The sequence below is a fragment of the Haliotis cracherodii genome, unplaced genomic scaffold (assembly GCF_022045235.1).
Source record: "Haliotis cracherodii isolate W230 unplaced genomic scaffold, xgHalCrac1.p SCAF_12, whole genome shotgun sequence".
NCBI classification, from domain to species: Eukaryota; Metazoa; Mollusca; class Gastropoda; order Lepetellida; family Haliotidae; genus Haliotis; species Haliotis cracherodii.
Window position 1 is genome coordinate 13,343,914 of NW_027266267.1, and position 144,179 is coordinate 13,488,092.

The 144,179-nt window shown below is 41.2% G+C and overlaps 2 protein-coding genes across 2 annotated transcripts; one reads left to right on the top strand and one right to left on the bottom strand.

Annotated features, from left to right (window-relative positions):
* Positions 1 to 3,028: 3,028 nt before the first annotated feature.
* On the bottom strand, positions 3,029 to 26,320 carry LOC139458182 (ankyrin repeat and SAM domain-containing protein 3-like). Its single transcript, XM_071239516.1, has 13 exons — positions 26,225 to 26,320; positions 22,485 to 22,689; positions 19,970 to 20,168; positions 18,417 to 18,538; positions 17,639 to 17,720; positions 16,602 to 16,734; positions 15,572 to 15,661; positions 14,551 to 14,610; positions 13,413 to 13,550; positions 10,798 to 11,686; positions 10,091 to 10,232; positions 7,578 to 7,741; positions 3,029 to 6,375 (listed from the first exon to the last, which is right to left on the bottom strand). The coding sequence occupies exons 2-13, from the start codon at positions 22,676 to 22,678 to the stop codon at positions 6,081 to 6,083; spliced, it is 2,508 nt and encodes an 835-aa protein (XP_071095617.1). The 5' UTR covers positions 22,679 to 22,689; positions 26,225 to 26,320; the 3' UTR covers positions 3,029 to 6,080.
* A 1,236-nt stretch (positions 26,321 to 27,556) lies between these two features.
* On the top strand, positions 27,557 to 119,607 carry LOC139457048 (dynein axonemal assembly factor 8-like). Its single transcript, XM_071238491.1, has 26 exons — positions 27,557 to 27,736; positions 30,187 to 30,802; positions 33,076 to 33,177; positions 34,859 to 34,993; positions 37,246 to 37,323; positions 38,514 to 38,640; positions 40,586 to 40,711; positions 41,386 to 41,559; positions 42,559 to 42,694; positions 43,674 to 43,815; positions 45,652 to 45,893; positions 47,725 to 48,796; positions 49,956 to 50,153; positions 50,955 to 51,061; positions 52,510 to 52,642; positions 53,609 to 53,788; positions 55,295 to 55,562; positions 57,245 to 57,482; positions 60,860 to 61,055; positions 62,657 to 62,751; positions 64,567 to 64,678; positions 66,204 to 66,327; positions 68,018 to 68,108; positions 72,515 to 72,600; positions 77,272 to 77,341; positions 119,515 to 119,607. The coding sequence occupies exons 1-26, from the start codon at positions 27,557 to 27,559 to the stop codon at positions 119,605 to 119,607; spliced, it is 5,121 nt and encodes a 1,706-aa protein (XP_071094592.1).
* The last annotated feature ends 24,572 nt before the right edge of the window (positions 119,608 to 144,179 follow it).

A 144,179-nucleotide genomic window follows, 5' to 3' on the forward strand; every position in this document is an offset into this window, starting at 1 on the left:
TCTTATCAGTAAGGAGGTGTGAAAAGACCCTGTAAATGTCATAGTATTGGACAGCATACAAGGAACGTGTCATATCAAGTAAATTCATCTGAAAGTCTACAAATTACATCTCTGGAATGACTTGCCCTGGCCTTTTGATGGTGACACCTTGGTCGAAAAGCTCAGCTGTGAGCAATCATACAGTTGGAATTAAAGCTGGGACGGGTAACTCGGGTACTCGGGTCGGGTGGGTCGTGAGTAAGACCCGGGTACCCACAGGACTACCCGGACCCGTGGTTAGTCAAATGATTTATTGTTTGAGGACAAAAATGATCTAAAATACTGTGGTTACACTATAAGTCACTTATGTTCCCATTTCTTTCTGACAATGCACCAATTCCTTCTGACTTTTATATGTCTGAATAAAGATAAAACTTCATGCAGTAAACTTCAGTGTATGCGTGACCGGATTGTTTTACACGTATATCTAAATACATTTGGCCAGGGCTACGGTCAAACTTTTCCCAATCGCGCAGTTTGTACCTATCTCTAGATATCTACAGCGGGTACTCGGATAGGTTCGAGTAATTGGGAGGTGGGTACCCGGGTAGTAAATTTGGACTCGGACCAGCCCTAGTTGGAATCATACATAGTTGAGGCAGAGATACGTATTAACTTGGCATTGTTGAAAGAAATGAGGTGATCCATTTAATGGCTGAAACTGAACTGAACTTCTTGGCAATGTGTCTCTTGCTTGGTTTAACTGAAGAAGTCCAAACCTCCGATTTGTATGCAAATAGAATAGATCAGCCAGGAGACGGGCACATTCAGTGCCCATGGTGATACATGCTACTGGTATATATGTGCTACCCTCACATTTGACAAAGATATTGGCAATCGGGAAATCCAGCAATTCACATATGTTGGTATCTGAGCTACCTTCTATTTTAATACAGTTTCCACATCCAATAGAAATTGTGACAAAACGAAATTTCAGAATCCCTTTCTTGGAAGCAAAATCCCTGTTCATTAGAGAGTAAAGTTCTGCTTTCAGTGCACTGTGCTGTGATGAGAGATAGTTGTGCAAAGAGTGGAAAAATCCAAAGTTTTCAACTTGATTTTTCTGTTTCCTTATCTCAAATTATAGACCTCAAGTAAATCTTTTGAATTTTTCAAGATCGACACGATTCACTCCTATTGTCTCACATATTCTCGGACAGTGTGTTTGACAAGAATGTGGTCGTAAGTTGCTGGACCCTGCAATTAGGGCTGGGACGGGTAACTCGGGTACGGGTGGGTACTGAGTAGGACCCGGGTACCCACAGACTACCCGGACCCGTGGTAAGTCTCCTGATACATTATTTAATGACGAAAATGATCTAGAACTCTATGGTTACACTACAAGTCACTAATGTTCGCATTTCTTTCTGACTATGCACCCATTACTTCTGTCTTTTCATATGGTTGAATAAAGGTATAACTTAATTCAATTTCAGTGTATGAATGACCAGATTGTTTAATACATGTATCTTAACACGTTTTGCTAGGGCTATGTTAAAAATGTTCCCATTCAGACATTTTGTGACATCTCCTGAGACCTACAGCGGGTACCCGGGTAGGGTCGGTAATAGGGGGTAGGTAACCGACTAGTAAATTTGGACTCGTCCTAGCCCTACCTGCAGCATATCTCTTTCTAAGAATTCTTATGATCTGAAAAACGAGAAATTTCTATTAGATTGGCTTAGAGAAAGGACGTCATCTCTGTGGCATCGAGCCTTTTATAAACACATTACAAATATCTCGAAACAATTGGAGAGCAGGTTCTCTTAACCAGACTTCGTCTTGGGCATTGTGGCCTTGGTGCTTTTCTCCATGTTATTAATAAAGACATTTCTGCACATTGTACAGAGTGTCATCAGCTTGATAATGTGGCTCATATTTTAATGCATTGCCAAAAATATGTCAATCAGCGTAAGGCAATGTTGGATTCTCTCACAGTTCTCAATACTGATCTCTCATTGGCTGGACTTTTATGTTCTGGAAATGTCATTCTTGCTTAGATTAAAGAGTGTGGCGGTCTTACTACTTTATGAAATATCTAGGTACTTAGCAAAACTTCATTATGGGCACGTTGTAAATGGACCTCGTTGCCCGAACACCTATAAAACTTTAAATGATCAATCAATCAATCAATCAATCAATCAATCGGACGTGCTTTATCCTACACGTTGTGTACGCTCGTCCATGGAGGTGGCATTATTCCATTATCAGAATCTGTGAATCAGAGGGTAATAATTGTAATATTTCAAACCGTCCGTGATTGTGTTTTCTGCATGGTTGAACTTCGGCTCAATTATACATTAATGTTTAAAAAAAATAAATATCAGGTCCATATATATATAAATAATATTGGTAAATATGGCGTTAAATAAAAAATATGGCAGCGTATTATTAATCTTCCGTAAAAGGAAAGTCTCTCCTGCAGACCCAGCATCCTATATATGCTGCCAATATTATATAAATGCCCACAACCTATGGAATTTAATGTCTGTTCCTGTGCAATGAGCATACAAGACTGATACATCCACTTTAATACGGTTTAGATTTCAAGCTAGAATGGTTGGATTTAGGAGGTAAACATACTGTGCTTTCAATGTAGAGCTAGATTACCTGTAGATTTAACCCTGGGAAAATGAAAGTGCAAAACGTGCAGCTTGATTAGATTAGATTAGAAGCCAGTATTTATCAAAGCCCAAATAGAATCTTAGTATGCCTCGTATGAAGCCAATGACTGTCCAACTGGGTTAGAGTAAGAGGTGTCTTACAGGATTTGATGGTCAGACTCGCTGATTTAGTTGATCAAGTTCATCATATCCAAACTGCATAGATTGACGCTCATGATGTCAATCACTGGATTGTCTGATTCAGACTCTATTGTTAACAGACTGCTGTCATATGGCTGTAATATTGATGAGGGCGACGTTAAACAATAAACAAGCCTCAAGTAGAACTGCACACAATCTCCTGAACAGAAGACACAAACAGGAAGTATGTTCATAATGTTTTATTATGTAGACACAATAGTGCCCTGTCTCTGAAAACAGACTTGATATATATAATGTCCATGTCTATTAGGGCTGGGACGATACACCAACTATGCGATCCACTACATATCACGATATCTTGTTCTCGATTCAAAGTGTATCACAATACCTTGTTCACAATCCACTACATATCACGATACCTTCTTCACGATCCAATGTGTATCACGATACCTTATTCACGATCCAATGCGTATCATGATACCTTGTTCACGATCCAATGCGTATCACAATACCTTGTTCACGATTCCAATGCGTATCACGGTACCTAGTTCACGATCCAATACATATCACGATACCTTGTTCACGATCCAATGGTATCACGATACGTTGTTCACGATCCATTACGTATCACAATACTTGTATGTGCTCTTATCTGTTGTGTGTAAGCCATCTCTTTCATAGACAGGATAGTCAAATACCTGGCACACGGACAATTTACAGTTGGCAGTGTTAAGTATGACACAATGGATAAAAAATATTTACGTCAATACTAATTAGTGTTCGGTGTAACGGCCATTAATGTAAACATTTAAAGTATGAATCAATATTTTTTCGTAGTGTGCGACTGTGATGGATACTTGTATTGAGAAGTAAAATATCGCAATCCATCGATGCATCGGTGTATCGCCCCACCACTAATGTCTATACTGAAGCTGTGCTGTGCAGAGAAACCAGCATCCGGAAAGCATCCATCACTTGACCTGAAGGAACACAGGAGTCCCACAAGTGCCCAACTGACTCAAGACTTACCTGCCTAAACATTACACAAAGGATCAAATCAACTACTCAACATAAATCAGATTCATATTTGAAGTGCAAATTTTGAAGTGAGTGAGTGAGTGAGCTGGTTTTGAAGCGGCTTTTAACGCTATTCCAGTTATATCGCGGCGTGTCAGCTTAATGTGGGAGGAAAGCCCGAAGTAATGCAGGTCTCGGACGTTTACCACTTCGGTGAAACCCACGAGCATGGGTATGGTGCTGACAAACCTAGAAACATAATCGGGTCGAACTGGGATTCGAACCCACTATCATAGGTTTCTGGCGTGCCCAAGGGACGCAACTCTGCACAATGAATCGCGACGCCTTAGACGACTGGGCCACCCGTGCCCCTAGCATGAAGCATGAATGTCTGGTAGGACTACATAAATGATTTATCTTATCAGCAAAACAAGACGGCAACATGCAATTTTCTTTGTCTGGGAAAATAAAATAGGGTGAGGTTGGTCACTTCGTAGTGGTGCGTGTGGGGATGAAAGCGAATAATTAATTTGTTACGGCCTTTACAAATTGTATTCTACATGCAGATTCCGTTAAGTAAATTAATGTTGTCGACATCAGGATGCAACAATTATAAGGGGATCTATATGGTCTCTGTATAAGCAGGCTCATTAATAAGAAACCTGGATCACTCAAAATCAGTCATGTCCTAGCTTTCACAACAGTTCTCTACACATATCATAGATATAAAACAGCTCTGTACAACAGCAACATCACGGTAAAACATTTACCTTGCTTGCACAATAGGATGCAAATGTCAACAATAACATACAGCAACTGGATAAAATCTTTTGCAACGTTGTATACATGTACAGGCAAATCATCTCTAACAAACATACTTGTGTAACAGTGTTGTGACAAGGCAAACGTGTACAAGATATTCCCGGCATGAAAGCTCAAGTTCTTTGGCAGATTGGTGGTTGATGTCCCATGGTAACTCTCCCTACAGACTCCAAGGCAAGGAAGTGGGGAAACAGCGATAGAAATGAAGGTCTGCTGTACCATGATGCCTTCTAATGAACCATATATCTTTAACCAGGTCTGTGGTTTAATGGTTAGATTCCCACACTACTATCAAGAGGTTGTTGGATCGATTCACGTTACCGATAATGAGTGAGTGAGTATGGTTTTACGCCGCTTTTAGCAATATTCCAGCAATATCACAGCGGAGGACACCAGAAATGGGCTTCACACATTGTACCCATGTCGGGAATCGAACCTGGGTCTTCAGCGTGACAAGCGAACGCTTTAACCACCAGGCTACCCGACCGCCCCTATGGTGGATTAAGTTAATGATATTCTAGAATAATTATTGGGCTTTGAAAACATAAGTTATAACCAGCATTATTTCTATAGTCTCTGTACAGTCCATTCCTTAAAGTTAAGGTGGTAATTCCATGAGCAGCTAGTACATTATCATTTACAAAATTCAGTGAAAAACATTTTTGTATCTTTTGAAAGAAAAAAGGAAAAACGATTTAATTTGCAAACAGTCAATTTGAGGGAGAATAGTTTTACATCACTTCCAGCAATATAAGAGCAATATCGTGGAACAGAACCCAAGATAACGGCTTCAGACACTGAACCCTTTTAGGGAAACATACCCGGCTTTCAGTATGACGCACAAATGCTTTAACCACCAGGCTACCCCACCTCCTGGACTGAAAAGAATATTATAACATATATTAAGAGATTAGAACTTGTTCAATTCTTCTGGGTCCATGTACTAACTTTCCCCTTACACTGATAAGAGCCTAGTCATAGGTCAGGAGCATACAGTTTGTCACAACTGAGGACGGAGCTCCAACATGCGTATGTTCATGAAAGACAACTTGAACTTTCTGAATATAACACAGTTTCAAACATACAATTTTACTTCTTCAAAATTAGACCATCATACTCTTAATCAAGCGCATCGCTATTCGTTAATGTAAGAATGTCAAAAACAAGTGAAAAAACATCAAGCCTCTATGATAAAACATTGATAATATTCAGGAAAATATTTTTTCTCGGTCTATTCTAACAAAGACGTTTATCTGAAAAGAATATGAGTTGCCCTTAATGTTCATCACTGACTAGATCTCTCACAAAAAACAATAACAAATAATCAAAACAGTTTCACAATGCAATCATTTTGAAGGAGACAGCATACGAATATACGTGTAAAATGAATAACATTTTGGTGTGATATGACTTGAAAACGAAATCCTATTTGACCTGCTACCCATAGCCTTGATCTACATTACACTTGATAGCTTTGTCCATCAAATGTTCATTGTTCACCAGGATCAGAGACACACACTGTTGGATATCCTTCACATAATGTTCTGTCTTTCGGATCAGAATCTCCAGAGACAGAGCTTTCACATCATTGGCTGGCCGTGTTTGTCTGTCATCAAATGAGAAGCCTTGTTTCATAACATCTGCCTGCCTGGAATGAGATCCATGATTTGATTGGTCGTCTGCTGAGCTTAGATAGGTTGACAGCCTCTCTTTGATTTCAGAATGGAAATGTCTGTAATGGAGAACAATCAACTGAATCAATGTAACGCAAACCAAAGATTATATATTATCATGCCTGAAACAACTCATTTAAAGGATACCGTCAAGTCTTGTTAATCTGACACTCGTTAATCCGACAATCAGCTTTATCCGACACAAATGATGGGAACCGATTTAATCAGTGCTATTTAGACCCGTTAATCCGACAGTCTTGCACTCTGACTCCGACACACCTAATTTGCAACGAATTGCTGAAATCAGTCTCGTTAATCCGACCCAGTGATCAGCGTAGTCCATGGTCATCTGCCTGCGAGTACACAGCCCTGTGTTTTGATGCAAGACAAGTAGCTGCATATTTCAACGGCTGCAGAAATAAACTTGCTTAACAATAAACAATGACTGCTTTAAATAATTAAAACAGGATTAATTACACGGCCAGATTACCTCAATCTCATAAAATTGGATACAAGTTCTCACTACCACTGAGGACATCCCATTACAGGTCACGTCAGAACCTTTCACAAACTTTAACCAATGGAATTACTAACAGGAAGTCGACATTAGCCACTAAGAAAGCAGCTTTCTTAAGCATTGCGGCACCAGTTTCAAATTAGCGACTTCCATTCCAGACTATGCTTTCAAAATCAGACAATTTTGAATCAGTCATACAGTCCGTAATAGTAGTTAAACTTTAGTGGCTGCATGATTAGAAAACATATTCCGCTGACAATGTAACACAACAATATGAATATTTCATTTTTCATTTTCATCTATTGTAACCAATTTTGGCCAATTTTCGATCACAAACGTTTATACTACCTAATTTCGTTTATCCGATATACTCGTTAATCCGACATAATCATATGCAACCAACAATGTCAGATTAACAGGACTTGACTGTTTTCAGAAGTCTATTTGTAATTTTGCAAATACATTCACAATTATATTCCTTATATAATTAACATGTTTCCTATAAAAAGTTGTGGAAAAACTGCAACCCACCATTACAATGTTTTAAAACTTGCATCATCTTTCTTGCATTTCGACTTGTTTTACATGCAGTGGTGATGCCGTTCAGTTACAGTGCAAAAGTATGACAACTGGACCTGATATTAATTGATATAGTGTATCATGACTGACAAAAACACAGACTCTATATTAGGTCTAAAAGTCATCTGAATCAAACAAAATCAAACAACACAAAACATAGCCTACTTGAGCCTCTTAACAGTGTCTTTGATTTCAGCACATTTGTGTCTTGTATCCATGGTAACGTGCTGCACGCGCCCCCGTTCTTCCATCAGGCAGCTCTCTGTGACTGATCTCAGCTGTTGCTCCTGTTGCACCTGGGCTTTCAACTTCTCCACGCTGGCATACACCTGAAATAGTTGTACAGAGTTACAACACAGCTCTCTGTGTGACGGAGAAGATGGTGAGTGTACAAGTAGATGGTAGTATACAAGTAGATGGGCAGGGCAGTGGTGAGTGTACTGGGCGGTGGTGAGTGTACAGGGCGGTGGTGAATGTACAGGGCGGTGGTGAGTGTACAGGGCAGTGGTGAGTGTACAGGGCGGTGGTGAGTGTACAGGGCAGTGGTGAGTGTACAGGGCGGTGGTGAGTGTACAGGGCGGTGGTGAGTGTACAGGGCAGTGGTGAGTGTACAGGGCAGTGGTGAGTGTACAGGGCGGTGGTGAGTGTACAGGGCGGTGGTGAGTGTACAGGGCAGTGGTGAGTGTACAGGGCAGTGGTGAGTGTAGTGGTGAGTGTACAGGGCAGTGGTGAGTGTACAGGGCAGTGGTGAGTGTAGTGGTGAGTGTACAGGGTGGTGGTGAGTGTACAGGGCAGTGGTGAGTGTACAGGGCAGTGGGGAGTGTACAGGGCAGTGGTGAGTGTACAGGGCAGTGGTGAGTGTACAGGGCAGTGGTGAGTGTACAGGGCAGTGGTGAGTGTACAGGGCAGTAGTGAGTGTACAGGGCAGTGGTGAGTGTACAGGGCAGTAGTGAGTGTACAGGGCAGTAGTGAGTGTACAGGGCAGTGGTGAGTGTACAGGGCGGTGGTGAGTGTACAGGGCAGTGGTGAGTGTACAGGGCGGTGGTGAGTGTACAGGGCAGTGGTGAGTGTACAGGGCGGTGGTGAGTGTACAGGGCAGTGGTGAGTGTACAGGGCAGTGGTGAGTGTACAGGGCAGTGGTGAGTGTACAGGGCAGTGGTGAGTGTACAGGGCGGTGGTGAGTGTACAGGGCAGTGGTGAGTGTACAGGGCAGTGGTGAGTGTACAGGGCAGTGGTGAGTGTACAGGGCGGTGGTGAGTGTACAGGGCAGTGGTGAGTGTACAGGGCGGTGGTGAGTGTACAGGGCAGTGGTGAGTGTACAGGGCAGTGGTGAGTGTACAGGGCGGTGGTGAGTGTACAGGGCAGTGGTGAGTGTACAGGGCGGTGGTGAGTGTACAGGGCAGTAGTGAGTGTACAGGGCAGTGGTGAATGTACAGGGCAGTGGTGGGTGTACAGGGCAGTGGTGAGTGTACAGGGCAGTGGTGAGTGTACAGGGTAGTGGTGAGTGTACAGGGCAGTGGTGAGTGTACAGGGCGGTGGTGAGTGTACAGGGCAGTGGTGGGTGTACAGGGTGGTGGTGAGTGTACAGGGCAGTGGTGAGTGTACAGGGCAGTGGTGAGTGTACAGGGCAGTGGTGAGTGTACAGGGATGGGGTGAGTGTACAGGGCAGTGGTGAGTGTACAGGGATGGGGTGAGTGTACAGGGATGGGGTGAGTGTACAGGACAGTGGTGGGTGTACAGGGCAGTGGTGAGTGTACAGGGCAGTGGTGAGTGTACAGGGCAGTGGTGGGTGTACAGGGCAGTGGTGAGTGTAGTGGTGAGTGTACAGGGCAGTGGTGAGTGTACAGGGATGGGGTGAGTGTACAGGGCAGTGGTGAGTGTACAGGGATGGGGTGAGTGTACAGGGATGGGGTGAGTGTACAGGACAGTGGTGGGTGTACAGGGCAGTGGTGAGTGTACAGGGCAGTGGTGGGTGTACAGGGCAGTGGTGAGTGTACAGGGTGGTGGTGAGTGTACAGGGCAGTGGTGAGTGTACAGGGCAGTGGTGGGTGTACAGGGCAGTGGTAAGTGTACAGGGCGGTGGTGGGTGTACAGGGCAGTGGTAAGTGTACAGGGCGGTGGTGAGTGTACAGGGTGGTGGTGAGTGTACAGGGCAGTGGTGAGTGTACAGGGCAGTGGTGAGTGTACAGGGCAGTGGTGAGTGTACAGGGCAGTGGTGGGTGTACAGGGCAGTGGTGAGTGTACAGGGCAGTGGTGAGTGTACAGGGCAGTGGTGAGTGTACAGGGCAGTGGTGAGTGTACAGGGCAGTGGTGAGTGTACAGGGCAGTGGTGAGTGTACAGGGCGGTGGTGAGTGGTGAGCAGTGAGCAGTGGTGAGTGTACAGGGCAGTGGTGAGTGGTGAGCAGTGAGCAGTGGTGAGTGTACAGGGCAGTGGTGAGTGGTGAGCAGTGAGCAGTGGTGAGTGTACAGGGCAGTGGTGAGTGGTGAGCAGTGAGCAGTGGTGAGTGTACAGGGCAGTGGTGAGTGGTGAGCAGTGAGCAGTGGTGAGTGTACAGGGCAGTGGTGAGTGGTGAGCAGTGAGCAGTGGTGAGTGTACAGGGCAGTGGTGGGTGGTGAGCAGTGAGCAGTGGTGAGTGTACAGGGCAGTGGTGAGTGGTGAGTGGTGAGTGGTGAGTACCTGGTTGAGCTGGATGGCCAGCTCCTGCATCTCTCCCTCCAGCCGGTCAGCGTAACACTGCTCCAGGTTGGAGGATGCTAACGGGGCGCGGCTGTGCCACCGAGCTATAGCATTTGTCATCTTCTTCCGAGGACCAAACAACCTGGGCCATTGCAAATGTCAGAATGACCATGTTATACTTCCCTCAAAGCAATAACATTTACAAATATCATCAATTCATTCATACACTACTTGACAAAAGAAAATCACCTACAATTCCTGTCAAAAGAATAACAACAAATGTACTATATAGCCTGAATTTGATTACAGTGAACAAGACAAAGTTAACAAAGTTTTGCTGACACTCCTCCTTAAATCTGATTTCTGATGTTGTCATGGTACATCCTCTGCTGCGAAGAAATCAAAGTTCATGTCATGACGTTAATCAATGGAAATGAGCGATTCAGCATTCTAGCTATCATGATGGCTGTCTGTAAATAATGAACATGAGTTGATAAAAGTGGAAAGACTCCACGGCTAGACAATCCAGTGATCGATATTGTGAGCAACGATCCACTCCATAAGCGTTCAAGGACACACCTGACCACCCAATCCATTTGGTCGCCTCTTACAACCACCATGGGTTTTTGGCGGTCAAATCTAACTCGTAATCTCCACAGGGATAAAATCATAGGGAGAAAATGATTATTGAAGAAAACGCTACTCACTTGATGCCTATTTCTTTGAGATCATTATCCGTGAGTGAGAGGAACACTGGGAGGTCGACATCCTGCTCCTCGAATGTTGCCAGGTATTTCTGAAGTCCCAGTTGCTGCAGCAGAGTGTGTAAGTCCTGGGGGTCGCCAGGGAGGATACACGCTGTCTCCGCCAGTGGCCGCCGTAACCCTGTTGGAGTGTCCCGTGGCTGCAGGGGGGGCAAATAGTCATAGGCAATACTCTTGCTGCCGCCATCTTGACTAGTGCATTGTGGTCTAAGTGCAAGGGGTGCGGGATCCTGTGGAAACTCGGAATCTTGCACAATTGCAGAATCTTTGTCACTGCCGTAGTCTCTCATCATGGAGGGAGAAGTCATCGGAGAGTAACTCGAGTCAGAATCGGATTCCTTCCCGATCTGTGATAGGGTTCGAGATGTGAAGCTCGGACTAGAAATGTCACTAGAGTTTGAGATCTGAACATTCTCCATTTGAGATTCGATGTGAGGTGATTGATGCAGATTTTGTTCATGCCTGTCATGATTGGACGTATGAGACTTGGTTTTCTTTCCTGGGATCTGATCACGTGACTTTGACTTCCTGTCATGTGACTCTATAGTCCGGTCATGTGACACCGACCTTTTGTCATGTGACGTGATGTCATGTGTCTCTGATGCCCTGTCATGTGAAACAGACTTCCTGTCCTGTGTCTCGGTCATCCTGTCACGTGACTCCAACTTCCTGTCATGTGACCCTGACATCACAAGTTCGTCACTGTCACTACTACTCTCTCGGTGGAGTCCGAGGGCAGCCACGAGTCCGCCGCTAGAGCTGGAGCTGCTCTTGATTGTTATTGCACCAGTTTTGGAGAAGGCATTGCTGTCATCATCATACTCACACGACTCTGCAACACAGAAGTCAGGCAATAGTTTAACATTCCAAACTTGTACTCCATGTAGGTGAGGTGAAATGGGGTTTAACGTCGCGTCCAAGATTATTGCACTTATATAGCGACGTGCATGTACGCGTGTGTGTGTGGCTGCTTGTACTAGTCCGGACTGATGCCGATTTATAGTGCTAGCTCAGCGAGATACCATGACGCTGTTTAACACGAATACCCCACTCAGACACAGTATACTGACTCCGAGCCGACCAGTCCTTGTTTTAGCCCCTTTATGCCGAGCGCCAGACAGGGTAACAACAAGTACCATCTTTTAACGTCTTCTGGTATGACGCGGTCGGGGATCGAAACCCGGACCTTCTGCTCTCTGGGCGGACGCTCTACCACTAGACCACGGAGGCGGTCTGTACTCCATGTAATACACGCTATAAGGATATCATATATCAATGCATTTCTGTAATTCAAAGTTTTCTGTAAATCTGGAAATTAATGCGTCTCCAAATTAATATGATTGCTGACCCCTAGCCAAAAATGCGCCACAATATCAATGCGACTCCCCCACCCAATCCCCAGTAGAATGATACATATCCTTACCTTAATCCAATCAAACAGCAAATAACGCTGCTTATTAGCATTGATTAGAGCACTTCCGTAAAAAACAATAAGCAGTGTATTCCTAAAAAGAACACACAGTTTATATGTTTACTCTGTCGATTGGCATTGATTGGTATTTGGAGAAGGTGACAACAAGCTTGACACGAGTGGGTAGAACTCTTGACCCCAGCAGTGATAACTCACCGGATGCCTATTGTGTAACTCCTATTCTTTGGATGACATGGTTACATACTTGTTACAACTGCTGCTCAATAAACAGTGTTTGTGTTTATATTCAAATTGGTATTTCCGCTAAGTTAAATTACATCACCCCCTGACAGGCCTCACATAACCACCCGGACAAGCCTTACAACCCCCCCGACATGCCAGACTTCACTCCGACCTGACCCCTGACATGCCTTACATCACCAGCACCACCCACCCCGACATGCCTGACTTCACTCCGACCTGACCCCTGACATGCCTTACATCACCAGCACCACCCGCCCAGACATGCCTGACTTCACTCCCACCTGACCCCTGACATGCCTTACATCACCAGCACCACCCACCCCGACATGCCTGACTTCACTCCGACCTGACCCCTGACATGCCTTACATCACCAGCACCACCCACCCCGACATGCCTGACTTCACTCCGACCTGACCCCTGACATGCCTTACATCACCAGCACCACCCACCCCGACATGCCTGACTTCACTCCGACCTGACCCCTGACATGCCTTACATCACCAGCACCACCCACCCCGACATGCCTGACTTCACTCCGACCTGACCCCTGACATGCGTACATCACCAGCACCACCCACCCTGACATGCCTGACTTCCATCCGACCTGACCCCTGACATGCCTTACATCACCAGCACCACCCACCCCGACATGCCTGACTTCCATCCGACCTGACCCCTGACATGCCTTACATCACCAGCACCACCCACCCCGACATGCCTGACTTCACTCCGACCTGACCCCTGACATGCCTTACATCAACAGCACCACCCACCCCGACATGCCTGACTTCGACCCCCTCCCCTAGTATGCCTCATATCAACCCCCTTGACATGCATTACTTCAACACCCCCCACCCCAAGCTGCCTCACCCCCTGCTTTACCTCGCCCCCCTGAGCTGTCCAGCGTGTAGTCCTCTGGGTTGATGGGTGAGGTGACGTCCCTGTAAGAGAGCTTGGTCTCCTCTGCCTGTGGTCCTTCTGCCTGTGGGAATGTCATGTAGCCTTTGGGCACACAGGAATCTGTCACAGCAGAGTGAGTGAGTGAGAACAATATCACAGCAGTGCACAACCAGAGGTTGATAGAGTGAGCAATAATTCTGTATTTTGTTATGAAAACCTATTTTTTGTCTGGCTTCTTTACAAGCTTAGAACCAGTTGGCAATATGTTTGTAATTGATGTTTGTGTGAATCTAAATAAAAGGTCTGGAAGGAGGTGAGATGAGGTGAGATGCATGCACATGTGTGTGTGTGTGTGTGTGTGTGTGTGTGTGTGTGGTTAAACATGAATATCTCACTCAGACACAGTATACTGACTCCGAGCCAACCAGTCCTTAGCCCCTTAATGCAGAGTGCCAGACAGGGTAACAACAAGCACCATCTTTTAACGTCTTTAGGAATGACTTGGACCTTCCGCTCTCCGGGCAAACGCTCTTCCACTAGACCACGGAGGCGGTCAGGTCTGGAAGGATGAGACATCCACCTGACATTCAAAGTCCACCACTGAAGCTGGTCAGCTTGACTTTTTACACTCAAGACACACGTTATCAGTGTTAACAAACAGAAAGAGTAGGAAGATTGATTTGGATGAAAACAAGAAACTCCTCCTTGCATCTTTTGATATGAAACATATAAACCTGTGCTGATATATTTGATATCAAAGGGGTGAGTGAGTGAGTTGGGTTTAACACCGCTTTTAACAGTATTAAAGTTATATCGCTGTGTGTCAGCTTAATGTGGGAGGAAAGCCCGAACTGATGCAAGTCTCAGACGTTTACCACTTTGGTCAAACCCACGAGCACGGATATGGTGCTGACAAACCTAGAAACATAATCGGGGCGAACGGGGATTCGGGCCCACAATCAAAGGTTTCTGGCGTGCCCAAGGGATGCAACTCTGCACAGCGAATCGCGGCGCCTTAGACTACTGGGTCCCCCGTGCCCCCTGATGTAAGTATGAAAGTATCAAAGGACATTCAAGTGAAATTCTTTCTGTAAACCAGAGCAGCAGCAGGTAGACTTACTGGGGTGGCCTCTGTCTATGAGTCTGGCTATCGCCTTCGGCCCGTCTGTTATACTCGGGTCTGCAAGGAGAAGTAACACACAGGTCTAGCATTTTTCACATCAACATCATACGAGCAATACGAAGACGTGATATGACTTGACAAATAACACAAAAGTGTGGATACTCAAAAGCAAAGGTGAGATTGTTGTCCATGTGCTCATTAAAGATGTCTGACAAATACATACATCTAGAAAGACTCTCAACCCTTATTTAATTCCTAAGTGTTAATTGAACTCTGTGGGTGTGTGTGTGTTTGATGGAGCGTGTGTGCATGTCTGTGTGTGTGTGTATGTGTGTGTGAATGTGCCTGTGTGTGCATTCATGTCGCGAGTGCGTGTGTAACGTCGTGTAAAAGATTTTTGCACTTATATATAACAATGTGCATGCATGTATGTGTGTGTGTGTGTGCATGTCTGTGTGTGTGTGCACACGAGTGTGTGTGCATGTCTGTGTGAGTGTGCCTGTGTGTGTGTATGTGCTTGTGCATGCATGTGCATGTGCATGCGCTTGCGAGTGTGTGTGTATTTCGCATTCAAGATAATTGCACTGATATAGCAATGTATATGCACGTGTGTGTGTGGCTGCTTGTACAAGTCCAGACTAATGCAGATTTTATAGTGCTAGCCCACTAAAAAAACATGCTGCAGTTTAACATAAATACCCCACACAGCTACAGTATACTGACTCCGAGCCGACCATTCCTTGTTTTAGCCCCTTAATGCCAAGCGCCCGACAGGATAACAACAAGTACCATCTTTAAACGTCTTTAGGTAAGACGTGGCCAGGGACCGAACCCCCAACCTTCCGCTCTCGGGGCAGATGCTCTACCACCGGACCACGGAGGTTGTGATCGTGGTCTGGAGATATAATACCGATGCTAGATTCTAAAACCTATTGCTAGAACTCTTGTTGGCATTTAGTGTTGTATATCTAGCAATGACAAAAAAAAGACTACAGAGAATGGTAGAATGTGGGGTCACCTCGCAATTTGGTCTTGGAGTTTCTGAGTGTAGGGTGATGTCTGGGTCGTTGATAGGCTTCGTCCGAGGAGCTCAAGTCTCCGTCTAGATCTGACAAATCATCACTCAATACAACATACAAGTCACAGTAGGATGTCAAACATATGGACACCTAACATGTCAAATCCTGCTGCAAGCTAGCATTAGCAAGAGTGACAGACGAAACAAAAATACAGCCAAGCAAAAGATAAACTGTTTCATTTACAAACCAAAAGCAAAAGACAAAAGTTCGAAAAGAGCCAGTTAACATAAACCAGCAACCATGGTAACATTTGAGTTTCAGCATATGCTTCAAACATCAACAGCAAGGTCTACAATATTTCAGAACATTTGCAAAAATACAAGCATAGACTGTCTGATGGGTCTCTGAAACTAGTGACCAGTGACATTAAATCTCTGACTGCATAACCTGCTGTCACTCCTTGCCAAAACTATTCATAATTCAGCGTCCCCAGCATCAAATGCTACACAAGAAGGCCTCAAGGGCCATTCGTCACCACTCGCCCTTTTCCGTAACCTGCAAGAAGACTCGTCCCCCTATCGATGAATGTTATGTGCGAAAATACAACAAACCAATCAGAATGCGCGTTTGATTTCAAGTTGTTCATCAAAGTATCCCTCAGAAAAAAATTTGATTTCACATATGTCTTGCATGTAAAAATATACCCAAGACACAGTTAAATGTGTTCAATCATACTGTATAATTCTGCATGGCCAGATGTGCTTTAACTTGCATCTGAAATATATGGGGAAATATACGTGAACCATTACGCAATGAGTTGACAATTGTTTTGGGTATGCCCATTTGCGCTAAGACGGAACCCCGGCGCAAAAATGGCTATGAGTGGGGCACGAGTCGCTATTCGGCTTGTCCCGGAATAACACGAGTTGGTCACGAATGCTCAAGGACCACAGAGCCCCTTAATTCCAAACACTGCTAAAGTTGCCATTAAAATATCACAACATACTGAGGTCATCACCCTAAGCTCACCTGGCTCCGACCGAAGAGTGGATATGGGCATGACGTGGTTCTCGATCAGACTGACGATCTTCATATGCCCGTTGATGAGAGCTAAGGATCTCGCCATGTCACCATTAAATGCTCGTGCATTCACATCAACACCCTGCAGAGAAAGCCAGTGAGGAAAGTTGACAAACTATGGAGAAATTACTACACAAAGACTCACTTTATAGAAATTACAATGCAAAGATTCACATTATGTAAACAGGAGTCATCAGGAGATGACATATCCCCCCGGTCTGGTGCCATTTAGAGTGGAGTTTGCTGACTCATGCCCAACCCTTTTGTCATTGCCATTGGATACCTTCAGTTGGGTAAAGGGGGGCGGTCGGGTAGCCTAGTGGTTAAAGAGTTCGCTCGTCACACCGAAGACCTGGGTTCGATTCCCGACATGGGTACAATGTGTGAAGCCCATTTCTGGTGTCCCACGCCATGATATTGCTGGAATATTGCTAAAAACAAACTCACTCACTCACTCAGTTCAGTAAAGAAAAAAATAATGCTGTTCAGTATATTATAAAATTCCAAGTCATCAAAAGGCACCAGTTTGCCACAAGACTGAGGTGCCTAGTATCCAGACATATTCAGTGGTTTTGGGGTTCTGCTCCAGAAACTAGCTCTACCCTAATTTTCAGTAACGTCCAACTTGTCGTCAAGAAAACATACAAAAATTAATAAACAAACATCACAAATCACCACAGGACACCAGTTCCCCACTAGACTGATATTTAGGCAAGTTTCATCTAGAAATATTTATACAACATGTTTTTACTTCTGCTCCGAAAATGGCAAACAGACAGCTGAAGGACGTACGGACATGGTGATCACTTTATACCCTCATTTTTCAAACACATTGTGCAAAAAATACTGTACAAAGACTCACATTATGTAGAAAATACTGTACAAAGACTCACATTATGTAGAAAATACTGTACAAAGACTCACATTATGTAGAAAATACTGTACAAAGACTCTCATTATGTAGAAAATACTGTACAAAGACTCACATTATGTAGAAAATACTGTACAATGATCTCATGTCCCTCTGCTGCAGCCTCCAGGAAGGGCGTCTTACCAGAACTAGGTTCTCTGAAAACACACAATCACTGCAGACTTGTATTCCCGACATGTCTGTCTATTAAGCATGTAAAGCAGAAAAAAACAAATATTTGAGTTTGGCGACCATTTAAGTCACAACTTTGAGGCCTGTAAAACAGTGACACTTACACAGCACTCATGTTGGCCCAGGGTCTGGGAGACACAAGTCTATTTAATACAGTGACACCTACACAGCACTCATGTTGGCCCAGGGTCTGTGAGACACGAGTCTATTTAATACAGTGACACTTACACAGCACTCATGTTGGCCCAGGGTCTGTGAGACACTAGTCTATTTAATACAGTGACACTTACACAGCACTCATGTTGGCCCAGGGTCTGTGAGACACGAGTCTATTTAATACAGTGACACCTACACAGCACTCATGTTGGCCCAGGGTCTGTGAGACACGAGTCTATTTAATACAGTGACACCTACACAGCACTCATGTTGGCCCAGGGTCTGGCAGACACAAGTCTATTTAATACAGTGACACTTACACAGCACTCATGTTGGCCCAGGGTCTGTGAGACACAAGTCTATTTAATACAGTGACACTTACACAGCACTCATGTTGGCCCAGGGTCTGTGAGACACAAGTCTATTTAATACAGTGACACTTACACAGCACTCATGTTGGCCCAGGGTCTGGCAGACACGAGTCTATCTAATACAGTGACACTTACACAGCACTCATGTTGGCCCCATGCTCCAGGAGGAAGAGGACAAAGTTCTGGTGGCCGGCGTACGTGGCATGAAACAAGGCTGTCCACCCCTTCTTGTCCCACTCCTCCAGCTCCGCTCCATTCTGTTGGCAACATCACATTCTTATACTTAAACACTGCAGTAGAAACAGGCATTTACCAAGCATAACACAAACTTAGTGGCCTTGGCGAGCAAATTGAAAAAAGATATAGTTACTTTGGTCAAAATTGAGGTATTTTTAAAGTTCTCAATTTCCTAAATGAAGAGGTATTTCATCATTGCACTCAGTACATTCTCAGGAAAATCCAAACATTCTGACAGAATGTTTGGATTTTCCTGAGAATGCACTGAGTTTGTGTTATCCTTGGTAAAAGCCTGATTCATTACGATGCAATAATCTCAATGTATCATATGTATTTCACCTAGTCTGAAAATTTTGTAAAGCATACCATTTGTTTACCCAGTTGCTAATAGTTACAGTAAGTTTCAACCCATGCTCTGGGAAGACCTGGCCCCGTACTCTGCAGAGTCCTGCCCATATATGGTACACACCCTGCAGAGAGTCCTGCCCATATATAGTACACACCCTGCAGACAGTCCTGCCCATATATGGTACGTACCCTGCAGAGAGTCCTGCCTACATATAGTACACACCCTGCAGAGAGTCCTGCCTACATATAGTACACACCCTGCAGAGAGTCCTACCCATATATAGTAAACACCCTGCAGAGAGTCCTGCCCATATATAGTACACACCCTGCAGAGAGTCCTGCCCATATATAGTACACACCCTGCAGAGAGTCCTGCCCATATATAGTACACACCCTGCAGAGAGTCCTGCCCATATATGGTACACACCCTGCAGAGAGTCCTGCCCATATATAGTACACACCCTGCAGAGAGTCCTGCCCATATATGGTACGTACCCTGCAGAGAGTCCTGCCCATATATAGTACACACCCTGCAGAGAGTCCTGCCCATATATAGTACACACCCTGCAGAGAGTCCTGCCCATATATGGTACACACCCTGCAGAGAGTCCTGCCAATATAGTACACACCCTGCAGAGAGTCCTGTCTACATATAGTACACACCCTGCAGAGAGTCCTGTCTACATATAGTACACACCCTGCAGAGAGTCCTGTCTACATATAGTACACACCCTGCAGAGAGTCCTGCCCATATATAGTACACACCCTGCAGAGAGTCCTGCCCATATATGGTACACACCCTGCAGAGAGTCCTGCCAATATAGTACACACCCTGCAGAGAGTCCTGTCTACATATAGTACACACCCTGCAGAGAGTCCTGTCTACATATAGTACACACCCTGCAGAGAGTCCTGCCTACATATAGTACACACCCTGCAGAGAGTCCTGCCTACATACAGTACGTACCCTGCAGAGAGTCCTGCCCACATACAGTACGTATCCTGCAGAGAGTCCTGCCCACATACAGTACATACCCTGCAGAGAGTCCTGCACACATACAGTACATACCCTGCAGAGAGTCCTGCACACATACAGTACATACCCTGCAGAGAGTCCTGCCCACAGTCTCATTCCCACAGCTGGCGGCCAGCATCAGCGGTGTCTGTCCCTTGTGGTTCTTCACATTCACATCACACCCCGAGTCTATCAGCAGGTTGACGATGTTGTCGTGGCCGATGTAGCAGGCATACATCAGGGGAGTCCAGCTCCCTCGGTTCTTCTTGTCAATCTCCACATCACCCCTGAAAAAGAGACCAGGGTGGCCATATTTACTATCATTGTAAAAGTAAAATTGTATATTAGTGTAGTTATGTCACCCAGCGGTCATCAAATTCATTGCCATCTGCTTCAACCACCGGAAGGATTTGATAAGAGGGGATTTGAAAGTCCATCAGAAAAGACTCCTACCTTTGACCACGAAAAATCATACACGAACAATATTTTGGGCCACAAATGTTAAATTGCTAATCCGTGAAATCTTGAAATTGACAGGCCAAATCAGGTCATTCTTGTTAAGATAGCCGGTTCGTCTGCAAGCCTAAAAAAGGGCTGTTCTGTCATGCTCCAGTTCCATTGGCAGTCAGGGTGTACCATCAGGCTCATTCCCAGTAGTGAGTGAGTGAGTAAGTTGGATTTAATGCCGCTTTTAACAGTATTACAGTTACATCAAGGTGTGTCAGCCTAATGTGGGAGGAAAGCCTGAAGTGATGCAGGTCTCAGATGTTAACCACTTTGACCAAACCCACGAGCACGGGTATGGTGCTGACAAACCTAGAAACATAATCGAGGCGAACCGGGATTCGAACCCACAACCATAGGTTTCTGGCGTGCCCAAGGGACGTAGCTCTGCACAGCGAATCTTGGCGCCTTAGACGACTGGGCCATCCGTGCCCCCTTTCATTCCCATTAAATCTAAGGGTTAATGTAGAACCACATCACAGGCCGGGGTTGACATCTTGCTTAGTGTAACGTTTCTGAGGCAAGGACAATGTAAATAACAACGTTGGCAGACACTGACAGTCGTGAGTAACCATGATGTAGGTCAAGTTCTGCCACATCCAAGTTTTGGGGTGGAGAGGCATTTATTTTGAATTTTTGGGAATTATAAGAGGTAACAGCTAACTATGGAAGGTTAAATTTAATATCTTTTTGTAAAACTATGTGTTTTGAACACTTATTTTGAATTAGTCAAGACCATGGGTAGTTTAATGTTGAACTTTATTAATACCGTATTCGACATAATAAGCACCCAGGGCGCTCTCAAAATTAGAAATAGGGGGCTCTTATTAGAATATTATTTTGGTGAAAAACAACAGAGTTGAAAGATTGTTAATTTCGTGGTTTATTCTGACAGCCTGAAACAGATATATTTTTCCAGAATTTAATTTCCCATAATTATGGATGCATATAACACACCTACTATACACGAATAAATAAGTCTTGTGTACATTGATCAATCGGAAGGGGTGCTAATTGGGATTGTTCACAAGCAAATATATTAGGAAATATTGCCGTGGGCGCTTATAAGAGCGGGGCGCTTATTACGTCGAATATGGTACTTGTTTCATATATAACTAACTGTGACCCCTTTACAGAATGTTCAAAGATAATGAACTTTTGTACGTATTGTATTCAACATGGTAGAAAGGAAATTAACTCCTTTGCTTTTTAAATTTGATGTAGTCACACTATAGCATTGTATAGAGTAGAGACCTCTTATCTTAATTTGGAACCGAACACTTTTATACGAGGTTTCAAATGTATATAAATAAGAGGTTTGTCTCCTAAACATTTAAGGAAAAACGAGACCCTGACATGGAAAGACAATTTTATCAAAATCATAATGTTCTCAATATCATAAACGTAAATTTGAAGTGAACAACATTTAAGAAAACAAAGTTTCATGAGTGAGTGGTTGAGTATGGTTTTACCCCGCTTTTAGCCATATTCCAACAATATCACAGATGTGGGCTTCACACATTGTACCCAGGTCGGGAATCGAACTCAGGTCTTCGACGTGACGAGCGAACGCTTTAACCACTTGGCTACCCGACCACCCCGCTTCATAAGAGAGTGAGTATTACTTTGAACAGTATTTCAGTTATACCACCTTGGTGAAACCCACAAGCATGGGTATGGCGAACCAAGATTTGAACCATCATAGGTTGCTGGCGTGTCCAAGGGATGCAACTCTGCACAACAAGGTGGTGTCTTAGACAACTGGGCCACCCGTGCCTCCTGAAGCTTCATGAGTTAATCTGGTAATATTTTGTACTTTGTGTGGCATCTCCTACATTGACCTACACCCGTGAAGTTCCGGGGTAGATTAGGTCTTCAGCAACCCATGCTTGCCGTAAAAGGCGACGAACAGGATCGAGTGGTCAGGCTCGCTGACTTGGTTGATGAATGTCATCGATCCCAATTGCGTGGATCGATGCGCATGTCAATCACTGGATTGCCTGGTCCAGACTTGATTATTTACAGACCGCAGTCATATAGATCGAATATTGCTGAGTGCAGCATTAAACAACAAACAAACAAAAGAAACATGGACCTACCTGATAATGAGAGACCTGACATAGTCATAGTGCCCGATGCTGCAGGCTGTGTGGATGTCGTGCGGCACCGGCGTGAACACCTCCTTCTCCACCACCCCCCAGCCCTTCCAGAACGACAGACTCTTGTCCAGCAGCTCACTCTCCGACGCCTCGTCTGATGCTTCATACGCTTCATAGGCTTCGGCAGATGTCATGTCTCATGTGTCTGTAACCATGGTCACAAGAGAGTTCAGTTCATATACTCAACATGCTCATGCTGTCAGTTCATATACTCATCATGCTCATGCTGTAAGTTCATATACTCAACATGCTCATGCTGTCAGTTCATATACTCATTATGCTCATGCTGTCAGTTCATATACTTAACATGCTCATGCTGTCAGTTCATATACTCAACATGCCCATGCTGTCAGTTCGTATACTCCACATGCTCATGCTGTAAGTTCATATACTCATCAGGCTCATGCTGTCAGTTCATATACTCAACAAGCTCATGCTGTCAGTTCATATACTCATTATGCTCATGCTGTCAGTTCATACACTCATTATGCTCATGCTGTCAGTTCATATACTCAACATGCTCATGCTGTCAGTTCATATACTCAACATGCTCATGCTGTCAGTTCATATACTCAACATGCTCATGCTGTCAGTTCATATACTCAACATGCTCATGCTGTCAGTTCATATACTCATTATGCTCATGCTGTCAGTTCATATACTCATTATGCTCATGCTGTCAGTTTATATACTCATCAGGCTCATGCTGTCAGTTCATATACTCAACATGCTCATGCTGTCAGTTCATATACTCAACATGCTCATGCTGTCAGTTCATATACTCATCAGGCTCATGCTGTCAGTTCATATACTCAACATGCTCATGCTGTCAGTTCATATACTCATCAGGCTCATGCTGTCAGTTCATATACTCAACATGCTCATGCTATCAGTTCATCACTCAACATGCTCATGCTGTCAGTTCATTACTCAACATGCTCATGCTGTCAGTTCATATACTCAACATGCTCATGCTGTCAGTTCATATACTCATCAGGCTCATGCTGTCAGTTCATATACTCAACATGTTCATGCTGTCATTTCATATACTCAACATGCTCATGCTGTCAGTTCATATACTCAACATGCTCATGCTGTCAGTTCATATACTCAACATGCTCATGCTGTCAGTTCATATACTCAACATGCCCATGCTGTCAGTTCATATACTCATCAGGCTAATGCTGTCAGTTCATATACTCATTATGCTCATGTTGTCAGTTCATATACTCAACATGCTCATGCTGTCAGTTCATATACTCATCAGGCTCATGCTGTCAGTTCATATACTCATCAGGCTCATGCTGTCAGTTCATATACTCAACATGCTCATGCTGTCAGTTCATATACTCATCAGGCTCATGCTGTCAGTTCATATACTCAACATGCTCATGCTGTCAGTTCATATACTCATTATGCTCATGCTGTCAGTTCATATACTCAACATGCTCATGCTGTCAGTTCATATACTCATTATGCTTATACTGTCAGTTCATAAAGTTTGGCCTTTTTGTGTTTGTCAGTTTTAGTGAATTGATCAACAAACAAAAGCAACAGAACAGCTGGCAAATCGAGCAAAAATTGAGCTAAGAGCTAAGATAGGAAAGGGAGAGCATTCCAGGGATTAGACAAGCTCCCCACAGCGAGATCTTGTTGCGGAGCTCTCTATACTATTGCTGCCACCAGCTTGGAGTTGAACTAGCAGCCGACTGACCGTTATGTTTACAAACAAGTGACGACTGTCGTGATGCTAAATCATTTCCTTTGTCAATTTTAATAAATGTTTCATTACAACTATCATGTAATTGATATGGTAAGAACGTAAGGAGGAAGTGGGTTGATTTTCTGTTCGTCTGTTTTCTCAAACCAATCTCATAAAACGAAAAAGGTAAATTCACCTGGGAAATATGGTCAGTCATCAACTTTTTCAAAATTCAATAATACTGCATACCCAAAGACATAAACAAAAGTACCGTATTTGACCCAGTAAGCGTCCATGTCCCAGTAAGCCCCCCCCCCCCCCCCCCCCCCCCCCCCCCGTTCTGTAAATTTATATTGACTGTATTCTGTTTATTTTAGATATTTGTGACTTGAGGATTACTGATGAATTTACGCCAATTTGACTCTGAATTAGTCCCAATAAGCGCCCACCCCTTCTGTCTTTATTTTAAGCGCCCTGGGCACTTATTGGGTCGAATACGGTAAATACATTACAACATTTGGGGTTAGAGGGCAAATTTCAGAATTCTTGTACTGGCTGTGCCCACAATGGTGGCAGCGATGTTACCGAGAGTGTAACGAAGGTGTCACGCGCTGGGAGGGAGCTTAGGGATTAGATAATAAAGGGAGAGCAGTCTAGGGATTATACAAGAAAGGAAAGTTAGTCAACATGTTAACAATCAACTGTGATCAGTGAACAGATACGGACGCATAGTTCAATTTGTTTGCCAATTTCAGTGCCTCACTCCAATTACTGGGCCTTTGTCATATTGACCACTTAGTACGCCCTTGTATCATTAATGAGGTGAGGTGAGGTGAGGTAAAATGGGGTTAACATCACGTCCAAGATTATTGCACTTATAGAGCGACGTGCATGTACATGTGTGTGCGTGTGTGGCTGCTTGTACTAGTCCGGACTGATGTCGATTTATAGTGCTAGCACACTGAGATACCATGCTGCAGTTTAACATGAATACCCCACTCAGACAGTATACTGACTCCGAGCCGACCAGTCCTTGTTTCAGACCCTTAATGCTGAGCGTCGACTTAATGCCAAGTACCAAACAGGGTAAAAACAAGTACCATCTTTAAAAGTATTTTGGTATGACGAGGCCGGGGATTTTTTTCATGTTGTTTCTGACATATTCCATGTACAAAGTTGACTAAACCAACTTTAATTTTTGTGAAACTATGAGCAAATGCGCTTATTTCTATCCATGGAATAAGATTCAGTTGATTTCTGTTATAACGCTACGATAGGGAATCAAAACCGTGGAAATAGAACTTTCCCATCGACTGACTACACCAGCTATTGCCATCATCTTAACAGCAGTGACATGTGATCTCTGAAACTGCTTCAGTAATACAAATTACATTTTTCAGTATCTCTGTTGGCAATGATTGGTCACTAGGCACAATATATAAATCTATATATTGTGGCTCGTTATCTTTGACTGTCAAAAGCATGATGCAGGATTCTAAGTAGATATTCAATTTTTCTAAGTAGCCTTTGGCTACTTGGCTGCTTTAAAGAGCCGTCACTGCCACGAGAATTCATGAATAGACTATCACTCATGTCACACTGATGCCTCATGGTTCTACAATACTTTAGATTAGATGTGACACTGTTACAGTATTAGGGCAAGTTACTATCAGATATTCTTTTCATATAGACCTACACGATAACATCACTCATTAGCTGACACGGAAATAACAGGATACTGGCACGCTTGACATGATCATTTCCATGTTTGAAATAAAATTAGATGAAATGTTTGAAAAACCAAAAGTCGCTCGCCGCATAACAGTTTTTCCGTCGACCTTCAAAATATACGATTACATTAATTTTGAAACTGTCAGTGTCATCGTTTGTGCATCTGCGATTGTCATGACATAAATCATCATAAAACAACGATATCCATAAGATGGCAGCATTATTTATGAACAAATACAATGCTTACCTTGATTTCCCGAATGCCACAACTGAAATCCGAATTAATGCCACATGTGAAAGGCTTAGTAGAATGGAACCATTAATGACAACATAAGCGAGCACCTGTCGGCCATATTTACAACAAGTTGAATCTCGCGATAGATGCCGAGTACATATCGCAGATACACCTCGAATGCAACTGTTTCTATTTGTTACTAAAACACCGTGACGATTCTGATAGTATTGTTTTACTATGTTAACTACCGATGCACAGAGACAGAATACATGTTATGTTAAAAATATATAATATTTTCTTTAAGGTGAAGAATTTTTTATGACAATATCATTTATTTATTAAGAATATAAATGTTGATAGTTGTGAAGAAACTTGTTTAATTATTTCACGGGAACTACCGAATTCTTCCGGATACTCCCGAGCCCATGTCAAGCATCATGGCTGCAAAATATTTTCTGGTCGCTCAAACTTAGTGAGAGCCGAAACTTAGCTTTGAGAAAGTGATAATTACTTTGTTTGTACAAGACGGATTCGGCTCTTAGGATGAGGATGACCAAAACCATGGGTAAATTACGTTATATCCACTTTTTGATAACTTTTCGTTATTCGATTACCGGCGTTCCCAGATAGTTGACATAATTACCATGGAAGCAGGAGCATCTGTAGGAGGCCCTTGTTCGAGAGATGCGGCGCTCGCAAAATAGTCGTTGTCAGATTATATAATACAGTTCTGACAGGTACATAACCTGCTTGAGTCATGTGCCTGTGCCTCTTGAAGGCAATTTGCCAAGTTATAAGTGTCAGTATCGATCACTCACTAATCTAGCCTATTTTCAGCTCACCTACCATGAATTTGCACTTCTGAAGTTCGATCTAACCTGCATTCTAATTATTGCCATATAGCAATAGTGCCGTAGGTACGAGCGATTTTCATTGTCTGTTGAGTTTGAGGTGATGAATTCTATTTGATTTCTTGTAAATATGAACTTTTTGCTAAGAATATTAGGAAACATGATATTAATCTCAGTTAGATAACAGAATGTAATGCAGCTACCGTTTGTGTTGAATTACAGACTTGTTAAAATACATATTTTTATTCTCATGCCCTTCCAGTCCCCAAATTGCTTTTGTTTTTGTTATATTCTTTTTGTATTCACTATTTGTAAACACTAAAAAAAATTTCATGTGAAATTTTATATCTGCACTGGATGTTTGGACATGCTATGCCATTCATAGTGAATGGAATCAAAGTTAATACGGTATAATACCTACTAACATTAAAATTTCATCTGCCTGTTGAGATATTAAGATATTCATATGGTATATTTTTTAGGTGCCATAGTGATGAACTCCTCAGGAGAAGAGAGTGACCCCGAGGTGTCAGTGACCGTCGGGGCTGCAAGTGGGGGTCAGGAAATGAAGGGGAAGTCAACCTCCAAAGGACCTCAGCTCAAGCCACAGATGGACTCGATATTTGCTGAAGTCGAAAAAAGCCTTCCTTCTATAGATTTTGATCTGTCAGATGTAAGAGGAAAATTGTTGTCATTCTTTTCATGGGCAAAATGGGGCTGTCGGGTAGCCTAGTGGTTAAATCGTTCGCTCGTCACGTCAAAGACCCGGGTTCGGTTCCCGACATGGGTACAATGTGTGAAGCCCATTTCTGGTGTCCCCCATCGTGATATTGCTGGAATATTGCTAAAAGCGGCGTAAAATCAAACTCACTCACTCACTCATGGGCAAAATAAGCACCAGTACGTTTATCTTGGGCCTACCTTTAGAATATAGTTCCATTAACTTTACAAACATGTCAGAAGACCCTATGACATATTTGTACGTCAGCAAAACAATGCGCTGTGACATCAGCCTAGCAACAGTGTTGCTGGTGTCATTGGTTGTGCCTAAGCTCTGCATGCACTGTTTTTGGATAAGCCCAGTGATGTTGAGAGTTTTCAATATTTGTTCACTAAACACAACCTACAGTGGTGCATTTTATGAAAGCATATTTTGATTTTTGGATTCAACATAATTCATGGAGATTATAAATGGAAGTTAGAAACAGCGCCCACAGCGATATTTGCAAGTGAACAATCCCAATTAGCACCCCTTCTAATTGATCAGTGTACACAAGACTTGTTTATTTGTGTATAATACACACTCGTGTGTTATATGCACCCTTAATTATAGGCATTTGAATTCTGCAATATATATCTTTCGTGTATAATACACACAGACTTTTCTTTTGTATCATTTCAGGCGTTCAGCAAAATTTACGATCTTTCAACACTGTTTTTTTTCACCAAAATTTTATTCTGATAAGAGCCCCTTATTTCTAATTTTGAGAGCGCCGCGATGTAACTGGAATACTGTTAAAAGCGGAGTTAAACCCAACTCACTCACTCACTGTGCCCTGTGATGATTCAGAAGCCGACTCACAGTAGCTATGCCTTTGCCTTCATCGTTCCTTACTATGATCCATGTTATCTTCTCGTGTTCCTTCCTGCACTTTCCTTTCACGGAATGACCCGACAATTATTAATACCTTGCCATTTATGTGTATACTTGAACTCACCGTGTAACGCCTGGAGTCATTTACCATTCGCACCATATCAGCTGATTCCTTACCACTCAAGATCTTTTAGATTACAGAGTGGTACGAGTGTGAAAATGGCATCATGTGGCTACCCATAACATTCACAAGTGTCCGCTTAATAATCGAAAAAGAGAAGTAACATGTTACTGTTTTGAAACTAATCAGTTATCCATATATAGCCATAAAAACAAACAAAACCCATATTTTTTATTTTAAGAGGAAGATTTTGTAATTTTTGGTACGAGTACTGCTGCCATCAACTTGAGTTTGTGTGAGGTTAATCCATCCAATCCACCTTCCTTAAGTTCTTTGACTTAAAAAATTTATGATGATTTCCACATGCTTTTTATTGTTTAGTAATGTTCATAAATGGTGATGCAAAAAAGTATGATTTTTTTAACCCCAAAGTAAGGACAAAGTATTTGTTTGCCCAGATCCTTGTGATTACTGACCTGTTTCTCTGTGAGTTTTTTTTCTTGAAACTGAGAATGCAATATATAATTTTGAGATGATATTAAATACTTTGTCCCCACTAAAAGAAACTCATGCAACATGCTTATTCTCAAAGTGCATGTTGAACATAGACCATTGTTAAACACAGGGTTCCATTGGTCTACCTTCATCCTCCCGAGGCAAGAGAGTTAACTGACTTTAAATGTCCAGTTTCCACCCTTGCCGAACTAGGCTGGTATTCCTGGTCTCGATCGTAGCGCCACCAGTGGATGTTACGAGTTATGTCCCTTCTATGCCTCTCCTATGGACCAATCAGATTCCACCTCTCGTATCACTTGCATTTGGTTCATTTGGCTCTCGCCCAGTCAAGATGATCTGATCGATAATCAAGATCTATATATTGTGATAAACGAGTCTTACATTGCGAAGTGCATCAAATTACGTGAGCAGCTTGATTAAAAACATGGAAAGATTTTGAAAATATCTGTTGACAACGAGTAAGTGGTACACATGCTTTGCAAATCCTGCAATCGACCAAAATCTGCATGAAAATTTACGAACCGCATATTGATTTCGGAGCACGATTTTGATTGGAATATGCATAGACTCGTAAGTCCAGCCAAAATGTAACTCCATAATACCAGCCAAGTTCGGCAAGGGTGGAAACTGGATTAACTCACTTGCCTCGGGAAGATGAGATCCTTATGAGTACTGACCTGTTTCTCTATGAGTGTTTTTTCTTGAAACTGAGAATGCAATATATAATTTTGAGATGACATTAAATACTTTGTCCCCACTAAAAGAAACTCATGCAACATGCTTATTCTCAAATTGCATGTTGGACATTGGCCATTCTTAAACACAGGTTCCTTTGGCCTACCTACGCCTAGAGTTACCTGAAATCTAACGTGGAATGTTCTCTCTGTTGCAGATAAGCTCAGATACAGATGAGCCGATTATATTTCACAGAAGTTTGAAAACATCTGACTATTTGTTTGATGATGACAAGGATCTTGACACAAGCCTAAGTGGGGAATCTTTGACAGAAAGGATGCAGCCACTTAAGCAATCAGTTGACAAAATATCAGAGTTACCTCCCCCTTATGACAATGACCTTGCACTATTGAAACCAATATTTGGGGATGGATCCCAAACTGACACCGGGGGTAGTTGGGAGGCACTAGTGACAGATTATGAACAAGACATAGAAAACTCAAACTGTCCTAAGCCACAGATGCAGAATTGGATGGCACTGGAACGAGATATGTCTCAATCGTCTTTTCCGCCAGCATTTACCAGCAGTGGGACATCAATGGAGGATGATTTCATTGACAACAGACTTATGGAGGAAGAGACTTGTGAAGAAGGGGGAGACAACTCTCAAGCAGGTCTTGACACGGACGCGGGGGATTTCTTAGAAACAGTTGGTGTGAAACAGAAAAGGAAACAAGATAATGAGAAACAAAAGAGTAAATCCATTGCATCAACAATTGTTTCAGCCAGAGCGCCAGTACTGTCTCTTCAGGCCTTGGAGAATATTGATTTAGGTAATGAAGGCATTGGATAACTTTTTTAGCCATTGACTAAGTACTCACATGTTACATTTCAAACTCAACCGCCTCCATGGTCAAGTAGTAGAGCGTCCGCCCGGAGAGTGGAAGGTCCAGGGGTTCGATCCCCGGTCGCGTCATACCAAAAGACGTTAAAAGATGGTACTTGTTGTTACCCTGTCTGGCGCTCGGCATTAAGGGGCTAAAACAAGGACTGGTCGGCTCGGAGTCAGTATACTGTGTCTGAGTGGGGTATTCATGTTAAACTGCGGCATGGTATCTCAGTGAGCTAGCACTATAAATCGGCATCAGTCCGGACTAGTACAAGCAGCCACACAAACACACACACGTACATGCACGTCGCTATATAAGTGCAATAATCTTGGACGCGACGTTAAACCCCATTTCCACTCACCTTACCTACAATTCAAACTCAGTTTTGATAGATTTCTTAGGCTATTCAGGATATTTTTACTACCTTGGGACCAGTCTATTAGGTAATCATAAACCGATGCGTAGACAATTTTTATATTCATGCAGTTTCAGTTAACTACTTATTTTCTTCTGTTCAATGACTGTCTATGTGTGAAACATGTCACATATACTCCCAACAGCGATACGTCTCAGGACCCGTGAAGATCCGGATTAGAATAGGTCTTCAGCAACCCATGCTTGCCGTAAAAGGCGACTATGCAGGTCGTAAAAGGCGACTAACAGGATGGGGTGGTCAGACTCGCTGACTTGGTTGATGCATGTCATCGATCCCAATTGTGTGGATCAATGCTCATGATATTAATCACTGGATTGTCTGGTCCAGACTCGATTACTTACAGACTGCCGTCATATAGCTGGAATATTGCTGAGTGCGGCGTTAAACAACAAACCAACCAACCAACTGTCGACTGCCTGATTTGCAAAACATGTGTACCCCCAACTGTGCGTCGACGGATATTTTGCAAATTATTTCATGCTTTTAATCAAGGTGCTCACATGATTTGATGTGCGACGTTAAACAACAAACAAACAAACAATACGTCTCAGTTTCAACAAGAGAGACGTAACCTTTTTGTGCCTTGTCCGCTGCTGTAGAGTTTATGAATAGGTGATGCCTGCATTTGATCAGAAAATGAATATGTGTCAAGATATTTAGGTATGCAAGCAGAAAATGCTGCACTGAGTATTTACATGTATTGTTTTTTTACATTTTTCATGCATATTTGTAAACAAGCAACTCAGCATTAATTGAGTGATGATTTATTTTGAGTAGTTTATCAAATATGCAGCTTATCTGCAGCTCTGGTTAATATTGGATGTCCTGAGAACAGTCTGTAGTTGACAGTTGGTAATATGGATGAAACTATGCAAGAAATGGTCATAAAATCCTTTATTCAGTTGGTAGGGCAAATAATAGAAAAAGCTCACATTTGATGAACTTTTTAGTGTGACTAAAATATATTGACAATAAAAATGTTTGAGTAAGTGAGTTTGGTTTTACGCCGCTTTTAGCAATATTCCATCAATATCACGGCAGGGGACACCAGAAAAGGGCTTCACACATTGTACCCATGTCGGGATTGTTAATGTCTGACTTTTTGTCTTATATTTTGGGGGTGATCAGGTAGCCTAGTGGTTAAAGCGTTCACTCGTCACTCGTCAATCGGGTTCGATTCCCGACATGGATACGATGTGTGAAGCCCATATCTGGTGTCCCCCGTTGTGATATTGCTGGAATATTGCTAAAAGTGGCGTAAAACCATACTCACTCACTCTGTGGTCGTAATTCAGTTTTCCAGGAGTACTTGCACTATGGTGAATATTTTTTGGCCATATTTGTTTGATGCTTCTAGTGTAGCGGAATGTGACGACATACTAAGTTGTTACATATGTTGCTACATCTGACATATTGTAGAAAATAAGGATTGGTTGGTTGGTTGGTTGTTTAACGCCGCACTCAGCAATATTCCAGCTGTATGACGGCGGTCTGTAAATAATCGAGTGGACCAGGCAATCCAGTGATTGATATCATGAGCATTGATCCACGCAATTGGGACCGATGACATGCATCAACCAAGTCAGCGAGCCTGACCACCCGATCTCGTTAGTCGCCTTGTACGACAAGCATAGTCGCCTTTTACGGCAAGTATTGGTTGCTGAAGACCTATTCTACTCCGGATCTTCACGGGTCCATGTGTAGCATATTGCATGCTGTCTATGTGATTACACTGTATTGCACTGTTTAAAGCGAGTACTGACTCCCATGCTTTGTGTAGATGTATTGCTGGAGAGTTTGAATGAAGACAACCAGTATGGACCCAGGACGATGCTAGCATCTTCCAGCAGAGGCGGAGGTGGGGACACAGCAGAACATCAAGGTAGGTCATCACACCTGTGTTCACTGGACCCAAGGTAGGTCGTCACACCTGTGTTCACTGGAGCCAAGGTAGGTCGTCACACCTGTGTTCACTGGAGCCAAGGTAGGTTGTCACACCTGTGTTCACTGGAGCCAAGGTAGGTATCATACCTGTGTTCACTGAAGCCAAGGTAGGTTGTCACACCTGTGTTCACTGAAGCCAAGGTAGGTCGTCACACCTGTGTTCACTGAAGCCAAGGTAGGTTGTCACACCTGTGTATCTTGTACTTGATTGGACCAACTGTCTTGTACTTGATAGGACCAACTGTCTTGTACTTCATAGGACCAACTGTCTTGTACTTCATAGGACCAACTTGTGCTTGATAGGACCGTCTTGTACTTGATAGGACCAACTGACTTGTACTTCATAGGACCAACTTGTGCTTGATAGGACCAACTGTCTTGTACTTGATAGGACCAACTGTCTTGTACTTGATAGGACCAACTGTCTTGTACTTGATAGGACCAACTGCCTTGTACTTGATAGGACCAACTGTCTTGTACTTGATAGGACCAACTGCCTTGTACTTGATAGGACCAATTGTCTTGTACTTCATAGGACCAACTTGTGCTTGATAGGACCAACTGTCTTGTACTTGATAGGACCAACTGACTTGTACGTGATAGGACCAACTGACATGTACTTGATAGGACCAACTGACTTGTACTTCATAGGACCAACTTGTGCTTGATAGGACCAACTGTCTTGTACTTGATAGGACCAACTGTCTTGTACTTCATAGGACCAACTGACTTGTACTTGATAGGACCAACTGACATGTACTTGATAGGACCAACTGACTTGTACTTCATAGGACCAACTTGTGCTTGATAGGACCAACTGTCTTGTACTTGATAGGACCAACTGTCTTGTACTTCATAGGACCAACTGACTTGTACTTCATAGGACCAACTTGTACTTGATTGGACCAACTGTCTTGTACTTCATAGGACCAACTGCCTTGTACTTGATAGGAATAACTTGTGCTTGATAGGACCAACTGACTTGTACTTCATAGGACCAACTTGTGCTTGATAGGACCAACTGTCTTGTACTTGATAGGACCAACAGACTTGTACTTCATAGGACCAACTTGTGCTTGATAGGACCAACTGTCTTGTACTTCATAGGACCAACTGACTTGTACTTCATAGGACCAACTTGTGCTTGATAGGACCAACTGTCTTGTACTTGATAGGACCAACTGTCTTGTACTTGATAGGACCAACTGACATGTACTTGATAGGACCAACTGCCTTGTACTTGATAGGACCAACAGACTTGTACTTCATAGGACCAACTTGTGCTTGATAGGACCAACTGTCTTGTACTTCATAGGACTTACTGACTTGTACTTCATAGGACCAACTGACATGTACTTGATAGGACTAACTTGTACTTGATAGGACCAACTGACCTGTCTTGGCGAGGACCAATTGTCTTTATCAGAGTCCTCCTTTATGTTAAGACACAATTATGTTTAGGTCCTGGGAAATGCGAATAATATTACACTCTACAATTTGCAACATTTCCTTGATAGTATGCACAGTAAGATAATAAGAAGCATTTCACTTTGTTGAAGCTCACAGTAACCCCACATGTCCTTATGTTGAATGTCTAACACTATGTCTATCTGTTGCAGCCCCGCTCGAGGATCTGACCCTGATACAGAAGCTGGCCCAACTGTCTGTATCACAGGGGGGCTGTCCCCTGGCGACTATTGACCCCCGCACAGGGGCCATCAGGGAGCAGGACAACAAGAAGACAACAGAGAAAGGTGGGGCCACCTTGCACGTCTCTCACACAACGTGTGCCAGCTACCATATAAACTCCTCAACGTTCCAAACACATATCTACGGCCTCTATCTCCTCTATAGGGAGCTAATTCCTCTGTGGAGGTCTACCTCTGTAGAGATCTGTCTCCTCTGTAGGGATCTGTCTCCTCTGTGTGGAGGTCTACCTCTGTAGAGATCTGTCTCCTCAGTAGGGATCTGTCTCCTCTGTAGAGATCTGTCTCCTCTGTGTGGAGGTCTACCTCTGTAGAGATCTGTCTCCTCTGTAGGGATCTATCTCCTCTGTGTGGAGGTCTACCTCTGTAGGGATCTGTCTCCTCTGTAGGGATCTGTCTCCTCTGTAGGGATCTGTCTCCTCTGTGTGGAGGTCTACCTCTGTAGAGATCTATCTCCTCTTAGGGCATCTATCTCCTCCGTAAGGATCTATCTCCTCTGTTGGGTGGACCCGTGAAGATCTGGGGTAGAATAGGTCTTCAGCAACCCGTGAACCCAGGTTCCCCTTATTATTTGCAGACTGCCATGATATGACTTGATTATTGCTTGCTGTGGCGTTAAACAACATTCATGCATTATATCACTCAGATTAATTTAGCTGGTCGTCTGTTGACCTACTGGCAGCAGAAAGAAGAGACTATGTAAAGTCAATGGTAGGGCTGGCTGTCGATACAGATCATAGAGATCGATAATCTTAAACTAAATATCGATCAATTATCGATATATATCGGAGAAGTATCTTTGAGAAAACACTAGGGGTGTCACGATACGATACGTATCTCGATTTTGAGGTCAAGATACAGCAATACTGATCTTTTATATATAATTTACCTGTAACACCTGCGATTACCTGTGCCGTCCAAGATGACAAGACCACTGTGTTATGTTTACCTTGTATAGATCTCGTATCGTATTGAGAGAATTATCTACCGATGCATTGGTACAATTGGTGAATCGTGACATCCATAGCAAATACACGAAACAAATCCTAAAGAAATCGCCATATTTCATTTCATCGGTGAGTGGTGGCACGTTTATCCAGGGATTACTTTGTGGACATTTGAGATATAACAAAAACTAGTTACTTTCCATCTTCAGCATTTAAGTTTACTGACAATACCAAGTCTGTTTGGGTAAATCTAAACTTTGTTTCATCACAATAGTTTATGTAAGGTATTATCGATGACACAATTTTTATATCGATAATCATTAAAATTTCTTCCCATCGATGATAGTTCCGATTATCAATCTTTTTTGCCAGCCCCAGCCAATGGCCCCTTAGTTAATAAACGTAGCGTAATCACAAACCCACTTATTGATTTTCATATCAAGTATTACACATGTTAAGAAACATATTTGTTTTGTTCATCATGTTCATATGGCGCTTTTGTTTTCGGAAGATCAGATATTTATCATCCTGACACACCACTCTACAATTTCCTTCAGTCTTATTACACAAAACTAGGGCTGCAACTAATACACTATGAGGCGAATACGATTCATATCATGAATATAGGGTAATGAATAAGAATATTAATTCACGAATGCAATAACAAGTCAGCAGTTGATGTATTATTTGTTATATTCAGTGAAACATTAACAACATAAATTATTTGACATGGTTTGTTAATTATCTATATTATACATTTATAAACTGCACTTGTCCAAGTACTTAGTCTTAGTATCTGCTCAAATGCTCAAAGACCAGTGACCATTCCTGTCAAATTAAATGTTATAAGAGTGTTGTCTTTAAAGAAATCTATGCATATCATATGTTCTTATGGATGTTTTAGGCACAGGGTATGTAAATGCACATGATTGCATATTCATAAATATTCGATTCTAGTTGCCAAGAATGAATTAAATTCATGAATATATACGGTTTGATTAATCGAATACGCGGGTGAATCGTAACGGCTCTGCACAGAACCGAAAATATTGCTCTTCCTTCTCCAAGGTGCCCCCTACTCTTGGTTACCAGTCAAGAGGAATCTTTAGTATATTTTTTCCAGAAATCATGTTGTTTGATGATGCTTCATTTCAAATAATAGTGTTGGTTTGAAAGGATTGAGATTACATACACTGGATATTTCATTGTATTGGAATTGATCAAGGGAAGATAATTATGGAGATTATCTCCCTTTGGCTCCATGTAGAGTTAGTCCAAGGTGAGATTTTTATCTTCAACAAGATTTTATTAGCTTGATTCTAATTGATTTACTCCTTTTCATCTCCTTTCAAGAATCCAAGAAGACAACAGCATGTATGGGAACAAATACAAGTGACCTTTCAAGGATGTCTCCCCCATCTTTAATTCCATGTGAGTGCAATGTCACCAAATTGTATTTCGTGGCCAGCTAATTTGTCAATCAGGACCCATTCTGGGGAAAGTATCTTATTGAGATTGCCTCAAATATTCCCCCATTTTGTATTTACTGGTACAGACACCTTGAATAAAGATTACTTTAAACATGCTTAGGATTAAGAAAATATAAGAATTGGTTCTCAGCAATGATTTTGGAAAATATTGGGCTGGCGGTGTATTTATTTTTTCCTTGTTCAAACTAGTATGTAACCAAATAAACAGTTGTGTACCATCAACCTTGAAAGGGCCTCCCTACATAAACAAGCATACAAACTCCTATTGCTGCCATGACCATAACACAAGATGCACAGTAAAGCAGTGTGCATGTAAAGGAAAAATATCAATATTTTGAAAATGGAAGTAAAAAGTGAAACGTGCGGGCAGTGCATAAGACTCTTTTTATATTTATGATATACAGCCTTAAAGTAAAATTGGGGGCACGGGTGGCCCAGTCGTCTAAGGCGCCGCGATTCGCTGTGCAAATTGCGTCCCTTGGGCACGCCAGAAACCTATGATTGTGGGTTCGAATCCCGGTTCGCCCCGATTATGTTTCTAGGTTTGTCAGCACCTTACCCGTGCTCGTGGGTTTCACCGAAGTGGTAAACGTCTGAGACCTGCATCACTTTGGGCTTTCCTCCCACATTAAGCTGACACGCTGTGATATAACTGGAATACTGTTAAAAGCGGCGTTAAACCCAACTCACTCACTCACTCAAAGTAAAATTAAGAGGAATTATGAATTGTTTGAAAGCCATTACTTACAGGTTGATGGATGACAAAGTAGACACAATTTATGGATAACAACTTCTTTATTTTACTGCAAAGGCGACATTTTGGTATAGATCCTTATACCGTCAAGCAGCGGTATAAGGCTTGACAATGGTATACGATCTTTACCGAAACATCGCCTTTACAGTAAAATAAAGAAGCTCTCCATTAATTGCGTCTACTTTGTAACAGGAATGATATTCTGTATTAAGGTTATCTATGATTTCCATATGTTGGTGTGTATATCTAGATTGTGTCGAGGATATGTGCCTTGCCTGCATTCATGCATAAATACAAATGTCCAATGATTGCAGTCTGAGACAAAGTCCAGACATTACCGTATTCGAAGTAATAATCAGTACGTCTACCTGCTCCAGCTCCAGCCCAGCCGAAGGTGGAACCAGACACAGTGTTCATCGATCTCCGCCACTTTGAGAAACACCGTCAGAAGGAACAACATAACATTGAGCGGGTTCAACAGATCCTCGGCATTCAGCACGACAGGTACATACTCCCGACTCTCACAGATTGGTGTGGGGATTAGTTTAATGCAGAGCTCCAGATACGCTGCGTATCTGCGTAAAATACGCATCAGAAATGCAGAAATACGCAGTAAAATAAAATCCAAGCGTATCAAATATGCAACAAACATTACAGATATGCCACAAAAATAAAACTTGTGCATATTATCCAAATATTGTGAAGTAACCCTGTGTATTCGATTAGCAAATCAACTTATTTGAAATCATAAACAGGCATTTCTTCAACCTTGCCAAACTCCAAAATGACAGTTACATCATGATCATTTGCCATCACACTTTCTTGTGGAAGTATCATGGTATTTTTGAGTCCTATAAAGCTCTCGAACCCACACAACACCAGTTTGTAGGGACTAGATGAATAGTGTTTTTTAAATATTTTACTTAAATACCCACATGTGTAAAAACTAGTGGGTAACAGAAATTTGAATACCCAGATAGAATTACTGATACCCAATGATTTTAAAATACATGGGTAAAATTCCCACAACACCAAAAGCTTATCTGGAGCTCTGGGTTAATGCATTCTGTAACTGCAGTCATCCACATTATTGCTTATTGTCTTCTTGTATGGCATCTCCTTGAGGCAAGAGAGTTAACTGACTATAAAAGTCCAGTTTCCACCCTTGCCGAACTAGGCTGCAAATATAGACTTACATTTTGGCTGGACTAACGATTCTCTGCATAGTCCAATCAAAATCACATAAGGAACAAGACATCCGGTTACTAATCAAAATGGATTTCAAGTGCCGATTTCTGTCAACTGCAGGGAAAAAATGGGTCTTACCCCACGAAGTGCATCAAATCATGTGAGCACCTTAATTAAAAGCATGAGATAATTTGCAAAATATCTGTTGACGCCAAGTTGGCGGTACATATGTTTTGCAAATTATCTCATGCTTTTAATTAAGGTGCTCACATGATTTGATGCACTTCGTGGGGTAAGACCCATTTTTTTACTATCTAGGTCTTGATTATTGAGCAAGTTGTCTTCACTTGGTGCCGCCATTTTGTTTAAAGCAAATGCAAGTTATATGAGAGATGGAATCTGATTGGTCAATAGGAGGAACATAGAAGGGACATAACTCGTAATAGCCACTGGTAGCGCTACGATCGAGCCTTGAAATTCCAGCCTAGTTCAGCAAGTGTGGAAACTGGACTTGTATAGTCAGTTAACTCTCTTGCCTCAGGAAGATGCTTGTATGGGTGCTGCTTGCTCTTCAGCATGAATGCTAAAAATCACTTGTTCAATGGTTGTTCCATTTTTTTAAGACAACACGCATTTTCAGTATGAGTTTGTAAACCACCTCATAGGCAGATAATAAAAATATTTTGTGAAGCAATATGTAACGCTATGGAATGAAGCCCATCATGTTATTAACTAAGTTTGGTATTGGAGTGCATCTGTGACATTGTCAATGCTTAATTGATGATATGAGTTTGGGATTCTGGTTTAGAATGGTCCCCAACCTATGCTGGTCATGTGCGTGAGTGAGTTTGGTTTTACGCCCCCTTTGGCAATATCACGGCGTGGGACATCAGAAATGGGCTTTACACATTGTACCCATTTTGGGAATCGAACCTGGGTCTTTAGCGTGATGAGTGAACGCTTTAACCACTAGGCTACCCGACTGCCCCCTAGTCAAAAGGAGCTTCCAAGGATTGGGGGGGGGGAGGATTCAGGATAAGAGGAGACAAATGGATGAGGATGTCAGGCTCAGTGACTTGTTCGATGACATATACCCTGGCATGGGTTGTTGCTCACAATATCGATCACTGGGTGGGTTGTCTGGTCCAGACTCAGTTATTTACGGGCCAGGTCATATATCTGGAATGTTCCTTAGTGCAGTGTTAAGACAAACATTAATGTAAGTAGCGTGGGATACAGGTGAGTGTGATGACTGTTGCAGCTCGGACTCCAGTGACTCGGAGGATGACATGGAGCAGTGGCAGACACAGAGACGTCAGATCAAGGAGAAGCTGACGTCACGGGGCATGACCACACATCCTCTACCATCCAAGCCCAAACCATTTCAGTCAGTTCAAGTTTGCTTATCAAACCTGTGTGTGTGTGCGTGTGCGTGTGTGAGTGTGTGTGGTTATTCTGTCTGTCAGTCTGTCTTTCCTTCCATCCTTTCGAGAACAAACTGCTTCATAGATTCTTTTCAAACTTGGTAAACACTTTCTATACCAATAGGAGTGGTGCAGTGCTAAGTTTCATTTCAAAACTTGGATTTTCTTAAAAAATACAGCTATTATTCATTTTTTTTAACTTTAACAATTGTTTGACCTATAACTTGAAAACTACTACATGGAATCTTTTAAAATTTAGCCAACAGTTTCCATACTAATAGAAGAGGTGATTTTTTTATATGTGGATTTTCTGAGAAATAGAATTTTTACATAGGTATTTTGAATGTTTTGATGTTTTTCAACTTCAACATTTGTGCAAACTATAACTTGAGAACTTCTTCATGGATTCTTTTCCAAGCAGGGGTACAGTTTCTCTATCAATAGCAGAAGTGCAGTGCAAAGTTTGATTTCGATAAGTGGATTTTCTGAGAAAAAAATTCATTTTGCATGTTTGGAACTTAAAAATATGTTGGAGTCGAAGTCAGGGGAGTGTTTGTGAGCCCTGCTCACTTTTGGCCTTGTTTCAAACTGTTTTAACTCCTGATTATCGCAATTGACGAGTATTTTTCGTTAACAGAAATAGAAACATCAAACACCCAAACCGAGTTATCAACCTGAGTGAGAGAGGGACAAATGTTCAGAAGATGACAAACAGCCAGGATGAAGATGAAGAGGAGGCAGCAGATGACCAACAAAAGAAAGCACAACATGCAGCGCAGAGAGAGAAGGAGAGACAGATGGAGAGAGCAAGGTACATACGGAATATGTAGATGATGGTGCTTGCGTCCCTTGGGCACGGCAGAAATCTATGATTGTGGGTTCGAATCCCAGTTCGCCCCGATTATGTTTCTAGGTTTGTCAGAACCATACCCGTGCTCGTGGGTTTCACCGAAGTGGTAAATGTCTTGGACCTGCTGGGCGTAACTTTTCTACACCTTGAACTTTGTAGATCACCAAACCATAATGATATTATTGAGCAGTATCTGAACATTTTCAGAGTTTCAGATAACTTTTTGAGCAATTGAGTATTTACTCTAGGGTTTCTAATATTAATTATAAATATATTATATGTTTGACTCGGAAAGTAAATTAGCCCGTAATTGTGTTTAGGAAATAAGCTCATGCTGAAAAAGGGGGCACGTGTGGCACAGTCTCTAAGGTGCCACGATTCGCTGTGCAGAGTTGCGTCCCTTGGGCATGCCAAAAGCCTATGATTGTGGGTTCGAATCCCGGTTCGCTCTGATTATGTTTCTAGGTTTGTCAGCACCAAACCCGTGCTCATGGGTTTCACCAAAGTGGTAAACGTCCGAGACCTGCATCTCTTCGGGCTTTCCTCCCACATTAAGCTGACACGCCGTGATATAACTGGAATACAGTAAAAAGCGGCGTTAAACCCAACTCACTCACTCCAACATACATTGACACAGTGACATCTTATTGCCACTGACCCATGAAGATTCCGGAGTAGAATAGGTCTTCAGCAACCCATACTTACCGTAAAAGGTGACTATGCTTGTCGTAAAAGGCGACTAACAGGATTGGGTGGTCAGACTCGCTGACTTGGTTGATACATGTCATCGATCCCATTTGCATGGATCGATGCTCATGATGTCAATCACTGGCCTGTCTGGTCCAGACTCGATTATTTACAGACCACCGTCATATAGCTGGAATACTGTGCAGCATTAAATAACAAACAAACTAACAAATCTTATTGCCACTTGATTATGATGACCATATTTCTAATTAGGAAATTGAGAGAACAGCGAGAAAAGGAGAGAGAATCGCGGCTACGGATGGGGAAGAGAATTGAAGCTGTGCAGCCAACTGCCTCTGTTAGTGGCCGCCACCCGTGTGCTGAACAAACACCAGTCATATTTGATATTGTAAGCATGTTTTCTTATGTATGTAGTTTACACTCTGAATGATTACGACCGCCACCGTGGTCTAGTGGTAGAGCGTCCGCCCGGAGAGCGGAAGGTCCGGGGTTCGATCCCCGGCCGCGTCATACCAAAAGACGTTAAAAGATGGTCCCCTTTTTACCCCGTCTGGCGCTCGGCATTAAGGTGCTAAAATAAGGACTGGTCGGCTCGGAGTCAGTATACTGTGTCTGAGTGAGGTATTCATGTTAAACTGCGGCATGGTATCTCAGTGAGCTAGCACTATAAATCGGCATCAGTCCGGACTAGTACAAGCAGCCACACACACATACACACACGTACATGTCGCTATATAAGTGCAATAATTACGTTAACCCCCATTTCACCTCACCACCTCACCTGAATGATTACCTTAGCACAAAGACAGTTGTGGAAAGGGAGCCTGATATCTTTCCCAAAACAAGAAATTGAGGCATCTAGAGTATTCAGATGTACCTGGTTTATGTTTAAAAGATGCATCTCAAGTATTCAGATTTACCTGGTTTATGTTTAAAAGATGCATCTCAAGTATTCAGATTTACCTGGTTTATGTTTAAAGGATGCATCTCAAGTATTCAGATGTACCTGGTTTATGTTTAAAAGATGCATCTCAAGTATTCAGATTTACCTGGTTTATGTTTAAAAGGTGCATCTCAAGTATTCAGATTTACCTGGTTTATGTTTAAAGGATGCATCTCAAGTATTCAGATTTACCTGGTTTATGTTTAAAGGATGCATCTCAAGTATTCAGATTTACCTGGTTTATGTTTAAAGGATGCATCTCAAGTATTCAGATTTACCTGGTTTATGTTTAAAGGATGCATCTCAAGTATTCAGATTTACCTGGTTTACATTTAAAGGATGCATCTCAAGTATTCAGATTTACCTGGTTTATGTTTAAAGGATGCATCTCAAGTATTCAGATTTACCTGGTTTATGTTTAAAGGATGCATCATATGAGCCCCCTCCCAAGACCTTGCCTGGAGTTATCTCCCCTGACCAGGAGTGCGTGCTGCTGACTGTCAACTTGTCCAGTGATGGAGAAATTGTGCTGCATCGAAACAGGACCAATAAAAGCGTGGACACTGGTTAGTTGGTTATTGATGAACCTATTACAGGACAAGTATAAGGTGATATGTGTTCTTCTGTTTGTAGGGTACAGGAGGACAAGTGGTTTAAGACGATGCAACTCACTGTGCATCTTTGTGTTGCCAAGGTTCTCACAGGCTTTAAGAGGCCTTGAATATGGCTGCCTTAAACATTTGTGGCTCAAATTTTGTATGAACCATGGACCTTGTTCAAGTCTGGTCATCATGGGTTCAAAGTCCAGATTAATCCTGATTCTGATCGTTGGTTTGTAAGAACCCAGCCATACCCCTGGGGACCCATGGAGATTCCGGGGTAGAATAGGTTTTCAGCAACCCATACTTGCCGTAAAAGGCGATTAACGGGATCCGGTGGTCAGGCTCGCTGACTTGGTTGATGCATGTCATCGATCCCAATAGCGTTGATCGATGCTCATGATATCAACGACTGGATTGTCTGGTCCAGACTCAATTATTTACAGACTGCAGTCATATAGCTGGAATTTTGCTGAGTGCGGTGTTAAACAACAAACCAACCAACCAACCAACCATACCCCTGGGTGCCATCCAACAGAGCAGCCATAGGGCTAGGACGATTGTTACTCCAATACTTTAACCAGAGGTAGAAATTGGCACTAGTCCTGTAGTCCTTGCCAAACTGCCCAATAGTTAAGGACTAGTAGAATTTTGCCATTTTTAAGGGGTTTGCTTCATGTTTTCATTATAAGGACTAGTGGATGGAAACTGTCAGTTTCTACCGCTGCTTTAACATAGACTAAGGACAGATGTAGTGCTAAGATCGCTTTATGGTGAGTGAGTGAGTTGGGTTTAACGCCGCTTTTAACAGTTTAACGCCGCTTTTAACAGTATTCCAGTTATATCACGGCGTGTCAGCTTAATGTGGAAGGAAAGCCTGAAGTGATGCAGGTCTCAGACGTGAAACCCAAGAACACGGGTATGGTGCTGACAAACCTAGAAACATAATTGGGGCGAACCGGGATTCGAACCCACAATCATAGGTTTCTGGTGTGCCCAAGGGACGCAACTCTGCACAGCGAATCGCGGCGCCTCAGACGACTTTGCCACCCGTGCCCCCGATCGCTTTATGGAATGGCACCATCAAAATGTAAAAGTTTACAAGCCGCATCTCTGTGTGGATTCCTCTCACAAAATGTTGACACACCACAAGAAGACGGAAACAGAAGCTTTTTTGACTGTATTCAACAACACATGAACCTCAACTGTGTCTCTACATTGCAACGTGGGGGCATTGGTGCCCAGTCGTCTAAGGCGCCGCGATTTGCTGTGCAGAGTTGCGTCCCGTGGACACGCCAGAAACCTATGATTGTGTGTTCGAATCCCGGTTCGCCCTGATTATGTTTCTAGGTTTGTCAGCACCATTCCTGTGCTCGTGGGTTTCACCGAAGTGATAAACGTCTGAGACCTGCATCACTTTGGGCTTTCCTCCCACATTAAGCTGACACGCCGCGATATAATTGTAATACTGTTAAAAGCGGCGTTTAACACAACTCACTCACTCACTCACTACACCGCAACGAGGGGTGGTCGGGTAATCAAGTGGTTAAGTGTTCGCTCGTCACGCTGAAGACCCGGATTCGATTCCCGACATGGGTTCAATGTGTGAAGCCCATTTCTGGTGTCCCCCGTCGTGATAGTGCTGGAATATTGCTAAAAGCGGCATAAAACCATAGTCACTCACTCACTACGCCGCAACGCAGGAACCTTATAAAGAGAGATTACACCGAAAAAATGAATCTAAAAACAGGAGACTTTTTTCAACCTCAGAAAAGATTTTTGCAATAGAGTTTCTGATTTCAGGGTGTGGTCTCTCTGCTAGCTACACCACTCTTCTGACCTGGCTTCTCTCCCTTGTCCCTGATGACTTCACCTTCCTCCAGGGGGCAGCACAACCCACAGACACCGCCATGTTCTTTCCCCCCTTCCATGTTGTGGGCCTCCAGCAGATGTGGATGGAGGAACAGCTCTGTCTTGCCATTGCTGTGTCTCCAGCTAAAGACTTCGATGCCAAGTTTGTCTCTCTCAAATCTAAAAAATCAAAGGTAAGCAGTTAAGATACAAAACCATGTGTTTACACCATGCATCAGGATTAATAGATCTGCTTTGCATGAAAGTTAGCTTTTTTACAGCTTTTTTTTTAAATGATGATGACAACATTAATAAATCTTACCATTTTTTATTTTTGAAATACAGAATGGAATTAGCAAAATCGCAATATACATTTAGCGGTACAGGGTACAGGGCTCTACAGCAGGGTCTGAAATTCCTGATTCCAGAACACTAATAGCAGTCTAGGAATCATCTTTGCCTACTAATCCATCTTGTCATGACTGTACATATTTCATGACTGTATGTGTGAATAAGCTGTATCATAAATTTCCTTCAAATAACCTCTCACCCCCTCCATAGTCTAGTGGATAGAGCGGCCAGTGGTCGGTGGTTCAATCCCTGGCTATGTCATACCAAAAGATGTTGATAGCTTGTACTTGTTGTTACCCTTCCTAGTGCTCGGTATTAAGGGACTAACACAAGTTCGGAGTAAGTATACTCTGTCTGAGTGGGGTATCCATGTTAAACTGCAGCATGGTAACTCTTTTGGGTTAGGTAACTAAGTGCAATATTTTTTAACATGACATAAAGCCACATTTCACCTCAACTCAAATAGCCTCTTCCCCTAACACTGCATTATTGTTGAATGGTGACCCTTGCCTTGCTGTTCAAGAGCTCTCCATCATCCGACCAGTTACAGATTTGAGGTACTTCAAACAATGAAGGATTGAGATTTGTTGGGTTTTTTAGGAAGTTGACCGATTGTCATCCCAAAAACCTTTTTTAGATTTTTTGTAAATTTTGTGTTGATATGGATGAGAAGAAAACGAACTTGTATGAAAGGATGATAAGATTATAAAAATGTTCCAATTCCATATATTTTTGCCTCCAGCAAACTCGTCTTTGAAATTTGTTGGTTTTTTTAGGAAGTTGACCGATTGTCATCCCCAAAACTTTTTTTAGATTTTTTGTAAATTTTGTGTTGATATGGATGAGAAGAAAATGATTTTGTATGAAAGGATGATAAGATTATAAAAATGTTCCAATGCCATATGTTTTTGCCTCCAGCAAATTCGTCTTTGAAATTTGTTGGGTTTTTTAGGAAGTTGACCGATTGTCATCCCCAAAACTTTTTTTAGATTTTTTGTAAATTTTGTGTTGTTATGGATGAGAAGAAAACGATTTTGTATGAAAGGATGATAAGATTATAAAAATGTTCCAAAATTTTATATTTTTGCCTCCAGCAAATTCGTCTTTGAAATTTGTTGGGTTTTTTAGGAAGTTGACCGATTGTCATCCCCAAAACTTTTTTTAGATTTTCGTAAATTTTGTGTTGATATGGATGAGAAGAAAACGATTTTGTATGAAAGGATGATAAGATTATAAAAATGTTCCAAAATTTTATATTTTTGCCTCCAGCAAATTCGTCTTTGAATTTTTAAAAAACATTTTTTAGGAAGTTGACCGATTGTCATCCCCAAAACTTTTTTTAGATTTTCGTAAATTTTGTGTTGATATGGATGAGAAGAAAACGATTTTGTATGAAAGGATGATAAGATTATAAAAATGTTCCAAAATTTTATATTTTTGCCTCCAGCAAATTCGTCTTTGAATTTTTAAAAAACATTTTTTAGGAAGTTGACCGATTGTCATCCCCAAAACTTTTTTTAGAATTTTTGTAAATTTTGTATTGATATAGAAGAGAAGAAAACGATTTTGTATGAAAGGATGATAAGATTATAAAAATGTTCTAATTCCGTATATTTTTGCCTCCAAAGTCGTCTTCGAAACGTATAAGAAATAAAGAAAGGAATTCTTTTTCAGGTTCGAGATGAAGTAAAGGGAAGCTCCCCCTTCATGCAACATGTCAGCAAGTTCCTGTCCACCAACACTCTCCACACAGTGTGTCCCTGGCTCCAAGCCTTTGTCTCCATGGACGTCACGTGTGCCAATAAGGACGACCCAGAGCTGTGTGCATCCTACACCTACCAGCCCCCCCTGCCCAACGTCACCACCAAGCCTCTCTCCACCTACATCCACCTCAACCCAGATCAGTCAGCTGCTGGCAAAGTGTTCAACACACCCGTAGGCTTCTTCTGGCAAACAGTTGACAGTGATGACGGACACTTTGACGTCCCTCTTCATGACAGTGACGTAAACTATGAAACCCAGAACACAATGTCCTTGATATACAAGAAGATATTCCGTGAACCTGGTGCCCTGATGGGAATCCTGAACCGGGTTCTCCAGGAGGGTCTTGATCTCAGTGGAGTCCGACTCCTCTATCCTACTGCTGAATTGCTCAATTTGAAAGAATGTGATAACAGTGAAGAACAGTCTAACCTTGACCTCCTGAACAATATAGGGCCTGTTCTTGCTATTGCACTGCGGGGAACGTTTGCTCGGTCAATCTGGCTGGACGCTGTCGGACCTTCAGATCCTGCTTTGGCAAGGCGGACGGACCCTATGTCCCTCTGTGCTCAGTTCGGCGGTGCTTCCAGAGATGAATGTCTCCTCTTCTGTCCGCGGAACCAAGGCCGGGTCCACTCGGAGCTGACCCGTTGGTTCGGAGGCAGAGTTCCTTCTGGCGGAGTGGTTGATGTCGGGACACCTTATACCAGGAAGGAACATCTCAGAAGTGGAAGTCCAAAAGAGAGGAAAGGAAAACGAGGATCTGCTGAACCAAAAGATGCAAAAGAGGACCGAGATGAACTTTTGGCTCATCGTCCCCCCGCCACTTTGACAGCCACCCACAAGAGTGACATCTTCCTCCTCCTGTCCCCTCTGGTTCCCCCCCGCAGCTACGGCCTCATCTTGTCCACCTGTCAGAGGAGGGGCTATCAGATACATGGGCTGCGTAGGCTCAAGCTGACAACAAAAAGAGCCAGTGCTTTAGGTACATTGTTAAGCATTAAGTTGGTAAAAGGGGTGAACTTCATGTTGTATTCACTCTGAAATCTGAACAAGAAACTTCCTCTAAGACATGCTAGAATATACACAAGCAGAGATATGTTGGACACGTCAACAAAAATATCCTATATAAAGCCCCTTCTTACACAGAATTGTTTCAGGGTTTTATTTGATAGTAATTCCTGCGTATTTGAGGCAATAATTTCCTGAAATACTCGTAAAGGTTTTTGACACGAGTCATAACTGACACAATGACTTTCAGAATTAAATGAGACTTTTATGAATACAAACTCATCTTTTTATCGATAGCTGTCACAATGCGTACTTGTCATGAGAACACACCAGCCAATCAGCTGGAAGTTTTTGTCTAGAGTTGTGGATATTTCTGTCCAGCACTTACTGCAGTCACCATGTATCTGACAGAAAACAGGCATGGCTTGGCCTATCAAAAACACTGAGGACTCATTCTTAATCACGAGGGCGGTCAAGGTGTTCTCTTGTCAGTCCGAAGACCTGGGTTCGATTCCCGACATGGGTACAATGTGTGAAGCCCATTTCTGATGTCCCCTGCTGTGATATTGCTTGAATATTGCTAAAAGCGGCATAAAACCATACTCACTCACTCTAAATCATGAAAACGCTATGGAACATCCTGTATCTCCGTGTAGGGACAAGTCAATATCAAAATTGTTTTTAGGGAGCAGCACAGTTACCGTTACCGCAGCTAAGGTTGACTTAACCAGAAAAAGAGGTTTTGAGTTATTCTGATATTGAAGGGGGCACGGGTGGCCCAGTCGTCTAAGGCGCTGCGATTTGCTGTGCAGAGTTGCGTCCCTTGGGCATGCCAGAAACCTATGATTGTGGGTTCGAATCCCGGTTTGCCCGGATTATGTTTCTAGGTTTGTCAGCACCATACTCGTGCTCGTGGGTTTCACTGAAGTGGTAAATGTCTAAGACCTGCATCACTTCGGGCTTTCCTCCCACATTAGGCTGACACACTGTGATATAACTGGAATAATGTTAAAAGCAGCATTAAACCCAACTTACTCACTCACTCTGTAAATGAAGGTGTCACACACATATTCTTCTATATGTCACACACAGTTGTCTCCCCTTCTTGTACAAGTCTGCTGTTTCTTCTCAAGGTATTTCATCAACAGAGGCACATGTCTTCCGTCCTGGAACAAACTCAGCCGATGACCTTGCTGACACCAACCAAGGGAGACAACTGGAGGCTACAGCGCCATCTACTGTGTTAGTGTTGCAGAAGGAGAACTCCTCACACAATGCTGCTAGTCTGATAGAGGCATTCATGATTCAGATGACACTGCAGGGAGTTCTGGGTAAGTCCAGTCTAAACAATGAAATGTTCAGTTCAGAAAGTGTTCGGTGTTGGAGATTTGATGCAAGGTAATAATTTATGTTCCCAAACCGGCTTCCACAGGAGATGTTGCTTGGGTAAGATCAAGCGATATCCCCTAGGAGGTGAGAGATATCACTGAAATGAACTGCATCACAAGTCTTTGCAAACCATTATGACATCATCATTACCATGACATCACTTTAAATGACATCACCTATCTCTCTGCCATTGAAGTTGGTTAGCTGTACTGGTTATTAAAACTGGTTATTTCTCCTTAAAAAAATGAAAGAGTTGGAAGAAAGATTTTGAATATAAAAATGTGAATTCATTGGTGTGAACCTTTATAGAGTGAGGGCCAAATATTGTATGCATGTTGCAAGCTCCAACGTTTAAACAGTTTAGCTCTCATTCTGTGAAGATCCGGGGGCACGGGTGGCCCAGTCGTCAAGGCGCCACAATTCGCTGTGCAGAGTTGTGTCCCCTGGACACGCCAGAAACCTATGATTGTGGGTTCAAATCCTGATTCGCCCCGATTATGTTTCTAGGTTTGTCAGCACCATACCCGTGCTCGTGGGTTTCACCGAAGTGATAAACGTCTGAGACCTGCATCACTTCGGTCTTTCCTCCCACATCAAGCTGACACGCCGTGATATAACTGGAATAATGTTAAAAGTGGTGTTAAACCCAACTCACTCACTCACTCACTCACTCACTATGAAGATCCATACTCCAATGTACTCACGTGAAATGAAAGTCAGTGCTTGATTGTCGTGTATTTCAGGCCATCTCCAGAAGGAAGTGTCGTTCAAGCTGACATCGAGACATCTGTTCCACGCCGCTACGTTCACTGAGGGGCTGCTCAACCTACTGGGAGGGGACTTCAGCAAGGTGGGTGGCCAAAATATACACAGTCTGCAACCATGAAATAACTTCAGATTCTTCCTGTACGACTCTTCCTCTCAAGAAGATTGTATGCACCCTATGACCCTACAGTCAAGTCCCATTAATCCGACATGGTTGGTTGCATCTTATTATGTCAGATAAACAAAATTAAGTAGTATAAATAATAAATGTTCTTGATCGAAAATCGGACAACTACACAATAGATAACGATACAAACACGTAATAAGAAAATATAAATGAAATATTCGTATTGATATGTTACATTGTTAGGGGACTATGTTTTCTAATCATGCAATCTCTAAGGCTCAACACAAAACAACTGTTATTGACTGTTTGACCACAGAGTACGCTGATCATTGTGTCGGATTAATGAGACTGATTAATAAGTGATTTCGGTAATTCGTTGCAAATTAGGTGTGTCGGAGTCGGAGTGAGAGACTTTCGGTTAAACAGGTCTAAATAGCACTGATTTAATCGGTTCCCATCATTAGTGTCGGAGGGGCGGTCGGGTAGCCTAGTGGTTAAAGCGTTCACTCGTCACGCCGAAGACCCTGGTTCGATTCCCGACATGGGTACAATGTGTGAAGCCCATTTGTGGTGTCCCCCGCCATGATATTGCTGGAATATTGCTAAAAGCGGCGTAAAACATGCACACTCACTCACTCACTCATTAGTGTTGGATAACGCCGATTGTCGGATTAACAAGTGTCGGATTAACGAGATTTGGCTGTATGTAGCCCCTAGGAGCTGCCGTTTTTGAAGTTGTGTTGCATTCTTGAAATGATGTAATTTGTTAACCTAAAGCTAGGACAAGGTTTTTTTCTATTTAATCAGTCATTTTCTTAAAGAACAGAGCACTGGATTCAATGTTCACAATTTATTAGACTATTAAAGATTGTTGCGAAGTAGCAACATGTTTGTTGATTGATGCGTTCATGGATGAATGAAGAGATACTCATCTTGTAGGAAGTTGAGTCACAATGGTCTCCATACATGCTATGGGGGACCCAATGTTATTATTACATATTACTTATATTGATTATGACCCGTGAAGATTCCGGAGTAGAATAGGTCTTCAGCAACCCATGCTTGCCGTAAAAGGTGACGATGCTTGTCGTAAAAGAATCAGGTGGTCAGGCTCGCTGAGTTGGTTGATTCATGTCATCGATGCCAATTGCGTTGATCGATGCTCATGATATTAATCACTGGATTGTCTGGTCCAGACTCGATTATTTACAGCCCGCCGCCATATAGCTGGAATATTGTTGAGTGCGGCGTTAAACAACAAACCAAGCAACCAACTATATTGATTATTACTTTACATGACAATTTGTTATGGCTTATTACTAAAAAAATCTATGATGTTGTACTTATGTGTACAAATTTAACAAGCAGTGTTGTACATGTGTGTACTGATGTTTTACATGTTGCAGTGTCCGGACTATGAGCTCCAGGGCAGTCCCAGCTACCTGCAGCCCAGCGTGTACACCAACCCCGAACTGGAGCAGGTGGCCGTGCTCATGCTGTGTGGCCATGATATACTGAAGTCATGTGGCCTGCTCATAGGTAGGTAGAGGTCCTGCAGCAAGTGGCCATGATATACTGAAGTCATGTGGCCTGCTCATAGGTAGGTAGAGTTCCTGCAGCAAGTGGCCATGATATACTGAAGTCATGTGGCCTGCTCATAGGTAGGTAGAGTTCCTGCAGCAAGTGGCCATGACATACTGAAGTCATGTGGCCTGCTCATAGGTAGGTAGAGTTCCTGTACCAAGTGGCCATGACACACTGAAGTCATGTGGCCTGCTCATAGGTAGGTAGAGTTCCTGCAGTAGGTGGCCATGACATACTGAAGTCATGTGGCCTGCTCATAGGTAGGTAGAGTTCCTGCAGCAAGTGGCCATGACACACTGAAGTCATGTGGCCTGCTCATAGGTAGGTAGAGTTCCTGCAGCAAGTGGCCATGACACACTGAAGTCATGTGGCCTGCTCGTAGGTAGGTAGAGTTCCTGCAGCAAGTGGCCATGACACACTGAAGTCATGTGGCCTGCTCATAGGTAGGTAGAGTTCCTGCAGCAAGTGGCCATGATATACTTAAGTCATGTGGCTTGCTCATAGGTAGGTAGAGATCCTGCTTAGGAATGTTATGTCGATTGGTTACAAGGGCTGGGTTAACCAACTCAACTCCTCCATTTTACAAAGGTCGCTGCTTATTTTATTGACTTGTCACAGTGAAACAATTTGCTCAGTATTTTGTGGATATACCTCTATGACATCATGGGATGTCCACAACTAAAGATTTCAACATTTTTCTGTGTGAACCTTTGAACAATTAACCCTCATAATTGATAAGGTAAGATTGTAGTTTCAAGCTGAAATGTTGGCAGAAACTGTTGATTGTATCTGGTTTGTCTTTGTTTATTTTCCAGTTTATACGCACAGATTTATAACTGCACAGGGAATCTTGTTTGTTTGTTACGTATCACAAGCCTGTCAATATGCAGTTTCCTAGTGACAATGTCTTGTTTTTTTCAGGCAAGATTCTCAACTTGGTGCCACACAGTAAGACGCCAGTTGTCTCCCCTTTGGGCACAGGGTTTGAGCTGCTGGGGCTGAAGTGGATGCCGATGCTGTCGATGTCCCAGGCCAGGGAGGTCACGCCCTTCGAAGTGGGGGACAAGCAGTGGAGGGAGAGCATCCACACTCTCACACTAGGTGGGTTCATACGCTCAAAATCCATTTAAATCTGCTGTAGAAGAAGTTTCATGTCAAAAATTGATTAATTTTGGAATAGAAATTCAGGAATTTGTACCAAAGAATAGAAATGTTTTATTCAGATTTCTAGGTGTCAAATCAGGACATATTCTCTGTGAGCCATCTGATATCAGGTAGCAGGGAAAAGTTTCTTGTTGTTGTCATGCTCTATGACTGTGTATTCAGTAGTAGTCAATGTTGCTAGGCTCGGGCTAATCATCTGCCCCAGCAAGTTTGATTCCAGTCCCTTTAATAACACTGTCTGCTAAATTTGATGGCTGCAGTTGTTGGTGACCAACATGATACAAAATATCTCCATTTCACCCATGGGGGTCAAGGGGGTCCAGTCGTCTTAGGCACCGTGATTCGCTGTGCAGAGTTGCATCCCTTAGGCACGCCAGATTATGTTTCTAGGTTTGTCAGCACCATACCCATGCTCGTGGGTTTCACCGAAGTGGTAAACGTCTGAGACCTGCATCACTTCGGGCTTTCCTCCCACATCAAGCTGACACGCCGCGATAGAACTGGAATACTGTTAAAATCAGCATTAAACCCAACTCACTCACTCACTCAGTCACCCATTGCACTGATGTCAGAGTCTGGACCAAGACAAAAAAATTCAGATGAATTCTTGAAACTCAGTCCCTTTTTCAACAGGCGTCATGTCTACTTGTATACTAATTGATTATACAGCTCATACACTTAGCTGTAATGGTATTAGTGCTATGGGCAAATAGACCCAGTTTACTGAAAGTTGTATAAACTGACTACATTAGAAGTCCAACTTTGTGATTTAGTGTCAATCTATAAACACAATGGTCAAGTCCCCGTGAAGATCTGGGTTAGTATTTTGCTTTACATACCACGATAATGTCATATGCGGTGACTAACAGGATCGGGTGGTCAGGCTTACCGACTTGGTTGATGCATGTCTTCATCATACTCCAAGTGGGTAGATTGATATTCATCTTAATCAGTGGATTGTCTGGCCCAGACTTAATTTATTGCAGACCACCGTCATATACAGTCAAGTCCTGTTAATCCGACATAGTTGGTTGTTTTGGATTATGACGGATAAACGAGTATGTCGGATAAACGAGTATGTCAAAACAAAATATATAAACAAAATTAAGTAGTATCGACGTTCGTGATCGAAAATCAAACAACTACACGATATAACAAATGTTATACATGTATTTGGGATAACACTTTCTTAGTAAAGTACAGATTCTCGTACTTTTTTTGGGTTGAATCCTGTCCGGGATTCGAACCCACACTTGCCAGAGTGAGGCACCTAATCGCCAGCAGATACCAGACAAGACTTGACTAGCTGGAATATTGCTGAATGCGGCATTAAACAAGAAACAAACAAAAACACATAGTTTAGGTTTTTTTCCTACATGCAGTCTTATAACTGAAATCCTTCTGACAATTAAGCAAAACTCTACTGACTATGTTCCTTTGCAGAACCTGTGCTAGTCCTGGCTGTCCGTGGGGTCAATGCTTTCAAGCACCTGTCCAGTCTCTTCCCTGACCGCAATGCTACTACCGGTCACTCTCCCCGGGGTCAGAAGCTCTCCCTGGACAAGATGATGTCTCAGACAGCTGATGAAGCTTACACATACATCCGTCTGTTCTTCTCCCGACACGACCTCTACCCTGACCCCAAGTGTCGCCCCCTGCTGCCCTACCTCCCCGAGTCAAGACGTCGTCACGGCAACGCAACACTTGCAGAGTAAGGGGTCTTGTTCAACAGGGGCGGTCGGGTAGCCTAGTGGTTAAAGCACTCGCTCGTCATGCCAAAGACCGGGTTCGATTCCTGACATGGGTACAATGTGTGAAGCCCATTTCTGGTGTCCCCCGTGATATTGCTGGAATATTGCTAAAAGCAGTGTAAAACCATACTCACTTGTTCAAACACTGGTGAAGATGAATTAATCAGTAGAGTCTGCATGATAGCCCAAATCAAGATGGACATGTTAGAAGTCAGTAGTCAGTCAAATTTGGGGCCTTTAGTCAGTAGCTAGTATGTTTTTGGCGAAGCCAAGGGGAAAAAAAACCACTTCTGAACTGTACAACTAAGCCTATGGGACAGAAAAAGAAAGTCATTATTTTTGCCAAACGTAGGCTTCAGCCTGTTGTTGCTTAAGTTGCAGACTGCATAAGTTAACACATACCGTATTTGACGTAATTAGCGCCCCGCTCTAATAAGCGCACACGGCAATATTTGCTTATATATTGGATAGTGAACAATCCCAACTAGCACCCCTTCCGATTGATCAATGTACACAAGACTTATTTATTAGTGTATAATATGCACTTGTGTGTTATTTGCACCCTTAATTATGGGCAATTAAATTCTGGGAAAACATATCAGTTATATATAAACATTTCAGGTTTTCAGCATAAACCACAAAATTTACGAGTTTTCAACTCTGTTTTTTTTCACTAAAATAATATTCTAATTAGAGCCCCATTTTTAATTTTGAGAGGGCCCTGGGCGCTTATTACGTTGAATACGGACATGTGATTTTTGTGACAGACAGTTTAGTAGTATATGAGACCTAAGGACAACAGTACAGCACATATACAATTGAAACATTTACTGTGTAGGAATGTGTTAACAAAAATGTATTTCATGATAGTTATATATATCAACTTATTAGCTCTCACGCAAATTATGTATTGCTGCGGTACAGAGAGCTTCAGACAATCTCAGTAAAATCAGATCTTAGTTCTCGCTACCGCTAAACAAAGATCTGAGGACATCCCATTAGGGGTCACGTCAGAACGACCTTTCATCCGACCAATCAGAGCTTCGCTTACCAGATCATGAAAGTGACAGTCAGAATGTGATTTCTAATCATGCAACCTCGAAAACTTTAACACGGGGTATTCTGAACGATAGTTACTGGTTTAACAACTGAATCCATACAATCTAGACCATATATTTGCCATTCCAGAATGTTCTTTTGTTCAGGTTTCAAATTTGTAATCGAGATATTGTCAAAATATGTTTCGAAGCGTAGCCGCCAATTTGAATTTAGTGCCATAAAGCACGACAGGGCTGCCTTCTGATTGGCTTCTGTCAACTTCTTGTCAGTCCTTCCATTGGTCGGTCAAAATTCGCGCAAGGTCGGTCTGACGTAACCCGTAATGGGATGTCCTCAGATCTTTGTTTAGCGATAGCGAGAACTAAGATGTGATGTTTTAATGTTCTATTCTAAACATATCATGTGGATGTTTCTTAAGCTCTTAAGAATGAGATTGAGCTTAAGAAACATCCACATGATATGTTTAGAATAGAACATTAAAACTTTCACAAGATGGTCGATTTGCTTAGAATTCACTTTACAGACATCCACTGAGTGTAGATTCTGCTGATGGATTTTTCATCTATGTCATATGTTTCCCCAGCTGGAAGAAATCCCGCCCATCACATCATCCCCAGGTACAAGAGAACATATTTGACTTGATGCTAGCTGGCCCACGACTGCTCACAACCTTTCTACTCATTAAACCATCAGCTGTAGTGAACCACCTGGCCAGAGTCTTCAAGAAGATAGCACAAGAAGGATTCCAGATTGTAGGACTTAAGATGGCCGTCCTAAGTACACAACAGGCTCGACATGTCCTGTCTGCTGACATTGTACAGGTTGGTAGCAATTAAACTATTCAATTATCAAAGCCTTATCAAAATAGAATTACTAAATCTTGCAAAGAACCTTGTAACATATTGAATAAATGTATACCCTATTTATTCGTGTATGATACACACTTTTTTTCCACAATTTTTAGACTCTAAACTTAGGGGTACGTATTATACACAAGAACTAAATGTCACCCCCTTTTCCCCAGCCATACAACGACCAGAAATTACCGGTAGTTAAATCCACAACTGTAGAAGCATAAATCACAACACGTACCTTTGTTTTTCTGTGATAATAATTATATATTTAATGTTTATTACCACTTATTTGTTTCAGCTACTCATTTGTAAAATTAATTTGAAATATCTTTTCTCAAAACGTGTTTGTTGTTGATTATCTCCGCTTCACTGCTGGCCATGAAAAGTCATCAGTTGAACAATCGATATATCCAGCTTTGGAATGAAAATATTACAACTACCTACCTGAACTTAACTTATAATCATTTTCTGAAGACAATATATGCAAATGTCTTAAAAGTTAGATCTAGTTTTTAATTATTCAGAGTTTTTAAAAGTAACATAACTTCGCATAACACCTGGCACTGCCACGGGCTAATTTGCATAGCCTATCACATGACCAGACTTTTCTCTCATTTTTAAGGGGGCACGGGTGGCCCAGTCGTCTAAGGCGCCGCGATTCGCTGTGCAGAGTTGCGTCCCTTGGGCACGCCAGAAACCTATGATTGTGGGTTCGAATCCCGGTTCGCCCCGATTATGTTTCTAGGTTTGTCAGCACCATACCCTTGCTCGTGGGTTTCACCGAAGTGGTAAACGTCTGAGACCTGCATCACTTCGGGCTTTCCTCCCACATTAAGCTGACACGCCGCGATATAACTGCAATACTGTCAAAAGCGGCATTAAACCCAACTCACTCACTCACTCACTCTCGTTTTTAAACAAATGCTAAAATCAGAACAGACTTGGGCTTTACATATTGTTTTGCATAATTATATAGATATGCTACTAAAACTGTGAGACTATGAGCTGCTTGACAACATATATTTATTCGTAAAAGCAACCGCAACTCTCGCACTCTGTGTGGCTTCAATGACAGCACGTAATGTAAACAAAGGGAAACTACGCAAATAGAAATTGTTTTTCACGTTAAGGCATATTTTCTCATTGAAAATTAACCATGACATATGTTCATCTAGATGTGTAGACTCGTCAAAAATGAAAGAGAATTTTTTTTTATCATTGTTGCGGTGAATAATGCGATTTGGCGCAGTCACAGTATGTGGTTAAGCGGAACTTATGGAACGGGGTAAAGGGAAGTTGTAAGTATCGGAGGGACACACGTTTTTTGCCGAAATAAATTTTAAATAAGTATTGATAAAATAGATGACAAACATAGGTCAGTAATACAGTGAAAATATTTTTATTACCAGATAGTGTAACAACAGGATTAACTGTTGTAATTCAATACGGATTTGTTGATATGCTATGATGGATCATGACAGCCTGAAATTATACTAAAGTGTGTGCGTATTATACACTAGAGATATTTTTCTCCAGGATTTAATTGTCCATAATTAGGGGTGCGTATTATACAAGAATAAATACAGTATTTATTGGGACCTCCCCTACTTCTGCAAGCCTTTGTGTATCAGCATCAGTAGTGTGGTTTTCACCTGATACTGAAACATCTGACCTCTGTAGAAACACCACCTGACACTGAAACATCTGACCTCTGTAGAAACACCACCTGCAGCTGACACTGAAACATCTGACCTCAGTAGAAACACCACCTGACACTTAAACATCTGACCTCTGTAGAAACACCACCTGCAGCTGACACTGAAACATCTGACCTCAGTAGAAACACCACCTGACACTTAAACATCTGACCTCTGTAGAAACACCACTTGACACTGAAACATCTGACCTCTGTAGAAACACAACCTGACACTGAAACAGACATCTGACTTCAGTAGAAACAGCACCTGACACTGAAATGTCTGACATCTGTAGAAACACCACCTGACACTGAAACATCTGACCTCTGTAGAAACACCACTTGACACTGAAACATCTGACCTCTGTTGAAACACCACCTGCAGCTGTCACTGAAACAGACATCTGACCACTAAAACACCACAGGCACCTTACACTGAAACAGACATCTGACCACTGAAACACCACAGGCACCTGACACTGAAATAGACATCTGACCACAAGCAGCTGACACTGAAACATACATCTGACCACTGAAAAACCACAAGGAGCTGACACTTAAACAGACGTCTGACCTCTGAAACACCACAGTCAGCTGACACTGAAAGAGACATCACATCTCTGTAGAAACACTACAGGAAGCTGTCACTGAATCAGACATCTGACCACTGAAACACCACAGTCAGCTGACACTGAAACAGACATCAGATCTCTGTAGAAACACCACAGGCAGCTGTCACTGAATCAGACATCTGGCCACTGAAACACCACAGGCAGCAGACACTGAAACAGACATCTGACCACTGAAACACCACAGGCAGCTGACACTGAAACAGACATCTGACCTCTGCAACACCACAGGCAGCTGACACTGAAACATACATCTGACCACTGAAACACCACAGGCAGCTGACACTGAAACAGACATCTGACCACTGAAACACCACAGGAAGCAGACACTGAAACAGACATCTGACCATTGAAACACCACAGGCAGCTGACACTGAAACAGTCATCAGATCGCTGTAGAAACACCACAGGCAGCTGTCACTGAATCAGACATCTGGCCACTGAAACACCACAGTCAGCTGACACTGAAACAGCCATCAGATCTCTGTAGAAACACCACAGGCAGCTGACACTGAAACAGACATCTGACCTCTGAAACACCACAGGCAGCTGAAACAGACATAAGATCGCTATAGAAACACCACAGGCAGATGACTGAAACAGACATCTGACCACTGAAACACCACAGTCAGCTGACACTGAAACATACATCTGACCACTGAAACACCACAGGCAGCTGACACTGAAACAGACATCTGACCACTGAAACACCACAGGCACCTGACACTAAAACAGACATCTGACCACTGAAACAGACATCTGACCACTGAAACACCACAGACAGCTGACACTGAAACAGACATCTGACCACTGAAACACCACCGTCAGCTGACACTGAAACAGACATCTGACCTCAGATCAATGAAAGCCACAGCCAAAGAACCTGACTTTTGTTTGCAATAACTATTGACCACAAAAACTATTGAAAATCATCCATTATGGGAGACATGAAACTGTTGTCATTTCTCCAGTTATGTAACTTTGAATCTTTATCAGATTTTGTGTTGACTTTGGTCCAGGATCTTGCCCTCTGCAAAAGCCACGTTGACCACCTGACCTCCAAACCATCCATATGCCTGTGTCTACAACGAGAGAATGCGGTCAAGCGACTAGTGGACATTCTCGGGCCAGAGGATCCCCAGAGTGCTCGACGTCGGAGTCAGTTTCTGTGGAGAGGAACATTTGGCAGAGACATAGTAGCTAACGGCCTGTATGGTGAGATCACTCTTAACATTGATTGGATTTACATAAACACTGCAACACTAAAAAAGTCCAGTTTCCACCCTTGCTGAATTAGGCTGGTATTATGGAGTTACATTTTGGCTGGACTAACGAGTCTATGCATAGTCCAATCAAAATCGTGCATCGAAATCGAAATCGAAATCCGGTCGTAAACTGTCCTGCAGATTTCGGTCGATTGCAGGATTTGCAAAGCATGTGCACCGCCAGCTCGTTGTCAACAGATATTTTCCAAATCTTTTCATGATTTTAATCAAAGTGCTCATGCATTGCGCGATGTAAGACCCGTTTTATCAAAACATAGACCTTGATTACCAATCAGATCGTTTTGACTGGGCGCCGCTGTTTTGTTTGAATCAAAATGCAAGTGATACGAGATTTGGAATCTTATTGGTCTAAAGGAGAGGCTCAGAAGGGACATACATGTAACTCGTAATAGCCACTGGTGGCGCTACGACCAAGCCCAGGAATTTCAGCCTAGTTAGGCAAGGGTGGATAAAGGGCTTTTAAAGTCAGTTAACACTCTTGCCATAGGAAGATGCTGACGGTAGTGTAGGCACTATCTTGTTGTAGCCATGTGATATACCTGCTCATGCCATCAACCACTGGTTTGTCTGCTTCAGACTCAATGCCACACATATTAGGTTGCCTTGACATAGCTCACATGTTGATGACTAAAGTATAAATCTATCTCTGACTGCCTTCGTGGCGTGGTGGGTAGAATCCCTGTCCAGGGAGTGGATGGTCGATGGGTCGTCCCCAGATTTCAAAACAAAAGACATTAAAAGATTGTGCTCATTGTTAACCTGCCTGTTATTCAGAGAGTGTGTGAGTTGGGTTTAATGCCGCTTTTAACACTATTCCAGTTATATCGCGGCGTGTCAGCTTAATGTGGGAGGAAAACCCTAAGTGATGCAGGTCTCAGACGTTTACCACTTTGGTGAAACCCACGAGCACGGGTATGGTGCTGACAAACCTAGAAACATAATCGGGGCGAACCAGGATTCGAACTCACAATCATAGGTTTCTGGCGTGGCTAAAGAACGCAACTCTGCACAGCGAATCATTAAGCTGACACGCCGTGATATAACTGGAATACTGTTAAAAGCGGCGTTAAACCCAACTCACTCACTCCTTGTCAGCACTGGCCCCCGTACCACATGGCTACTATATGAGGTGCCTAACCAGACAGCGTTAGAAATACGCACTAGTCCTATAGTCCTTACCAAACTGCCCAATAGTAAAGGTATCATAAGGACTAGTAGAAAGTGGCCGATTTTAAGGGATTTGCTATATGTTATCATTATAAGGACTAGTAGACAAAAACTGTTAGTTTCTAACCCTGCGAAAAGATTTGTTCACACTCCAGGCTGATTGTCTGGCATTGAAACTGATGACATGGATCATTGTTCATGCTTTCACTTACTGGATGTGTTGTCCAGATCATTTGCAGGACGCTTGGAAGTAGCTTGAACAATCATTCCATACTCACCTTCTTCCAAACTCGTTTCCATGTTGGATACACCTATTTGACGTTGGCAGACAGTACTAAGACTTTCCTCCTCAACCATCCACAGGCTCACATGACTACAACCAAGCCGTGCTGGACCTGACGTTCTTCTTCCCCGAAGGTCTGTGTTGTGAGCAGATGCCGGAGCTGGTCAACGATGGGGTCAGTGTCTTCTTTCTCTGTCCTTCAACCCTGAACACAAGCTGTCATACCATAGAGCTGGTTGTTGCACCCTGTCCAGTATACTGTAAAACATGAAATTAACGTGAACGTGAATTAAATGCGAAAAATGCGAGTGGTCTTTGCTCGCATTATTAAACATCGCATTTATATCAACAATAAGACATTCAGGATAGCAGAAATACCAACTTAGACATACGCTGAAAACAAACAACTATGTATTCCACATCAATGTTTACTGAGCAGCACTTGTAACAAGTACATAAACAATGTCATTCAAACTCTAATTACATCCTGTGAATTGATACTGCTGGGGTCAAGACAAGCATTCTACTCAACACGGTGTCTTTGCTCTTTGCGACTGCATCAAAGGCCGACACGAGCCAGCGCGCACGTATTGTTTAAGCCGAAGTACTCTACTCAGCGCTAATAAGCGGTGCTATTTGGTGTGTGATTGGATCAATGTAAGGTTGGATTAAGGTGAGGATTCTCCTGTAAACCTGACAGAGGACATTTTGTTTAGATATAAATCCCCTGAACCTTGAGAGGAGGGGTTGTCGCATTCATATTGAGTCGCATTTTTGGCTATGGGCCAGCGGTTGCATTCTTTTGGAGACGCATTAATTTTACGTTTTACAGTAACTGCTGGGACCATATTCCACATGATTGATGAGTAGGCCTATAGACGACACCCAATAGCACAACATTTTCATTCTCATTTTCAATAAGTAGTTGTTTTCATAATTCCAATCTAATGATTAGGGGTACAACGAATACACTGAGGCGAAAATGATTCGTAACTCGAATATAGGGCAACGAATACGAATATTAATTCATACATACAATAACAGGTAGCAGTTAATGTATTATTTGTTATATTCAGTGAAACAATAACGCAATATATTATTTGACATGGTTTGTTAATTATTGATATATTAAACATTTATCCAGGTACTAGTATCTGCTCAAATGAGACAATGACCAGTGACCAAAAATACTATCAAATTAAATATTAAGAGAGTGTTGTCTTTGAAGAAATCTGTGCGTATAATATGTTCATATGTATTTTTAGGTACAGGGTATGTTAATGCACACGATTGCGTATTCATAAATATTCATTTCTTGTGGCCACGAATAACGAATTCAATTCATGAATGGATACGGTTCAATTCACCGAATACGCACGTGAATTGCAACAGCCCTACTAATGATCTATTGTTCCTGGTTTGACAGATAAACCATATGATTGAGTCACTTGGGTTTAATGCCACTTACAGCAGTATTTCATTTGTGTCGCATCATGTCAACTTGATGTGAAGAAGGTCTCAGACGTTTCCCACTTTGGTCAGGGTGAGAATCCTCCATGGATCTGCAAATCTTAGTGACCACAAATTTATTAAAATCTGATGGCTTCCCCCAAACACCCCCAAATTATGGACCACGCTCCATTGCAAAGAGTGAGTGAGTGAGTATGGTTTTACACAGCTTTTAGCAATATTCCAGCAATATCACGGCGGGGGACACCAAAAATGGGCTTCACACATTGTACCCATGTCGGGAATCAAACCCAGGTCTTCGGTGTGACGAGCGCACGCTTTAACCACAAGGCTACCCGACGCCCCAGCCATTGCAAAGAAATTTCAACTGAAAAGGAAAATATTTATTGTCATCCCTGTTTGGTGAAACCCTCAAGCACAGGAATGGTGCTGACAAACCTAGAAATTTAATCAGAGAGATTAGGAATTTGATATTGTCCAGATGAAGAGTTTGACATGTTGGGGTCATTTGGTGTTACAGATTGTGTGTCCGGCTGAAGACCTGTCGATAGATCTGCATCACTTTGACAGGCGCGATGTACATCTGGTACATCACAGCCAAGCTCGCGAGTCCTACAGCACAGACATGGCAGGTATGTGATCAGTCATCTGGACAAGAAATTAATAATGAATCCTGTTTTTTTCCAGTTCTAAAATGACACATGGACACTCGCTCTCATCAGATGACCAGTTCATCATTTCCGACTTAAAGTCATAATGTGCTCTCCACATAACTATTTTATTCAGCTTTCAAAAACCATCTTCCCGAGGCAAGGGAGTTAACTGACTTTAGAAGTCCAGTTAGGACTAGGCTGGAATTCCTGGGCTCGATCATTGCGCCACTAGTGGCTATTACCAGTTATGTCCCTTCTAAACCTCTCCTATGGACCAATCAGATTCCACCTTTCATATCACATGCATTTGATTCCAACAAAATGGCAGCACCCAGACAAGACTATCTGATTGATAATCAAGATCTATATTGTGATAAAACAGGTCTTACATCAGGAAGTGCATCAAATCATGAGCACCTTGATTAAAATCATGAAAAGATTTGGAAAATATCTGTTGACAACGAGTTGGAGGTGTACATGCTTTGCAAATCCTGCAATCGACCAAAATCAGCATGACTCTTACGAACTGGATTTTGTTGCGCAATTTTGATTTGATTATGCATAGACTCATTAGCCCAGCCAAAATGTAACTCCATAATACCAGCCTAGTTCGGCAAGGGTGGAAACTGGACTTCTATAGTCGGTTAATTCCCTTGTCTCAGGAAGATGTCAAAAACAGATGCTGTTATTCTGACTTTATTGTAACAGAAAAGGAATCATGCACCAGTCTCATTATATGAAAGTTACCTGAGAGTTAGAAAAGTAATCATGCACCAGTCTCATTATATGAAAGTTACCTGAGAGTTAGAAAAGGAATCATGCACCAGTCTCATTATATGAAAGTTACCTGAGAGTTAGAAAAGGAATCATGCACCAGTCTCATTATATGAAAGTTACCTGAGAGTTAGAAAAGGAATCATGCACCAGTCTCATTATATGAAAGTTACCTGTGAGTTATGTCTTTTCAGCCTTATACAGATACTTTTCCCTTTGCTTTTCACGAGAGAGGAAATTGTCTCCCTTGATGCACAGTAGTTTTATGCAGTAGTTATCTCCCTTTAACTGAGAGTCCATACCTTGGACTTGATGATGTACAAAAGTTCTTGCCTTGGTAGGGGCAATAGTAGACTAGTGGTCTATGACCTAAGTAACTCACTGTGCAGAGTTGCCTCCCTTTGTGAACCCAGAATCTGCTTATCATGGTTTCAAATCCAAACTTGATCTGTCCAGCACCATACTCGTGACTGCACAACAACCTGTTTTTTTCCTCCAATTTTAAGCTGAAAAAGCCTCATAAAACTGAAATTACTGAGCCATAAGGCACATTTTGATCAGATGTAGGTTTAGCTGGCATGGTAAAGACCAGGGGTCAATGTACAACAATGATACAATGTCCTCAAGTTGTTCTTGGTATCTGCTGCTGTGATATGCTGGGACTATTGCTGAAAACAGCATGAAACCTCACTCAAGTTGATTTGTTATCTTATTTGTACCTGTGTTGCAGAGATTCATGAAATGCTGCTCCAGACAACATGTCTAGTGCTGACGTCCCCTGTGCTGACCGGGCGTGGCCGAGACCGGCTAGGGGTGGGGCATGTGGAGATTCTGGAGGCTCTGTCCACACACGGGTAGGTGCCGCCCTAGATAGGTCTTGTCTTGCTGAAACTGATGCTGCTGTGTGACCTATCCAGCGTGATGGCAAGTGGTCACCTGGATGGATGCAGGAGTCCCAAGTTATCTATTGCTAGTAGTAGGACACCTAGTGCAGCCCTAGATAGGTCTTGGCTTGCTGAAACTGATACTGCTGTGTGACCTATCCAGCGTGATGGCAAGTGGTCACCTGGATGGATGCAGGAGTCCCAAGTTATCTATTGCTAGTAGTAGGACACCTAGTGCAGCCCTAGATAGGTCTTGTCTTGCTGAAACTGATGCTGCTGTGTGACCTATCCAGCGTGATGGCAAGTGGTCACCTGGATGGATGCAGGAGTCCCAAGTTATCTATTGCTAGTAGTAGGACACCTAGTGCAGCCCTAGATAGGTCTTGGCTTGCTGAAACTGATGCTGCTGTGTGACCTATCCAGCGCGATGGCAAGTCGTCACCTGTGTGGAAGCAGGGGTCCCAAGCCATCTATTCTAGTAGTAGGACACCTAGGTGCCGCCCTAGATAGGTCTTGGCTTGCTGATACTGCTGTGTGACCTATCCAGGATGATGGCAAGTCGTCACCTGTGCGGAAGCAGGGGTCCCAAGCCATCTATTGCTAGTAGTAGGACACCTAGTGCAGCCCTAGATAGGTCTAGGCTTGCTGAAACTGATACTGCTGTGTGACCTATCCAGGGTGATGGCAAGTCGGACCCGTAAGGATCCGGGGTAGAATAGGTCTTCAGCAACCCATGCTTGCCGTAACAGGCGACTATGCTTGTTGTAAAAGGCTACTAAGTGGATTGGGTGGTCAGGCTCGCTGACTTGGATGATGCATGTCATCAATCCCAATAGCGTGGATCGATGCTCATGATATCAATCACTGGATTGTCTGGTCCAGACTCGATTATTTACAGACCGCCGTCATATAGCTGGAATATTGCTGAGTGTGGCGCAAACAACAAACCAATGATGGCAAGTCGTCACCTTTGTGGAAGCAGGGGTCCCAAGCAATCTATTCTAGTAGTAGGACACCTAGTGCAGCCCTAGATAGGTCTTGGCTTGCTGAAACTGATACTGCTGTGTGACCTATCCAGGATGATGGCAAGTCATCACCTGTGTGGAAGCAGGGGTCCCAAGCAATCTATTGCTAGTAGTAGGACACTGCTAATTTGCTTGGTGTGGTTAGGTTCACTGACTTGATTAAGTGTCATCATGCTGACTTGGTAATAATATCAATCACTCTCTTATTAACAACTGTACGGTCGCCTATACGACTGACATTGGTGCCCTTATTATGATTTTGTCCCAGTAACCTATGATTGTGTGGTCGAATCCCGGTTCTCTCCGATTATGTTTCTAGGTTTGTCAGCACCATACCCGTGCTCGTGGGTTTCACCGAAGTGGTACCGTATTTTCTTGAGTATAGTGCGCACTTGAGGACTAAACACTTTAATGTTCTCAATGCTTGAATTTTGCTATAAATCAGTGTAGCAGGACTAGCGACAAACTCTTATGTACCAGTGGCTGAAGTTTTGCACCTTCAATTTCTTGTCACGGACTTCTACAGCGTTACATTTTGGGAGAAAACTGCTAGTTCTTAGAATAGTCACTTGTATCAGACTAGCGACTAGTGGCTTTTGGGAGCCCTTAACATCATATGAGGTCTTGTGTTGCAGGTTTGAGTTGAGTGCTGCACGGATGCTCTGGTTCACCAGAACCCAGGCAGAACATTTTCTCCACCTCGTAGACGCTGGCAGTTTCAAACAGGTAGATACATCATTGTAACTCTTCCAGAAATGCTGTCTTCTGTTTCAAAGTAGGCTGATTTAAAGATGTATGTTTGGATGAAGACTGATGGTAGAGGTTTGAGTGTTAGTGGGAAGATACATCGATGGATTGGTTGATCGCGATTTTTTTACTTCTTGATACAAGTATTCATCACAATCGCACACACTATCGATTCTTACCTTAAATGTTTTCTTCAATAAATGTTTTAGCAAACACTAAATACTAGTAAAAATGAATAGTGAAAACGTAAATATTTTCATCCATTGCCCCATACTTGCCAACTGTAAATCGTTAGTGTGCCAGATATTTGGCCATCCTGTCTATGAAAAACATGGTTCATGCACCACAGAAAAGTGCACATGCAAGTATCATGATACGTATCGGAGGGCACAGTTGGTGTATCGTCCCAGCCCCAGTTTCCAGGTTCTAATATGTGTGTCTACCTATGTGTGTCTACCTCATGTGTGTCTACCTCATGTGGACAAGACCCGTGAAGACTTTGTGGGAAACATCAGCCTGGCCACATTCTTTGGTGTAATTGTATTATATACTGAAAATCATGGGGGGCACGGGTGGCCCAGTCATCTATGGCATTGCATTTTGATTAGGAGAGTTGTGTCGCTTGGGGGCGCTCGAAAACTATGGTTGTGGGTTCGAATCCTGATTTGCCCTGATTATGTTTCTAGGTTTGTCAGCACCATACCCGTGCTCGTGGGTTTCACCGAAGTGATAAACGTCTGAGACCTGCATCACTTAGGGCTTTCCTCCCACATTAAGCTGACACGCCGTGATATAACTGGAATACTGTTAAAAGCGGCATTAAACCCAACTCACTCGCTCACTCTCACCAAGTTCAGCATAACGTGTGGTCAGTTTGTTTGCACAAGCAGGTATGACAGTCATCAACTGTGTATGACAGTCATCAACTGTGTATGACGACATTTTGGTTCTTGGTTACCTCGTTAAATAATCGTTTAAGTAGAAACAAAACACCGCTCATGGTGAAGATGTCCTGGGTCCCGTTCCACAAAGCGATTGTAGCGGTAAGACAATCGTAACTCCAATACTTTAACATAGACTTAATACAGTCTTAGCGCTAAGATCGCTTTGTGGAACAGGGCCCTGTACTGCAACAACAGTCGAATGAATACATATCAGTGCTCAGTTATGTTCATAGCTTAAGTTGTAAAACTCTTGGAATATTTTACAATCTTTGTTTTACAATCTCATGTGAACCTGGCTTATTTGGAATTCCTGCTCAGATCACATGTGAGGAGGGAAAGTTGAGTTTGTGAAAACTATACGTTATTTATTCAGCTACTATCTCACTGTTCCACACCACGACAGTCTTCGCGTTATTGGCTTACTATTTTTATCCCCCCGACATATAATGACGGGGGGATATAGCCATCAGTATGTCCGTCTGTCGGTCCGTCCATCTGTCTGTCTCTCCGTCCGTCTGTCTGTCTGTAATCATTGTTTGTCTGGATCATATTTCCTAAACCATACAACCTTGCTTCACAAAACTTGGTACACTTACCAATCAGGCTCAGTAGAAGTGCCTTTTGCTATTTAGAGATTTTTAGAATTTTTTATTTTTGTCGTTTCCATGGAAATATGATGAACTTAGGAAATTTGAGGTTAGTGCTCTTGTCCGGAGCATATTTCCTAAACCGTATAACCTCGCTTCCAAAAACTTGGTACACTTAACAATCAGGTTCAGTAGTAGTGCCTTCTGCTATTTAGAGATTTTTAGAATTTTTTATTTTTGTCGTTTCCATGGAAATATTATGAACTTAGGAAATTTGAGGGTAGTGCTCTTGTCCAGAGCATATCTCCCGAACCATACAACTTAGCTTCTCAAAAGTTTTCACACCTATCAAGCAGGTTATGTAGTGGTGCCTTTGCTATTAACAGATTTTTCTTTTTTTTTCTTTTTTCAATTTAAATTTAAAATTGATGAACTTAGGGTAATGTCCTCGTCTGGAGCATATCTTCTAAACCATGCAACAGAGATTCACCAAACTTTATGCAAATATCAATCATGTTCACTAGTAGTGCAGTTTGTTATTTATTGATTTTAATCTTTTTAATTTGTAGCCCCTGACATATAATGAAACAAGATGTTTAGGTTTGTTGTTTTGTCAATCCCTAGTACATTCTCTTTATGCCTTAGTGTCATGAGGCTACTACAGAGCTCTTCATATGCGAATCTGCGAAGTTATTGTTATTACAAGTTCATGAGATCATCAGAAAGTGAGCTACATGAACCAATATTTAATAACCTTCATTATATTTCTGGTTTTGGCATCAAGGAAAAAGATTTCCTTACCAATCTAAATACATTTGAAGGTACACACAGTTTACCGATATGCCATGTTGGGGGGATATGTCATCTTTGGATGACTCTTTTTAAAATTTTATGGAAGGCAAATTCGCATCAATTTCGTGATTTTAGGGACCAGTCATTTATTTTAGGTAGGGGCGTGTCAGAGGTTTGTAATGCATTAAAGTACTCAAAATAATTACCCTTTAGGCCTCAAAGTTGCGACTAAAACAGTTGCCAATGCGACCTAAATTTCAGTTTGTCTACTGTCTAAAATTCAGAGGTACCCAAATGACTACCTAGAAAAATATCTTCTATTGCTACACACAGTAGACACAAAAATATATAACAGCTGATATTGGTAAGCATGTCTGCTAATAATTGTACTCACAAATAATTCCTTCTAAAGTCGACAATGAACCAAAATGCATAAAAATTAATGTAATTAGTATTTTATTTTAGTTGACAATACTCATTGGATAAGCGAGGATATACCTATATAATCTAGTAACATAAATTGCATCATTGTTCAAGTCACAAGTAACAAAAATCAAGGAGAGTTTCTATTAAGATACAATCAAGACTGGTGCTGTAACTTGTACATATTATGATAGTTATTTGATTAAGATAATTTCAAATGCTTTTGGCTACCTACAATATTGGCTTGACTTCTTGATTTTACCACTGGCTACCTGGAAAGAATTACTTGTAGCCATATGGCCACTTGGTCAAAATTGAAACTTTGAGGTCTGCCTTTCCAAATGCTTGTCATATTTGTGGATGACCATCCCCTGAGTCCCTCTGACCTACCCACCCCTTTAATAAATGACCGGTCCCTAAGGCCTAGGGTTCAGCATTGACCATCAATTTCATGATTTACAGTTCTTAGATAAAGTTTTGTGTGAGTCATATTTCCCCTTCTAAGAAGCTGGTAGAAATGTTTAACATCAGCTCATGGCAGCTGGGCAATAGGACACAATATCGTGACATATTTTTTTTCTTGAAAAATGAAATGTTGGCTCAAGAACATCACCATCCTTAAAACATAACGTTTAGATGTGCATTCATGTTGCTATCTATTCTGATTTCAATCTAACATTTGCCAGTGTTAGTGGTGGGATTGATTCGTTATTTAGGCCCTGTATTTGTACGGGGCAGGGTAACAGATGACATTTACTGGGCCCACTTGCACAAAACGATCTTAGCGTTAAGACTATTGTAAGCCTATGTTTAAGTATGGGAGTTAAGATCATCTTAGCGCTAAGATCGCTTTGTGCAAGTTGGTCCAGGTTTGCTCATTCTTTTCGTGATTTACAAGAGGGAATTTGAATTCTAAACGTCGACACGACTCGCCAGATTGTGTGGCTGTATATGAATCACTGGATACCGAAGCAGTGCAGACCAGCTAGCTATAACCTGCTGTCCTTCACTCATCACGTATTACGACCTCCTCCGTGGTGTAGTGGTAGAGCATCCGCTCGGAGAGCAGAAGGTCTGGAGTTCGATCCCTGGCCGGGTCATACCAAAAGACATTAAAAGATGGTACTTGTTGTTACCCTGTCTGGCGCTCGGCATTAAGGGGCTAAAACAAGGACTTGTCGGTTCGGAGTCAGTATACTGTGTCTGAGTGGGCCATTTATGTTAAACTGCAGCATGGTATCTCAGTGTGCTAGCACTATAAATCGGCATCTGTCCGGACTAGTACAAGCAGCCACACCCACACACACACACACACAAGTCGCTATATAAGTGCAATAATCTTGGACACGACGTTAAACCCCATTTCACCTCACCATCACGTATTTCACATTCACTCATCTAATAATTAGTAATATTAATTTATCTGAAATTATGCTATGTTTTCCTCTCAATCACAAATCATGTAAAGAGTCAACCATTTCCCCAGATTGTTCCCCCAAGTTAACATGTACTAACACAGAAGTGTCATGGCTAACCTTGTAGAGAGATCTCTTGTCTTGCTAATTTTGTTAGAAAAATTTGGAGTCATGAGTGGAAGTAAAATGGAGGGTACGATTGATCACATTCCTTCTATTCGCAGGTTCCACGCCTGACGTCAGGCCCCACACTGGTCCTGGCGTTGCAGAGAGACAACGCCGTGCTGGCGTTTGATTCGGCCCTCGGAGGGTGAGTACGCCAACCAGACTCGGGATTTCCCAGGATGCAACAGAAACAGTATCAAAGGGAGATCCTAGTCTTTGTTTTTCTCGTAAAATTTCAGATTGAAAACGTACGAGACATTAATACATCGCATTTTCAAATCAGGTACGAGGATACAATCAACAATTTACAGTCCTTTTTTATTGAAGAAATATTTTTTTATTTGTGATCACCCCGCAAAGCATTGATTTCAGTTTGTTACAGGGTATTACTCATTGTCTGATAATATTCAGTCAAACCACATGAGAACCAACACAGATATCAATGGCTTGGTGATTTCTTCGCTGGATCCATGACGTTGGTTTTTCCATTTAATTAATCTATTCAACAAATTTTCATATTACAGGATACTGTTTTTATTTGAGTTATGAAAAATATCAAGAACATTATGAGATGATTTGGGACACCTAGAAATAGGATCTATGTAAAAAATGGTTTTTGAACACCATATTTAAAAAAGTTCAGTTTACAAGAAATTCTGTAAACTTATGTTGTTATGCACAGTTTAAGTACCAAACTATCAGCATGATGTCAGTGTATTAGAAAAAAAGACAAACACTTAATTTTGACAATTCTTAATAGCTAGTCACACCGTTACTCTTGTAAAAACATCAGTTATTCTTGTAGGCTTTAATTTCACCCTGACATCATGATGGAGTACAATGCAGGCAGTGGTTGAGAGCTTCCCAGGAAAGCCAGATACCGTATTCGACGTAATAAGCGCCCCCGCTCTAATGGCGATATTTGCTAATATATTGGCTAGTGAACAATCCCAATTAGCACCCCTTCCAATTGATCAATGTACACAAGACTTATTTATTCGCGTATAATACACACTTATGTGTTAAAATTATATGCACCCTTAATTATGGGGAATTTAATTCTGGAAAAATATATCTGTCGTACATAAACATTTCAGGCTGTCAGCATAAACCATGTAATTTATCTTTCAACTCCGTTTTTTTCACAAAAATATTCTAATAAGAGCCCCTATTTCTAATTTTGACAGCGCCCTGGGCGCTTATTACGTCGAATACGGTAACAGCTTTATTACAAGACCCAATTTTGCCAATTTCACCCCAAAACATGGTGTTAAAACAGTATGGCAAGCATATTTCCTGGATTGAGAGTAAAGCCTGTTATAAAGTGTGATTAAGTCCGTCGACTCCGTCCAGGGAATTCAGACAACTACAGCCCGCTGGAGCTCCGGGCAAATTGATTGGGAAGGACAGATAATGGAAGTCGTTTGCTACCTCTGTTTTTTCTCATAACGTAACATTATTCGCTCTGAAAAAAATTGCCGCCGAAGGATGTTTTTTACAAAAAATTACAAATAGATAGAGAATAGAATTTTTTAGTGTAAAGAATAAATTATATTGGTCTGAAATATTGTGCTTTTTGTTTGTTGGTGTAAGATGGTGTAGTTGAAATATGATGAAGCATTTTGAAAAACAGAGATATTTTTGGATTTTGGATATTTCGTTTCTATAAAATGTGAAAGAGGTTAGCCGTGTGTTTAGTTTTTTATGTTGGGTACTGAGGGTGAAGTCTCCTGATGATGAATAGTTTCTGTCGGTGATGAGATCAGAAACATTGTCATACAAGTATTGGAAGGCTGGATGGTATAAATCATCTTATTGAAATGATAATTAGGATATGATATGAATTATGAAAGGTTGCTCACACTAAATGCACTCCAGTGCACTACTTCCCAGGAAACTTTTTTCAATATGTTCAGTATGTCAATTTTGAAATACAGTATATGCAAGTATATTTATAAAAAAAATCTTAGTCTGATATGCATGTTCATGAAATTTTTAATTTGCGGAATAATGAATTTTTTAAACTTAATAATATGTACGATATTTATAGAGCCAAAATTTCCAACACTGTCAGTTTTTAGATCATCTGATGTGCAGATCAGTAAATCAATTTTTATACATTTTAACATCGAGCACCATGACATTCAACAGTTTCTTTAGGCCTTATTTAGATGCTATGATCTTTGCCCAGTACATACCCATTATGTCCAAAAATACCACATTTTAAACATATCCCCTCAAAAATATTGTTCATGAAGTTGACCTTGTATGTGCACAACTGGATTTGAGCCCAGGTTAAGACTTACAAAATCTAAAACTTGACCATCCAGCAGTCATTGAAAACATAATTTGATGCACTACATAACTATTTGATGAAGAGAGATTATTACCTGAGTGTGTTTCCATAAACATGACACCGTATTCGACGTAATAAGCGCCCTGCTTGAATAAGCGCCCTGCTTGAATAAGCGCCCATGGTGATATTTGCTAATATATTGGCTTGTGAACAATCCCAATTCCCTACGATTGATCAATGTACACAAGACTTATTTATTCGTGTATAATACACACTTACTCTGACCTGTTTACAAAATGGAGGGTGATCTATTTGAACTATGGTGTGCAACTTTTCAGGTGAGCTACAGAACCTCACTGCGCTTTTTCTCACTTAAGAAACAAACAATGAGTGGGAGTTGTTTACCGCACAATAAAACACTGCAGGGAAAATAAACCAAGAGGGGTGTGCCCCGAGCGGTTTATTCATCCTGCAGTGTTTTATTGTATGATAAACAACTCGTACTCATTCTTATACATATATATATATAGAACGAGACTCAATCGCAAAAATTAAAAACGCAAAAATAAGTATAAATAATATATACATACTTTATTTATTGCAATCATCATTTATTGTTGAAATCATCAACCAGAACTACAAGTTACTCAATAAGTAAAAAACACAAATGAATACAGAATGGTCACACAATACATCACAAATGACAGTGTAAACAGACCAATTAGTGTCACTGTTACCTCACAGTAATCCTGCCTTCTTCCAACCTCGCTTGATTGCGTCAGTGTCCTTTGCAATTTTGTCCACAATTTTGTTTGCATTCAAACTCACAGTCATGACGCTGAGTTGAGTCAATTATCGTGTTTGATAATTAGTTGCAATCCCTTCCGGTCAACTTTCCGGCCAACTCTGATTAACTAGCTTCGGAGAGAAACTGTCTATTTTTTTGGTATTCGAGAGGTCATCTCAACACAGCAACTCGCAAAAGTATCTCGTCGCAGTATTGTCTTTGGTGTGGTATTCGCAATATTTGAACGGCGCAGAAATAAAGCTGTTTACAGTATATATGATATCAACATTATGTACAGCCTCCTTAAGGATGTTGATAAAATGTACAAGCTTTAAAAATGTTTACCAAATTTTAATAATGATGTCTTCCTGATTAGAATCTGACCTCGTAAATGTCGGACAAGTCCATTTTATGGACAGGTGGTTAAGTTTTGTATTTCCTGTATATTCTTGCAATCCTCATGTCAGTTATCTGTACCTTTTCCCCTAATACCAATTGTCATATCTCTCCCACTTTTGGTTGCAATAGTTTGACCACTGTGTTTAACTCGAGTAGCCCAGCTACATCCATGGGGAGCAGCTTACTAGACTCGTCCCTCTCAGAAATAACATCGTCCAATATACAATCTCATTAAAACAGATTTAAGTTCTCGCTGCCGCTAAACAAAGATCTGAGGACATCCCATTAGAACATCTCACATCAGAACGACCTTTCACGAACTTTGACTGACCTTAGAAACGACTAAGAAGAAGTCAACATCAGCAAATTAGAAAGCAGCTTTCATGAGCTGTACGGCACTTGTTTCAACCTGGCAACTTCCATTTCAGACCACACTTGAAAAATATGTTGACACAGTTTTGTAAAATTTTGTATTTTTGTAAAACTGAACTGAAGAACATTCCGGAATGTCTAATATATGGTTGAGATTGTATGGCAGTGCTTCCCACATACTGTGCAACGCCTCCTCTGTTTACATGGAAACGAGATGGACGATAATTTTGACGGAATCAGTCGTACGGGCTGTAACTGTCGTTCGAAATACCCTGTGTTAACATTTTCGAGGTTGCATGATTAGAAAACACATTCCGACTGTCACTTTCATGATCTGGTAAGCGACGCTTTGATTGGTTGGATGAAAGGTCGTTCTAACATTCTAGTGTAGTCGCCAGTTTGAAACTAGTGTCGTAAAGCTCGAGAAAGCTGCCTTCTGATTGGCTAATGTTGATTTCTTGTCAGTCATTTCATTGGTCAGTCAAAGTTCGCGAAAGGTCATTCTGACGTGACCCATAATGGGATGTCCTCAGATCTTTGTTAAGCGATAGCGAGAACTAAGATCTGATTTTGATGAGATTGTCCAATATATGACATCATCAAGTTGGGAGTGCGTATCTAAATCTGTTGAAAGATGTCATGATAGAACAATGTTTTATCGTGAAATAAACCACGCTTCGTTCTTCATTTTTCACGCAATTTATCGCGTAGCTACCTTATACATCAAAAGAAAGGTTGAGCCTAATGCCCACATGTTGACCGAGGTTCTACAGGAGGCTGAGGCTGAGCCTGCCAAACAGTAATTGTTTAGGTGTTTAGTGTTTAGGTGTGACAGGGACAGATTTGTTAAAACACAAGTTCCATTAAACAGATCCGCATTGGGACGCTGGGCCGGGTTAAACATGACATGAAACAATGACCAGTCTCCAGATGGACGCTAATCTCATCAATTTACTTTCCAGCTCCCTGTCCTCCGAGTCCATCTTGAGAAAATTTGGTGATTACATACATCGACCCAGCAGCATCAAACAGGTCAGTTGATGTGTGTCTCTCTCAGGGCGATCTGACACCACCACAGATGTATAGTTGCTGTAGCGTGGCTGGACAGATAACATCATGCTTTGTTTCACTGTTGAATATCTGACTGCTTTGTTTATAACAAAACTTTCTGAATCGGGTGACAATCCAAGGTAGAACTGGTCTTGAGTGAACCCATGCTTGTTGTAAGACATGAGTGAGTGAGTATGGTTTTACGCCGCTTTTAGCAATATTCCGGCAATATCACGGCGGGGGACACCAGAAATGGGCTTCACACATTGTACCCATGTCGGGAATCGAACCCGGGTCTTTGGTGTGATGAGCGAACGCTCTAACCACTAGGCTACCCAACGCCCGCCCCTTATAAGACATGACTAGGGTGGGCAAGCTCGTTGACTTGGTTGATGCATGTCATCGTAGCCCAGTTGCGTATATCAATACCCATGATGTCATTCACTGGATTGTCTGGTCCAGACTTGATTATATACAGATTGCTGTCATATAGCCGAAATATTGCATACAGTTCGGCGACCAGAGAGCAGGTTATTTTTGGTTATTAACTGATTGTCATCCCCAAAAGACCCGTGAAGATCCGGGGTAGATAGGTCTTCAGCAACCCATACTTCCCGTAAAAGGCGACTATTGGGATCAGGCGGTCACGCTCGCTGACTTGGTTGATGCATGTCATCGGTCCCAATTGCGTGGATCAATGCTCATGATGTCAATCACTAGATTGTCTGGTCCAGACTCGATTATTTTACAGACCGTCGTCTTATAGCTGGAATATTGCTGAGTGTGGCATTAAACTTTTAAGCTAAAATCATCGAGCATCTCACCAGTAGTGTGATTCATGTAAGACTTAGACGTGCATCCACTAAACTAGTGGTGTAAATCATGCAAGACTTAGATATGCTTCCTCCTCACTAGTGGTGTGATTCATGCAAGACTTAGATATGCATCCACGACACTAGTGGTGTGATTCATGCAAGACTTAGATATGCATCCACGACACTAGTGGTGTGATTCATGCAAGACTTAGATATGCATCCACGACACTAGTGGTGTGATTCATGCAAGACTTAGATATGCATCCACGACACAAGTGGTGTGATTCATGCAAGACTTAGATCTGCATCCACGACACAATTGGTGTGATTCATGCAAGACAGAGACGTGCATCCATGACACAAGTGGTGTGATTCATACAAGACTTAGATATGCATCCACGACACTAGTGGTGTGATTCATGCAAGACTTAGATATGCATCCACGACACAAGTGATGTGATTCATGCAAGACTTAGATATGCATCCACGACACAAGTGGTGTGATTCATGCAAGACTTAGATATGCATCCACGACACAAGTGGTGTGATTCATGCAAGACAGAGACGTGCATCCATGACACAAGTGGTGTGATTCATGCAAGACTTAGATATGCATCCACGACACTAGTGGTGTGATTCATGCAAGACTTAGATGTGCATCCACGACACTAGTGGTGTGATTCATGCAAGACTTAGATGTGCATCCACGACACTAGTGGTGTGATTCATGCAAGACTTAGATGTGCATCCACGACACTAGTGGTGTGATTCATGCAAGACAAAGACGTGCATCCACGACACAAGTGGTGTGATTCATGCAAGACTGCGACAGGCATCCACGACACTAGTGGTGTGATTCATGCAAGACAAAGACGTGCATCCATGACACAAGTGGTGTATACATGCAAGACAAAGACGTGCATCCATAACACTAGTGGTGTGATTCATGCAAGACAGAGACATGCATCCACGACACAAGTGGTGTGATTCATGCAAGACTGAGATGTGCATCCACGACACAAGTGGTGTGATTCATGCAAGACTGAGATGTGCATCCACGACACAAGTGGTGTGATTCATGCAAGACTGCGACAGGCATCCATGACACTAGTGGTGTGATTCATGCAAGACTTAGATATGCATCCTTCCCACTTGTGGTGTGATTCATGCAAGACATATATTCAACCTACACACTAGTGGTGTGATTCATACAAGACTTAGACATACACCCTTCTCACTAGTGGTGTGATTCATGCAAGACATATATTCAACCTACACACTAGGGGTGTGACTTGAGACAATAGATGCCACTGGGACCCTAGTTGTAGCTCCCATCCAATAAGACCTTTGCACTTGCAACTCGAGAAAGATGGTGTTGAAATCTCAAGTGTAGTCACATGTTTATCATCTGTTAGTCTGACATCAGGAGACAACAAAGGACTATTACTTTACTGATTGATACTGGGATGAATATTGTCAAGGGAAATACTGATATGAACATCAAGTTTTGATACTGAAAATCTTGACTTTCCCAAAATTGTTGATATTGATGTTTCAGGATGACATTTATGGTCATACTATTGGCAGGGTTTTACATGATGCAGAAATGTGCGTACAGTAAGCAAAAATCCATAGAATGGATGCAAAAAAAACATATATTGAAAAATATTCATTGTACTAAATTCTTGATACAAAATATAATGGCCCTGTAATGAAAGTAATCATCAATTCTTCCAGTACAGTACAGTACAGTACTGTACACCATTTCTTTACTTTACAGGACCCTCATATTTCCTGTACGAACTCTTGAAAATAATTCATGGGTTCGAAGGGACCCAACTTTTGTCGGTCAAGGTAAAACCCTGCATACTATTTCATATAGAAATATCCTTCCACTGACAATGGACATGGGGCATATTGTCAAACGGTGATGTCACTGAATATTTCTAAGTGGTATTAGGGTTGAGATAAGTTTTGAAAGTCTATTTGGTTTCTTCACAGGCACTTTTTTCAAATCGGGGTATTATTCTTTGAAAACGGCAATGAAATAAAAACAATCTTGATGTGATTTGCTTTTGTAACTCCTATGCTGATATATTGAATTAGAGTTGTCGTAGCACTTACATCACTTTGTGATTTGTGATCCAGTTGTATGGCTTAAACATCTGTCACTGAGGTTGGATGTCCGAGTTGAAAGAGGATTCTCTTCTCATTGCAAAGACCAGGTTTCAATTTTGTCATTGAAACAAAATGTAAACTTGAAACATCATGCCAAAGAAAAATAAGTCTCCATTATCTGCCAAAACAGATTCCTTTGGGTGTAAAAGGTAAAATAGTGTTTCTTGGCACCTTCTAAGTTGTGTAATGACTACTGCTTTAAGGACCGCCTCCGTGGTCTAGTGGTAAAGCATCCGTCCGGAGAGCGGAAGGTCCAGGGTTCGATCCCCGACCGCATCATACCAAAAGATGTTAAAAGATGGTACTTGTTGTTACCCTGTCTGACACTCGGCATTAAGGGGCTAAAACAAGGACAGGTCGGCTCGGAGTCAGTATACTGTGTCTGAGTGGGGTATTCATGTTAAACTGTGGCATGGTATCTCAGTGTGCTAGCACTATAAATCGGCATCAGTCCGGACTATTACAAGCAGCCACACAAACACACACACTACATGCACGTCGCTACATAAGTGCAATAATCTTGGTCGCGACGTTAAACCCCATTTCACCTCACCTCTAAGTTGTGTAATGACTACTGCTTTAGGCAGCGTAGATCCACACTCACTCACTCACTCACTCATGAGTTCAGGACCAAAAAATCAATGTCGCTATTTATATTAAGCCACCCCGTACAATAGTTGGATGTTCAGCTGTGATGCAAACTGCTTCTGGGGCACGGCTTTCTTCATTAGATACGCCTCCCAATAACAATCCAAGTTAATAAAATGCGCAATTAACTTCCCTGCGAGCTTTGTCATCGTGGAAAAGCATATTGGATGGGCTATTTAATGAGGACATGTTTAAAAAGCCGGTCAGAACTGAAACGGAGGGCTAGATTAGTGAGGACAGCGTGGTCCTCCGGAGGACATGTATCTTTGTCCTCAAGTTGATGATTATTGATTCGTCTAATCCAACAATAAAATAAATATGTTGTTTCTCTGTTTTACGCTGTTTGAAACGCCGGGGCTCTAAAGCCAGATCCCTGGGGAGACGTCAGGGTCATAAGAAGCTCTCCGATAAAATCTTATGACATGTGGTAGGAGTGTTGGAGAGGGACCTTATTACATGCGAACAGATTAGCCCCGACCTCTACGTGGCCGAGTTCACACGCGTGATCAATGTGTGAGTCAATCAAACAGAGACAACATTTTATTGAAATTGAACTTTTTTGTTTCTTTTTTCATTTCCTTATGAATGATTCTAATCTCTTGCTTGTCTCTGGATAGGCATTTTCAATCATTTGTGACAGAGTGGTTATAATACACTGTATCATGTTGTGTTATATCTATAATGTGTAGCTGCTTGCAATACAAATCAGTAAATGCATTGTGATTAATCTTTCTTTCAAACTGGACCGTCTCCGTGGTCTTGTGGTAGAGCGTCCGCCCGGAGAGCCGAAGGTCCGGGGTTCTATCCCCGGCTGCGTCATACGAAAAAACGTTAAAAGATTGTACTTGTTGTTACCCTGTCTGGCGCTCGGCATTAAGGGGCTAAAACAAGGACTGGTCGTCTCGGAGTCCGTATACTGTGTCTGAGTGGGGTATTCATGTTAAACTGCGGCATGGTATCTCAGTGAGCTAGCACTATAAATCGGCATCAGTCCGGACTAGTACAAGCAGCCACACAAACACACACACATACATGCACGTCACTATATAAGTGCAATAATCTTGGACGCAACGTTAAACCCCATTTCACCTCACCTCACCTCAAACTGATGAGGGTTTTTTAGGTCAAAAGTAAGGAGGGACATGTGCAGAGTTACCTCCCTTGTCGTATGATCATTATTCTTATGATCATGGATCCGTGAAGATCAGGGTTAGATCTTCAGCAACCCATGCTTGTCGTAAGAGAGAATAGCGGGATCGGGTGGTCGATGACTTGGTCGATGCATGTCATCACATCCCTATTGGGTGGGTCGATGCTCATGATATCAATCACTGGATTGCCTGGTCCAGACTCGATTATCTACAGACCGCCATCATATAGCTGGAATATTGCTGAGTGCGGCGTTAAACAACAAAAAAGCAAATAAAACTTGTGGTCATGAATATGAATCCTGTTTGCTCCCTGATTTAGATCCTTGGTTTGTCAGCACCATACCGTCCTTGTGGGTTCCAAACACCACTGACCGCCATCACTTTGAGTTCCCGGGTAAGAAGAGGTCCCCAGTATCCTATGCTAGTCATAAGAGGCCACTAAGTGGATCTGGGGCGGTCGAGTAGCCTAGTGGTTAAAGCCGAAGACCGACATGGGTACAATGTGTGAAGCCCAATTCTGGTGTCCCCCGCCATGATATTGCTGAAATATTGCTAAAAACGGCGTAAAACCATACACTCACTCACTCACTCACTCACTCACTCACTCAGTGGATCTGTGGTCAGGTTCAGGAAGTTGGTTATTTTCATGTCATTGTTCGCAATATCAATCACTGAATTGTCTGGTCCAGACTTGATTATTTAGCATCCACGGCATGTAGCTGGAAAACTGATGAATGCAGCATTGAACAACAAACAAAGTTTTCCAGATCGTAATCATTCATAATCTATCTGAACAAGATGTGATTGATCATGAAGAAGACTAAACGTGAGAAATGAAACCTTCTAATATATGTAATATTTCAATGGAGCTCACAAAAGCAGTTTTCAGTTATCTTCAGCGGTAGAAACTAACATATTTAGTCCACTAGTCCTTGAAATGATAACATAGCAAGACCCTTAAAAATGGCAGATTTCTACTAGTCCTTATGATACCTTAACTATTGGGCAGTTTGGCAAGGATTACAGGACTAGTGTCAATTTCTAATGCTGATCTTAATTTAAACATGCAACCTCTTTGTCGATGAATATCATAGCACAGTTGCCTGAAATAGTGGTAAATTTGAGATAATAACATCAGAAGAATGTTGTTGTGCAAAGTTTATTCCAGTCCAACCTCCACTCCCCGACTGACCTCTGTAGCCAGGTTAACACTGTTTTATTATTTGCACTTAAATGTACATGACTTGTGATGGAGAGAGCATGCTGTTATTGCCCTGCTTCAAACACAGGAAGAGCTGGGAAGACATAAAATTGCAGAGAGACTCCCTGTCTCGTCCCTCTACTCATCCCAGTAGCATCCCAGCAGCAGCAGCAGCAGGATCTGTTTCATTGCTGTCTTCACGCCGGGGGATCTGTGCAGGTCACATTGTCCCCATGTCCTGTTTTCCTACCAAATGGCAGTACGCTAAGACAGGGCGCGGGAACATTGCTGTTACGAGTACCATATTCGATGTAATAAGCGCCCCGCTCTATTAAGCGCCCACGGCAATATTTGCTAATATATTGGCTAGTGATCAATCCCAATTAGCACCCTTTCCGATTGATCAATGTACACAAGACTTATTTATTCGCGTATAATACGCACTCGTGTGTTATATTCACCCTTAATTATAAGGCAATCAAATACTGGTAAAATATATCTGTCGTACATAAACATTTCAGGCTGTCAGCATAAACCACGGAATTTATCTTTCAACTATGTTTTTTACCACCAAAATAGTATTCTAATAAGAGCCCCTATTTCTAATTTTGAGAGCGCCCTTGGCGCTTATTACGTTGAATACGGTATTTATTGTTCACAGATAAAACAAATAATGTCGGTCTCAATCTCAATCTCATTTGCCGTTTGACATGTTATGGCCTTTTTTCTCACGTTCTTCTTCAACGTTTCTCCAATACCAGTGCTCATTGCTTCACCGAAGTGGCAAGCGCTCGTGACCTACATCACGTTGTCATTCCTCCAACGTCCATCTGACATGACACGAAGCCTTTTTGTATAGTTTGTTTCACAACTAGCTTTGTCACGAAAGAAATATCGGAATTGTTTATAAAAGTGAAGAATAATTCACATTCCGAAAGTCCAAGTTAACGTTTTTTTTATGAATAAAAAAGCACGTACAAAACACTATCTGACAGGGAAGAGAAACGATATCTCTGTGTATTTGGTTGTTTTCGCTTTGACTTAAACCAACAGTTCCTCCAAACAAAGAGGTAGAGTAACATCGGTTTTCACTGGTATTTGTTTTGTTTCATCTAAATGTTCTTTTGTCTTTTTTGTTTTTGTTAGTAGGTTTTTTAAAGCCACCAATAAACCATAAAGGTCTGATCTAGCCAAATCCTGTTCAGAGCGGTGTTAAACCCAATTCACTCACTCACTCCTAATTTCTTCCATGTTTCTTTTATACCTCCTCTTGGGTTCACTCCCTCACTCCATGTTTTCCATGCTTCGGAAGAAGACCAGATGTGGTTTACATCAATCGTTATCAGTGCTAAGAAATTGAAGCCATTTATTCTAAGTCAGTTTAGAATATGACATAGCTAATATGGATGAGATCTTTCATTTGATTCAATTGCAACCCTATCTTTCAATTTTCTTCATTTCACATCAAGATATATGTTTCATTTGATTTGATCTTGTATTGGTTGTATCAAGGTAGAATCTGTCCCAATCATACGCTCTGGTCTTATCAACTGGTATTTCAACCATTTGATTCATTTCTCTGAAACTGAATCAAGGCTGGAAAAGAAAAAAACATAATTAAATTCCAAGAAACCAAATTAATTTTAAATCTGCTACTCCATGTTAAAGTGTTTTCACATTTATCTTTAGATGTTTGTTTTTGATGCCAGAGTAAATATGAGAGGGTTGTTCAGACCTTTCCTTTAATGATGTACAAATACCAGAAACTTGTGCATGTTTACTATCAATGCTGCTAGCATGGTCAGAATGTCAGCATAACCAAATTTGTCACAAGGTCTATTGACACTCCATCAAATGTGACTGACGTCTGCAAACGGGACAGTTTTCAAGTTGGGAGTGTTGCTGCCGACACAGGCAATTTTTTACAATGGCTGAAACTCTGTCATTGTTAACAAGAGCAAGGCTGAAAACGTTTAGCTAATCCAATCATCCGCTTCAGCGAGCTTAGATTAAAACAGAATCGCTATTGACGTGAAGGGAGTGAAATGTACGATCACCTGATTTGAAATAGACGACTGACGACTCTGTAATAGACAATTAAAATGGCGGTAATGGTCTCATGCTTGACGACTGACGTCTTTGTCTTGGAGGAAGGACACAGCATCGCTTGTCCTGTGCTTCATCGGATCAGGCACTTTAGGGTTGCAATTTCTAAAGCGGTTTGGAAAGGGGTTTATTGACGTCATAAATAAGAGCATGAGGATATTAATGATGATTATGATGTTAATATCTGTGGTCTCTGTTTGTTAGATGATCGGCTATATTCACGGTGATTGATACTGGATGTTCACTTTCAGACAGGGGAATGCAACTGACAAGGATATTGATGAGAAAGCTCACTGTAAATCAATTGCTAGTAATTTTTGTCATGGCAAAACAAGTCGAGCAATTAGAATGACCGATCTAATGGTTTCGTTTGATTACTGGCAGCAGTTTGGACATGTTTATGAATCTGGGTAAAAGTGTAATATGTTATGAACATTGGTAATAGCCTTGTGATTGCATTGATTGTAAAATGTTTGTGTGACACATGTGGAGGCTCATTTGGCTTCTTAACGTGTGTGATCATTGAGTCAGTGAGTGAGTGAGTATGGTTTTATGCCACGTTTAGCAATATTCCAGCAATATCACAGCAGGGGACACCAGAAATGGGCTTCACACATTGTACCCATGTCAGGAATTGAACCCGGGTCTTCGTCGTGACGAGCGAACGCTTTAACCACCAGGCTACCCGACCGCCCCGTGTGATCATTGAACACAGTGTTGTTGCTGAAGCAGTTCACAGTTAACGATATGTATGATATGCATGGATGGAACAAACAGATAACAGAGTTTGAAGTTAAGCCTAAAAGTAATGGTGTTCTTGTTATAATATAACCCTAATGTTTGAAGTTCAAAATTAAGGGGCTCTACATACAAATAATATTGCAGCAAGCCTTTTATTTTGGACACTGGATAATTCAACCATACATTTCGTCAATGTTATTCATGGTTCACTGATGGCAAGGTTTTAAAGTGCAGAGTTGTGCCCCTTGGCCATGCCAGGATCTGTAGATCTTTGATTTGAATTCCTTCTTTAGCCCTGTTCGTGATTCTTTGCTTGTCAACACTCGAGATTTTCACAAAAGTGATGATCATGCTTATGTTGGCTTACTCACTAATGCCGTTTAGATTTGTTAAAATGTCAACTCGGAAACAAACTGAGGGATATCACAACATGATCTGGTTACTACGTGTATACCTACAGAATGTCCGAGTCTGCGATCCCAAACATGTCTTGTTTGACTTTCAGTAGATTTCAGCTAAACTCTCAAGCCATGTCATCGTTTCCTCAACTCTGGCATCTGGCTGGGGATGAAGTTTAAACTTTAATTGTGATAATATCTGGACACATACCATATTCGACGTAATAAGCGTCCCGCTCTAATAACCCCTTCCGATTGATCAATGTACACAGGACATTTATTTGCGTATAATACGCACTCGTGTGTTATATGCACCCTCAATTATGGGCAATTAAATTCTGGAAAAATATATCTGTCGTACATAAACATTCAGGCTGTCAGCATAAACCACGAAATTTATCTTTCATCTGTTTTGGGTTTTTTCACCAAAATGATATTCTAATAAGAGCCTCCTATTTCTAATTTTGAGAGCACCCTGGGCGATTATTACGTCGAATGCCGTACCCACTGTGTGGAAGTGCAGAATAATATATCAAGTGATGACCTAGGTACTGTATATGACCGCGTATAAGCCGAATTTTGAGGACCAGAAAAAAGATTCTGTAGAAAGGGGTCGGCTTATCCAAGGGATACACTTTCATGATAGTATTTTTCAGATCGTGATCTGTCAGAAACATCGCCTGAATGACGGTCCGATAGATTACAACTTCCCGAAAGTTTGGAAGTTGCCACGACTAGAGCCATTATTGTTATAAATTATCAATAAAGTTATTATTATACACCAATGTTGTCATTTTTAAAAAAATGTTATGCATGTTACTACTTCCGATAATAAGTTTTCAATTGAATGTTCAAAGTTTATCGTTCTTCGTAAACTCCACAATCTTTACATGTAACAATATATGTAATTCACAGCTATAATATATAATCCCCAGATAAAATCGCCAATAGCTATTACGTACGTTTTGCAAAGTTCATAAATTGATAGTGAACAAGTGTCTACCTTTATTGAAAGAGGCAAATAAACAACTCTATTGGTGAGTAAGTGATGGTCATTCAATGTGTTCATAGTATGATAGTTTGTTTAATTTAATTGGATTAACATACAATAGTGGTGTAAAGGGGGTTATAAAAGGAGGTATACTTTTCCTGACTGACGTTCTCATTATGAGTTTGAAACGAAAACTCCATGCTTACGATGCTGAATTCAAACTGCGAGTCTTCGCTGTAGCTGATATATTTTCTCACAGGTTCATAATTCTATATACACCGATTCACAAAATGGCGCTTCGTTGTTGATGGCAACATATAACGATCATTATGAGATTTAAAAAAACCAAGAGAAACAGCTTCCCACATTATGAAAGTGGATGACTGGTTTGTTAAATCTTTGTTAGAAATAATAATGACTTTTTCAATATAATTACAACGTTTTTCATCTTATATTTTTGAATATCTGCGAGTACCGGCACATGTCTTGCAGTCCGACTTCGCAGTGTTTTTTGTCTTTCAATTCCTGGTTCGGCTTATCTGCGGGTCATATCATTTTCTTTCGTATTTCAATGGTCAAGTTAACACCTCGGCTTATCTACAGGGTCGGCTTATCCGCGGTCATATACGGTACTTTTTGTCTTGGTCAAGATGCTAAGATGACGGAGACAGAATTTTTTTAATGATTTCAACATTGATTTGAGGTTATTTTTCTAAATAGATTCTTTGAATGAAAGATATTTCAAAATTACGAACATAAGACGAATAAGGCTGTTTTCAACATAGCACTATTGTTGTTGGTGGTATTAGTTAGTAGAATCTGATCCTTGGAGAAGAAACAATAAGTCTGGTCTGAGCAGAACTTGAAAGTATCACAAATGTGAACCATGATTCTAATTTGTCTTGTTTTGTTTAGTTTTTGATTTTATCAAGTGAACATTAAAAGAATGTTTCAAAGAAAACTGTGATTACGCCATGCTGCCTGCATGTTAGCTTGAAGAGGATAATCCTTCATCAGAAACCCATACTTTTTAATTTTTAATCAGTGTTAATTATCCGGGATTATAACCTGCTGAGTAGCAATTATTTGTCGTAGACTGGAGACACCAGGTTGGTGAGTCACGTCATGTCAGGGCCGCAGCAAACTGCACTAGTGTCGCAGAAATTTCTCGTCCTTAAAAAATTAAATTAATGGAATTAGATCAGTACTAGAATTTTCAGGAAATGTAGGAAAATTGCCTTGTTATATTTTATGTTTGTTTATGAATTGAATTGTTTAATTTAATTGAAATAACAGAAGCAACGAAATGAATTGAATCAATAATTTAATAACTGAATCATATGATTCAAGGATGGAGATATAAATGGACTTTGCTGTGATTGAATATTTTCATCCATAGTTTGATGTCAATGTTATATTTTATTACTGATTTAAAGGTCATGGTCACAATTCTAATGGCAGTCTTTGACTGCTGATTGACCATTGTTTGACCATTGTTTGATTCAATAATGGTCCTGTTTAACTACTGATTTGGCAGTGTTTGATTCCTGATGGACCTTTGTTTGAGTGCTGACGGGCCATGTTTGACTGTTGGCAGGGCATAGTTTTACAGCTGATAGACCAGTGTTTGACTCCCAATAAACATATGTTTGCTGATAGATTTGAGGTCAGGTGGCCTAACATAACAATTTGGATGTACTGGTGCAATGATGTGTGTTGAATGAAGGTTTTGTGTGCTGGTAATTAACTAGTGTCAATGGTGAAGGAATAGATAAACTGACTCAAATTTTCAATTCCTACTGAGGCCTACTCAATACATCATGTACACTGTTTACCTCACCAAGCCTACTTTGTACCGGCCAGGACTATGTTATTGACATTTCTATCCAATACAAGCTGTGATCACAAACATCACTTTGTTCTGCAGTGTTGAAGGGGATTTCGGGAGTAGGCGGGGAAAATGTCTGCACGGGCTCCTTTGATATTTTTATCCAAACAGACATTACTTAAATAAATATTGTATTTTGACAGAGAGTGAGTTTGATTTTACGCCACTTTTAGCAATATTCCAGCAATATCACAGCGGAGGGACCCCAGAAATGGGCTTCACACATTGTACCCATGTCACAATTTGCAGTCAACATGTTAATGATTTCATCAGAATATTTTGTATCACAAGAGAAGTGTACTGCCAAGTTTTAAAGAAACCAAATCGGTTATTCTTTGTAATGAATATGTAATGATATATTCAATAGAGTGAAAATGATTACTAAAAATGACCACTGTCACATGTTTTTCTCCACTCTGCAAATACCGTATTCTACGTAATAAGTGCCCCGCTCTATTAAGCACCCACGGCGATATTTGCTGATATATTGGCCAATGAACAATCCTAATTAGCACCCCTTCCGATTAATCAATGTACCCAAGACTTATTTATTCACGTATAATACACACTCATGTTATATGCACACTTAATTATGGGCAATTAAATTCTTTGATATCCTTTGATATTTTTATCCAAACAGACATTACTTAAATAAATATTGTATTTTGACAGAGAGTGAGTTTGATTTTACGCCACTTTTAGCAATATTCCAGCAATATCACAGCGGAGGGACCCCAGAAATGGGCTTCACACATTGTACCCATGTCGGGAATCGAACCGGGTCTTTGGCGTGACGAGCGAACGCTTTAACCACTATGCTACCCAACCGCGCCATTTTGACAGAGAGATGACTGGCATAAAATTATCTGTTTTTAATGAATTGGAAAGATAGGGAATATGTTGAACGCACGTTACTTTTCAGTTAAAAACCAATCAGAGTGGTTAGGTATATTTTTCCTCTCCATCACATTGGATGCTATGTATTTGTTTGTGTCCAGCGTGGAGATATTATGTTGATGGACTGGGAGACATCAACTAGTTATCAGACCTGTGATGTTCCGGGGTAGTATAGGTCTTCAGCAACCCATGCTTGCCATATAAGCCAACTGTGCTTGTAAGAGGCAACTAATGGGATCGGGTGGTCAGGTTTGCTGACTTGGTTGATGATGTCATCGTAGTCCAATTGCGTGAATCGATGCTCATGATGTCAATCACTGGATTGTCTGGTCCAGACCCGATTATTTACAGACCGCCATCACATAGCAGGAATATTGCTGAAAGCAACGTTAAGCCCCAAACAAAGTTATCTGATACAATGTTAATGGACTGAGAGACATCAACTAGTTATAATTGAATGGACCGATACATCGGCCCTCCTGGTACATTTTTAACAACTTCCTCCACCATTCTGTTGGATGTTGCTATGAGCACAACACGTGTAACAGACCATTATATACAGGAAGCTGCTCGTGAACGACTAGTTTACAAAAGGAAAGAACATTGTGTTTAAGTCATTGAGTTTATGAGCAAGTATTGAAACTAACCAGTGATAATAATGAAATTCTTATGTTAAACACATTTATTTATGTCACAATTTGCAGTCAACATGTTAATGATTTCATCAGAATATTTTGTATCACAAGAGAAGTGTACTGCCAAGTTTTAAAGAAACCAAATCGGTTATTCTTTGTAATGAATATGTAATGATATATTCAATAGAGTGAAAATGATTACTAAAAATGACCACTGTCACATGTTTTTCTCCACTCTGCAAATACCGTATTCTACGTAATAAGTGCCCCGCTCTATTAAGCACCCACGGCGATATTTGCTGATATATTGGCCAATGAACAATCCTAATTAGCACCCCTTCCGATTAATCAATGTACACAAGACTTATTTATTCACGTATAATACACACTCATGTTATATGCACACTTAATTATGGGCAATTAAATTCTGGAAAAATATATCTGTCGAACATAAACATTTCAGGCTATCAGCATAAACCACAAAATTTATCTTTTAAAGTTGTTTTTTTCTTCACCAAAATAATATTCTAATAAGAGCCCCCTATTTCTAATTTTGAGAGTGCCCTGGGCGCTTATTACGTCTATATGGCAACAAATTCATCAAAAAATAATTTGTCTTAATATCAGTGCTGTATTATATTGCCGTTGAATAGTTCATTCACTGATGATATTTTTGTTATTTGTGTGTATCAATAAACATTGCAAATTATAGTTGTTACTGAAATCATATCATTCCACCAGTCACTAATTTCTGTGACATAAAAATTAATCCATTAAAATATCACCATAAGCTGCATGAAGATTCAGCCGACTGTGGTCAGTGTAATTCAATGATTCATTCTATATGTCCAGTAATCCACTTGTGTGCCTCATTATCACTGGTCAACAATGTCTGTCCACTTCGTCACTAATGTCCCCAATTAAGAATTGACCTTCACTTTGTGCGAGGTCAATGGCGAATGAACCTTCATAGAGTGAGGGCCAAACTGTATGAACATCAGAGCTTGCGACAAACAGTTTTAAATTCACCTTGTTGGGCCATGAAGTAAACAATCTGATAATGACACATGTAATAATTAACATTTTACATATATTAATATTTTAACCTTATATTAATAAAAATTTATTCATGTGAAATTATCAAATATTCATAATGTGTATATAACTGCGTTATTTTTGGATAATGGACAAAAGAATTGTGCATTTACATATTTCCCTCAATTTGTGCAGCAGCATTGCACCTGAAGAGTTCACACAGTGCTATGAGATCACACAACGCGTAATAACATTAGTCCGACAACTTTGCCATACAATGGTACTTAAACCACTTTCTGTTGGCGATGCAGTGTTTGAAAGTAGATGTAAAAACTTAGTGGCTCCCTTGTCATAGCCCTAATGTTTTTTTATTTTTAAAAAGTCTGTAACATTACCATATTCGACGTAATAAGCGCCCACAGCAATATTTGCTAATATATTGGCTAGTTAACAATCCCAATTATCACCCCTTCCGATTGATCAATGTACGCAAGACTTATTTATTTATGTATAATACACGCTCGTGTGTTATATGCATCCTTAATTATGGGCAATTAAATTCTGGATAAATATGTATGTTGTGTAAAATACACACAGACTTTTATTTTGTATCATTTCAGGCTGTCAGCATAAACCACAAAATTTACAATCTTTTTTTCCTCCAAAATTTTATTCTAATAAGAGCCCCCAATTTCAAATTTTAAGAGCGCCCTGGGCGTTTATTACGTCGAATACGGTATGCTGTACCTTAACAAGCCATGCTACCCCATCAATTCCCAATACTAATTTACCACATATCTCTAATAAATATGCACAGTTTCCCAATAAAATAAAATACACAAAATTGAGTACCAGAATTGTAAAAGAAATGAAGAACCTTGCAAAATTCATATGTATAATAGATAAGTACCTGTGAGTGTGACTGTGTATATGTGTGTTTGTGTATGTAAGTGTTTCTGTTTAAATGTTCGTACAAATTTTCAAGCAAAATGTTTTAATATCGCCAAATATTTGTACAGTATAACGTACATCTTGTTAAATATTGATTATTATCATGTTAAGAAACTTTTTCTCCTGTACCACCGTGAGTGGTTCTTTTTGATTGATTGATTGATTGATTGATTGATTCTTTTTGAGGATTGGTTGGTTGGTTGGTTGGTTGGTTGGTTGGTTGGTTGGTTGATTGATTCTTCAATTTGGCTTACGAGTGTTGTGTTAAACAACAAACAATTAGACGTTTCGTCTGTGATTCCACTTGTCAATAAATTGTCTTAAGATATGTCGTCAAACAGACTCTCAAGGATCAACAAGTAAGATTTGCACAGTGAAAACAAGACCCAACTAGCAGACATTCCTAATGCCAGGACAGTTCCGGGATACAGTGGCTGCAGGCTGCTGGTCCCCCGTGGGAGACGGATGTGGCCAAACTCAAGATGACAGGCTACATCATGATGCCATCGTGACCAACTCGTGTTATTCCGGGACAAGCCGAATAGCGACTCGTGCCCCTCTCGTGGCCATTTTTGCGACCGGGTTCCGTCACAAACGGGCATACCTAAAACAATTGTTAACTCATTACGTAATGGTTCACATATATTTCCCCATATTTTATATATATTTCAGATGCAATTTAAGCACATCGGGACGTGCGGAATTATACAGTATGATTGAACACATGTAACTGTGTCTTGGTATGTTTTTAGATGCAAGACGTCTAAAATATATAAAAAATTCTGAGGGATTCTTTGAAGAAAAACTTGAAATCATACGCCCATTCTGATTGGTTTGTTGATTTTCGCACATAACATTCATCGATAGGGGGACGAGTCTTCTTGCAGGTTACGGAAAGGGGCGAGTGGTGACGAATGCTCTTAGACCATATCTCTTTGAACACAGCCAGATGTTTTAGTAAAACACTTGTTTTAATAATCACAATAGCAATAATGTAATGTAACATAATGGTTACAATCACTAGCCAGTTATCAGCCATCATTATGAGGCAAATGACTATTGATTGGTTGAAATTACCAATCATAATTTTTATTCTTCCTTTCTCGCTAAACTAAAAAAGTATGGCAAATTGACAACAACACTTTACGGAAGTTACCGCATGACCTAAATAGTCACAACAAGCTCAATCTTCAGACATCAGGATCAATCTGGGAAGGCGACCAACGAGATGTTGATGATATTGATTAATGAGAAGACTAAGATATTGTAACGATCAGAAGAAACTTCTCGTATATCAGTGGTATAATTCAATGTTATTGAAATACTAATCTTAAAAAATCAATAAATGGGTCTTAGAGGGCTACAAGTAGATAGTCGATAAATATATAAATCTAACACTAACAGACATTTGTCAATTTGGAAAAGAATATGAAAATATGTAAATGTGAAGAGAGCACGGGTGGCCCAGTCGTCTAAGGCGCCGCGATTCGCTGTGCAGAGTTGCGTCCCTTGGGCACGCCAAAAACCTATGATTGTGGGTTCGGATCCCAGTTCGCCCCGATTATGTTTCTAGGTTTGTCAGCAACAAAACCCATGCTTTCACTGAAGTAGTAAACGTCTGAGACCTGCATCACTTCAGGCTTTCCTCCCACATTAAGCTGACACGCTGTGATATAAGTGGAATACTGTTAAAAGTGGTGTTAAACCCAACTCACTCACGTAAATGTGAATGGTCTTGATAGCAGTGGAAGAATTTGAAAGCTTTTGCTTTTCAAAGTCATACCAAAAGTACTTGAGACAGTTTGGAAAAAGACAATATGCATTTTAAACTTTGAAATTCAATTTCTGGAGAAGTGGAATAAAACAGGCACAAAAATCAATCAGTAAGCATGAGGAACAACCATGGTGGTAGTTCCCGACAGCCTTTGTTGTAATTTACAATTTTTTGTTGTCAATTTCTGTCACCATCTTGTCATAAATCTTAATCTTAGTTGGAAAATAAATTAGTTTGCCGTCTAGGGCAGAGTTAATTGGCTTAAAATCTAATCAGCATTGATCTAATTATCACCTAGAACGGAGACTGTAATTGACGTGCTACTTTCCCAGATGCTGTCATTCACGGAGATAGCGTAAGCCACAATATACCACAGCTTGGTAAAAAACAAGTTAACCTAATTGACGATGATGGTGTTTGATGCCAGGTCGTGATGCTGGTACCGTTTATGTTGGATGAGGATGTAGATAAAATTTGGGAAGCAATAATGAGTTAGCATAACGAGGAAATATAAGATTTGTCCAAAATGAGAAGTTTGGGCAGTTTTCTGTTAAGACTTGATATTTTTGGAAACAGTTCCTGATGCAACCTTGTTAATTGAATCTGAATTCAACCGTCAGTTGATTCTGTGAGTGCCAAGGAGTTGGAATTCTGTGATGGTATTAGGTACCATGTTTTTTGGCATTGAGGGTGTTATGGAAATCATTAATCTTATATATTATTTTCTCAGAAAAAGATTTCACTTACGTATTTGACGTAATAAGCGCTCGCTCTAATAACCGTCCACGGCGATATTTGCTAATATATTGGCTAGTGAACAATCCCAATTAGCGACCCCTCCGATTGATCAATGTACACAAGACTTATTTATTCACGTATAATACAAACTCGTGTGTTATATGCACCCTTAATTATGGGCAATTAAATTCTGGAAAAATATACATTTCAGGCTGTCTGCATAAACATTTCAGGCTGTCTGCATAAACCACAAAATTTATCTTTCAGCTTTCACCAAAAAGAAATTCCAATAAGAGCCCCCTATTTCTCATTTTGAGAGCGCCGTGGGCGCTTATTACATCGAATACGGTAATATTTTACAGAACGTTTCATTTGGTGTTTGGTAAATTGCTTTGGTAAGAGTTTATTTCTATTCTTACACGAAGTGTCCAGAGAACCAAAAGTTTCTCTCCTCATCTTGGGTTGGTTTACGCAGACATATCCTTAGTTTATTAATTAATAGTTAAGGATTAATAACTAATTATTTAAAATTCGGCTTAGATGATGTGCAACCCGTTTAATGGGTCTTGTTGGTGAATATTTTCCATGCTCATTAAGAGTTATAGTTTAAAAAGAATCTGTGTTGATCTGTGCTCACGTTATTGACCACTAGTTTGGATGTTTCGGCCTGTACAGTGCTGTGACAGAGCTGTGACATCTTATAGTCTCCCGTGATACCCATGATCATCCGGGGTAGAATAGGTCTTCAGCAGCCCATGCTCGCATTAAAAGGTGACAATGCTTGTCATAAGAGGCAACTAACGGGATCGGGTGGTCAGACTTGCTGACTTGGTTGATACCTGTCATCGATCCCAGTTGCGTGGATCGATGCTCATTATGTCAATCACTGGACTGTCTGGTCCAGACTCGATTATTTACAGACCGCCGTCATATAGCTGGAATATTGCTGAGTGCGGAGTTAAACAACAAACAAACAACAACAACAACAAAGTCTGAGGCCTGAGTATAATAAACATCTTTGTGTTTTCAGCCTACTGGGCTCATCTTTATTATTATTATTATTATTATTATTATTATTATTATTATTATTATTATATCAAGAAGAAAATGTTTATTAAGTATCAAAGGCCACAATAAGTAAGACAAAGCTTCAGTACTTGTACAAGTTGAATGTATGTTATACTATCTCAATTAAATATTTATGTCACATTAAACAGACAGATTTCTTTACAAAATATAACAAAACATTTTTTAAGCTTAACATTCTTTGTTAATAGTTGATTTAGTTGTGTTTTTGATGGATACATGTGATATTAACTGTGGAAATACACGGGCATATATTTTCCCTAAAAAAATGGAAAAAAATAATAGGAAAAAGTATTCATCTTCAATTGTATTATGAATTCATTTATTGCACTTAAGGAAATAATAATTTTCCATGTAGGTACACTAAAAACATTTAAAATAATACTGAGAGTTTGGTCTAGTGGTCTCAAAAGTTGTGATGTAGAGGACTGTGGTGGCAATATGGCCGTGAGTGCTTTGAGAGGCCGTGTGTTTCCAGCTTCCGTTTTATTCTTCAAGTTTGATTATAACCTGTAGTCAGTGATTGTGAAGTAAATAGTTCAATATTTGACAGGGACATTGATTTCTGACCCGATCCTGAGCTGTGATGCATTTTAATGTTGAAATTCTGGAATGAAATCCCACTGTTCCAAATCTCTCTTAGAGAGTGTTCTACTTGTCAACAAATTACCTCTGATGACTATTTTCAATAGAATTAATTCAATATTAATTCATCCCACGTTTGCTTGAATCCCACTGTGAATGAACCAACCCAAATTATTCACTCTCAGTTTTACAAAAATAATCAAGGCAAATGCAGACAAGAATTACATTTTTAAGCTTTTAGCGCTTAAAAAAGTCGCCATCAGAATAAAAGAAATTCCCATTGAAACTATTGGTGTTTCTAAAGCGAGGTCTTGGATTGGAGAACTAGAATGGAGGTTGGCGTTTACCTAAGAACGCGCCCTCCTCGCTAATGGGGCTAAGGTCTGAAGTGTATTTTGAGAGCAGCTCTGTTTCCTTAGCTCTAAACTGATGTACTTCCGGGGATCAATTCCTGCGTTGTGTTCTATAATGGCATCGTTGACCCAGCCAAAATAGCGTGAAGCACTTCAATGTACAAGGCCATTGATTCAGAGGAGGTTTTTTTCATCCAAAGGGTATCTGGAACTCGCTGCTTTAAATTTTGTTCTTGGAGTTAAAAGGATCATGTGTCTATCATGATGAGGTTTTGACTTGATGATCTGAAAAGTTAATGATTAAAAAAATTAATCGTATTTAATTTTGATGTAAACATTCAAAGAAATTTTCTTGGATTTTTTTAGAATTTTTTCTGAATGCAGCTAAGGCCTTCTAGATGCATTGTGTTTATAAGTTGAAATCAGGCTCCCTATGTTGTTTTTTAGGTTTTTATTCTTATATTCACCCATTCACACTCATCCATATGCAGCCCCACTATTAAAAAACAACATGCTGTATTTTATTGTAAGGGTATTTGAAAAAGGGTAGTTACTGTGCCAGTTGCATCTTTTTTTCACCTTGTATTGTCTCCATATTTGGTCTTTAACATTGCTGATAGTGCAGCCATTATTTTGTTTTGATCACATGATGCAATATACAAATATGAAAGTTTGTTGTATTCCGATTCTTCCTTGACTGAATTTTTTTCATTACTGAAATAAGTTAAAATCGTAATTTGAGGAAGAATAAGTTACATTTCTACCTATTTGTGAAACATAAGATGGGCAGCTCCGTGTTCCAAGTCCCGGCGTCAGTATATATTTCTTATGGGTTGATTTATTTTGATCAAGGCTTTACAGTGATCCCTCGCTATAACGCTACCTTCGGGGTCCAAATAATTGATGAGCGTTATAGATGATCAGCGGTTTAATGAAGGTCGAGTCGTAGGTGGTAGATGATCAACAAAACAGTACACATGCTCTGCCTACCTAACACGATCTACTTTGCACGTTTAAGAGTTTCAAAAAAGATTAGAATAGAAGTTATTTATGATTCAGAGTGTAAAAAAAAGATTTATCGAGTATTAATAAGCGCTTTAAAAAAAAAACCACATCGTATCCCTTCAGGTGAATAAGCAGGTAGATTTATATCAAACTTGGCCAATAAAAGTATGAAATTTGATATAAAACCATTTGATTTGATTTCCCATTTCAAATGTATTTCCTGCTCTCAAAGGCACTGTTTTAAATGCAGAGATTAAGATTACCATGTGTATTTTCTCGTAAACTAAGCCGGAAATAGCAATCAGCTGTGTACACGTTTCCTCCCAATCTACCGGTGATTCAGTTAAAACGTACCCAGTGATACAACTTCAAAGAAAATTGATGCAATGGTCGGCAGAAATTGTATCATTTTATCAGGAATAATATATTCCAATATTGTGTTATTTTAGTTGCAACTTCCACCATATATACTTAAAATTATAAGAACCACAAGCATAGCACTTTGGTACAGATTGTATGCAGGATATTTTTTGACGTATGGAATGATTGTGACCAGTCACCATAGGGACTTCCCGCGCAGCATGTCAGAGCTTCAGAAATGCAGAAATATGCAGTAAAATAAAATCCAAGCGTATCAAATACGCAACAAACATTACAGATACGCTACAAAAATAAAACTTGTGAGTATCATCAAAATAATGTGAAGTAACCCTGCATATTCGATTAGCAAATCAGCAACTTATTTCGAACTTATAGACGGGCATTCCGTCAACCTTGCCAAACTCCACGATGACAGTTACATCATGATCATTTGTCATCACACTTTCTTGTGGAAGTATGGTGGTATTTTTTAGTCCTATAAAGCTCTCGAACCCACACTACACCAGTTTGCAGGGACTAGATGAATAGTGTTTTTAAATATTTAACTTAAATACCCACGTGTATAAAAACTAGTGGGTAACAGAAATTTGAATACCCAGATAGAATTACTGATACCCAATGATTTTAAAATGCATGGGAAAAATACCCACAACACCAAAAGCTTATCTGGAGCTCTGGCATGTATTTCGATTTGGAAATAGTTGCAATATCTGCTGCGTTGCAGTAATAAGTAGCTACTTCACGGAAATATGAGTCACTCAGGAATAAAAAAACGCAGGAAATTTGATTAAGTACTTCTTGTGATGTACTCTAGTCGTCATTTCCCTCTCCGTGTAAAATGTTATGAAACAAGGGAGATCTGTACGTTATATGTCAGTTCTATTTCATCGTCATAAACGTCTCCCATCGCTGTGTAACCCTTTCATGTGCACATCAAAAGAGGCGAAGTTTGCAGGAGATCATCTGAAAATCACGGGATTATATTGGATGGAGTCTCATGAAGAGGAGTATGGTTTTAGAAAAACAAACACACTTGTACACAGTTAATCAAGCGAAGAGCCAATCTGCCTCAAGCAACAAATATATTTCTATCACCAGCCTGCCTTCGTAATTGCAGATTCCCGTGGAAGTGATCATTAAAGCTGATCACAACAAACCAGACCCATACATCGCTATTACAACCAGCAAATGACATTTATCTTATTGTATTTCTTTTCAGCCTCTTCTGTTGTTCCGAAAGTTAATTCAATTCTGCTAGCGATCAGCTTAGACACATGACATCTGACTCAGAAATGCCTGCGCCAAAAACGTGACCTTGTCATTCAAGCCAAAACATAAAATATTGATGCAAATGTACTTAAAATTAGGCTTCACATAAAACTCTCATTCCTGCTATAACAGGGTTGCCTCCCTTTAATTGATTCCGACACAAAACAGACTCGTTCTGGGTTGTGTTATATAAAGGACAAGATAATTAAATTTCAGATCGCCAATGCATTTTGAACTGAATGGAAGCATGATCCACAAGAAGGTGCCGTTACGCGATTTATTTTCCCTGCTTAATGACATCATCATCTTAGCGTTTGAGGAGATATTGAAAATATCAAATCAAAATTCATCATTGTCATTAGCAGACCTCGGCGTGACATGACAACGAGGTCGCGTCCTCCCCTTTTCTCCTCCCGCACGAACCCAACACGGATTCCACAACCCAATCCTCACCGAAATAGATTCACGATTTTGGTTAGATCAATACGCTCGTAAAAAGTGTAATCTGTTTCTACGGTGATTTGCCATGCCCTGCCTGAATCCCAGTTCTGTGTGGAAGAGCTATGGGTCTGAATTACTACAAGATTATTGCAGTGGCAGTGCGTTAAATCTCCAACACACAAATTTGGTCAATCGCGAATAGCAACCAAGATGTATGGCATAACTCTCACTGCTTGTTTAATGCACAGCAAATGAGTATTTCTTGCCAGGTTGGTTTGTGCAGTGGCTGAGAACATACAAAATGCATTAGCTAGGGGTGGGTCCTTTGCTCCATTCATCCTCGTCTTTTATTACCGTATTCAACGCAATAAGCGCCCAGGGCGCTCTCAAAATTAGAAATACGGGGCTCTAATTTAAATTTTATTTTGGTGAAAAAACAGAGCTGAAAGATAAATTTTGTGGTTTATGCTGACAGCCGGAAATTATTATATACGACAGATATATTTTTCCAGAATTTAATTGCCCATAATTAAGGATGCATACAACACACAAGTGTGTATTGTACACGAATAAATAAGTCTTGTGTACATTGATCAATCGGAAGGGGTGCTAATTGGGATTGTTCACTAGCCAATATATTAGCAAATATCGTCGTGGGCGCTTATTTGAGCGGGGGTTTATTACGTCAAATACGGTATGCGTCATTTCAAGTTTCCGAAAGGCTTCGGCACAAGTTGCTCGGGGTATTTCAGATGCAGCTTTTATCAGGTCAGGCTGCGACAGGACTTGTTTCTTCTGTATTTACATAATGCTTTCATCTTCATCTTTGTCATTTGAACTTGCTTCTGATAAAAAAAAATATTATAAAATGAATCCTGTTAAAGCTTTTTGTTAACTGCAAGACTACAGTTCGAGTTTGAAATTTGGTATGTTCATGGTTCTTTTTTGACATTTCTTATACTTTTGAAAGCATATGCTTTTGAGTTTTCTCAAATGTCAATTGGTGTGTAGTTCTCAGAAATAGTTTCAAGCATTTAAAAAGTATATATCCATGAGATCATTGTTTTAGAGACAATATGCGATAATGTCAAACATTTGAATTGTTTCACAGGAAATGTTGAAAAAATAGTTCTGTAAATTTTATGATTCTTACGAATCCTCTACCCCTATTACATCATTGACAAATTCCTGTATTTTAGCTGCAATCAGACCAAGCTAAACTTTCAGATTTTCAACACAAGTCCTCTTCACTGTCAACTATACAACTATCAGTTGTACCCCCAATAGCACTCAATCGGCCCAAGGTGCTTTGTGCATGAAGGCGGGAAAACCTCGCATCTTTTCTGTGTGTGCTGGAGTCAACACATCCTACAAACTGCCGCTGTCACACCTAGTTGTAGTCACACTATTCTAAACTGTTTCGGTAAACAAACTAATTATGTTTACTTGAAAATAGTGGTCTTATTGGCTGTTGATAATGTCAAACATATGAAGTGTTATACACAAAATGTTGAAAAAATATTTCCGTAAATTTATGTTTTCATCTTAGACGGACTAATACTAAGTGTTCTATCATTTCCTGGCTCTCCTGGTGTCTCATCTTACCCAAATAAGACAGACTAGTTTTCTATCATGTCCTGGCTGTCCTGGTATCTCATCTTAACCAAGTGAGATGGACAACTAGATTTCTATCATATCCTGGCTGTCCTGGTATCTTGTCATACCCAAGTGAGATGGACAACTAGTTTTCTATCATTTCCTGGCTCTCCTGGTGTCTCATCTTACCCAAGTGACACAGACTAGTGTTGTATCATGTCCTGGCTCTCCTGGTGTCTCATCTTACCCAAGTGACACAGACTAGTGTTGTATCATGTCCTGGCTGTCCTGTTGTCTCATCTTACCCAAGTGACACAGACTAGTGTTGTATCATGTCCTGGCTCTCCTGTTGTCTCATCTTACCCAAGTGACACAGACTAGTGTTCTATCATGTCCTGGCTGTCCTGGTGTCTCATCTTACCCAAGTGACACAGACTAGTGTTCTATCATGTCCTGGCTGTCCTGGTGTCTCATCTTACCCAAGTGACACAGACTAGTGTTCTATCATGTCCTGGCTGTCCTGGTGTCTCATCTTACTCAAATGACACAGACTAGTGTTCTATCATGTCCTGGCTGTCCTGGTGTCTCATCTTTCCCAAGTGAGATGGACTACTAGTTTTCTATCATGTTCTGGCTGTCCTGGTGTCTCATCTTACCCAAATGACACAGACTACTAGTTTTCTATCATGTCCTGGCTGTCCTTGTATCTCATCTTACCCAAGTAAGAAGGACAACTAGTTTTCTATCATATCCTGCCAACCTGGTGTCACGTCTTACCCAAGTTAGACGGACTAGAGAACTATCATGTCCTGTTATCTCATCTTACCCAAGTGACAGACTTTTGATCTATTATGATAAGGTCAGTAGGTCGAAAAAATAAAAAATTAAAAATATTTTCAATTTTTTTAAATATAGAATTGTAAGGTTTTAATCATAGTGTTGTAAATAACATATTTATATTGATAGCGATAATATGAGTTGGGTTTTATTGTCATTTGACTTATTTCTGGTTGATGGTATTATGAAAACACTGGTTCACATTTATGAATTTTTTTCCTATTTATTAATTTTTTTCTTATTTTAATTTTTAAAAATCAGCAGATTCGAAAACAACTTTTTAAAAAGGTATGGCCTAAGCATGATAATACTAAATATGTAAATCTTCTGATTTTTTTCCAATGTTTTTTTTTAACCAAAATCAATCTTTCAATAGACCATAAGTACATGAACAGCATTGGCATCAAATTTTCCGTGACACGAAAATCAGATAACTGAGTACAGAAAATGACGGTGATTTATCACCACGACAAGGAGCCTTGGGGAGGGAGAGACATTTGTCAAGTCCGTTATCCCCTTCTCTGTGAGACACAGAACAGCTCTGCTCCATACAAACCCAGCATCACACACATGCTCCGGCACAGAGCACCACCAAAGGGTATATCCAAATCTTTATGTCAAGAAGGACAGACTTAATCCCAGATAATAAGTGCACAGGGGAATGTGTTGGCTTACAGTACATCCAATGTTTTACAGCTGAATAGAATACCGTATTCGACTCAAAAAGCGCCCATGTCCCAATAAGCGCCCCCCCGGTTTCGGAAATTTATATAGTAATTATTTCGTTTTAAATGAAAATCGTCCGGGAACCGAGGTTTCCGGATATTTGAAGTCCGTATAAGCGGGGCATGACTGTATTCTGTTTATTTTAGATATATGTGACTTAAGGCTTACTGATGAATTTACGCCAATTTGACTCTGAATTGGTCCCAATAAGCGCCCACCCCTTCTGTCTTTATTTTAAGCGCCCTTGGCGCTTATTGGGTCGAATACGGTAAGCCATCTTCAAAGATCCACTGCACTCCAATGACGAGTCCCCTTCACAGGAAAAAATCGCATTAAATCACTGTAAGTTCATTTCATCAGCATGTTTTAGAAATAGACTTCCTGGAAAATATTTCATTATCCATTCACAAGGAAATTGAATTTTTGATTTGGTTTTCATTCTACTTGTCAAAGGTTCAGTGACATAAATCCTTGTCAATTGTTTAGTTGTAAGTCCCTGCTTTCCATGATTCAGAGTGTTCATGTTCTGTTTCTTTGAAGTCGCTGCCTTGAAACTGGCCATCTGTTCGTGTGATGATAAAACATCAAACAAGTTATCAAATTACAAATCTTTCTGGTTCTTTTTATTGATTGAAACATATGAAATGATCATATGCAACGATGGGAAATGCCAAAGTAATTTGAAGTTTTCCATATTTGTTTCCATATATACGTAACCGAGAGTATTATTATGGATAACAATTTTTTTATTATACGGACACAATGTTTCAGATCAGATGCCCATTCATCATATAAAGTTTCCATTTCTTTATTTTACGGATTAAACATGCATTCATGTCTTCGTGTTTACCAAATTCAAGATGTCACATGAAATAATTGTAGTCGAAGTAATAAGTTCTTTTTTATATTTTCTAAATATGAATCTGTGACAATTAATGATTTGAAACCAGTACACCATCAGCTGGGATAATTCTAACCCCCTTCCGAATCAATATTTTGAAAAGTGTGTCAGTTTTCAAACAATTGTAGTGACCCCCATTGTAGGATTTCGTGCAAGAGCTTTCAATGTGACAGTATTTCCCTGCTTATCGTAGCCTTATTAATTAAAACATGAGAGTTGAGAGTCCATGCAGATGAGACCCCATAGTTAAATCCTGGATGAAATCGTAATTCTGTCTAGTATTGTGCCAGACTCATGTTTGGCTTTGCTGTTTTTTCCAGGGGTTTTCTTGCTCAATAATGAAATGAAATTTACAAAATGTAATCTGCTAGTATCAATGTTTATCCTCCACAAATTCAAGCCTTCTTTTGGTGTTCAGTCCTCCATGGCTACAGTTTAGGAGCATGTACTTTCCTCGTCTTTGTTGTTTGTTGTTGTTGTTGTTGTGAGCAACAACCCAGATCGTTGGGGTACGATGACACACTGTCAACCCAGTCAGCAAATCTCACCATCCGATCCATTTGGTCATCTCGTATGAGTGAGTGAGTATGGTTTTACGCCGCTTTTAGCAATATTCCAGCAATATCACGGCGGGGGACACCAGAAATGGGCTTCACACATTGTACCCATGTCGGGAATCGAACCCGGGTTTTCAGCATGACGAGTGAACGCTTTAACCACTAGGCTACCCGACCACCCCTCATCTCGTATGACCGGCACAGATTGCTGGGAACCTATTCTTGAATCTCCTCCGGGCGTCCGTCTTTATCCCCGTGATGATGTAATCACGCTGTGAATTCAGACCAAGCCTAACACACCAGTACAATGTATTGGCATAAGATGAACACTGTAATCTTAGTGCAAACATTTGGGAACTTCGGGATAGGATCATTTTATGATCCATGATCAGTTTGACAGAAAAGTGTGAAAAATGGAATTTTCAACAACAAAAATTGCAATTCCAATATGGCATTAGTTGCCTTCCAGGAACAATATTAAGATATGAGTCGCTGATCTGCTCTTACGGATGGCAAGATGTTTAAATTGCTCATCCGTTGTCAGTTTTATTCTGTCATGGCTTTATCCCCTTAAATAATGTTCAGCTTCATGTTGACACTTTTGACAAAAGGTTTCTTAAAATTCTGATGTGTGTCATACTTAATCTACATGATCCTAGGGGCGGTCGGGTAGACTAGTGGTTAAAGCGTTCGATCGTCACGCCGAAGACCCGGGTTCGAATCCCGACATTGGTACAATGTGTGAAGCCATTTCTGGTGTCCCCCGCCATGATATTGCTGGAATATTGCTAAAAGAGACGTAAAACCAAACTCACTCTGCAATAAATAAATGACCGGTTCCTAACAAGAAGGGCCAGCTGCACAGAATTGAGATATCTGTACCAGCCAAACTGCCCAAACGGCCCAGTGTTGAGGGGATTAGTGAATTGGACTTACCGAATTTGACATGATAAGCGCCTAGGGTGCTTTCAAAATTAGAAATAGGGGGTAGATTAAAATATTATTTTGGTGAAAAAAAAAAGTTAAAGATAAATTTTGTGGTAACAGCCTGAAATGTTTATATACAACAAATATATTTTTCCAGAATTTATTTGCCCATAATTAAGGGTGCATATAACATATGAGTGCGTATTATACACGAATAGATAAGTCTTGTGTACATTGATCAATCAGAAGGGGTGCTAATTGGGTTTGTTCACTAGCCAATATATTAGCAAATATTGCCGTGGGCGCTTATTAGAGCGGGGCGCTTATTACGTTGAATACAGCAATTGAAATATTTATTCAACATTTAATACAGTTTTGTTTATTCTGAAATTGTTTTCATGTGTTACATATATATATACAGAACAAGTTAGGGCAATGCTGTCAGCTGCTGAGTTTCTTTGACATACTGGAAGGGTAATTATAGTTAAAGAAATTACGACTAAACTTTTCATAAAAGTATGAAGCCTATGCCAACAAATTATAAATTGAATGCAATACGAGGGCCTGAATGACACACTTATCCCTCATGGCTATAGTATTGGTTTGTTTGAGACTCAGGTTTCATCCCAGGTGTGAGTGAGTGAGTTGGGTTTAACGCCGCTTTTAACAGTATTCCAGTTATATCACGGCGTGTCAGCTTAATGTGGGAGGAAAGTCTGAAGTGATGCAGGTCTCGGACCTTTACCACTTCGGTGAAACCCACGAGCATGGGTATGGTGCTGACAAACCTAGAAACATAATTGGAGCGAACCGGGATTCGAACCCACAATCATAGATTTCTGGCGAGCCCTAGGACGTAACTCTGCACAGCGAATCGCGGCGCCTTAGGCGACTGAGCCGCTTGTGACCCCCATTCCCAGGTGTACCCAGTCTGTAAACTAGACTGTTCAAGCTTGGATAAAAATATTCAGCTCATTGAAATATAAATTTCCTGTCCCAAAAAAGGAAACAAGTTAGTTAATCTTGTCCTGTTTTCTAGCTCCAGGAAACTCCTCCAAACCAAGCCGATTACACCAGCACTAAATCCAATCCAATCCAAGCCCATGTAATAAATGCATGGCCAGTGTTGTGGTGGTTTATGAACAAGGGCCTCGTAAACAGACCTCCTAAACCTCACTGCTTCATGTATTAATAAACATATCCCTTCTGTCCTTGTTTTCTAATCGGAACCGGAGGACAGAGAGACGAGCTGGCTTCAATGTCGAGTCCACTTCCCTATTATCCAGGCAGAATGCTTGCAATAATCAGCTAGCCCCAAGCGTGTTACACTGATATTGGCCCCGATTCACGACACACTGGCTCTCTGAAGTCCATCCCTCCCTACGTGTTTGCTTGCTGTGGGTTAAACATGCAATCTTGGGGTGTATGAAGATGAAATGAAAACAGATGGTTAGGTGAACTGCAGAAATGATTAGCTTTGGAAAGAAGGGCCTTGATTTGGGTAATGACACTTTAGGGATGGGGTTGGTGTTTGTTGGCAAACAATACAGTGGAAGAGATTAGGGAAGCTGACAACAAACGGCCTTTGTTCCATCGCTGCTGGTATTGTACCCAGTAAACGGGCTTGGTGTCGGATAAACACTTTCATTGTTGACTAAAGAGCCCTCGGATAACTCATTTTAGTTTTCTATCAGGCCCGTTCCTTCAATTGTTACTGCTTTGAGTTGATTAAATAATATGCAAATGGCCGATGGTCCCATGATGCTGGACTGTTGCATGATGGGATAGCCTGCGTGTTCTCTTTTATTCTGTGACAGAGGCAGGGTGGTTGCCGTTGCACGAATTTGACCAAATAAACTGGAAAATTTGGAAATATTTGTAGTCAGATACAACAGAAATTTTGGAGTATTTGCCAAATAAGGATATAATGGACACTTTAAAAAAATGTTCGTTTTCCATCCACCAAATGGAATGTTTACCTGTGGAAGATTAGTGTTGGTGGTTGAGTGAGTCAGTGATGTTATTGTTACATGTGCTGGATACTGTGTTCAGAATATTATCCTGCAGGTTCTTGGTAAGAAATGCAAATAAACAACCTTTGGACAGGACTATTTGGTTAAAGCAATTTTATTCAGTCCTATCACCTTGCCACAGTGCTCTTCACTATCAAATGTCAAGTCCATATTCTTTGCCTTTCTGCAATTGGTTTTGTCAAATTCTTCTCTCAATTATTTTTTCACTCACTCACTCACTCACTCACTCACTCACTCACTCACTCACTCACTCACTCACTCACTCACTCACTCACTCACTCACTCGGTTTTCTCATTTGCAAAGTAGTTTAGAGTGCTATTTGTTTTTTAAAACAACCTAAGTGTCCTTGCTTACATTATTGATTTAATATTCATCCTGTGATTGCAAAATGTTTCATTAACTTCCAAAGAACAAATTGTCATCCACTAAATTATCTGAAGATTAATAATTCATATGTGTTGCCCAATGTCAAGTCTTTGCACTGCGTTATTTTACATGTCACTAACTATATGACAAATGCATGCATGGATGGTTAGTCTCAGCTTGAATATGAGAACAAAAAACAAAAATAATTTGTGCCAAATATTAATTTGAATAATGACAGAAAATTGTAATGCTGCCAACAGCATGATTTTTGTTCCCTAATGTGTGCTGTTGAAAAAAAATGTAAATTATTTAATACTCACACACTCAAATTATTTTATTATTTTAATTCCCGACACAGCCTGCCCAACAAAACCACACAATTCGAATTATTTGTGAAATTGAATTAAAATTGAGGAAACAGATTCACACATTTTGCCAAGTAGAAAATAACCAACAAAAGTGGCCAAGTCAGTGAGGTACAGAACTTAATTTTGATGTGAATGCTCGTGAGTCCAATGACTGGATCTGTGTATATACTGTTATATTCTCCAATCTTATAAAAATCAGATCTGTGACTCTAACAGGATACCTATCAAAATCTGATGACGCCTCCGTATAAGGTTGTGTCAGGTGAACCCTGAGCTACCATTGACCACCCAATACAACAGAAAGATGCATGTGTTCTTGAGAGAATCAGATGTCAACTTTCTAAAACAATTTAGATTCAATTCTTTATTTCCTCAATGCGGAAATTACAACTTTTGACAAAAGAAAACACAAATATTCCTTGTAATCAGCGTTAGAAACAAACAGTTTGGGCCCACTAGTCCCTGGAATGGTAACATAGAGCAAAGCCCTTAAAAAGGGCAATTTCTACTAGTCCTTATGATACCTTAACTATTGGGCAGTTTGGCAAGGACTACAGGACTAGTGCCATTTTCTACCGCTGTTGAAATGGTACTGTCTTATAGGTGTGGAGAGGGCACGGGTGGCCCAGTCGTCTAAGGCGCCGCGATTCGCTGTGCAGAGTTGCGTCCCTTGGACACACCAGAAACCTATGATTGTGGGTTCGAATCCCGGTTCGCCCCGATTATGTTTCTAGGTTTGTCAGCACCATACCCGTGCTCGTGGGTTTCACCAAAGTGGTAAACGTCTGAGACCTGCATCACTTCAGGCTTTCCTCTCACATTAAGCTGACACACCGTGATATAACTGGAATTCTGTTAAAAGCGGCATTTAACCCAACTCACTCACTCACTCACTCACTCACTCTAGGTGTGGGTTCCATGGCACTCAGAAACAACAGGTATCAAGTAGCCACGGCAGGGCATTGGCATGGCCTTCATTATGTTCATTTGGCTGACTCATGCCAAACATTTAGAAGCCTTGGTGTAGATTGGCTGATTTGAATGATCACCTGTCCTCAGATCTCAATGCAGAGAGGTATCGTATCAGAGGAAAGGATCCAATTGTAATGAGATTGGTCTTGCTCCTCACAGATGGAGACATTCACAGTTGCATGGGACCAACGCTGGGAAACTTTCATTGTTGAATGAGAATCACTTGGAAACTTTCATCGTTGCGTCAAAACAAACTTGGAAAGTTTTCATTGTTGCATTATAATTCCTTGGGAAAGTTCCATAGTTGCATCAGAATTACTCTGGAGACTTTTATAGATGCATCAGAAATACTCTGGAAAGTTCCATACTTGCACCAGAATTTCTCGGGAAAGTTCCATAGTTGCACCTAATTTACTCGGGGAAAGTTCCATAGTTGCATCAGAATTACTCTGGAGACTTTTATAGTTGCATCAGAAATACTCGGGAAAGGCCCATGATGGAAGTGACATTGTTTTGATGTACCGTATTTGACGTAATAAGTACCCAGGGTGCTCTCAAATTTAGAAAAAGGGGCTCTTATTAGAATAGAATTTTGGTGAGAAAAAAAAAAGAGTTGAAAGACTGTAAATTTCGTGGTTTATACTGACAGCCTGAAATGATACAAAAGAAAAGTCTGTGCGTATTAAACACGACGGATATATTTTCCAGAATTTAATTGCCCATAATTAAGGGTGCATATAACACACGATTTATACACAGATAAATAAGTGTACATGATCAATTGGAAGGGGTGCTAAGTAACAAATCTAAAGGGGTGCTAATTAATAAATATCACCGTGGGCGCTTATTACGTTGAATACGGTAATATTATTTTACAGGATTGATGACAAAATAGTTGTTTTTATTTAGCATTTATTTATTGCCATAAGGAGTTCAGTTCATATTAGGGGTACAAATTTGAGGTCACTTAATGTGAAATACTTTATCATGAAATATCTGGCTGTCAAAAAGTATTTGTTTGAATATTACATCTGACTGCCCTGACTAAATATTGCTTTGCATTTCTCAAATTACCCGCCAGTTATAACATTTGTAAGCAAAAGTAAAATCTATAATGAAAAAATGAAATTATATATTTTAATAAGGAAAAATTCCTTCCTTCTGACCTCAAGACTTAAAGATGTATGAAAAACATTACTGATAGCCATTGTCATTAGATAACTGCCATTTCAGGCTCTAAAGATTTATACCCTAAGCTCCAGTTGCTATGACCACAACATTTCATTGGAAAATGAGTTTTTATCACATCCTACCTTACCATCACACTGAAAATCATTTACCGTATTCGAAGTAATAAGCGTCCCGCTCTAATAAGCGCCCATGGCGGTATTTGCTATTATATTGGCTAGCTAACAATCCCAGTTACCACCCCTTCCGATTAATCAATGTACAAAAGACTTATTTATTCGCGTACAATACGCACTCGTGTGTTATATGCACCCTTAATTATGGGCAATTAAATTCTTGAAAAATATATTTGTTGTACATAAACATTTCAGGCTGTCAGCATAAACCCCGAAAATATCTTTCAACTTTCAAAAGAGACCCCTGTTTCTAATTTTGAGAGCCTTCAAGGCGCTTATTACGTCGAATACGGTATGTTAAAAATCATTATATCTAAAAGGAATGGAATTGTCTTAAGGTGTAGTTAATTATGAGTGATCACAAGTCCTTCTCCAACTATCCTACAATGAGAGTCCAAGTGGACTGAGGAACACTTTCATAGTTACATTAGGAGGATTTGTAGAATCCTACAGAGTTGTACCAAAATGACTTCAAAAACTTTCATAGTTGCACCAGGAGGACTTGGGAAAATATCATGACATCAAGAAAAATTGGGTAGGGTTTGATAGTTCCACCCAGAGGACTTGGGAAAACTTTCATACTTATATTGGGGGGCACGAGTGGCCCAGTCGTCTAAGGCGCCGCCATTCGCTGTGCAGAGTTGCATCCCTTGGGCAGGCCAGAAACCTATGATTGCGATTACGAATCCCGCTTCGCCCCGATTATGTTTCTAGGTTTGTCAGCACCATACCCGTGCTCGTGGGTTTTACCAAAGTGGTAAAACGTCTGAAACATGCATCGCTTCAGGCTTTCCTCCCACATTAAGCTGACACGCCGTGATATACCTGGAATACTGTTAAAAGCACCATTAAACCCAACTCACTCACTCACTCATACTTACATCAAAAAGACTTGGGGAAACTTTTATATTTGCACAAGGAGGACTTTGGAAAACTTTCATAGCTACACAAGGATGATTTGAAAAACCTTACCATTGCACACACCAGTAAACTGAGGGAAACTTTCTTAGTTCCACTGGGATGTCTTGGGTAAGCGTTCACACATGTAGGGTCTCTCTGAAGATTTACCTTTTAGGTGAATTTGCTTGACAACTTAAATGTTGAAGTTATTCTGAGGGCTCGTAGAAACTCAAGCTGTTTAGGAGATGTCCTTATACGTTGTCCCTATTCGGGCTACTAAATGTTTCAGGTGGATTTGCATTGCTGATTAATAATCTCCTAAAGTAAGAACTTGCTGAGACATCCTCAGACTGATCCAGGAGCTGTTGCTCCAGTCTAGTTGGGTGATTGAGGGAATGAGATGGAGAAGTCATACCATGGTCATACAATAGATCTACAAGGGGCACGGGTGGCCCAGTCGTCTAAGGCGCCGCTATTCGCTGTGCAGAGTTGCGTCCCTTGGGCTCGCCAGAAACCTATGATTGTGGGTTCGAATCCCGGTTCGCCCGATTATGTTTCTAGGTTTGTCAGCACCATACCCGTGCATGTGGGTTTCACCGAAGTGGTAAACGTCTGAGACCTGCATCACTTCCGGGTTTCCTCCCACATTAAGCTGACACGCCCTGATATGACTGGAATACTGTTAAAAGCGGTGTTAAACCCAACTCACTCACTCACCATAGATCTACATTTGATTCTGCGCAGGGATACCACGTGGAATCCCTTTCTTGGTGTCCCGAGCCATCAGTTGGCTGGAATATTGCTGAGAGTGATGTGATATAAGATCTTACACAAACCTAGGCAAGGTGCACCAGGACAACTAGAAGTCATTATGTTTCACCCGTGAAGATTCCGGGGTAGAAAAGGTCTTCAGCAACCCATGCTTGCCGTAAAAGGTGACTATGCGTGTCGTAAAAGGCAACTAACGGGATCGGGTGGTCAGGCTCGCTAACTTGGTTGATGCATGCCATCAATCCCAATTGCGTGGATCGATGCTCATGATATCAATCACTGGATTGTCTGGTCCAGACTTGATTATTTACAGACCGCCGTCATATAGCTGGAATATTGCTGAGTGAGGCATTAAACAACAAACCAACCAACCAACCAAACCTAGGCAAGTTGCAGCAGGACAACTAGAAGTCATTATGTTTCTTGCCGACGCTGAATTTAAGTGGGCCAGGCACAAACTCCCTTCTGCAACAGCTTCGACAGTGTGTCACCGAGATCCCTTGCTGGCTGAACGTTGCATTGAGTAACACAAGTTATGAAAATTCGATACAAATTGTAATGCCTTGACAGGCGACTGGCAGCCAGCTAACCAGTGATTTTGAAGAATTTCAAAATACCAGAATAATTACTATTAATTCCTCCTCACTCCCTTTTAGAGACTCGTTTCAAATTACAGTGATAGAAAGGGCATCAGCTTCCAACTGCCGTCCCTAACACATTTTACCAGAATAAATTGCTCAAGTCAGGGTTCACAATGATCAATTAATTGATCCCTCCCCTTGCAATGCTCATGAATATTCATATTCACTTTCCGCGAGGTAGGAAGTGACAATTTCCGGCAATAACTTTGTTACAAGGCATGCACGATACACAACATAACACATACTAGAATTAATGCTAGCCAAATTATGGGAGCTATTAATCAAAGCGCTATTTCATATTGAGGCCCTGTGAGGGTGTTCTCTTTCGTCAGACATAAATACGTAACAGATCGTGCATGTTTATCTTTTCTGGAATTGGAATATGGACAACTGCTTGTAATTGGGTTTGAGTTGAACTGAGAGTTGTCTTTTGTTTCCATTTCTATCAACTAGGTACCAGGCAACCCAAACTGGGCCCCATCTGCAGCTTTTATCCGTAACTTATTCATCCAGTACTTAAGAATTACGTTAAGGGTCTTGTTACTTAATTTCCTCCTCTAACACTCTAGGTTGATGAATTTTTTAAAGTTTTTTTTTTAAATGCCTGGTTTGTCATGTAATCACCTGGAAAGCGATTACATGAGATATTTAGGGAAACTTGTGAAAACTGATATAGCTTGGGCTACCAAAAAAATCGGTATGTTGCAGTTATCAGTCCAGGTTGAGGGTTAAATTTCCTGTGACATATCACAGCCAGGTCCATGGTATTACCAGTTCACCTGGGTGTCCATGGTATGGGGATATCAATACGTGTATCATGCTTGCCGTACACGGGTCCAGATGGGGGATTTGAACCATCATCTTCATGTTGATGTTTATGACACAAAACTAAATCATGTTGTGACATGCTTTCAATAAAAATATTAATTATTTGACTTTTTTTGTTGCTTTGTTTTCACTAACAAAAGTAAATTGTTTCTTGATTTATGTCATATCATTTTTAATGCAATCCCACCACTACACCAACACACCAACATACATCAAAACACAACCACATCAAAACACCACTAACACACAACCACACCAACACACCACACCAACACACAACCACACCAACACAACACCACACCACCACACCAACACACCACCACACCAACACACATCAAAAACACAACCACATCAAAACACCACACCAACAAACAACCACACCAATAAACACCCACACCAACACACCACCACACCAAAACATAACCACATCAAAACACAACCACACCATCAAACAACCACACCACCACAACCACATCAACACAACCACACCAACACACCAACACACAACCACACCAACAAACACCCACACCAACACACCAACACACCAACACACCAAAACACAACCACACCAACAAACACCCACACCAACACACCAACACACCAACACACCAAAACACAACCACACCAACAAACAACCACAACCACATCAACACACAACCACACCACACCAACACACAACCACACCAACAAACAACCACACCACCACAACCACATTAACACACAACCTCACCAACACACAACCACACCAACACACCACCACACCAAAACACAACCACATCAAAACACAACCACACCAACAAACAACCACACCACCACAACCACATCAACACAACCACACCAACACACCAACACACAACCACACCAACAAACACCCACACCAACACACCACCACACCAACAAACAACCACAACCACATCAACACACAACCACACCACACCAACACACAACCACACCAACAAACAACCACAGCACCACAACCACATCAACACTCAACCACACCATCCTAACACACAACCACACCACCACACCAAAACACAACCACATCAAAACACAACCACACCAACAAACAACCACACCAACACACCAACACACCAACACATCAAAACACAACCACACCAACACACCACACCAACACACAACCACACCAACACACAACCACACACCCACATCAATACACAAGCACACCAACACACCAAACCAACACAACACACAACACACAACACACAACCACACCAACAAATAAACAACCACACCACCACAACCACACCAACAAACAACCACACCAACAAACAATCACACCAACACACCACCACACCAACACACCACCACATCAAAACACAACCACACCAACACACCACACCAACACACAACCACACCAACACACAACCACACACCCACATCAATACACAAGCACACCAACACACCAAACCAACACAACACACAACACACAACCACACCAACAAATAAACAACCACACCACCACAACCACACCAACAAACAACCACACCAACAAACAATCACACCAACACACCACCACACCAACACACCACCACACCAAAACACAACCACACCAACAAACAATCACACCAACACACAATCACACCAACACACCACCACACCAAACCACACCAAAACACAACCACATCAAAACACAACCACACCACACCAACACACCACCACACCAACACACCACACCAACACAAAAACACCAACACACATCAAAACACAACCACACCAACACACAACCACACCAACAAACAACCACAGCACCACAACCACATCAACACTCAACCACACCATCCTAACACACAACCACACCACCACACCAAAACACAACCACATCAAAACACAACCACACCAACGAACAAACACACCAACACACCACCACATCAAAACACAACCACACCAACACACCACACCAACACACAACCACACCAACACACAACCACACACCCACATCAACACACAAGCACACCAACACACCAAACCAACACAACACACAACACACAACCACACCAACAAATAAACAACCACACCACCACAACCACACCAACAAACAACCACACCAACACCACCACACCAACACACCACCACACCAAAACACAACCACACCAACAAACAATCACACCAACACACCACCACACCAAAACACAACCACATCAAAACACAACCACACCACACCAACACACCACCACACCAACACACCACACCAACACAAAAACACCAACACACATCAAAACACAACCACACCAACACACCACCACACCAACACACCACACCAACACACAACCACACCAACACACATCAAAACACAACCACACCAACAAACAACCACACCACCACAACCACATCAACACAACCACACCAACACACCAACACACAACCACACCAACAAACACCCACACCAACACACCACCACACCAAAACACAACCACACCAACAAACAACCACAACCACATCAACACACAACCACACCACACCAACACACAACCACACCAACAAACAACCACAGCACCACAACCACATCAACACTCAACCACACCATCCTAACACACAACCACACCACCACACCAACGCACCACCACACCAACACACCACCACACCAACACACCACCACATCAAAACACAACCACACCAACACACCACACCAACACACAACCACACCAACACACAACCACACACCCACATCAATACACAAGCACACCAACACACCAAACCAACACAACACACAACACACAACCACACCAACAAATAAACAACCACAGCACCACAACCACATCAACACTCAACCACACCATCCTAACACACAACCACACCACCACACCAAAACACAACCACATCAAAACACAACCACACCAACAAACAACCACACCAACACACCAAAACACCACCACATCAAAACACAACCACACCAACACACCACACCAACACACAACCACACCAACACACAACCACACACCCACATCAATACACAAGCACACCAACACACCAAACCAACACAACACACAACACACAACCACACCAACAAATAAACAACCACACCACCACAACCACACCAACAAACAACCACACCAACAAACAATCACACCAACACACCACCACACCAACACACCACCACATCAAAACACAACCACACCAACACACCACACCAACACACAACCACACCAACACACAACCACACACCCACATCAATACACAAGCACACCAACACACCAAACCAACACAACACACAACACACAACCACACCAACAAATAAACAACCACACCACCACAACCACACCAACAAACAACCACACCAACAAACAATCACACCAACACACCACCACACCAACACACCACCACACCAAAACACAACCACACCAACAAACAATCACACCAACACACAATCACACCAACACACCACCACACCAAACCACACCAAAACACAACCACATCAAAACACAACCACACCACACCAACACACCACCACACCAACACACCACACCAACACAAAAACACCAACACACATCAAAACACAACCACACCAACACACAACCACACCAACAAACAACCACAGCACCACAACCACATCAACACTCAACCACACCATCCTAACACACAACCACACCACCACAACCACACCAACACACAACCACACACCCACATCAACACACAAGCACACCAACACACCAAACCAACACAACACACAACACACAACCACACCAACAAATAAACAACCACACCACCACAACCACACCAACAAACAACCACACCAACACCACCACACCAACACACCACCACACCAAAACACAACCACACCAACAAACAATCACACCAACACACCACCACACCAAAACACAACCACATCAAAACACAACCACAACACACCACCACACCAACACACCACACCAACACAAAAACACCAACACACATCAAAACACAACCACACCAACACACCACCACACCAACACACCACACCAACACACAACCACACCAACACACATCAAAACACAACCACACCAACACACAACCACACCAAAACACCACACAACACACAACCACACCAACACACATCAAAACACAACCACACCAACAAATAAACAACCACACCACCACAACCACATCAACACACAACCACACCAACACTCAACCACACAACCACACCTTGTAGGTCACCAAAACTATCTTAACGTTTGAGCTGCGCTCTGCCAACTATTCTGATCTGTTGTCATGAAAACATGAGCCATAATGGTCTATGTCACCACAACCCAGGGTGACATCATGTCTGCCAGGAAGGTGCTAGAGGTCACATAGAGAGACAGTGCTATAGAATTACCCATTACTCTTGTATTCATACTCGCCATAAACATGTTTCCAGATGAGCCTCATCATGTTGCTGAGTATTCAATGCATTTGTATTTATAGCAGTTGGCTACACCATCAATTCCAGATGAAGTTTCCGGGCTACAATACTCAACAACAATATTAACACCTGCAAATCTGAAAATACAAGATATCGCGTAATTGTTGCAATAGAGAAACTTGTTTTTGCCCACTTCCTGATTCCCTGCCTGTGAATATATAAACTGAACGAGTCATGTGGTTTACCGCAAATGATTATAAGAAAACAGTGAATGCTGTAAAACACCTCAATTTTCAAGCTGTATTACGGCAGCTGATAAACAGGCAAGTGTGGACCGCAAAGATTGAGAGGGAGTGAGTTTGGTTTAACGCTGCTTTTAACAGTGTTCCAGTTATATGTCAGTGTTCAGCTTAATGTGGGAGGAAAGCCCAAAGTGATGCAGGTCTCCGACGTTTACCACTTTGGTGAAACCCACGAGCACGGGTATAGTGCTGACAAACCTAGAAACATAATCGGGGCGAACTGGGATTCGAACCCACAATCATAGGTTCCTGGGGTGCCCAAGGGAAGCAACTCTGCACAGCGAATCGCGGCATCTTAGACGACTTGGCCACCCGTGCTCCCACAAAGATGGAGAGCATGTATGTAGTTCACAGGCCTGGGATACCGGGGACCTATTCGACCTGGGTCTCCATCATGTTATGTGGAAATATAGCAAGGTTGTTTGTATTGACTGATGTGGGTTTTTTTTGTTTCAGTCTCATCAGCTGCTGACCTTCTTCTTTGACCACCTCATGCCTGGCAGTCAGCTGAACATCGTCCATCTCAACCCAGCATCTGACCGTTCTTAATCCACAACAATTAAAAGACATTGCTGCCATAGTTCCCCAAACCAGAGAGTCTTGGTAACATTGGAAAAACCTCATTTGTCTTGACATCAAGTTTGGTTTCGTGAATATGGAGAAATTCAAGCCAAGATCTTTCTGGAGACCCAAGTGGCAAGATGAGACTGCTTGTCCCACTTGAGCTGAGATTTTTGTGTCTTAGTCTTACTTTTAAATGTTGAACCATTTGAGATGTTTTTTTAACGTCTTCTTCAATGTGTAACACATCATCAGATTGTATCCTACACAGGACATTATGCAATGCAGGGTTAGAAACTAACAGTTTTCGTCCACTAGTCCTTGTAATGATAACATATAGCAAAACCCTTAAAAAGGGCAAATGTCTACTAGTCCTTAGGATACCTTTACCATTGGGCAGTTTGGCAAGGACTACAGGACTAGTGTCAATTTCTAATGCTGCAATGTGTTATGACTGCTGATTGGCCAGTAAACCTAAAGGTCATGAATCTAAAACAGAGGTCACTCTATGTGAAGTATTATTTTGAAAGCACTAATTTTCAAATTTCAGCCTTGAGGGAAAGGCTGGGAGTGAGTTTAGAAGACAAGCTTTGAGAAGGTTCTTTATTGTCCATAGGAGATTTAGCCTAGCATAACTTGCATTAGTTAGGAAATGAGCAAAGGTTTCAAAAATCATTATGAAAGTTATCAGATGTGTTATTCTTACACTTGCATGTTTTAGACTTCAGAAAAAGTTGTCAGCCATTAGGAATTACAAATATTGCCAAGTTTACTAATAACTCTAATATTTAGTATTTCCATTGGCCAAAAATGGCCCTGATCAAACCCTGTCCTTTCAAGTACAATGACAATATGTTATTGATATAAGTCTTCATGAATAATGACTCAGCATGGTCATTGTAAGCTATGGCAACATTGTCACATGAGTGTGATTGCCACAAGACCATCCTGTCTATAGAATGTTGCCGTGATGGCATGCTTGTGTCAGCTTCATCGCTTGACAGTACAAGGATGCTTCTGTCTTTGATTGGTGTGTCTTGTCAGTGTGCATATCTCACAAAATAATTGCCTGAAAGTTAACATGTGTGATCCCATCATTCTTACCACTACCAGGCAACCTATTTAGAACACTATTGTTTTTGCAGTCACCAAGTGTGTGAGTGAGTGAGTTTGGTTTTACGCCGCTTTTACCAATATTCCAGCAATATCACGGCGGGGGACACCAGAAATGGGCTTCACACCTTGTACCCATGTCTGGATTCGAACCCGGGTCTTCGGCGTGACGAGCGAACGCTTTAACCACTAGGCTACCCGACCGCCCCTGCAGTCACCAAGAGTCCACATACATTTAACTATGCTAGATTTGAGATACAGAAACTGTTTACATTGTGTGTTGTAATACCCCTAAATTAAAACATTTGCCTGATTTGGTCAATTTTAAAATAAAAGGGTATGGCAATCAAAGAAAAAATACCTACGAGTTCACGAAATTTACGAGTTTAAAATAATGCTTATCTAAAAAACAACAATGCCACTTCTTCTATTAGCTAATTTTGGGGAAGTGTATTTCCTTGAGACTGGCTTGATGTGAAGGGCCATGACAGATGATGTAGAAATGCAGAGAGATAGGTAGAAAGTTTTATGTCAATTTTGTGAACCTGTAAATCTGCTCATCAGGTTTAACAGGAACATATTACAAAATAGATATATTCTGAAATATATATTTTAGTCACATTTTATCTAACATGTAAACATTATTATCAGTTAATCCAAAAAATATACTGTTTGGGGGCGACATTTACTATTTCTGTTCTTTGTAATAAATAAGTGGGGCTAAAAGGTCAACCCTGCTGCACACCTCTTTATAGGAAATCCCATAAAAGCTAAAGCTAATCCAATTGCATTAAGCCATAGTTTACAGAATAAACAGCCATAATGCAAAACTGCATTATTGAGGGTTTGAGAAGGAATTAAACTCTGCTTGCCTAATTGAAAGGTCGAGATGGGCCCACATTCAAAACTAAACGCGGGGGCACGGGTGACCCAGTCGTCTAAGGCGCCGCGATTTGCTGTGCAGAGTTGCATCCCTTGGGCACGCCAGAAACCTATGATTGCGGGTTCGAATCCCGGTTCGCCCCAATTATGTTTCTAGGTTTGTCAGCACCATACCCATGCTCGTGGGTTTCACCGAAGTGGTAAACGTCTGAGACCTGCATCACTTCGGGCTTTCATCCCACATTAAGCTGACACGCAGCGATATGACTGGAATACTGTTAAAAGCGGCGTTAAACCCAACTCACTCACTCACTCGCTCAAAACTAAACGCACTTTTGTAGAGAATATATACTACATAAACAAACCTGTAATACAAACTTCTGGGTACTATAATGTCTAATAAGTATCATGACTTTTTGTTGGATTAGAATGTACAAATGCGTAGAAACTATACCAGAACTTCTGGAAACATAGATTGAGAGGTCTTGATTCTCGAAATTTAATTTGAAGTAAATTAATTCACAATAAAGACATTTTCCATCAATATAACAAAATGACAATGATATATATTGCTACGTATCCATGCCAAAGAATTACAAATGTGAGCCCGCTAAATGACTTTGTCAACCCAATGAAGCCTCATGATTTACAAATGTGGGCCCACCTGTTTCGATCACCAGACATGACGCGAACAGTGTGGGCCCACATTTTAAAAAATGGTTATCAGTAAATGGAGCTTCGCAATTTTTATAAATGTTGCAATCCTGTTGCAATCACTACAGCAGAAAAAAAAGTCTGCTCACATTTAGAAATTGATTATCAGCACTATGCCAACCTAATGAAGCTTTGCTGTAGGCTTATATAAATGTGGGCCCACTTGTTTTGATCACCACATACTACTGGGAAAAGTAGGCCCACATTTTTCAAAATGGTTATCATCACTTAACCAATCTAAGATGTTTATACTACGCTTAACATATTTCAACAATCGACTTTCTACAACGCGGGCCAACCTGAAGTCATCTCAATTCAGAAAATAAAGTGGGTAAACATTTGGGAAAAACTAATATTTACAAGTTATTCATTTCATTGGCAAACACTGTTTTTAATTTTCTGCAAGTTACAGATGAAAAGATAAATATATAATGCATTCAAACATTTAATTAAAAATACAGTTTACCTCAGGGATTATATGGCCAATTAATAGTTAGACCGACGACAACGTATAGCGTGACTGACGCCATTTTTCGCAGATACTAGAACTACGGAGATAGCTCCCGATTGAAATAAGAATAACTCCCCTTTCCCAGTATGAACCACTGATAACGCAGCATGGCTATGAATCATTAGCTCTCCTATGAAAGGATGTTATGAAACAAAATACAGTTAGTGTCGGAGATCGTAATTTGATACAACGTAATATCAAAGACATGGCAGTTCACATTAATTTCTCATATTTGTTTTTATATTGAGATCAGATCTTGCATTATTGTTCTGATATCTTGATAAATTATTCTACATTGTGTTCTAAAAATAATCAAATCAAATAAAGATCATAACATCTTTCAATATCATGACATCTAAAAAGTGATATTTTGACATATACACCATGCTATTTGTTGTTAAAGGTTGGATTTGGTATTTAACAATATTGATTGAACTCGGGGCCACTTGAGATATTGAATTAGTTTCAATTTCCTTGTTGTATGTAATACCGTATTTGACGTAATAAACGCCCTGCTCTAATAAGCGCACACGGCGATACTTGCTAATATATTGTCTAGTGAACAATCCCAATTAGCACCCCATCCGTTGGAACAATGTTCACAAGACTTATTTATTCGTGTATAATATACGCACACGTATGTTATATGCACCCTTAATTATGGGCAATTAAATTCTGGAAAAATATATTGTCTAGTGAACAATCCCAATTAGCACCCCATCCGTTTGAACAATGTTCACAAGACTTATTTATTCGTGTATAATACGCACACGTATGTTATATGCACCCTTAATTATGGGCAATTAAATTCTGGAAAAATATACATAAATATTTCAGGCATAAACCACGAAATATATCTTTCAACTCTGTTTTTTTTTTTCCACCAAAATGATATTCTAATAAGAGCCCCCTATTTCTAATTTTGAGAGCGCCCTGGGCGCTTATTATGTTGAATACGGTAAGTATACCTTAGGCTATTTGATAGATGAATGGTGTAAAGCCTTTCTTACTTCCAGTAATCATGTGATGCTTGTAGAGACATTAAACGAATTCATTTTGCCATAGGACTCTTAACTCAATATTACTCTTCAGCTGCAGTGGTTGTGTGATGGATTTCTCTGTAGGCTGAATGTTTGATATTTTCTTCCATTCCATAAGTGTCAAGTATCCCAAATGAAATTAATTTGTTAATATGCAGAAATGTTTTCCTAGGATAATTTGTTTCTGAAATTATTGCTTACCCAGGCTTTTGTATTTTTCAAAACGTTTTTTTGTGGCTTTTTTGTTAATAGATTGTTATCTCTAAAACTTATTAGTTTATATAAAGGATCAAATATGCCCTTAACACAAAGTAATGATTTGATGAATTTCTTTGAAGAAGTTGTGCAGTTCTCCAAAATATTGTAGGGGGCACGGATGGCTCAGTCGTCTAAGGCGCCGCGATTCGCTGTGCAGAGTTGCGTCCCTTGGCCACGCCAGAAACCTATGATTGTGGGTTCGAATCCCGGTTCGCCCCAATTATGTTTCTAGATTTGTCATCACCATACCCGAGGCTCGTGGGTTCACCAAAGTGGTAAACGCCTGAGACCTGCATCACTTCGGGCTTTCCTCCCACATTAAGCTGACATGCCGCGATATAACTGTAATACTGTTAAAAGCGGCGTTAAACCCAACTCACTCACTCACTCACTCACTCACTCACTCACTCACTCACTCACTCACTCACTCAAAATATTGTTGGGTTCAGCTTTCAGCCATATTTACCTGATGAAATGTTTACAGTTTACAGTAGGATTTTCATTGAAGGTTCAAAAGCCAATAACATGTACAAACCACACTGTATTTGGGATATGAGGTTTATTACACCAGACCTAAAAGGGCAGTGGTATATAGTTATGCCACGGAATTGCGTCCATCCATACTTCTCAGGACATTTATTGTGTGACCTATGACTTGAGAACTACTGTATAGATTCTTTTCAAACTTGGTGAACGCTTTCTATACCAATAGGAGGTGTGCAGTGTGAGGTTTGATTTCAATATTTGGATTTTCGGAAAAAATACAGCTATTTTCCTTTTTTGACTTCAACATTTGCGTGACCTATAACTTCATGGATTCTTTTCAAATATAAAGAACACTTTCTAATTGGAGAGGTGCAGTGCAAAGTTTGATATTGATATTTGTATTTCCTGGAAAAATATTCAGTGTTTCAAGTTTTGAATTTAGAATTTTTTTACTTCAATATTTGTGTGACCTGTTACTTGAAAACTACTTCATGGATTCTTTTCCAATTTGGGGAACACTTTCTTTACCAATAGGAGAGTTGCAGTTCAGAGTTGGATTTAGGTAAGTGGATTTTCTGAGGTCTCTTTCCATGGTTGAACTTAGAAGTATGTTGAAGTCCTGCTCACTGTTGCTTTGTTTATAAGATACTTAATGCCTCCCATTACACATCTGCCCGAGGCAAGAGCGTTAACTGACTTTAAAAGTCCAGTTTCCACCCTTGTCGAACTTGGCTGGAATTACTGGGCTCGATCTTAGCGCCACCAGTGGCTATAACCAGTTATGTCCCTTCTAAGCCTCTCCTATGGACCAATCAGATTCTACCTTTCGTATCACTTGCACTTGATTCAAACAAAATGGCGGCGCCCAATCAAGACGATCTGATCGATAATCAAGATGTATATTGTGATAAAACAGGTTTTACTTCGTGAAGTGCATCAAATCACGTGAGCACCTTGATTAAAATCATGAAAAGATTTGGAAAATATCTTTTGACAACGAGCTGGCAGTGCACAGGCTTTGCAAATCCTGCAATCGACCAAAATCTGCATGACAGTTTACGAACCGGATTTCGATTTCGTTGCGTGATTTTGATTGGACTATGCATAGACTCATTAGCCCAGTCAATATGTAACTCCAAAATACCAGCCTAGTTCGGCAAGGGTGGAAACTGGACTTGTATAGTCACTTAACTCCCTTGCCTCAGGAAGATTCCCATTACAACACCTGCATCATGATAGCTTTGAATAGTTGAGCTTCATAGATCAAGCCCTTGGAAAATCCTGGTAGAATAGGCCCCCTGTACTCATTCTTATCATAACAGTACAATGAGTCATTTGGATGGTATAGTGTGTGATCTGGCTGATTCTGTATCACTGTATCACTGTACCCTAAGAGCATGGATTGTTGCCTGTGCTTTCAACCAATTGTTTGAGTGGCCCAGACCTGGTTATTTCCAGGCTGAAGTAATATAGGTGATATTTTCCTGACTGTGGCTTTAACAACACGGGGGGGCGGTCGGGTAGCCTAGTGGTTAAAACGTTTGCTCGTCACGCCGAACACCCGGGTTCGATTCCCGACATGGGTACAATGTGTGAAGCCCATTTCTGGTGTCCCCCACCGTGATATTGCGTGAAAATTGCTAAAAGCGGCGTAAAACCACACTCACTCACTTTAACAACACGGACACACTGAGAGTTCTGGGAGGAATATGAAGTATTGGGCGTGAATATTGCTAAAAGCAGCGTAAAACCACACTCACTCACTTTAACAACACGGACACACTGAGAGTTCTGGGAGGAATATGAAGTATTGGGCGTGAATATTGCTAAAAGCAGCGTAAAACCACACTCACTCACTTTAACAACACGGACACACTGAGTGTTCTGGGAGGAATATGAAGTATTGGCTTGCGAAGCAAAGCATCGCCAGTGGGGTCTCAGCTTGCCTTGACTGTGTGTGTTAGAACATGTACATAACATATAAGGAGTGTTTGCAAGACAGATACTGGGATTTACCTGAGATTCCAAGCTAAGGGCCCCTTGAAGCCAAACTTGGAAAAACTCTTTTCTTTGAAAATTAGGAGTTTTGTAAAAGTATTTTTCTCAAATTAGTAGGTATTTTACATTGCATTCAAGGCAATAGTGTAAACCTTCTTTAAGGGCGACTAACGGGATTGGGTGGTCAGGCTCACTGACTTTGTTGATGCATGTCATCGTATCCAATTGCGTGGATCGATGCTCATGATATCAATCACTTGATTGTCTGGTCCAGATTCGATTATTTACAGACCGCTGTCATATAGCTGGAATATTGTGAGTGCGGCGTTAAACAACAAACAAACAAACAAACAAACTTACAAAGGCCTTTTCAATCCTCCTTATTGATCCTGTTTTTTTGTTTACAAGTCACAATACCAAGTCCTTACATGGTAATAACTCTATCGATCATGTGGGACATTTGTCATTATAATTAGGAAATATGTTATGACATTGCTGCAGTCTTGGGGATGAATATCAGCCTCTGAGCAGATCTTGATACATCTCTGAGATAACGCTAATTGTAACCTGCTAGCTGTCAGTGTTCTATTCTAGGGAGTTGATCAGGATCTGTGGCAGCTATTTTGTGGCAGGATTTTGTGGAGATTAAGCCAATTATAAGACACACAAAGTTGTGTGATATACCCCCAGCCAAATACTACGAGGGAACCTCATGCACATAGTTATGTTAGCTGAGAAACTTTCATGTTTCTGTGTATAGTTCCAACTCATTGTAGGGGCGGTCGGGTAGCCTAGTGGTTAAAGCGTTAGCTCGTCACGCCAAAGACCCGGGTTCGATTCCCGACATGGGTACAATGTGTGAAGCCCATTTCTGGTGTCCCCACCGTGATATTGCCGGAATATTGCTAAAAGCGGCGTAAAACCATACTCACTCACTCACTCACCCAACTCATTGTAATGCCAGCCTTTATGATGCCAATCTACCATAATGCCACTTCGTTGCTGTTACTTATGTTGGATGGTTAAGGCTGGCTTAACTAATTAATTTCAGATTTGCTGTGATGCCACAATAATGAATCCCTCATCACTTAGTGGTGTTTTAACAATTTTTAGGTGAATCTTGAGTCTGACAGAAGTTTCTTCCAAGAAACGTGTTAAATAACTTTGGGCGTGTGAATTGTCTTCAGATTAATCATTGTACATTCTGCTTTCGTGTTCAAGATTGTAAATACGACAGTTAACCATGAACCATTTCCATGTTTGTTTGTCTTTGAGTGTTTTATATTTATTCTGTTTCTGAACCACATATCATTCCATCCAAAAGCATTATGTGATTTGTTGAAATATTTTATATTTAATAAATCTGTTTATGATCTGCTCCATGAGCGTGTTTTTACATGAGATTCTTCACCATGGAGGAAGGAGTCCTTCAGCAGGAGAACTGTACCTGACAGTATTCAATAAATCATTTTTGAGATACTAAACCAGAGTTAGTTTTTATGTTTGTTTTTATGTGTGTGTGTTCAAACTTAGCTGGGCTGTAATCCCACACAAGGGGCGGTCGGGTAGCCTAGTGGTAAAAGGGTTCGCTCGTCACGCGGAAGACCCGGGTTCGATTCCTGACATGGGTACAATATGTGAAGCCCATTTCTGGTGTCTGCCGCTGTGATATTGCTGGAATATTGCTAAAAGCAGCGTAAAACCATACTCACTCACTGTCATCCCACACAGACACAGTACCATGGTACACAGATAACTGAGTTTAAAGTGTCATTACTGTACCTGACAGCTTCACCTGTTGACAGTATTCAATAACTCATTTTTGAGACACTTAACCCTTGTAAGTTTTTATGTTTTGTTGTTTGTTTTTATGTGTGTGTGTTCAAACTTAGCTGGGCCGTAATCCAACACAGCTGACATGCCGTGATGTAACTGGAATACTGTTTAAAATGCGTTAAACCCAACTCACTCACTCACTCACTCACTGTAATCTCACACAGACACAGTACCATGCTACACAGGTAACTGAGTTGAAAGTTAATACCCTCACAGCTATGTCTTCCTGAGCAGGATATCATTACATGGAACTTACAGCACACTGGAAATGTTTAGGTGAGCTACAGTGCCTTGGGAGATATATTTGTGAGTCAGTGTGTTGGGTTTTAGGCCTACAGTATTTCAGGTCTGTTGATTTGGGAGTGATGCAGGTCTTAGATTTTAACATTTTGGTGAAACAACCTGGCGCAGGTGTGATGCTGACAAACCAGGAATCATTATTAGAGCAGCTGTGGGTTTTAAGTGAGTGAGTGAGTTTTTAACAGTATTCCTGTTATATCACGGCGTATCAGCTTAATGTGGGAGGAAAGCCCGAAGTGATGCAGGTCTCAGACGTTTACCACTTCGGTGAAACCCACAAGCACGGGTATGGTGCTGACAAACCTAGAAACATAATCGGGGCGAACCGGGATTCGAACCCACAATCATAGGTTTCAGGCGTACCCAAGGGACGCAACTCTGCACATCGAATCGGGCGCCTTAGACGACTGGGCCACCCGTTCCCCACTGTGGGATTTGGACCATCATAGGATACAGCACAATTAAGTGACATACTGCAGCATCCGTGACCCCATCTACCTTTACCCTTCATCACTCAGGCTCGCTGACTAGGTTGATGCATGTCATCGTACCCTAATTGCGTGGATCGATGCTCATGATGTCAATCACTGGATTGTCTGGTCCAGACTCGATTATTTACAGACCGCATCATATAGCTGGAACATTGCTGAGTGCGGCGTTAAACAACAAACAAACAAACAAATATCAGTCGATAAACCCAATCCTATGAACAATTACATCATCTGCGCATTAAAAGTCTTTCATACCGATTGTGGTTTTTAAAACCACACCTTAAAAAACGGCCTGTCGTTCATACTAGCTATTGACGCCTTGATGGGATTCCAGGTCAGAATTGGCTCGGCAACCTATGCTTGTCAGAAGAGACTTTTCAAATCGGGTGGTCAGTCTGGTGACTTGGTGGATAGCTTGTCATCATATTCCAAACATGTAGATCATTGCTCATAATATCAATCACTAAATTGTTTGGTTCAGACTCGAGTGGGTGCTTAAACAACACTCAAGTACACAATAACTAGAAAACAATAGGAAAGTATATCTTAACCGAAGCCTCTTTTCTATGTTAAACATTGAGTTCCAAAGGTCAACTCTGCTTATAACAGATTAATTTGAAACAGTGTTTGTCATGCCACACGTCTCCAAGTGGACCTAACTTGGAATAACAGGTCCCTGGGACTTTATTACTTGTCAAAGATGTGACTTAAAGGGGAAGTGTACACGCAAAAATCACTTTCTTTCTTTTTCTAAACAAAACGCAATTTTAGAATTAGTTAGTATCTGTGTTCACAGTGAAAGTAGGAAGCTCACAATACTGTGAAAATGATATGCCGTTATGAGGCCTTCGTTTTTCGAGCTAAACAGGCCTGAGTTATACCCCTTAGATTATGACGTAATTGGTGCCAATTCAACTGGGTCCCTGTCTATTCTCAACGCAAAAGATATCAAGTACCAGTTTGCGGTAAAACAACATGACCTACGACACACTCGGGCGCAGTGATGACTGCATAACACTATGCTGGCTGGCATCTGAGACGCTAGAATCACACACCTGTACCTACACCACGTGAAGCGGCTCTAACAAAGCATGATGACGTCATAACGTTTATCAATTGGCACCAATGACGTCATATTGCAAGGGGCATAAGCCATGGTGTTTTTGCTCTGGAAATAGAACACTTGGTAAATGTGAAAAATATAAATCGTTTTAATGCAACAAATATGTTAATTAATTGTGATATTTTTATATTTTTGTCTATGACACTACTAGGTTAACGATTTTAATGTGGAAAAAGTACAAGAAAAATAGGTTCATTTCCGTGTGACCTTGCCCTTTAATAGGATGAAGTGGCCAGGCTCAGTGACTTGATTAATTGCAATCATCGTACCACCACGACAGTACAGAGCGTTGCTTGTCACCTCTAGTATGTCTAACCTGGACTCGGTTATATTTCAGATCTGATGGACCGCCTCCGTGGTCTAGAGGTAGAGCGTCCGCCCGGAGTGCGGAAGGTCCGGGGTTCGATCCCCGACCGCGTCATACCCAAAGACGTTAAAAGATGGCACTGTCTGGCGCTCGGCATTAAGGGGATAAAACAAGAACTGGTCGGCTCGGAGTCGGTATACTGTGTCTGAGTGAGGTATTCATGTTAAACTGTGGCATGGTATCTCAGTGAGCTAGCATTATAAAACGGCATCAGTCCGGACTAGTACAAGCAGCCACACAAAAACACACACGCACATGCACGTCGCTATATAAGTGCAATAATCTTGGACGCGACGTTAAACCCAATTTCACCTCACATCACCTCAGATCGTGATGATATATATCCAACCTGCAATAACACACATTTATACCGTGGGGATTGGTCGTAAGGTTCAGAGACATGGTTGCATGTCATCGTACCGACCACAAGGACCTACTAAGACCGTCTCCGTGGTCTAGTGGTAGAACCTCTGTCCGAAGATCGCATGGTCAGGGTTCGATCCCCAGCCGTCATACAAGACGTTAAAAGATGGTACTTGTTACCCTGCCTGGCGCTCTGTACTAAGGGTATAAAACAAGGACTGGTCAGCTTGGAGTCAGTATACTAGTATGAGTAGGGTATCTATGTTAAACTGTGGCATAACAGTCCGGACGAGACGAGTACAAGCAGCCACACATTCATGCACGTCGCTATATAAGTGCAATAATCTTGAATGCGACGTTTAATACGATTTCACCAATCACTGGTTTGTCTTATCCAGATTTGATTATTTACAAACTGCTGCCATATAGCTGGAAGAATGCGGAGTGCGGTGTTAAACAATGCACCTATCAAGTGTATAATCTACAGATTATATATGTAGGCGAAGGTTCAGATTATGTGCCCTTGGAAATGATCGAATAGAAATGACATTCAAAGAAAGATGAGACATATCCTTTAAAGTTTTGTTTTAGGCCATGTCACAAGGGCAGTACTTCAAACTGGCCATGCGACAGTAGTCTTGCCAGTATGGTGCCATTAGCGCCTGGCATATTTGGTGACGGCTGACGAGGTGTCCCCGGGCGTGGCTATATTTCCACGTTTCGTTATTCCAGCCAGATGGTGATCAAGAAGATGAACAGGCTTTCACTTGACTACATCGTTGTCCATGGGGATTATCAGACGACTGGGAATACTTAATCATTCATGATTGCTTATTTGAATTTACAAGGGATTTGTCCTTTTTAAAAGCTGTCATATGGGATACCTGATATGGCGATGTTGATATGGAGGTCTTGAACCCATAGATATACTCATAGAGTGAAATAAGGGAACAAATTCCAGTTTTGTTGTGTCGATGCCGCAGTCAGCAATATTCCAGCTATATGACGGCGGTCTGTGAATAATCGAGTCTGGACCAGACAATCCAGTGATTAATATCATGATCATCGATCAACGCAATTGGGATATGATGACATGCATCAACCAAGTCAGCGAGCCTGACCACCCCATCCCGTTAGTCGCCTTTTACGACAAGCATAGTCGCCTTTTATGGCAAGCATGGGTTGCTGAAGACCTACTCTACCCCGGATCTTCACGTGTGCCAGTGCTGCAGAATAATGCTATAATGTTGTGTTCACCATTATACTTTGACCATACATGTGTATGGAGCTGTGGAAGCATTATCATCATCACCATCATCATCATCATCGTCATCATCATTATAGAAAAACGAACACAATGAACTGCAAGTATTTGATGTGGAGTCTAGCAACTACATCAAACAAAGCAATTATCTATTTATCATCATGTCAAAGACGATCTGATCGATAATCAAGACCTATATTGTGATAAAACGAGTCTTACATCGCGAAGTGCATCAAATCATGTGAGCACCTTGATTAAAACCATGAAAAGATTTGGAAAATATCTGCTGACAACGAGTTGGCAGTGCACATGCTTTGCAAATCCTGCAATCGACCGAAATGAGCACGACAGTTTACGAACCGGATTTCGATTTCGTAGCGCGATTTTGATTGGACTATGCATAGACTCGTTAGTCCAGCCAAAATGTAACTCCATGATACCAGCCTAGTTCGGCAAGGGTGGAAACTGGACTTTCATAGTCAAGTAACTCCCTTGACTCGGGAAGATGGTCCGCGGGCGCTGAATTGTAAAATAGCATGTTAACCTACAGAAAATAACAAAATGATTTGATATACCTTTGTCTAGGTGTTTCTGCCTGCAAGGAAAACCTTTTATTTGAAAAAACAAGATGGCCGCCACATCAGCTCATTTTCGTATAATGTAGAGCCCTCTTACCTACCCATTCTTCCCAAGTAGTTTAGATTAATGCAATGTCCGTATTTGACAAGGTCAACAATTAAACAGGGTTGGTGTGGGGTGTACCATTTCTCACACAGCGTTCTTGGCTGTTACTGATATTTCTGAGTGTTAACACGGATTGTCACTGGATCAGACTTAGTGGTCATGATATATTTCGATATTCGAAAATAAGGTATGATATAAATGTTCTAAGAACTTGAAAAATACCAAAACCCAATTTCATCCAATCTAGGAGTATGTTTATATACAACGCTTGTTTTACTGGTTTAGCAATCCTCCACTGAAATTGTGCGTCACTAAACGAAGGTGAGCTTCGGTACCTGTGGTACTCTGGTTTTCTCGTTTGCATAATTCTTCAACGCTATGAGTAGCAGCTATCTTTGATCTTTGTATATGTTGATTAAGTTATTTACACATGAAAAATGAAGCACTGCTTACTATGCATTTCCATGTAAAATAGCCATTTTTGAAATCATAACACATTTGTTTGTATTTTGAAAGTGACATACTTATATTTCAACACACATGAACCGAAATCATGTGTTTAATGTTTGGTAATTGTTTATTATTATTTTTTCAGTAAATTCCTCTGTTTCATTGTGTCATGTGATATGACCAAGGTTTGCGACCCTCTGGTGCGTGCGTGCGTGCGTGCGTGCGTGCGTGCGTGTGTGTGTCTGGCTGAATGGCTGCTAGTACTAGTCCTGACTAATGCCGATTTTTCCAGTGCTAGCCCACTGCCCATGTCGCAGCTTAAACATGAATACCCAACACAGACTCCGAGCCGACCAATTTTTGTTTGAACCCCTTAATACCGAGCGCCAGGCAGGGTAACAACAAGTACCATCTTTTAACGTCTTTTGGTATGACGCGACCCGGGATCGGACCCCCGACCTAAAGCTCTTCGGACAGACGCTCTATCCACTACACCACGGAGGCGGTCACCACCATCTGGAGAAAATGCAGTGATCATAGACCTACTCTTCAGCAGCTTTAGCTGGTAGTTAAGGTATTTCTGAAAATTAAATTAATTCCATGTGTCCACAAGATACATGGAACTTCGGATATAACGAACAAGGAGAAGGGATTGTGAGCAGGGCATGCTTACCCTTTACTCGAACACCTGGTGTTATCACATAGTTTTTCGGGGGCACTTGTTTTTATGATCCAGCTTCCAGATTCGTACGGAACCCTTTCGGTACATTTGTTTTTTATTTTTTTTCTTAAAATTTCAAGAAACTTAGTTGTAATTTCAACATATAAGGTTGAAATTTCAAGATGTTAAGCTGAATCTTTAAGATTGTAACTAGAAATTTGAACTAATTTTCGTAATATTTCATAGATGCTATGTTGAAACTTCAAGATACTTAAGTTGAAATTTCAAGATAATGATCTTGAAATCTCATATTCTCTTGAAATCTCATATTCTCTTGAATATGAGTAAGTCGTCATATATCAACCAGCATGTATGATATTCGCGTTTCTTTTGACGGTGAGTATATATTTACGGAAGCTCTTACATACAAAGAAAATGTATCTCGTGATATCGTTCTCTCGTCAGACTACCGCGTTCCTTCGCATTAATATTTTTTATTTCCCTAAGAGGAGTGAACTCGCCAGTATTGCGAGGGAACATGAGGATTGTTACGTTCGAGCACCATAGCGCAGCAAGGGAACGCCACAGATATGTATTTATACCAGGGCACTTAACAACAATACACAGTGACTATTAACACCGCTTTAACAGCATGTCGCGTATTTAATGGCTGAACGTTTCTAATAGTGGTAGGAATGGCCAAGGTAGAAATCGGTCACCAGTTTGGTAACAAAAACAAACGTGGGATGTTAAAAACACACACGTTATAATCGTTAATATGAGAGTCGAACCCACGACCATGTGTTCGTGACGCCAAGGGACACAACTCTCCACCTATTACAAACAGTTGCGACATAACAGAGAGACAGAGTGGGGCTACCTATATAACATACATTGTGTAGATATTCCCACATTATTCCCACAGCTGCGTCTTATGTACAAGGGGGCGGCCGGGTAGCCTAGTGGTTAAAGCGTTCGATCGTCACGCCGAAGACCCGGGTTCGATTCCCGACATGGGTACAATGTGTGAAGCCCATTTCTGGTGTCCCCTGCCGTGATATTGCTGGAATATTGCTAAAAGCAGCGTAAAACCATACTCACTCACTCACTTATGTTCAGGTGTATCCTTATTTCGGGAGTAGATGTTCGCATTGCTTCGAGAAAAAGGCCCACGTGCTTATAATAATCAACACATTAATACTCGTGTTTAAATTGTAACACATTTCGTACATTCTTTGTATGTGCCTGGTAGGCAGGACAGGCTTACCCTTTTCGCAAACACCTGGTGTCATCACTTATTTTCAGTGGTCCATTCATATATTTTTAACCTTTATTTTGCCAATTACGCTCAATGCAATCTCTTCCAGCGGATAATCGAGACTGGTTATTGCTTGGCGTTGATGTGTCATATATTAAGATATGATCTATTGTTTCAGTCTGATATTTGACTTTGTCTGTTCTGACTAACAGTGTTGTTGTTGTTGGTTGGTTGTTTGTTTGTTGTTTAACGCCGCACTCAGCAATATTCCAGCTATATGTCGGCGGTCTGTAAATAATCGAGTCTGGACCAGACAATCCAGTGATTCACATCATGAGCATCGATCCACGCATTTGGGATACGATGACATGCATCAACCAAGACAGTGAGCCTGACCACCCGATCCGTTTAGTCGCCTTTTACGACAAGCATAGTCACCTTTTACGGCAAATATGGGTTGCTGAAGACCTATTCTACCCCGGAATCTTCACGGGTCTGACTAACAGTGGTTCGTATTGATAAGATAAATGGGCGTGGCAAAATAGGCTCGTCTGTTTTGATTGACACGGGTAACACTTATCAGTTAGCTTTGTTTGTTTGTTTCTTGTTTAACACCGCACTCAGCGATCTTCAAGCTATATGACGGCGGTCTGTAAATAATCGAGTCTGGAGCAGACAATCCAGTGATTTACATCATGAGCATCGATCTACGCAATTGGGATCGATGACATGCATCAACCAAGTCAGCGAGCCTGACCACCCGATCCCGTTAGTCGCCTCTTATACGAAAAGCATGGGTTGCTGAAGGCCTATTCTAACCTGGAGTCGTCACGTGTTTACCAATTAACTGTTATATGTAATTTTACTGTTTCCTCCTCCTTCGGGTCATTCTTTGGCTGATGTATCTGCAGCGCTGTCCTTTGGCTAAAACAAAGATATTTCTTTAGAGATTCCCAAACCCGACCTTATATGTGCCTTGTTCCATAGCGTTTCATACTGATCAAACCATTTGCGTGCTTACTGTACAAGCCATCGGTTATCGAATTGTCTCGTTCTGCATCCTCGTAACGGATACCCAGATTGGAGTATTTGAGTAAATCAATTTAATATTTGTCTGTTTTTGATGTTCATGGAATGAGAGCATTTTGAAAAATAACTGCCAGTTACGCTTATAAAACTACATCCATGGGAAACGTTTCGTATTCGCGTTAATAATTATTTTAGGGGACATGAAGTCCCCTTTGAAGTAACACCCCCATACAAGGCGTGTCTAGACGACGCTCTCTGCGAGCCTCTCCAGTTCAGATATCTCCATGCTCTCTCGTAACCTCTCCACACCTGCGAGCTTTACCGCTTTAGTCACGGCCGAACCTGCAACCAGAAGCTCCTTTACGGGGTTGCCTAGCAACGGATTTTAATCTGCCTTTGAATTAAATGAAATAAAATATCGATAGAAGACAAAAGTTCGGGTCAGCCTGCACTGTGAGTTTGTTTTGACAGGTGCAATGGTGATGAGAGTCAACATAACTAACGCGCCGATTTATTCTGGCCTGTGTATTGGGGAGAAGAGTCTAGCGGGAATAAGGGGTTTAGATTAAGTTCTCAAAACCATTGTCTGTCTCTAAAATGTCCTGGTGGCCTGTTCAAGCTAATAAGTGGACTAAGTGCTTTCCCAAACTGGACAAAAGGTGATGGAATTTCATTTTGGATCTAAATATTTGAAATTCCAGAAATTCGCTGTCGGTAGATGGCACTGGTATCTGGAGTCTTGTCGCCATTGTTCCTCGTTAATGGAGCTCTCTGTCCTAAAAATTGGTTACTTCGGGGTGATGGCTCGATAACTTCGTCACAAGTGCACATTTTGTTTCAGAAATAAATATGAACAAAAGAATGATTGTTGTTTCTGAATCGTAGCATGAGAGATGGAACATTTGGTGTTCTCCCTTTGTGAGGCCCAACACGGTCTGAGGGACCTCCTCGAGCTCGTGGACCAACCAGGATCACCAAACTGATAGTCGTCGATGACCTTTGTCCTCGAATTTCTGCCCACTCACATACAAGTTGTGACGAAGTGTCATCTGTAGATCTATCTGCGTACGAGGAAAGGTATTCCTTGTGCAGATGAAATGAAACTAGCCATACTTAGCTTTATTCTGGGGGGGGGGGGGGGGGGGGGGGGGGGGCGGCACGGATGGCCCAGTCGTCTAAGGCGCCGCGATTCGCACTGCAGAGTTGCGCCCCTTGGGCACGCCAGAAACCTATGATTGTGGTTCGAATCCCGATATGTTTCTAGGTTTGTCAGCACCATACCCGTGCTCGTGGGTTTCACCGAAGTGGTAAACGTCTGAGACCTGCATCACTTCGGGCTTTCCTCCCACATTAAGCTGACACGCCGTGATATAACTGGAATATTGTAAAAAGCGGCGTTAAACCCAACTCAATAAGTATCTCTATTGTCTGTTGTATATACCAGTAACTTGGTCACGAGAGCGGCATGCATGCTACCATGGATGTGACAAAGGTACCGTACACCAAGTTACACTGTGAAAGCATAACGTCATTAACGTCTCTCGAGAAATATGACGTCATATTGTTTCATCGGACCACCCAGCTTTTACCATAGCTAATTTCGGAATGCAATTGCACTCGAGCCGTAGCCAACCCTTCTGTGTAGTATGTGACTTATCACTTCAGACAAATTAAAGCGAATCACTTGACGGGACATTTCTCTAGACAGTAAGCAAATCAAAATCCCCTTAATAATGAGTGAGTGAGTTAATGCTTTACGTCACATCGGCAATATTTCAACCATATCGTGACGAGCCTTAATAATGAGTTATCTTATCTAATTGATAGAGGGCATTTATCTTTTCTTGTCAAATAACATGTTTTATCTCATCTAGTGACATGACAAAGTGGATATTTTTCCTGAGTGTCGCAGTCTCGGGTCTGTATACAGGGACCACTAATTGTAGTTCGTAATAACCGTAGTTCGTTATATAGAGGATTCATCACGAGTGTTTTTTAATATGGGAAATATCAACCTCGTCCCGTTAATCGGTATTTGCCTCGCCAAAGGCTCGGCAAATACCGATTAACTAAGACTTGGTTGATATTTCCCATATTAAAAAAACACGAGTGATGAATTTTATTTATCATTTTCACATTTTTGCTTCCCAATTAAGGAATAATTGCATTGAACATTAACATCAGCAACTTGTCGAAATCTTACGTATAGATCGTGCGTAGTGATACATGTTTTCAAAAGCCGCGTAAACCAAAATTAACAACCCCTTAACTCCTTTATGGCATATTCCTTCGCTGAGAAAAAAAGATTATTTTAAACAAAATACTTGAAAAGACTTTTGCAGAATAATTGAAATAATGTCTCCAACATCAAAGGTATCCATGTTGTTTTTAAACACCTACTCACGTGCACCGGCGAAAAAAGTCCCACTTCCGGCTATCTAATTTGCATATCTAATTTGCATACTTATGTCATTGGGGTATGACAAATATGTTTTTATGGCATAAGCTTATGTCATGGATAAATGCTTTAGTTAAATGATAAAAGCATATATACAACATTTATACAACAAATGGTCGGGATAAAAAATAGTTCGTTATATCTGTCAGTTCGTTATAAGCGTGTTCGTTATAAACGTAGTTTACTGTATCAACATTTTCAGATCACGAGAGCAGATAAACATGTCATTTGACAAAAAACGATGAACGTTCTATATACTGGTCATTTTCCTACTGATCCTCTCAATCTGACCTTGCCGTAAAAGGCGACTATGCTTGTCGTAAAAGGCGACTAATGGGATCGGGTGGTCAGGCTTGCTGACTTGGTTGATGCATATCACAGATCCCAAGTGCGTGGATCGATGCTCATGATATTAATCACTCGTCTTGTTCAGACTCGATTATTTACAAACCGCCGTCATATAGCTGGAATGTTGCTGAGTGCGGTTAACAACAAACCAACCAACCACAATCTGACAATTCGACAAGCAGTTCCGACAAGGGTTGTTATACTAAGGTGAGAGATGAATTTCACATTTTCATGTAATATTTCATGCATCACTAAATGCAAAATAAACAAATGGCTTTGTATTATTATGGACATATTTTACCAAAATCTAGGTGGTATTTCTTTGTTTGTTTTCGTACAGTAATTCTCACTATGTACTCGCTTCGATAAAGCCCCTTTGTACATCTCTTCTTGTACTTGGTCGCTTAGCGACCATCAAATATCGAAAAGTAGAGGCAGTGCACATATTCCGATGACGCAAGAACGTGCCCCCGCAAGACCAAAATAGCCTCGAAACTGATGACATCATAACCAAGCCTCTCCTCCATTGCAAACATACAATTCCCTCTCTCTCTTCCCAAACTTGTAATTTTCTTTAAGAAGACATTTTTCTCTGTCCCTACAAACAAGATTAACCGGAAGACAGGAGGTCGCTCCTTAACGTGTGTGAATTCTCATCCCCACTGATCCCCAGTGACACATTTCAGTTATCTCCCCTTTTTATGACTGTCTTTAAGCTGGAGGTCAACGCGGAGATTCACTTTCTCCCCCTCCGTTTAATTTGATACGTGGTTGCACTCATTTAATGGCTGCTGTCGCTGCCTGAGACCTCTATTGGTCCGAAATGAAAACAAAATACATGTTTTATGAGGAAGGCATGTTAAACGTTCGTCAGCATCAATGCAAAGAAAATACTCATTAGAGGAGCACCGGAGGAAGACAGTGGGCACGAACACTTTGAAAAAGAACCTTTGCGTTTAATTAGACCGATTTTTTTTTTAAATCGGGATATCAAGACTTTGGGGGATGAGGATAACAGATCGACCGAGTTACAATTGTCATGAAAGGAAAAATGGAACGTTGCAGCGAGCCACGACAACTACCTCCATGATTTCGCCAAGACAATCGGGTGACATTCGGCTACACCAAACCTAAGTTTATGTGACGACAATCGGTAAACTCTTTAAACTATAACCCTTCCTTTTCAATAACAATACATTCTGAATACGATACAAAGTGATGCTGAACCCAACTCACTAGACTAACATCTAGTCTCTGAAATGAACATATCGTACAGAAAAAAACAGTTGTTCAGTTGTCTTAATATAAATATAATAAAAGGGAGCCCAGTGACTCTCTTCATTATACTGCAGTAATCTAGACTTGCCAAACATTATAGACTTGCATGGGCTGTATTTGATATATATTTGTATCAGAGTCTGTAAGACAGACTACCCAACTCACTCACGCACTCATGTCTAATATGGACATCATGGGTGATATACTACACAAAAGATGTTAAGGATGACCAATTCTTTCAGATTACTTTAGTTAATCTGTCATGGCATGACAAATTAACAATAATCGTAAGAAAGAACCGGGAGGTCCTTAACTTCTTTTGAGTAATATATATATATATAGTAATAATTAAATAAGTGGAGTAAGATTGAACACAGTTTTAATTGGCTAGCGCTTTCAACTCATACCATGTACGAGTTTTCGAAATTAGTTTTATTGCCGAGATCAACGAAGTCGACCTTCCATAATAATCTTCATTTCAAGAATACTGAAATTATCAACCTGTTAGTTCAGGGCCTGGAATAAACTGCCAATAGAGTAATAGTACATTGTGTTCATAATCACCCTCTTTCTAGATAGCATTCCATTAAGTACGGCCAATGACGTGGTTAAATGGCCTCAGTTGTGGTATTGTAAATCCGTGCTGGCCAGCTTAGCGTTGGATAGAACTAATTCATCGAGGGATTAGGAGCATTGTTGAGACTGTACTTGTTGACAGTCTTCGTAGGGAATCCCGTTAAGAATAATCACACTCGCCTGCGAACCATCGTCACTTTACGATACACTTCAAAGTCAAATCTAACACGTAGCACGGATGCAGAAATTGGTAAGAGGTCACATTTCTTCCCGTGGGTTCGAGTCCTTCATCTGACCTTCTAATCCCAGAACCATACTACAGCTTGATGATTTTGTTCAAATTGTAAATGTCTGTTTGTGTGTGTGTTAAGATGGTGTGTGTGTGGGTGTGTAATGATAGTGTGTGTGTGTGTGTGTGTGTGTGTGTGTGTGTGTGTGTGTGTGTGTGTGTGTGTGTGTGTGTGTGTGTGTGTGTGTGTGCAATGATAGTGTGTGTGTGTGTGCGTGTGCGCGCGCGTGCAATGGTAGTGTGTGTGTGTGCGCAATGATGGTGTGTGTGAGTGCAATGATAGTGTGTGTGTGTGTGCGCAATGATGGTGTGTGGGTGTGGGTGTGCAATGATAGTGTGTGTGTGCAATGATAGTGTGTGTGTGCGCAATGATGGTGTGTGTGAGTGCAATGATAGTGTGTGTGTGTGTGCGCAATGATGGTGTGTGGGTGTGGGTGTGCAATGATAGTGTGTGTGTGCAATGATAGTGTGTGTGTGCGCAATGATAGTGTGTGTGTGTGTGTGCAATGATAGTGTGCGCAATGATGGTGTGTTTGTGTGTGCAATGATGGTGTGTGTGTGCGCGCAATGATGGTGTGTGTGTGTGTGCAATGATAGTGTGTGTGTGCAATGATAGTGTGTGTGTGCGCAATGATAGTGTGTGTGTGCGCAATGATGATGTGTGTGTGCGCAATGACGGTGTGTTTGTGCATGATAGAGCGGTGTGTGTGTGATGGGACGGTGTGTGTGTGTGTACTTGATGGGGCGGTGTGTGTGTGTGTTCGTTTGTGTGTGTGTGTGTGCTTGATGGGGCGGTGTTTGTGTGTGCGTGCGTGAGTGTGTGTACCTTGATGGTATGTGTGTTTTAATGTGTAAATGATGGAGCGGTGTGTGTGTGTTTGTGTCTGTGCAATAACGATGTGTGTGTGTGCGTGTTTGTGTGCAATAATGGTGCGTGTATATGTGTGTGAATCATGGGACAGGAGTAAGTGTGTGCGCATGATGGGGCGGTGTGTGTGTGAGTGCGTGCTTACGTGTTTGTGTGTGTGCAATGATGGTGTGTATGTGTGTGCATGTGTGTGTTTATGTGTGCAATGATGGTGATAGTGCTTGATGGGACCGTGTGTGTTTACGTGCGTTTTGTGTGTATGTGCAATGATGATGTGTGTGTGTGTGCGTGTATGTGAGTGTGTGCGTGTTTTTGTGTGTGTGTGCAGAGATGGTGTGTGAGTGCATGATGGGACGGTGTGTGTGTGACGGGACGGTATGTATGTGTGTGTACAATGATGGTGTGTGTGTATGTGTGTGCATGATTGGGCGGTGTGTGTGTGTGACGGGACGGTATGTATGTATATGTGTGTGTGTGTGTGTGTGTGTACAATGATGGTGTCAGTGTATATGTGTGCATGATGGGACGGTGTGTGTGTGACGGGACGGTGTGTGTGTGTGTTCCCCTTAGCGTCATCCATGAACATCCAACCCCATCCAGGCACTGACTTGCTGTCGTACATATTCACAAATCTCCCATTCGTTCACTCGCTCATTCCTCCACCTCTCAGCCAAGCCCCCCACCCCCCAACCCATCAATAGCTACAGCCACCCTACAGCGTCTTCACTGCTCTCAACCCGTCATCGGTGACGGCACACACCCCGGCGAGGTGGCACCGGTGCAGCGTCCCCGGACAGCACCAAGTTTCCCTCCTGGAAACAATTACTGGCTTGTTCAGCGGAGCTGTGCATGCAGCTCAGCGTGGACACGAGGTAGAAAACAGGCATCTCTCATTGATTGTCAGGTTCTAGGAGGTACACTATTTAGTTCTTCGACCCCAAAACCTATTACAAACCGAATTTAATAGTTCCGTAATGAATGAATCTTAAATGGTCTGGAATTATCCAACGAGGTTGTGCCTGAAATAGCTGTTTAATTGTCTTATTCTGCACTATGATACAATTACATAATCAGGGAAACATGCATATTGATCCAACGTGTTCAACAACTCCGAACCAAAGCACTTTCCAAAAAGTTTACTTAATTTTTCTCAAGGTAACAAAATTCATAGATGGATATCAGACTGTCTGCTTTACCAAGGGATTAAATAAGTGTAAAGCAGCTTTAATCCTATCTTTAGCATAGGGTTATGTTGGTCATGTAATAACTATCATAGATACAGTAAACTACGTTTATAACGAACTGACCGATATAACGAACTTATTTTTAGTCCCGGCCATTTGTTGTATATATGCTGTAAATATGCTCATAACGATCTATAGTTATTACGAACTAAATTAGTAGTCCCTTTGAGTTCGTTATAACCGTAGTTTACTGTACAGTAAACTACGTTTATAACGAACACCCTTCTAAAGAACTGACCGATATAACTAACTTATTTTTTAGTACAGGCCATTCGTTGTATATATGCTGTATATATGCTTATAACGAACTACGGCTGTTACGAACTAGAATTAGTGGTCCCTTTGAGTTCGTTATGACCGTAGTTTATTGTATATGGTTTGAGGTTAGTTTGGATTGATCAAGATCTTTGTTATGCTGGTCATTTTACATGATGTATCTTTTAAAGAAATGTACATCGATATTTACTTATAGATGTAGTTGACCGCCTCCGTGGTCTAGTGGTAGAGCGTCCGCCCTGAGAGCGGAAGGTCCGGGGTTCGATCCCGTCCGCGTCATACCAAAAGACTTTAAAAGATGGTACTTGTTGTTACCCTGTCTGGCGCACGGCATTAAGGGGCTAAACAAGGACTGGTCGGCTCGGAGTCAGAATAGTGTGTCTGAGTGGGGTATT

Excerpts from the sequence above, each read along its gene's own strand:
- LOC139458182 (XM_071239516.1), bottom strand. The coding sequence starts at position 22,678 with ATGACATCTGCCGAAGCCTATGAAGCGTATGAAGCATCAGACGAGGCG. Across the intron at positions 13,551-14,550 it reads CATAGACAGAGGCCACCCCA|ATTCCTGTGTGCCCAAAGGC; the intron begins GTAAGTCTACCT and ends CTGCTGTGACAG. Across the intron at positions 6,376-7,577 it reads GACACTGTTAAGAGGCTCAA|ACATTTCCATTCTGAAATCA; the intron begins GTAGGCTATGTT and ends TCTCCATTACAG.
- LOC139457048 (XM_071238491.1), top strand. The coding sequence starts at position 27,557 with ATGAACTCCTCAGGAGAAGAGAGTGACCCCGAGGTGTCAGTGACCGTC. Across the intron at positions 50,154-50,954 it reads GACACTGCAGGGAGTTCTGG|GCCATCTCCAGAAGGAAGTG; the intron begins GTAAGTCCAGTC and ends CGTGTATTTCAG. Across the intron at positions 52,643-53,608 it reads GTCATGTGGCCTGCTCATAG|GCAAGATTCTCAACTTGGTG; the intron begins GTAGGTAGAGGT and ends TGTTTTTTTCAG.